Source organism: Amblyraja radiata, chromosome 9, assembly GCF_010909765.2.
Source record: "Amblyraja radiata isolate CabotCenter1 chromosome 9, sAmbRad1.1.pri, whole genome shotgun sequence".
Lineage (NCBI taxonomy): Eukaryota > Metazoa > Chordata > Chondrichthyes > Rajiformes > Rajidae > Amblyraja > Amblyraja radiata.
In genome coordinates this window covers 18,068,252-18,212,430 of record NC_045964.1, presented here as the reverse complement: position 1 = coordinate 18,212,430, position 144,179 = coordinate 18,068,252, and the positions used below count along the sequence as shown (strand labels likewise).

Below are 144,179 nucleotides of genomic sequence, written 5' to 3'. Positions count from 1 at the left end.
GTTGAAACATGGGCTTAACCCAGTGAGACTTCCTCTTAATTCTCTTTTTAATTAATCTCACCCTTCTGCCTTCACGCAAGCGTTTTCGATGCACATGTTGCGCTAATGCATACAGCGCGTCAATGAAAATAACAACCAGCCTGTACTCGAACCAACTTTGTATAGGCATGTCTGCAAATGAGCCAATTCTACGAACGGAGGATATTTATATAGTGTGTGAAAATAAGTGACATCATTTGTGCCACGTGATTAACTACACTACAGTCCACGATGTTCATTCACGATTAACGGGAAAGATCGGGAGAGGGACAAGTCACTCGCACAAATGACAGAATTGCCGAGTACCGTGGGAACTCTTTATCTACCCCCCGTTATATCGTGCGGAACTCGTGCTGGACCACGACCACTTCACTCTGGTGACATCTTGCGTCAGGTCGCACCGTGAGAACCGGCCATTAAGCCCTGGCAGAATTGTTTTGAGTTCCAGGGTAAATGTTAAAGGTATTAATTATGTGTCCACCAGAAAATAGTCAATACGTGTATAAGTTTTATATACGGATGAATAAAAGGAATATTCTCTTCCGGATGGATTTGCAATCCTCCATACGTCTGTTATATTTGTATTTTTTATATACGTATTTAGGAATTCGCTGGATTTTGATTTTGTGTTATATCTCTTTTGTTATGAGGATTTATCCAAATATTGATCCAAAACACAGTTGAAATGTCCCCCAATTATCAGGTTTTGCTGGGTGGATTCTGAGATTATATTAAACATTTTATTAGAAAATTGTGGATTATCAAAGTTGGGAGCGTAATTATTCACCATAATAAGCGGGGTAGAATATATCTCCCCAGATACTATGACACACCTATCCTCTTTATCTGCTATGGTGGATTTATGTTTAAACGGTATACCCTTACGAATTATAATTGCAGTACCTCTGGTTTTGGAGAGAAAGGAGGAGTGAACTTTGACCAATCCAGTTAGCCTTCAGCCTGTTATGAGCTCGATCTTTGAGGTGCGTCTCCTGTAAAAATATTATATCAGCATTAATCGATTTTAATTGGACAAGAATCTTACCCCTTTTAATTGGCTCATTAACACCCCTAATATTCCAACTACAAATGTGATTCCTCCAATTTTCTTCAGAGGGTCGTCTTGCATTAGAGCTTACATGGTTTCCCTTGTTTCAGTTGGGGCAACACAATATATATAATCAACCTTCTGGTTAGTGGGTGGGTGATCCCAATTTCAAGCCCCGGAATTTATATCGCAAGAAAAAGTGCCTTGAGAAGAGTAAGCGAAAAAAGTGCTAAATAAAGTAGATAATTAAAAAAACAGCATTTGAAGACACTGTTCGTGAAGCCCACCCCTTGGTGGAATATTTCATGTGAGCTTCCGTGGAAACATAGAAACATAGAAAATAAGTGTAGGAGGAGGCCGTTCGGCCCTTCGAGCCAGCACCGCCATTCATTGTGATCACGACTGATCGTCCCTATCAATAACCCGTGCCTGCCTTCTCCCCATATCCCTCGACTCCACTAGCCCCTAGAGCTCTATCTAACTCTCTCTTAAATCCATCCAGTGACTTGGTCCCCACTGCCCTCTGTGGCAGGGAATTCCATAAGTTCACAACTCTCTGGGTGAAAACATTTTTTCTCACCTCAGACTTAAATGACCTCCCTTTTATTCTAAGACCAGGCCTTTGTCCAACATCTTCCTATCAAAACCTATCAACCTATTACCTGCCAGGCTTTGGTCTGGCTCTCCTCTCTTCCAGCTTTCTACCTTTCCCCCTCCGCTAAAATTACTTTCATTTTGTCTGCTTGGACAGTATGAAAAACAAAGCTTTTCACTGTAGCTCTGTTCATGTGACAACAATAAGCCTGTACCTAAACCTTAACCATCTGAGTTTTATTTGATGAGATGGTAAAATAAAATGCATGGGGCTGGAGTGACTCAGTGGATCAGGCAGCATCTCTGGAGAATATGGATAGGTGATGAATTAAGTCAGGACCCTTCTTCAGACTCACCTATCCATATTATTCAGGTAGAGGGAGAGATTGGGGAGGCTAGGACTTTATTCCTTGGAGCACTGGAGGATGAGGGGTGATCTTATAGAGGTATATAAAATCATGAGGATAATAGACAGGGTGAATGCACAGTCTTATTCCCAGGGTAGGGGAATCAAGAACCAGAGGACGTAAGTTTAATGTGAGAGAGACAAGATTTTCTAGGAAAGGGAGGTACACCTTTTCACACAGATAATGGTGGTTATATGGAACGAGCTGCCAGAGGTCGTTCTTCTTCTCATCGAGTCCACACACAAAATTAGAAGTTGTTCAGCCAGAGCTGAACGCACTTCTCAGCATCTGCATACAATGGTCTGTCTTGTCACTTCTTGTGCTTCTGGTGCGTGGTGGTGGAAAGATTGGTGGAAACAGGGCCACGACGTGAACGCTCTTTCCTTGACCCCAGAGGAGTCGTTGAGGCAGATACTATAACAGCATTGAAAATGCATTGCACAGGTACTTGGGTAGGAAACGTTTAGAGGGATATGGGCCAAATGCAAACAGGTGGGACTAGTTTAGATGGGACACTTGGCCGGCATGGGATGGTGTAAATCCTTGCCATAATAGAGCCAAAATAAAGCAGAGGATTCATGCATTACAAGGCCTTTTTGGCCAATTCTATATTTCTGTATAAGAAGCCACAGGCTGCTGGCTGGTGCCTGGAAGACTAGGCCCCAGATCAGTGTGTCAGATAGGAAAGGTATAAGTATCTCTTCAATTGTCAGTATGTATGAGAATCTTGCAGAGGACCTCCAAAGTATTGTAAATGCATGTTTGATTGGATTGCTGCAAAGGGATTGTAAATAATGTTGCAAGACAGTTACCCTTCTGTTTGTTGATTGGCCAAAGTGTTAAAGGGCTTTCTCACGGTGCGACCTGACGCAAGTCTTAACAAGAGTTTAACATCGTGGGAACCTCCTGCGATAACAGTACGGCATTCGTGGACCACCGAGGACCTCCGTGGCGCTAACGGCAGGTAGTCGTGTAACTTTGTACGGTCGGGAGAAAATTCAAACATTTTTTAATTTCTCCAAGAGTGACTTGAGCACTTTTTGGTGAGCGTTGCAACATTGTATGAACGCAGATGCCAGTGCGATATCCGTAATGACTCTTGCGGGTACCGTGGGAACTCCTGCGAACGGTAAACCCGGAAGCATGACAGAGGGGACATAAGGTGAGTAAAAAAGGTGGTCTCAATATCGCTAATGGACCATGTGTCCATTGAGGACGTCCCACCTAATTGTCATTGTTTGAGAATCTTTTTCACAGTAAGACTTGCAGAGATGCCTCTCAGAAAAGCGCAAAGAAAGGGGTCAAAGAAAGTCAGAAAGTTTTTAGCCATGCAGGTAAATGAGGAGGAGACTCAGCAAGAGAAACAGGTGGAGAGGCAAGAGGAGATGCCTGAGATACCACTGCCTGTGGGCTCCTTGGAGCAGGGAGAGGGTGATCAAGGTGGATTTGAGATTGCCTCCCCAGTAGCTGTTGCCTCCCCAATAGCCTCAGCAGACGATAACATAAAGGGAAGATGGCAGAAGGTAAGGCCATATAACTTCAACAGGGAACAAGAGGGGGAACTGGTGGAGTGGTACCAATGCAATGAGATTCTCTATGACAAATCCAGAGAGGATTATAGAAATAGGGAGAGAAAGCGCAACTTCAGCTGAATAAAATTGGATGATCGCCTCACAGGTTTCTCGGACAATACCACAGATGCTGTTAGTGGCGACAAGAAAGTTGTAAGATAGACTTTTATAAGAATCGCCTGAGGCCAAGTAGCGGAGAGTGATTGCTATGCGCAACCCTGGTTCCAGTGCCTTTCTCATTACAATGCCAGTCTTCTTCAGCAGAGGTCCCAAATTATTCTTTAACTCATTAAAGAGCTCGGGTGAAATTCTGACAAAGTTTTTGAATGCACTTTTATCCTCTTCGCACAGCACATTAAGCAGTTGCTCATATTGTCCTAATTGAGGTCTCTGTTGAAACATGGGCTTAACCCAGTGAGACTTCCTCTTAATTCTCTTTTTAATTAATCTCACCCTTCTGCCTTCACGCAAGCGTTTTCGATGCACATGTTGCGCTAATGCATACAGCGCGTCAATGAAAATAACAACCAGCCTGTACTCGAACCAACTTTGTATAGGCATGTCTGCAAATGAGCCAATTCTACGAACGGAGGATATTTATATAGTGTGTGAAAATAAGTGACATCATTTGTGCCACGTGATTAACTACACTACAGTCCACGATGTTCATTCACGATTAACGGGAAAGATCGGGAGACGGACAAGTCACTCGCACAAATGACAGAATTGCAGAGTACCGTGGGAACTCTTTATCTACCCCCCGTTATATCGTGCGGAACTCGTGCTGGACCACGACCACTTCACTCTGGTGACATCTTGCGTCAGGTCGCACCGTGAGAACCGGCCATTAAGCCCTGGCAGAATTGTTTTGAGTTCCAGGGTAAATGTTAAAGGTATTAATTATGTGTCCACCAGAAAATAGTCAATACGTGTATAAGTTTTATATACGGATGAATAAAAGGAATATTCTCTTCCGGATGGATTTGCAATCCTCCATACGTCTGTTATATTTGTATTTTTTATATACGTATTTAGGAATTCGCTGGATTTTGATTTTGTGTTATATCTCTTTTGTTGTGAGGATTTATCCAAATATTGATCCAAAACACAGTTGAAATCTCCCCCAATTATCAGGTTTTGCTGGGTGGATTCCGAGATCATATTAAACATTTTATTTAAAAATTGTGGATTATTAAAGTTGGGAGCATAGATATTCACCGTAGTAAGTGGGGTAGAATATATCTCCCCAGATACCATGACGTACTTACCCTCTTTTTCTGCTATGGTGGTTTTATGTTTAAACGGTATACCCTTACGAATTATAATTGCAGTACAGGTGCACAACCTTTTATCCGAAAGCCTTGGGACCAGACACTTTTCGTAATTCGGAATTTGTCGGCCTTCGGAATGGAAATTTTTTAGCGTAGATTTTAATGGCTGGCTCAGTGGTAGAGTGCTCGGCTCATATCCGCAAGGTCGCGAGTTTGCGCCTTGATCCCGGCAGTTCCTCGGTCGCGAGTTTGAGTCTTTAATGTAGTTTTTTCTTGCAGAATAAATGTCTGTATGAAATGCAGTGTGTTGAATGAATTCCTGAATTTGTAAATGTGACCGCAGCATTGAATCACCTCTCGCACTCATGTCACCCTAGCGGGGCTACATGCCCTTAGGCGGCCAAAGGCGACATTTTCACACTTATATCCGTGTGCAGCAGAGGCGACGTGCGTTTGGCGCCAAACGTGAGCTTTGGTGAGCTTTGGTGTGCAGACGACATCCTGGAAAAAATGTCCGGTTTCTTCCAGGTAGGCGATATACCCTCCCGGGCAATATACCCTCCACTTCTCTTTTATGAAGGGGATTTAGTTCCCCTTTCTTCCAGGACCGACCGGAGGTTCCGCTGTCACCTCTGCGGGCCACCCTCGGTGAACGCTCACTCAACTTTGTCTTGGGATTCCTACTCTCCCGCGCAATGTACCCTCACCTTCTCTTTTATGAATGGGGATTTAGTTCCCCTTTCTTCGAGGACCGACTGGAGGTTCCGCTGTCACCTCTGCGGGCCGCCCTCGGTGAACATTTTTTCTCACCTCAGACTTAAATGACCTCCCCTTTATTCTAAGATCAGGCCTTTGTCCAACATCTTCCTATCAAAACCTATCAACCTATTACCTGCCAGGCTTTGCTCTGGCTCTCCTCTCTTCCAGCTTTCTACCTTTCCCCCTCTGCTAAAATTACTTTCATTTTGTCTGCTTGGACAGTATGAAAAACATAGATTTTCACTGTAGCTTCAGCTGAATAAAATTGGATGATCGCCTCACAGGTTTCTCGGACAATACCACAGATGCTGTTGGTGGCGACAAGAAAGTTGTAAGATAGACTTTTATAAGAATCGCCTAAGGCCAAGTAGCGGAGGGTGATTGCAATGCGCAACCCTGGTTCCAGTGCCTTTCTCATTACAGTGTCAGTCTTCTTCAGCAGAGGTCCCAAATTATTCTTTAACTCATTAAAGAGCTCGGGTGAAATTCTGACAAAGTTTTTGAATGCACTTTTATCCTCTTCGCACAGCACATTAAGCAGTTGCTCATATTGTCCAAATTGAGGTCTCCGTTGAAACATGTGCTTAACCCAGTGAGACTTCCTCTTAATTCTCGTTTTAATTAATCTCACCCTTCTGCCTTCACGCAAGCGTTTTCGATGCACATGTTGCGCTAATGCATACAGCGCGTCAATGAAAATAACAACCAGCCTGTACTCGAACCAACTTTGTATAGGCATGTCTGCAAATGAGCCAATTCTACGAACGGAGGATATTTATATAGTGTGTGAAAATAAGTGACATCATTTGTGCCACGTGATTAACTACACTACAGTCCACGATGTTCATTCACGATTAACGGGAAAGATCGGGAGACGGACAAGTCACTCGCACAAATGACAGAAATGCCGAGTACCGTGGGAACTCTTTATCTACCCCCCGTTATATCGTGCGGAACTCGTGCTGGACCACGACCATTTCACTCTGGTGACATCTTGCGTCAGGTCGCACCGTGAGAACCGGCCATTAAGCCCTGGCAGAATTGTTTTGAGTTCCAGGGTAAATGTTAAAGGTATTAATTATGTGTCCACCAGAAAATAGTCAATACGTGTATAAGTTTTATATACGGATGAATAAAAGGAATATTCTCTTCCGGATGGATTTGCAATCCTCCATACGCCTGTTATATTTGTATTTTTTATATACGTATTTAGGAATTCGCTGGATTTTGATTTTGTGTTATATCTCTTTTGTTGTGAGGATTTATCCAAATATTGATCCAAAACACAGTTGAAATCTCCCCCAATTATCAGGTTTTGCTGGGTGGATTCCGAGATCATATTAAACATTTTATTTAAAAATTGTGGATTATTAAAGTTGGGAGCATAGATATTCACCGTAGTAAGTGGGGTAGAATATATCTCCCCAGATACCATGACGTACTTACCCTCTTTTTCTGCTATGGTGGTTTTATGTTTAAACGGTATACCCTTACGAATTATAATTGCAGTACAGGTGCACAACCTTTTATCCGAAAGCCTTGGGACCAGACACTTTTCGTAATTCGGAATTTGTCGGCCTTCGGAATGGAAATTTTTTAGCGTAGATTTTAATGGCTGGCTCAGTGGTAGAGTGCTCGGCTCATATCCGCAAGGTCGCGAGTTTGCGCCTTGATCCCGGCAGTTCCTCGGTCGCGAGTTTGAGTCTTTAATGTAGTTTTTTCTTGCAGAATAAATGTCTGTATGAAATGCAGTGTGTTGAATGAATTCCTGAATTTGTAAATGTGACCGCAGCATTGAATCACCTCTCGCACTCATGTCACCCTAGCGGGGCTACATGCCCTTAGGCGGCCAAAGGCGACATTTTCACACTCTTATATCCGTGTGCAGCAGAGGCGACGTGCGTTTGGCGCCAAACGTGAGCTTTGGTGAGCTTTGGTGTGCAGACGACATCCTGGAAAAAATGTCCGGTTTCTTCCAGGTAGGCGATATACCCTCCCGGGCAATATACCCTCCACTTCTCTTTTATGAAGGGGATTTAGTTCCCCTTTCTTCCAGGACCGACCGGAGGTTCCGCTGTCACCTCTGCGGGCCACCCTCGGTGAACGCTCACTCAACTTTGTCTTGGGATTCCTACTCTCCCGCGCAATGTACCCTCACCTTCTCTTTTATGAATGGGGATTTAGTTCCCCTTTCTTCGAGGACCGACCGGAGGTTCCGCTGTCACCTCTGCGGGCCGCCCTCGGTGAACGTTTTCAAGGACCTTTCTTCAAGGACCGAAAAAATGTCCGCTATTCGGAGGTTGTCGTTATTTGGATCTTCGGATAAAAGGTTGTGCACCTGTACCTCTGGATTTGGAGAGAAAGGAGGAGTGAACTTTGACCAATCCAGTTAGCCTTCAGCCTGTTATGAGCTCGATCTTTGAGGTGCGTCTCCTGTAAAAATATTATATCAGCATTAATCGATTTTAATTGGGCAAGAATCTTACCACTTTTAATTGGCTAATTAACCCCCCTAATATTCCAACTACAAATGTGATTCCTCCAATTTTCTTCAGAGGGTCGTCTTGCATTAGAGCTTACATGGTTTCCCTTGTTTCAGATGGGGCAACACAATATATATAATCAACCTTCTGGTTAGTGGGTGGGTGATCCCAATTTCAAGCCCCGGAATTTATATCGCAAGAAAAAGTGCCTTGAGAAGAGTAAGCGAAAAAAGTGCTAAATAAAGTAGATAATTAAAAAAACAGCATTTGAAGACACTGTTCGTGAAGCCCACCCCCTGGTGGAATATTTCATGTGAGCTTCCGTGGAAACATAGAAACATAGAAAATAAGTGTAGGAGGAGGCCGTTCGGCCCTTCGAACCAGCACCGCCATTCATTGTGATCATGACTGATCGTCCCCTATCAATAACCCGTGCCTGCCTTCTCCCCATATCCCTCGACTCCACTAGCCCCTAGAGCTCTATCTAACTCTCTCTTAAATCCATCCAGTGACTTGGTCCCCACTGCCCTCTGTGGCAGGGAATTCCATAAGTTCACAACTCTCTGGGTGAAAACATTTTTTCTCACCTCAGACTTAAATGACCTCCCTTTTATTCTAAGACCAGGCCTTTGTCCAACATCTTCCTATCAAAACCTATCAACCTATTACCTGCCAGGCTTTGGTCTGGCTCTCCTCTCTTCCAGCTTTCTACCTTTCCCCCTCCGCTAAAATTACTTTCATTTTGTCTGCTTGGACAGTATGAAAAACAAAGCTTTTCACTGTAGCTCTGTTCATGTGACAACAATAAGCCTGTACCTAAACCTTAACCATCTGAGTTTTATTTGATGAGATGGTAAAATAAAATGCATGGGGCTGGAGGGACTCAGTGGATCAGGCAGCATCTCTGGAGAATATGGATAGGTGATGAATTAAGTCAGGACCCTTCTTCAGACTCACCTATCCATATTATTCAGGTAGAGGGAGAGATTGGGGAGGCTAGGACTTTATTCCTTGGAGCACTGGAGGATGAGGGGTGATCTTATAGAGGTATATAAAATCATGAGGATAATAGACAGGGTGAATGCACAGTCTTATTCCCAGGGTAGGGGAATCAAGAACCAGAGGACGTAAGTTTAATGAGAGAGAGACAAGATTTTCTAGGAAAGGGAGGTACACCTTTTCACACAGATAATGGTGGTTATATGGAACGAGCTGCCAGAGGTCGTTCTTCTTCTCATCGAGTCCACACACAAAATTAGAAGTTGTTCAGCCAGAGCTGAACGCACTTCTCAGCATCTGCATACAATGGTCTGTCTTGTCACTTCTTGTGCTTCTGGTGCGTGGTGGTGGAAAGATTGGTGGAAACAGGGCCACGACGTGAACGCTCTTTCCTTGACCCCAGAGGAGTCGTTGAGGCAGATACTATAACAGCATTGAAAATGCATTGCACTGGTACTTGGGTAGGAAAAGTTTAGAGGGATATGGGCCAAATGCAAACAGGTGGGACTAGTTTAGATGGGACACCTTGGCTGGCAGGGGATGGTGTAAATCCTGGCCATAATAGAGCCAGAATAGAGCCAAAATAAAGCAGAGGATTCATGCATTACAATGTCTTTTTGGCCAATTCTGTATTTCTGTATAAGAAGCCACAGGCTGCTGGCTGATGCCGGGAAGACTAGGCCCCAGATCATTGTGTCAGATAGGAAAGGTATAAGTATCTCTTCAATTGTCAGTATGTATGAGAATCTTGCAGAGGACCTCCAAAGTATTGTAAATGCATGAGTTTGATTGGATTGCTGCAAAGGGATTGTAAATAATGTTGCAAGACAGTTACCCTTCTGTTTGTTGATTGGCCAAGGTGTTAAGCCCTGGCAGAATTGTTTTGAGTTCCAGGGTAAATGTTAAATGTATTAATTACGTGTCCACGAGTCAATACGTGTATAAGTTTTATATACGGATGAATAAAAGGAATATTCTCTTCCGGATGGATTTGCAATCCTCCATACGTCTGTTATATTTATATTTTTTATATACGTATTTAGGAGTTTGCTGGATTTTGATTTTGTGTTATATCTCTTTTGTTGTGAGGATTTATCCAAATATTGATCCAAAACATGTTGAAATCTCCCCCAATTATCAGGTTTTGCTGGGTGGATTCCGAGATCATATTAAACATTTTATTAAAAAATTGTGGATTATTAAAGTTGGGAGCGTAGATATTCACTGTAGTAAGTGGGGTAGAATATATCTCCCCAGATACTATGACGTACTTACCCTCTTTATCTGCTATGGTGGATTTATATTTAAATGGTATACCCTTACGAATTATAATTGCAGTACCTCTGGATTTGGAGAGAAAGGAGGAGTGAACTTTGACCAATCCAGTTAGCCTTCAGCCTGTTATGAGCTCGATCTTTGAGGTGCGTCTCCTGTAAAAATATTATATCAGCATTAATCGATTTTAATTGGGCAAGAATCTTACCCCTTTTAATTGGCTCATTAACGCCCCTAATATTCCAACTACAAATGTGATTCCTCCAATTTTCTTCAGACGGTCGTCTTGCATTAGAGCTTACATGGTTTCCCTTGTTTCAGATGGGGCAACACAATATATATAATCAACCTTCTGGTTAGTGGGTGGGTGATCAGGGGACGATCATCCCCTGATCGTCCCCTATCAATAACCCGTGCCTGCCTTCTCTCCACTAGCCCCTAGAGCTCTATCTAACTCTCTCTTAAATACATCCAGTTACTTGGCCCCCACTGCCCTCTGTGGCAGGGAATTCCATAAATTCACAACTCTGGGTGAAAAAGTTTTTTCTCACCTCAGTCTTAAATGACCTCCCCTTTATTCTAAGACTATGGCCCCTGGTTCTGGACTCGCCCAACATTGGGAAATGTTTTCCTGCATCTAGCTTGACCAGTCCTTTTATAATTTTATGTTTCTATAAGATCTCCCCTCAGCCTTCTAAACTCCAATGAATACAAGCCTAGTCTTTTCAATCTTTCCTCATATGACAGTCCCGCCATCCCAGGGGTCAATCTCGTGAACCTACGCTGCACTGCCTCAATTACAAGGATGTCCTTCCTCAAATTAGGAGACCAAAACTGTACCCAAAACTCCAGATGTGGTCTCACCAGAGTCCTATACAACTGCAGAAGAACCTCTTTACTCCTATACTGAAATTCTCTTGTTATGGATGTTGATTACATTTAGCTCTGCCACTTACAGAGTAATATTACAGAGTAATATTGCAAAAAAAGGGGACTAAACAAGATATTATGTAAAAAGAGAAAACAGACAGCAGATCGTAAATAATTTCATCTAAGAGAGTTCAATTTCTTCTTATAACTTGCATCTAAGTGGATATTTACTATTTAAATTGAAAAGTAGAGATATAAAAATTCTTATCTTGCTTATTGATATTAGTATGTTAAATATATAGCCGGTTAAATACCGTCAGGCTTGAAGGGGTTAATTAGAACCTCCAGCAATCCCACAGGCAGAACAAGAACTCTCTCTCTCTCTCTCTCTCTCTCTCTCTCTCTCTCTCTCTCTCTCTCTCTCTCTCTCTCCTCCCCTCTCCAACCGTCATCAACAGCCCCACCGCTTCCCTATCAGTCTAACACTCTTCTAAACCTCACTTCATGCTACCACTTGCCCAGTGCCCATCTTCACCTGCTTAACCCCTCTTCCTCTGCTAGACCCACCCTCTGACTTACTCTCTTCTCTAACTGTCTTGCCCCATCCAAGTTCCACCAATAGTTCACACTGAATCCAGCCTACAATAACCTACTGTGTCCCTGTCTCACATCTCCTTCCTCTACCCCCTGCCCCCCTAAATTTTGATTCCCTTACCCCTCCTCAACCAAATTTCTAACATATTCCCTCTCTCACTCTAAATTCCAACCCCCTCAAGCGGGTAGATATTAACCATATTTTAAATATAAACAGATTCATTGACCATTACCTAGATTTAGTAAATCTCATAACTATTAGGTATTGGGTTAAAATAAATGGTTTAGTATTAGGTATTAGGTTAAAATAAACAGGAGTACGTTTGTTAGTATTTTATGTGAACATCATAGATTTAATTATATAAATTGTTAGTGTATTATGTCATTACCATACGTTTAAATTGTTTTCAAAGCTGAGTAGTTCAAAGATCTTGAACAATCTCCTCGTAAACAGTCTCCCCGCATACATTACAACCTATCTCTGTTAAGTATGTCTAGACTTAACCGCCTGTGAACCTGTCGGCCATCTTATAAACAGATTTTTATTTTATTTTATTTTATTTTTTTAAAACACATTATATTAGTCTACCCCTTATAAATACATATAAAAGGTGTAAATTAAACACACGATTTAACAAACAGGTTCAGTGAAAGTTCAGTAGGCCATAGCCCTGCTAGTACTCATTCCGAATCAATTCATTATCATACAGAGCTATGCCAAATATTACTTATCTACTTATCCTTTGTTAAGTCCTTTTTTAAATCTTGCGCGTATTTAAATGCATCTTCTGGGTTGTTGAAGAAATGCTCCGATTCTCTGTATGTGATTTGGCAGGATACATTATGCCATATCTTAAGCCTGGAATGTCTCTGAGAATAACACGTGTCTTGGTGAAAAGTGCTCGCTTCTTGACAACCTCTGCTGGATAATCTCTGAAGATTCTTATATTTTCTCCTTCAAACATCAGGTTTCTTGCGCTTGCAACTTTCTTCATGATATCTTCAAGAACTGATAGGTCGTGTAGTTTAAGAATAATTTGTCTTGGTGGGGCTCCAGCACCTGGTCGGGCTCTCTGGACTCGATGTGCCTGATCAATTTTAGGTCTCTCAGGCAGATTAAATGCCTGTTGAAGTAAATTGGCAGTGAAGACCCGAGAATTTTTTCCACTTTCCTTCCCTTCCTTCACTCCAACAATTCTTAAGTTTTGACGTCTAGCCCGCACTTCAAGATCTAGGCATTTGTCGGTCATTCTGGCCAGTTGCCCGGAAACACGGTCTAGATCTTTCTTCAGTCTTTGCGTTGTCTGAGAGATGTCCGTAGTAGTAGCCTCGAGTTCTCTGATAGCGTTGTTTTGTTTTTTTGAGGTGAGGAGAATGGGTTCCAACTTTTTGTTGATATCTTCTTCGACCCTTTTAATTTCTCCTTTCAAAGCAGAATCTATCTCTTCAATTCGAGCTTGTAGATTGTAAATTTTTCCGCAGATTTCTGTTTTCCCAGCATTGAGTTTAACATCGTTTTGTTTTTAAATTTCCAAGCTTTTCAGTCAGCATTTCTCCAAAGTCTTTTACAATAGCCAGTCTTAAAGCTTGTTCTTGCGCTTGCACTTCCATGGTAGAAATAAGACCTTCTTCCTCAGATTCTTCAGAAGTTTCTTTCTCTTGCAGAGCCTGCCTTCAGGTTCTGTGTCTGCTCTGAGGTGGAGTAGGCAGATTCCTTCTGTGAGTCTGTTTTTTCATTTCAAATACCGGTATCCAGTCGGTATACGTCGATTTCTGATGACGTCACTTACGCGACGTCGGGCATCTGCGGGTAGATGTTTTTCATTCGGTCCGTTTTTATTTTTTAGGTATTTTAACGCGTTTTAACGTATTTTTCGGAGCGGAGCTAATTGAGCGCCTCTTACTGCTCCATGGTGCTACCTTCTCTACATAGGCGAGACCAAGTGTAGGCTCGGCGACCGCTTCACCCAACACCTCCGCTCAGTCCGTACTAACCAACCTGATCTCCCGGTTGCCCAACACTTCAACTTCCCCTCCCATTCTGAATCTGACCGTTCTGTCTTGGGCCTCCTCCATTGCCAGAGTGAGGCCCAGAGTAAATTGGAGGAACAACACCTCATATTTCGCTTTGGTAGTTTACACCCCAGTGGTACGAACATCGACTTCTCTAATTTCAGGTAGTCCTTGCTTTCTCCTTCCTTCCCCTCCCCCTTCCCAGCATCCCCAAATCGCTTACTGTCTCCGCCTCTTCTTTTCCTTTTCCCGCCCCTCCTATTAACCTCACAATAATAGCAAGGTTTCGAAGGAATAAGGGTAATGCAAACCTTGATGATAATTTAGTTTTACAACTGATTTATCTTTGTAAAGTTATGATGTGAACTGTTAAATAAAAATGATGAATAAAAATGTAGAGCTTGGGTTAGGATTAGGAATAGGGATGGGGTCAGTTAGTCAGTTGCCCGGTGGGTGCTGTGAGGGGTCAGTCGGGCTGTCGGCCAGCTGGTGGGTGCTGCGAGGGGTCGGTCAGGCTGTTAGCCGGCCGGTGTTGCAGCGAGCGAGCGGGTGGACTGATGGAGCCGGCGCTGAAGGCGGCTTGGGCGGCATGCAAGGCAGTGCTGCTCCCCACCATGTTGACATTCGGTGCAATCGTGGCCTCGGGTGGGCTGCTGCTGATGATACAGAAGGGCATGCTGGCCGAGGTGGACGCACTGAGCGGCCACACATACGGAGCCCGCAGCCGGTCCCAAAGCGGCTCCAGCTCCAGCCGTGGGCAGCTCTGGAAGGGGGGCAAGTTAGGGTTAGGGTTAGGCATTTTCCTCTCAGTGGAAGATGCCTCAGCCTTCCCCCAGCCTGGCACTGCCCAGTCCCACTATGGCTGTGACCCCCACTCTGCACACTGAAATCAGTGGGGTTCAGTAAATGGCTACAGGATCTGCCCTCATCCATTAATTAGACGGCTTCAGGAGCCGGTGAAACCCGTGTCCTCTGCGGCAGTCTCACTCAACATACACCTCCAGTCAGAGTCACAATTATATTTATTATATTATTGTTATATAATATAATTATATATAATTATATATAACTCCATTCATATTCACGTCATATATATATATTATATGGTATAATAATATATGGTTTAAATCAGGGGTCGGCAACCTATAGCCACCCGTAACCCGAAATCATCCGGCCCGCAGCGGTATTGTTTTTTCCATAGTCATCCTTCCTTCATCTCCCGGGCCTGAGGCGCCCAGGTGCGGTGACGCAAGGACACAAGGAGGCCTGCGCTGGCGGCCACAATTGCAGAGCGCCCGAGTAGGGCCGAGCGCCAAACTCTAGCTGTACCCCATCCTGCGCAAAGCCACCGGCACGGCCACGCACCTTTTGTGTTTGGGCTTCACTGTCGGGATCGGGGTTGTCAATAGGCCGGGGACGAGTGAGTGCGAGTATTTGAGCCACCGTCTTCAGGACAGAGCCAAGGCAATGGACCGTAGGTTCGCCATGTTCGTGAGCGCCCGTAACTAGGGTGGTGTCCTCGAAGGGGCGGGATCTATGTGAACACGTGATTTGATGCCTGCCATTGGGGAGGGGATCTATGTGAATGCATGGTAGATGTGGCCCAGCCATCCGCTCACAGACATGCCACCCAGCCACTATGCAGAGCAAGGTTGCCGACCCCTGGTTTAAATAGACCTCCCTTAAATAGATGGTGCTTGCTTTTCCAATCTAATTTTCTAATTAGCTTAATTAATTAATGTGCAACATTTGGCACTGACGAATTATGAATTCCTTCTCAATTATATTTTATCTAAATCTGTGCCAAATTTCAAGTTATCACCAGACATGGGTCACGAAAGTTAAACTCTAGACACATTTTTAATGCTCGGCCCACGGCCTAAATATATAATCAATGGCAAGACCCTTCACAGAATTGATGTACGGAGAGATCTATCCAAGTCCATAACTCCCTGAAAGTGGTGACACAAGTAGAGTGGTAACGAAAGCATATATTGTGCTTGCCTTCCTTGGTCAGCGTATTGAGTATGTCAGAAAGCAATGATGAAGCTTTATAAGATTTGTATTTGAAGTATTGCATACAGTTCTAATTGCCCCTTACAGCAAGGAAGCTTTGGAAAGGCTGCGGAGGTTTTCCAAAATAATGCTTAGATTAGGGTGTATTAGTTATGGGAAGAGGTTGGACAGTTTTCTCTGGAACACTGGAGGTTGAGGGGAGACCTAATAGAAATATATAAAATTATATGAGAGGGATAGATGGGGTAGAGTCACAATATTTTTCCCTGGATGGAAATATTAAATAGCTTTATGGTGAGAGGGGCAAAGTTTAAAGATGTGCAAAACAACTTTTTTTTACATAGGTGATTGCCTGGAATGCTTTGATATTTCATATCTGGACTGGCATAATAATAATAATAATAATAATAATAATATATTTTATTGTCATTGCACATAAGCGCAACGAGATTTGGTATGCAGCTTCCATCCGATGTCATAACATAAATAACTAATAAAATATTGATTTAGATATTTAGATACCCCGAGAACATGGATTGTAAATGGATAGAGATTATTTTACCATGGTTGGGTCAGGGCAGTTATTATGGAAGCAAAATCGAAAGTATTGGAGTACCAACTCACTCCGACATAATATAATAAATTTAGTTTGTCTGCAGGCCCTACTATACAGTGTGATTTTTCACCCAAAAATTATTGATGGGTTTCAAATGATTAATCCTATTGTTTCATGGCTTCATAGCTATTCCATCTCACACACGACTTTGCAGATTACTCTGGAGTAGTTTAATATAAACCATTGGCTGAGAGGCATCGGCAATACTTATCCTTCTATTTAGTTTATATTTGTGACTTTGGAAAAGCATTTATATTATTTTCTGAATCCAAAGATTATGAATTAGAGAATCAAACAGCAGAAAAAGGTGCCATTTGGCATTGAAAATAGAGTTCAAATAGTGCCACGCCCTGTATTGAATATACCAATATTTTTTTCAAATTTGAAAAGTTTTTAGTTTCTTTACGATGTTATGGCAATGATGTGTTGCTATGGTTACCATCCCCGTGTCAACAATACTAATAACAAAGGTTTATCACGAATGCAAACATTGGCTAAAACTAGTGATCAAAATGTCCTTATTTGGTAATGACTGAGCCCAACCATGGCGGCCATCGTTACACATTTGACTGTGGATTGTGATGTATTCTTACAGTATAAAAGCGGCCGGTGGCACTGGGCGAGCAGTAGTGGTGCTGATTGATGCTGGTACAACGCGAGCAAAGTGGACATCTGGACCGAGCAAACGTCAACGTGCTGAAGTACCTCAACGGGCCAGGCAACGTCTGCGGAGGAAATGGACAAACAACGTTTCGCGTCAGGTCATGGCCGGTCGGGACACTGCTTCAGATTGCAAAGGTCAGGATTGTGCTGGGAGTGGGGCGTGGTTGATTAATGTTTGGAGCAGCTGAACTACCTGCTGTATACATGTGCTGCCATGTACAGTGTTGTATAGCTGTGTTATATATAATCACATAGCTCTGTGTACATTGTCACAAAACAGCACGCACATAGTCTAATTGTAACATGGTACTGTATACGTTCTCACCTGGCTTTGTGTATATTACACAGCTCCATGTTCATTGTCGTCATTGCCAATGAACATGTTGATGCAATGCCACATACAGTATATTGTCACATTAGTCTGATTACATAATAAAGTGATTTATTCATTGTCACAATGCTCTGTAAACATTGTCACATTACATCATGTACGTTGTTGCACGTTATATTACCAAGCAGTTTCATTGCCATTATTATCCACAAGCTTTATTGCATACAGTTTGATATTCATTATTATTGAGCTTGGCATAATTATAGTAGCAGACAGGGCATTTTTTTATGCAAACAAATTCATACTATAGTGGCATTTAAGAGACTTGAATGTGAACATGCATACAGGGGAAATGGGGAGATATGGATTAAATGCAGGTAAATAAGAGTTGGCATATTATGTAGCACAGATATTGGGCCTGTGGTGTTGTACTAAAGACACTTAAAGAAAATAATTTAATTATTAATTAACCACAAATAATATTGGAAATTGTGCCATAATATTTATTGGTTGCCTTTGAGATGCTGTTTGTTGTTGTGGCAAAATGGACCAACATCCTGTGTAACCAAAATATAAGTTCCATCAACCCAGTGACCAACCAGAGTTGTCAGTTAACAAGAATTGGCATGATTCTCCTAAGAGCCATTGACCACATTTTCACCCTTTGATTTGTTTACATTTATGATTTTGAAAAGGCCATATTCCTTTCCTTGTTGAATCCAAAGATGATCAATTAAAATCATCAAACGCAACAAAAATTTTGGCCCTTCAGTCCTGCACACCAAGCACACTTGTTGTGCAGGCCCTAATAAATTTATTATTTCAAATTTCACAAGTTTCTGTTGCTTCACGATGTTATGGCGATGATATGTGTAGCTATGGTTACCATCCCCGTGTCAACAATCACAACAAAGGTTTATCACGAATGCAACCATTGGCCAAAAACTAGTGATCAAAATGTCCTTATTTGGCAATGACTCAGCCCAAACATGGCGGCCATTGTTACACACTTGACATTGCTGATTGTGATGTATTCCTTAGATATAAAAGCGACCGGTGGTGGCACTGGACGATCAGTAGTTGGTGCTGGGCACGCAGACTCCACACACAACTGTTGGACATCAGGACCGAGCAAAACAACATGCAGGAGCAACTCAACGGGTCAGGCAGCATCTGCGGGGAAATGGACAAACGGAGTTTTGCATCGGGTCGTGTGGCCGGTCGTGACCAGATTCCAAAGGTGAGGATTGTGCTGGGGGTGGGGAGTGGTTGTTTAATGTTTGGGGAAGCAGGGCTGCCTGAACCCCCCTGATACATACTGATTATGTATAGTCACAATGTTATACAGCTATGTTATAATTATATAGCTCCTGTACATTGTTACAAAACATTATGCACATAGTTTCATTGCAACACAGTACTGTATACACTCTCACATAGGTCTGTATATTACACAGCTCCATGGTCATTGTCACAATTGACAATAAATGTGGCATTTTATGGCAATGTTCACAGGACATTGTGACAATGACCATGGAGCTGTGTAATATACAGACCCATGTGAGAGTGTATACAGTACTGTATACTTTGGTCTGAGTACATAATACAAAGTGACTTCATTATCACAATGCTCTGCAAATATTGTCACATTATATCATGTACATTATAGATCTGTACATTGTTACCAAGTTGTTTTACTGTAGTTATTTAATGGAATAATTGCAATATAGATTTATATTCATTAGTAGTTTCACCCTCCATTGAAAGATCAATTAGAGAATCAAACATCACACAAAGACACTATTTGTTTATCTCTAGCTGCCTGATCCCGTTGAGTTACTTCCAGCATTTTGTGTATTTCCCCAAAAGAGGCTATTTCAGACCTGTGTGCGTAGCATTCTGAAGGACTCAATTACTGCCACGCCAAATATTGGATATACAAATTATTCGTGTTCAAGTTAGAAAAGTTTAAAATGCTTTATGGCGATGTCCTGCATTTCTATGGTTACCACACCCTCATCATCAACAACAAAGGTTCATCACAAATGCAACCAGTGACCAAAGCGAGTGATCAGGGTCCCCCTTATTTGGCTATGACATGACCCCACCCCGGCAAGCATTGTTACACGCTTGACATCACTGATTGTGATGTATTCATTAGCTATCAAAGACACAGGTGACACAAGATGAGTAGCAATGCTGGTATTTTGGCTCGATATCTCTGTTACTCCAAGTTCAACTGAGCCATTATAGAATTACTAATGTGCTTTATTCTACTCCAGTATAGTTTAAACACCCTGCATATTTTAATACATAATCCCGCGCAAATTGCCACGAATGAAAAGTAATTGCTCTAAATTTTTTCGAGCTTATTGTCATTGTCACATTGTTGACATGTCTACATAATCAAAAGAATAACATAACTATCGTGATCCTGTATTCACTCAATATCATTTAGCTCCATGATGTATAGACACTTATTAGCCCTGTATTTTCAGTGTCCTTTTGCTCCGTTACATATAATCACGTAGCTCTGTGTAACATTATGCACATAATCTCATTGCCACATGGCACTGTATACATTCTCACATGGGTCTATATATATATATATACTATTACATAGAAATGTGTAGGAAGAAACTGCAGATACTGGTTTAAACTGAGGGATAGACACAAAATGCTGGAGTAATTCAGTGGGACAGGCAACATCTCTGGAGAGAAGGAATGGGTAACGTTTCGGGTCGAGACCCTCACTCTGAAGAAAAGGGTCTCTACCGGAAATGTCACCCATCCCTTCTCTCCAGAGATGGCATGGCCGTCCTGCTAAGTTACTCCAGCATTTTGTGTCTATCTTATTGCATAGCACCTGCATAGCACCTTGTAAATTGTCACAATGTCCCATGAACATTATCATGCTGCATCATGTATTATTGGATAGGTCTGTTTATATAATTGCCAATTATTGTTATTGTCTTTATTATTGAATAGAATAACTAATGTAGCTTGATATTGCTATTGAGCTTAACATGATTGTAATATATAACTAGATTGATATCATTATAGACTAATTTAATTACAAAACTAGATGAACTTTCTGATAGAAAGCTTAATTGTTACACTGTTCATTGTTATGGACCTTGCTGTCATTGTAATATAGCTCCAATCACATTAATATTGAACAACTTAATTGTAAACTGCTAGATGAATATTATGATAGAACTTGGCGAATGTAATTTAGCTCAGTTCACTAAACGAACCTATAATTGCCACAAAACTTGGTTTAATTGTGATACAGTTCCATTCACATTGTCATAGAATTTGGTGGCTGTAATATAGCTCCAATATTAAATACATCGAAGGACGTCCGTCCTTTGGCCCATGGTCTGCCTGTTCATAGAGCAGCCCCATTTCCCCACTGATATCCCTTGTAAACTGTTCCCCCACATTGAGCTCCCTTCCCTCCTTCCCACTCACCTACCAGCCCACACATCTTTGAAACATGGAAGGAAACCAGGAAACCCCAGGGCACCCCGAGAAATCCACTATCCCACTGGGAGAACATGCCCATCTCCATGAAATCAGCACAGGAGGTCAGGTTTGGAACTGTGAGGCAGCAACACTACGAGCTGTGACTTGCCCCTCTTTGAGCTCAATTCAGATTGTCACAAGTTCAGCTAACATGTAAAACAGATCGAGGCACATTGACATAGAATTTTACAACTGTAATACAACTGAAATCCACATTGTTGCACAACTTGGCTGAGCAGCAATATAGTTAATTGAACTGTTAATTGAGCTAGATTGATCCACAGTGAGCAGGTATCGAAGGTGATCGATGAGTTGGAGGATGGTGGATTGCTACATAAATCTTAGTTAAGGTATTTGAAGTCCTGCATGGTAAACTGATCCAGATTAACCTGAATGGGGGATTCTCTCAGTAACTTGGTCATGTGGATTCAGGACTGGCTTACTGATAGAAGACAGGGTTGTGATGGAAGGGAAGTTATTCAGGCTGAAGGTCGATGACTAGCAGAGATCTGTGCTGGGACCTCAATGCAACCATTGGCCAAATCTAGTGATGTAGATTTCCTTATTTGGCAATGAAATGAGACCAAACACAGCAGCCATTATTACAGACTGATTGTGATTGTGATTGTGATTTATTCCTTCAATATAAAGGCCACGTGTCACTGGATGGGTAAGTGGTGGTGGTGTTTTTGCTCTTATGATTATCATTTGATCTTTGGTTGTTTCACCAATCTTATTTAATTATATTTAGGTATCAGAAGACTCCAGCGGTGTTTCCCCTGCACGACGATGTGAAGCTACAGACACAAAGCTAAGTGTTCCTTTAATGATTTACATTTAACACATGCACCATCTACATTACAACACACACAACTAATACACAGCGTTATCTACATTGTCACAAGCCCTATACAATAGGGTGAGCTGGCATAGAGTGGTCACATAAATCAAATGGGGGTGAACAGCATCCATAGAGAACATGGACAGGTGGAAGAGAAAGGTCTATATAGGGCTCTACAATCAGTCTGAAGAAGGACCTGACCTGAAATAACACCAATCCATGTTCTACAGCGATGCTGCCTGCGCCGCGGAGTTACTCCAGCACTTTGGTCATTTTGTATAATTATAATTTTGATAGATTCACACTATTGTAGATGACTGTATGACAAAATTAGATGAACGTTGAACTGCTTGCTTCCAATATTGTTTGTTCATTGTTATGAGGGTGTAATTGTAATATAGCTCAATTCACTATGTAATTGAACGACTAGCTTGTAACCTGCTATAGATACATATTACGATAGAACTTGCAATTGTCATGTAGCTATATTAATTGTTCCACAGGGCTTGGCCTTACTGCTATACATACCTATTCTCATTGTTATAGAAATTGGCAAATGTAATATCGCTCCATATATTTCCTAACTACTTAGTATGAAGCCTTTTGACCCACAGCAAGTTTTTCTACACAGTGGATGCATGGAATGTGCTGTTTGGTGTGTTAGTGGATGCAGACACAAAGGTGGCATTTAAGGGGCTATGCAGGAAATGAGGGATATGTCATGTGCAGGCATATGAGATTAGTTCAACACCATATTTGACACAGAGCTGTAACTTTTGTATGTTCTATACAATGTAAGCACCTACATGATAATGTCACAGGACTCAGCCCCTAACATTTGTAAATGGAGTGATTTATATTGCCACAGATTCTATCTTCATTGTGATACAGCTTGAGATAGGTTTCCATAGAATACAGCCTAATTGTATTTGTAGCTTGATTACCACTGGAGCTCTATTACTATTCAAGGGATGTAGTGAGCCAAAGAGCTCCATGACAATGTTCTGGGGATATTAGAGAGAATCAGGGATGTTGTTGAAGAAAGATTAGTGTACTGCAGCTCGATACCCTATGTCATAACTATAATTTAATTAAAATATTGAAATGTATAATGTCAACATAATATAGGATAATATGCATTGCCCCCTCCCCCTATGTCATAACTATAATTTAATTAAAATATTGAAATATATTTTGTCAGTATAATATACGATAATATGCATTGCCATAGACCTACCTTATTATAGCTTAGAGTACAGCCCTTCACTCACCACACAATCCAGGTTGAAGCATCTGTGGTTTGCAGCTCACGTTGTAGCCTCCGGAGACACCTCTTTCTTCAGGCAGCCGCCACCAACAGGGACGCGCTCAGTCACCATGGGGCTCTCCCCCGCCCCTCTCACCAGTTGCCGCTTCACCTTTGCGCTTTGTCTGTCCGCCCGTCAGGTCTGCACCCTCCACGTCACTATCCGGTCGGTCTCTCCCTCACCCCACCCCCTCCTCCTCTTCCTCCTTTTCCACCTTGGAAGTGGCAACTGGTGAGAAGGAACGGACCCCCACGGTAGCAGCGGCCCCAGGAGGGACAGCATGAGCTGCAACAACAGCCACATCAACCGGTGAAGGGTAGTGTAGGAAGGCATATGAGATTAGTTCAACACCATATTTGGCACAGAGCTGTAACTTTTGTATGTTCTATACAATGTAAGCACTTACATGGTGTGGCACCTTATCAAAGGCCTGAAAATTCAAGTAAACAACATCCACTTTGTTCGGCATGACTACTCCAGTGTCATTCCGTTTTCCAATGTCCACACCTGCCTCTCTTTTTTACTCTATATATCTGATTTTTTTTTAGACTATCATTGTTTATATACTTGGCTAGCTTATTTGTCCCCTTTACCTCCTCCCTTGTATCTATCCAAGTATCCCTGCTATCCTTGCAGGTGAGACAGGTTCACGTGCACCACTAGCTTCATCTACACATTTGGTGGTCATAATATGGCCGGCCTGTGTGTAAATCAGTTGAGACCAAGAGCAAAGTCAGCGACCATTTCACAGAACTCTTGCACTCGTTCCTCCAAGGACCCCACTGGATCTCTTCTAGTTGGATAATCATTTTAACTCAGTTGCCCATTCCAATACTGACCTTTATATTATAGGCGATTATAGACAGTTATAAATGAGTTTAGTAATAACAAAAGTAGATTAACTTTATGTTAGAACTCCACTTAATTACAATACTGTTTGTTCATTGATATGTGGTTGGAGTAATTGTAATATAGCTCAATTCACATTAATGTTGAACAATTTAATTGTAAACTGCGAGCTGCAATAACAGCCACATCAACCAGTGAAGGGGGTAGTGTGTGTAGGAAGGCATATGAGATTAGTTCAACACCATATTTGGCACAGAGCTGTAACTTTTGTATGTTCTATACCATTAAGCACTTGCATGATAATTGCACAGGACTCTGTCAACATTTGTAAATGGAGTGATTTATATTGCCACAGATTCTGGCTTCATTGTGATACAGCTTGAGATAGTCTGTTACTACAAGGGTTTATTTACTGTCTTGTGTTGCATTTCCTTCCTTACCAGTGATTCAGCCTGCAAATTAACCAGCATACCCAAGTTCCTTTGCATCTCACACTTCAGAATCCTCTCCCCATTTAGCAAGCAGTAGTCCACGCCTTTATTCCTTTTACCAGAGTGCATGATCATACAATTTGCTATACAGTAAATATTTTTTCCTATTAATTAGCCCCTTTACAATGGATTTTGATTCTAGCGGATTGACACCAGTTAGCATGCAGGTTTCCGAGATCCCCTGTCTGTCTCCCCGGCCACTTAGCATGCAGGTTTCCGAGATCCCCTGTCTGACCCCGCTAGGTGCTCCAGTGAGCCCTTCTTCACTCACCGCACATTCCAGGTTGAAGCATCTGTTGCGGCTCAAGTTTCTCCAGTTCACCTCCACCAACAGGACCCGCTCGGTTATCATGGGGCTCCCTCCACTCTCACCAGTTGCCGCTTCTTCCTTGCGCTTTGTCTGTCCGCCCGCCACGTCTGCGCCCTCCTGCGTCACTGTCCGATCGGTCTCTCCCTCTCCCCAACCCCTCCTCCTCTTCTTCCTTTTCCACCTTGGAAGCGGCACTGGTGAGGGGGGATGAAACCCCCAAGGTGACCGAGCGTCTCCATATCTTCATATCCTTTGTAGAATTGGCCATAAAACTGTCAATCCATTCATCCAGATCATTAACATATAACATGAAAAGTCGTAGCACCTATCTTGTTTAGCAGTCTTTGGTGTGGCACCTTTTATCTGATATGCGGTTGGAGTAATTGTAATATAGCTCAATTTACATTAATGTTGAACAATTTAATTGTAAACTGCTAGACACATATTATGACCACTTGGCAATTGTAATGTAGTCGGATTCATTTTACCATTGAACTAGGCCTATTTGTATGATATTCGCATTCCCATTGTTATAGAATTTGGCAGCTGAAATATAGCACCGTATATATTTCTTAATTACACGAGTGGTCAATGGCAAGTTTTTTACACAAAGGGTAGTAGTGGGTGCAAGGAACATATGCTGCCTGGGGTGGTAGTGGAGGCAGATACGATAGTGGTATTTCAGGGGCAGGGGCTCTGCAGAGAATTGGGGGGATATGGTTCTCATGTGTAGGCACATACAATTAGTTTAACAGCATCACATTCCAGGTTGAAGCATCTGTGGTTGCAGCTCGCGTTGTAGCCTCCGGGGACACCTCTTTCTTCAGGCAGCCGCCACCAACAGGACACACTCAGTCACCATGGGGCTCCCTCCCCTCTCACTAGTTGCCGCTTCACCTTTGCGCTTTATCTGTCCGCCCGTCGGGTCTGCGCCCTCCACGTCACTGTCCGGTCGGTCTCTCCCTGACCCCACCCCCTCCTCCTCTTCCTCCTTTTCCACCTTGGAAGTGGCAACTGGTGAGAAGGGACAGACCCCCACGGTGACCGAGCGTCTCCTCTCGGTAGCAGTGGCCTGAAGAAACAGCCGTCCCCAGGGGCGACAGCGTGAGCTGCAACAACAGCCACATCAACCAGTGAAGGGGGTAGTGTGTGTAGGAAGGCGCATGAGATTAGTTCAACACCATATTTTTAGCACAGAGCTGTAACTTTTGCATGTTCTCTACAATGTAAGCACTTACATGATAATGTCACAGGACTCAGTTAACATTTGTAAATGGAGTGATTTATATTGCCACAGATTCTGGCTTCATTGTGATACAGCTTGAGATAGTCTGTTACTACAAGGGTTTATTTACTGTCTTGTGTTGCATTGCCTTCCTTACCAGTGATTTAACAGGACCCGCTCGGTCATCATGGGGCTCCCTCTACTCTCACTAGTTGCCGCTTCTTCCTTGCGCTTTGTCTGTCCGCCCGCCACGTCTGCGCCCTCCTGCGTCACTGTCCGGTCGGTCTCTCCCTCTCCCCAACCCCTCCTCCGCTTCTTCCTTTTCCACCTTGGAAGCGGCAACTGGTGAGAGGGGATGAACCCCCACAGTGACCGAGCATCTCCATATCTTCATATAATTTGTAGAATTGGCCATAAAACCGTCAATCCATTCATCCAGATCATTAACATATAACATGAAAAGTAGTAGCACCTATCTTGTCTAGCAGTCTTTGGTGTGGCACCTTTTATCAAAGGCCTGAAAATTCAAGTAAACAACATCCACTTTGTTTGGCATGACTTCTCCAGTGTCATGTTCCATTTTCCAATGTCCACACTTGCCTCTCTTTTACTCTATATATATGTTGTTTTTTTAGCTCTCATTGTTTATATCATTGGCTAGTTTATTTGTCTCGTTTACCTCCTCCCTCGTCTCTATCCAAGTACCCCTGCTATCCTTCCAGGTGAGACGGGTTCACGTGCATTTATTCATCTATTGCATTTGGTGGTCATAATGTGGCCGGCCTGTGTACATCAGTTGAGACCAAAGGCAAAGTCGGTGACCATTTCACCAAACTCTTGCACTCGTTCCACCAAGGACCCCACTGGATCTTTTCTAGTTGGATAACCATTTTAACTCAGTTGGCCATTCCAATACTGACCTTTATATTATAGGTGTTATAGACTTGTTATTATTAAACTCATTTATAATTGTCTATATAACTAACTTTATGTTAGAACTCCACTTAATTACAATACTGTTTGTTCATTGATATGCGGTTGGAGTAATTGTAATATAGCTCAATTTACATTAATGTTGAACAATTTAATTGTAAACTGCTGGACACTTATTATGATAGAACTTGGCAATCGTAATGTAGTCAGATTCATTTTACCATTGAACTGGGCCTATTTGTATGATACTCGCATTCCCATTGTTATAGAATTTGGCAGCTGAAATATAGCACCGTATATTTCTTAATTACACGAGTGGTCAATGGCAAGTTTTTTTTATACAAAGGGTAGTAGTGGGTGCATGGAACATATGCTGCCTGGGGTGGTAGTGGAGGCAGATACGATAGTGTATTTCAGGGGCAGGGGCTCTGCAGAGAATTGGGGGGACATGGTTCTCATGTGTAGGCACATGCGATTAGTTTAACAGCATCACATTCCAGGTTGAAGCATCTGTGGTTGCAGCTCACATTGTAGCCTCCGGGGACACCTCTTTCTTCAGGCAGCCGCCACCAACAGGACGCACTCAGTCACCATGGGGCTCCCTCCCCTCTCACTAGTTGCCGCTTCACCTTTGCGCTTTGTCTGTCCGCCCGTCGGGTCTGCGCCCTCCACGTCACTGTCCGGTCGGTCTCTCCCTGACCCCACCCCCTCCTCCTCTTCCTCCTTTTCCACCTTGGAAGTGGCAACTGGTGAGAAGGGACAGACCCCCACGGTGACCGAGCGTCTCCTCTCGGTAGCAGTGGCCTGAAGAAACAGCCGTCCCCATGGGCGACAGCGTGAGCTGCAACAACAGCCACATCAACCAGTGAAGGGGGTAGTGTGTGTAGGAAGGCATATGAGATTAGTTCAACACCATATTTGGCACAGAGCTGTAACTTTTGTATGTTCTATACCATTAAGCACTTGCATGATAATTGCACAAGACTCAGTCAACATTTGTAAATGGAGTGATTTATATTGCCACAGATTCTGGCTTCATTGTGATACAGCTTGAGATAGTCTGTTACTACAAGGGTTTATTTACTGTCTTGTGTTGCATTGCCTTCCTTACCAGTGATTCAGCCTTGCAAATTAACCAGCATACCCAAGTTCCTTTGCATCTCACATTTCAGAATCCTCTCCCCATTTAGCAAGCAGTAGTCCACGCCTTTATTCCTTTTACCAGAGTGCATGATCATACAATTTGCTATACAGTAAATCTTTTTTCCTATTAATTAGCCCCTTTACATGCAGGTTTCCGAGATCCCCTGTCTGTCTCCCCGTAATATTCTCACCGCACATTCCAGGTTAAAGCATCTGTTGCGGCTCAAGTTTCTCCAGATCACTTCCACCAACAGGACCCGCTCGGTCATCATGAGGCTCCCTCCACTCTCACTAGTTGCCGCTTCTTCCTTTGCGCTTAGTCTGTCCGCCCGCCACGTCTGCGCCCTCCTGCGTCACTGTCCGGTCGGTCTCTCCCTCTCCCCAACCTCTCCTCCTCTTCCTTTTCCACCTTGGAAGCGGCAACTGGTGAGAGGGGGTGAACCCCCACGGTGACCGAGCGTCTCCATATCTTCATATCATTTGCAGAATTGGCCATAAAACTGTCAATCCAATCATCCAGATCATTAACATATATATAACATGAAAAGTAGTGGACCCACACCAAGCCCTGCGAAACACTAGACAGCAGCAGCCAACTATAATCCCACTTTGCCTTCTGCCAGCCAATCTTCTATCCATGCTAGTACCTTGCTTCTAATACTATAGTTTAACAACTTTATAGGCCAAAAGGGTTAGTTCCTGTGCTGCAGATTTTCTATGTTCTATAAAATGTAACTACATGATATTATTAGCCCCCTTATTGTCACAGAATTTGGTTTCATTGTAACACAGCTTGATATGTTGTCATAGGATTACAGCCTTTGTAAGTGCAGCCTGCTTAAATATTGTCATGAAACTCATTTTGATAGTAATAGAGCTCCAGGGATAATGTTGAAGAAAGAATATTGAGTGTAATGCAGCTCTCTACCCTATATCATAACATTGGTTTAATTATACAGAAATTTATATTGTATGAGAAATAAGTTTATTTGTAATATAGGTTGAAATGCAGTCATATTATAGCTCAGAGTATTTGTTTCATACACATTGGCATAGAACTCTGTTTAAACATAAATAGCTTCATTCAATTTAGCATAGAAGCCAGTGCAACTCACCTGCTCAGGCAACATCTCAAGAGAACATGGATAGGTTAAGAGATTGCCTAAAATTTGGGCTTGTCAGCTTACCCAAGAGGAATATGGGCACCCATCCACAACTCCGCAGTTCAACTCATCCCTTCCTACTCAAACCGAGCCCCCCCCCCCCCCCAGGTATTTTCCCCTGCAACCGCAGGCAATGTAACAATGTAACATAAGAGACCAGAAACCATAGGAGTTGAATAAGACCACATTCAGCCCATATTGTCCACTCTGCCATTCAATCGTGGTCTATATTTCACCCTTCTTAATTAATTATCCTGCCTTTTCCCCTTTAATGCCCTTCCTATTTCCTATTCAAGATGCTTGATTAGACTAATCATAGATACTAATCTATGCTTTAAAAATACCCAATGATATGGATAATGGAATTGATTGCTTTGTAGGAAAGTTTTGCAGATGAATCAAAGATAGGTGAGTGGGAGGACATGTAGTGCTGAGGAAAGCAGGGAGTTGCAGAAGGACTTGGGAAGATTGTGGGAGAGTGGGACAATAAGTGGCAAATGGAATATCGCGTAGTACAGTGTACTTTCATGCACTTTGGTAGAAGTAATGAAGGCATGGTCGGTCTACTTGCTAAATGGGGATGTGTGTTCAGAAATCAGAGGTGCAAAAGGAGTTGATAACTTTGTGAATTGGGCTATATTACAATTGCATCGAACGACTTAATTGTAAACTGCTGGATGCGTATTATGATGGAACTTGGCAATTGTAATGCAGCCCAATTCATTTTAACACAAGGCCACAAACAGGACATACTCGGTCACCATGGGGTCTCCGTCATCTCTCACCAGTTGCCGCAGCACCTTTGCACTTTATCTGTCCGCCCGCGCATCGGGCATGCGCCCTTTGCGTCACTGTCCGGTCACCCCCTCATCCTCTTCCTTCTTTTCCATCTTGGAAGCGGTAACTGGTCGGAGGGAGCGCACCCCAGGGTGACCGGGCATCTCCTCTTGATAGCAGCGGCCTGAAGAAACTGCTGGGGCAACAGCATAAGTCACAACCACAGCAGCGTCAAACGGTGGCATCAGCACCTAGTTTTACAGTAAACAAGGGATGCTGGTTGATCTGCTGAGTTACTCCAGCATTTTGTGTCCCGTTGTGTATTATCCATCATATGCAGTTGTTTGTTTCAACTACATACAATGGTAATACCGTACTCGATTATAACGGATAATCAGTAATAGGACCTCATTTTCTCCCCCCGCCTGTATAATCCGTTATAATGAGGGTTTATCATACTGTATTCTATTTGCCACTTGTTTGTCACTCTCCCAGCTTGTCCATGTTCTTCTTTCTCAATAATACGTGACCTGACCCTCCACCTATCATGATATCATCTGTAAAATTGGGGGGTAAAGGGGGGGGGGGGGGGGGGAGAGGTTGGGCAATCTGAAATTAGAGAATTGGATTGTAAGCTAATTAGTGCTATTACTGCAGTTTATAAAGATCATCATGGCAATGTGAAGGAGAGTTAAAGTGCTTAGCAACCTCGATCCAGTAGGACTTGGCTGAGCACAGTACAAATGTTGTTGAGTCTTCACTTGATCTCGTTGATGTAGAGGAGGCAACATTGGCAACACTGGAGATGCAGTAGATAGGAAGTCACCGACAACACAGGTTTGGTCACCATGGGGCTCGCTCCCCTCTCACCAGTTGCCGCTTCTTCCTTTGCGCTTTGTGTGTCCGCCCGCCACGTCTGCGCCCTCCTGCGTCACTGTCCGGTCGGTCTCTCCCTCACCCCGCCCCCTCCTCTTTCTCCTTTTCTACCTTTGAAGCGGCAACTGGTGAGAGGGAAGGGAACCCCACGGTGACCGAGCTTGTCGTGTCGGCAGCCGGAAGGTGCTGCCTCCAGGGTAGTTAGAATAAAGGCCTAGACTACTTACTTAAATAGGGAGCGTATTCAGAAATCAAAGGTATAACAGGACTTGGGAGTGCTGGTGCAGAATTCCTAATAGGGTTATTTCGAGTGTCTAGAAAATAAAAACATGGATTTAGCGCTTACACATTATCAAGTGCTGGTGAGTATATTTTGAACAATGTGAGCAGTTTTAGGCCCCATACCTGAGGAAGCATGTGCTGGCGTTGCAGAGGATCCAGAGAAGGCTTAGAAAAATGATTCCCCTGACCCTTGACCTTGACCACCTATTTCTTCCCTCTCTCTCCCCCTCATTTCTTCCCTCTCCCCCCCCTCATTTTTTCCCTCTCTTCCCTCTCATTTCTTCCATTGGCTCCACAAATAATACATTGCAGCTATATATGGCAGTTATAAAGATCATCATGGCAATGGGAAGGAGAGTTAAAGTGCTTAGCAACCTCGATCCAGTAGGACTTGGCTGACCCAAAGTAAAAATGTTGTTGAATCTTCGCTTGATCTCGTTGATGTAGAGGAGGCAACATTGGCAACACTGGAGATGCAGTAGATAGGAAGCCACAGACAACACAGGTTTGGTCACCATGGGGCTCGCTCCCCTCTCACCAGTTGCCGCTTCTTCCTTTGCGCTTTGTGTGTCCGCCCGCCACGTCTGCGCCCTCCTGCGTCACTGTCCGGTCGGTCTCTCCCTCTCCCCACCCCCTCCTCTTTCTCCTTTTCTACCTTTGAAGCGGCAACTGGTGAGAGGGAAGGGAACCCCATGGTGACCGAGCGTGTCCTGTCAGTAGCAGCGGCTGGAAGGTGCTGCCCCCAGGGTAGTTAGAATAGAGGCATAGACTACTTACTTAAATAGGGAGCATATTCAGAAATCGGAGGTATAACAGGACTTGGGAGTGCTGGTGCAGGATTTCTAATAGGATTAAGCAGGTAGCAGCGGCCGGAAGGTGCTGGTGGCCCCAGGATAGTTAGAATCAAGGCGTAGACATAAATGTTCTCCATAGATGCAGCCTGATCTGCTGAGTTACTCCAACACCTTTTATAATTGTAATATCAATATTATAGGCGAGTTACAGACACTTATGGACGAGTTTAATTATAACAAAATGAAATTTATGTTAGACCTCTACTTAATAACATGTTCATTGTTATGAGCTTAGTGTGATTGTAATACACCTCAGAATGCAGGGAATGTGGATCCATGAGCAGGCAGATGAGATTAGTTTAACAACATTATATTCATTGTGGGCCAGAGGGAACCAGTTCCTCTGCTGTAACATTTCTATGTTCTACGTATTATAGAATTTTAGTAACTACATGATAATGTCACAGAACCCGGTCAGAATTTGTGCATGGAATGATTTATATTGCCACAGAATATGGCTTCATTGTTATACAGCTTGATATATCTTGTCATAGAATCCAGCTTATTTGTATTTGTACTTTGAATTTTTATTACTGGTCGTGGGATGTTGTTGATAGAATATGTATTATAATTCAGCTCTGTACTACTATGTATTTATTTTTTAATAATATGTATTGTCAAAGATTAGGTTTATTTGTTATATAACCCTCTTTTTATTATAGCCTAGAGTTACATTTAAACAGAGTTGTATGCCAACTTGTATTATGTAATATAGGCTCTTTGACTTAGAACGTAGCTAATAGTAAATATACCTCAAAATGTAGGATGAAACAGCAGATGCTGATTTACACAGAGGGGCAAAGTGCAGGAGTAACTCGGCTGTTCGGTAGAACATGCATTGGTGACGTTTCGGGTCAGAACTTCTTCAGACTGATTGTAGGTGGGGGGATGGGCGTAAGAAAGCTGAGATAGAGGGGAGGCCAGAGGAGTTGAGAAGTTACGCAAGAGGAATATGAGGTGCTCCAGCTGGACGATTTATTTCTCTGAATCTGCATCCTTCACATCAGGTCAGTGGGTAAGCCACGTGTCACAGTGGGAACTTCCAGATCGAGGCTGTGTAAAGTTTCTTCAAAGCTTTTTGTACCGCACATTATGAAGATGGTTAGAAACATAGGAGTTTTCATTAACAAATACATGTTCTTTTTTGCAGGTTAGGCTTGCAGATGTGAACTTCCAGATCGAGGCTGTGTAAAGTTTCTTCGATGTTTTTTGCAATGCACATTATGAAGATGGTTAGAAACTTATAGGAGTTTTCATTAACAAATACATGTTCTTTTTTGCAGGTTAGGCTTGCAGATGTGAACTTCCAGATCGAGGCTGTGTAAAGTTTCTTCGAAGCTTTTTGTACCGCACATTATCAGCGCCGAATTTAGATGAAGAGAGGCCCTAAGCTGTTCCACTTGTGAGGCCCCCAACGACCGGACAGCCATGGCGGCCAAATCTCCCACAATTCAAAGCGAGAGAGAAAGTGCCCAGCGCCGACCAGTTGCCGTTGCAGTGCGCATGCGCAGGGCGGCCGATGATGTGGTGGTTGTGCGCATGTGCAAGGCGGCCTGCCGTGCCGGCGGATGAGGAGCGAGCGGAGCCAGGCGGCCCGGACACGGATAGCGGGGGGAGATGGAGAGAGAGAGATAGAGATACAGAGGGGGGGCCGCCCAGAGTTGAACGGTAGGTGTTCTGCCTTGGCCGGAGGCCCCCCTAGACCTCGAGGCCCATCAATTCTTTCGGGGGGCCCCCTAAAATGTGGGGGCTCTAAGCTATAGCTTGTTTAGCTTAAACGTAAATCCGGCACTGCACATTATGAAGAAGGTTGTTTTTTGCAGGTTAACCTGTTCTTTTTTGCAGGTTCGGCTTGCAGATCTGATGGATTCAAGTCGCCTCTTTCTGACTGGTTTCACACTTCTAGCCTCGGTGTTTTTGTACAGTTGCAATGTTTGGTTTGCTGGTAATGCGCATCACAGATTTCAGTGATATCCTGGAGCTCTGCTTGATTGCCCTGAATAGAGGGAGTCGGGGAGGAATTTCCCAAAGATTTTCCTGAAATTGGCAACAGGTTTTTTCTCTGGTTTTTTGCCTCCCCCAGGATTCAGCATTACCAGCATGTTAGGGTGAGGATAATTAAAATAATGCAAAATAAAATATAATTGGACTAAAGCAAATGAAGTCTGTCTTTTTTTTTGGATGCTGCTTAATCATCAGTCGTAACATTCATCATTATCTTTGTTTTACACCACATGCTGTCACCAGATCGAATAGTTCAGGTAACCCCAGCTGCGCTGCATTTTGGTGTGCGGTGCTTTTACCAGTGGTTGATCAGGCTGAGACAGAACACAGAACTGTCCAAAGGAAGAGGTGGTGGTGGGTAATATTTATCTGGTCAATGGAGGTCCCTGCACAACTTTCTATCCAGGATTTGGCATATAAGTGGTTTAAACTATAATTGGAGTAAACAAAGTTGCAACCCAGAGACAAATTCACAGCGTCATAAACATGGAAACAAGCCCTTCGGTCGAACTCGTCCATATCGACCTGTATTGCCACTTTCAGTGAACTATGTACCTGCACTCGTGTTCCCTCTGTTCTACATCTCTCCCCAGGGCCCTACCTAAAAAAAATGTGCTGCCCTGACTTCTCAAGATCCAACACCTCGCATTTATCCGAATTAAACTCCATTTGCCATTCCCTCAGTCCACTTGCCCAGTTGATCGATATTTTGAGATGCACCGCGGAAACAGGGCCCTCAGCACACCGAGTCCACGCCAAACCAGCAATCCCGGTACACTAACATCCTACACACTAGGGACAATTTACAATCTTTACCAAAGCCAATTAACATACAAACCTGTATGTGTGGAAGGGGAAACCGGTGCACCCGGGGAAACCCCTCATGGTCACGGGGAGAACGTACAAACTGGACAGGCAGCACCCGTAGTCAGGATCGAACCCACATGTCTGGCGTAAGGCAGCGACTCATCACTGTGCTATCTTGCTGCCCCAAAAGTATAGTTTTAGGGATGCAGCATAGAAGCAGGCCCTTCAGCCCACACTGACCATCAATCGCCCATGCACTAGTTCTATATTATACCACTTCCACGTCCACTCCCTACCAATTAACCTACAAACCAGCATATATTTGGAATGCGGAAGGACAATCTGATGTCATTTTAGATAACCATCTTTGGATATGTGCAGCGGGTGCTGCCGGCATTTGTGTCTTAGCTTGGCTGTTTTAAAGGCTCCAAGTTAACCCCCACAGTTAAGCAGTTGGCTCAACCCACCTTGCCAAGCCTCGTTCCCAGGGGTACATCGATATCTGCATGTACCTGGAGAAGGTACTAGCTTGTGAATGCACAACTATCCTCAGGAGGAAGTAATTGACCACCATTTGAGGTAAAAATGTAGTAAATGCAGTAAAATAATGTAAACATTTGGGTGCTAACCTGAAGGTGACTTCATGTTTAGTGGCATCCCCCGTCCTGATACAAAATCCCCCCTCCCCCTCAGCTGCTCCAATATCTACACACTAGAGGCAGTCTACAGTGTCCAGTTAAACTACCAATTCACTTGTCTTTAATACATGGAAGGAAACCAGAGCACCCTGCCAAAGCCCGTGAGGTCACGGATAACATGTAAATTCCACACCGAACACAGCACCTGAAGTTAGAATTGAACCTGGTCAGTGGAGCTGAGGTAATGGCTACGTAAGGTGCGCCACTGTGCTCTGCTAATCTCCATAACTGTGCAGACTATCGCACTTCTCCCACCCACGTTGTGCACCATCTGCCTTCCTTTTCCCTCAAATTTTTCAAATAAGCTAATGCCTTAAAAAAACTCGGCAAGGAACCCAAGAATGAATGATATAAGTGATCATTTGTGATTTGTTTTTGACTATTTTTATCTTTATTAATGGTCACAAAGCAATTCTAAGACCCAATTGCGGGATGAAGCACTCACGACTTTTGATGGGATGAGGATTTCTATTGCATCAATGGTCCCAATCCAGCATCGTATGACAGGAAGCTATCATTGTTAACCCTAGACACTGAGAATTTCCATCGCTTCGAACCCATGACTTAATGGAGTAAGATTGTGTTGCAAAAAATAATAACTGAGCATCATAACAATGCCAAGTTGGGATGGGCTTGCTGGAAGCAGTCTGTTGGAGGCCTTCAATTATTCAGCAATCACTTATATCAGCTTTCTGAAGAGCAACAACAGCAGCATTAAAAAAAACACTCAAACTATTAATTTGATCAGTGAGCATGCTTCAACGACCCGGAAGAAAGAGTGCAGGCCACGGCAGCTGTTGGAGTTATTGGCAAGCTCGTTAATCCCGATGGGCAGTAGAGATAGATGGGAAACATGGGTGTGGCAAATGAAGCCACATTCCCTCCACATGTCATCAATGCCTGCTCCTTTACTACTGCTGTTGGGGTGGGGTAGTGGACAGCACTATATCTTCAGTGCATCTTGCTTCTGAATAGACTTTTTCCATACAGAAGGTGGTGGGTATATGGTATGAGCTGCCAGAGGAGGTAGATGAGGCAGATACTATGACAACACTCAAAAGACATTTAGACAGGTACATGGACTTAGGTCCATGAAAGGTTTAGATGGATATGGACCAAATGCAGCAGCTGGGACTAGTGCAGATGGGGCAGCTTGGTTGGCATGGGCAAATTGGGCCGAAGGGCCTGTTTCACTGCTGTGTGATTCTATGACTAAGGGTAGGTATGTTGCAAAGCCTACCTGAAGCGTCGTTGAAAATCTGCCGGTGAGGGTGTGCGCGATTTTGGCGCCGTTTAGAGGGGGCGGGTTTAAAACGTGATTTTCTCTAGGCTGTTCAAATCGAAGATGTTCAGCCTAGTTAATTATTAACGAAAAATCGCTGGAAGACCCCGTCGCAAAAGCTATTATTAGTTTTAAAGGCCTCGTAAAATAGTTATGGTAGTTTAAAAATCAATCTCTAAACCCGCGACCGCCAGCAACCGCAGGGTCTCATAAAGCAGACAGCTGAAGGTAAGTTGTATATTTTTACATTAAAAAGGGCTTCTAAAAATCCCTTCATACAAAGTTTAATATTGCAAGTAGCTCATTTTGGGCCCATTATATCCCGCAGTATTTTTCTGGGCATTTGGGGCACAAATCTACCGCAATGTGAACGTTCTAAACCAGCGCGTTCCACAGGGACCCACTGGAAAGCTGATTTAAATGGGCATTTATTTACAGCAATTAAACACTAAATTCCTTCCATTTGGTCTATAAATTAATGTAAATGAGATTTAAAAATCATGTTTTATTGTGAATTATTTGTGAATATTATTTGGACATTTAGGCTATTTAAAAATGTTAATCATTTATTAAGAAATGGATAGATGTTTAGATCTAGTAATTGAAGTCTGAAATTAGCTACAATTAGGTAACTAACTAATTATATGCTTTAATTTCAGGTCATCCAAGTAAGATTATTTTATATTTGTTTCAGAATGCTTCAATCTATGATAACTGTAAATTTCATTCAGTTCTCTTAATTTTTAAGAAAGTTATGGGCTTTTGACTGTTCACGATCACAGCTTTTTTGTTATGTCCATAGAAAATCAATAGGGAACAAGATGCTCATTTCCGAGTATGAAAATGGCCATAACTTTTTAAATACTTGAGATATGAAAGTGAATTAGGTGTTAAATTAAACTTATTTTTATGCTTTATCTGATGGGATAAATTACAGACTTGATTTTTAAAATCTCAAAATTTTGTAACATTGCTACTAAGGGGGGACGTTACTTCCATAAATTGGGTATAACAAAGTCAGTAGAAAATATGATTTAGCTAATTTAGATGTAGGAATATAGTCCCAGTACAATGGCACAGCAATAGAGCTGCTGCCTTACAGCGCCAGAGACCCCGATTCGATCCTGACCACGGGCGCTATCTGTTCTTCCTGTGACCGCATGGGTTATCTTCGGTTGCTCCGGCTTCCTCTCACAATCCAAAGATGTGCAGGTTTGTAGGTTAATTGGCTTCTGAGGATCATCCGCAGGTTGTAAGTGCACAAGTGATCGCTGGTGGGCGCGGACTCGGTGAGCCGAAGGGCCTGTTTTCACGCTGCATCTCTGAACTAAACTACAAGATAATAAACGTTTGTTCGGGTTAAGAGGATTATTCTGAAGACTGGCTAATGGTGGAAGGAAGTTGGAGGTGGAAATCTGTAAAAAGATGCAGGACAAGCTCGGAGAACTTGACTTCCTCCAAGTAAAGAGCAAGAAGAGTTTGGGTAAAGCAAAAATAGTATTTTTAGTAGCAGAGGAATAACAAGCAGCTCTGGTGCAGAGAGAGGAAATAGAGCAGATAAAAGTAGTGAGAGTAGCCGAGCATCCGGGTAATTTTTAAACAAACCTCAAAATAATGAGAGAGAAATAAATGAAGTAATAAATAATGGTTGGTGGGCTGGGCAAACATTGACTTTGGTGAAATGGAAATGTAAATAGGGAAGGTAAATTGGCAGCACCAGCAAATAATTCAAGGGTTTTGTGAGAGCTTAGGCCAAAGAGAAACATATGAAACATTAATACATTACAATGGATGAATAAGGACTTCACACTTGTCATGCAGAAATCGCATTCACATCATATTCCTCCAGATTATACCACCCACATGCATACTGGGGACAATTTACAGTGGCAATTAAACTATCAACCTTGAGATCTTCGGGATGTGGGAGGAAACTGGATGAAACCCATGCATTCACAGGGAGAACGTGCAAACTCCGCACAGGCAGCACCTGAAGTCAGGATTGAACATACGCTGTGAGGCAGCAGCTCTACCAGCTGTGCCACTGTGTGGTTCAGTATGATTAACATGGTGTAGTATGGTCATGGGCAGCTCTGAAGTGAGATGTGATTGAGATTATCAATGTGTATTGAGAGCAACAGCAGGGTGAAGATGTGCTTTCTCCTCAGCAACAGACAATGCACTTGCAGCGAAGAGTGTCAGTGATCCACCTCATGCAACGGTGTACTAGGGCTGTTGGATGCCATCAAACCCTGAACATCTCCAGGGATCCATTTAACCCGAGCAAAATAAGCTCACAGACGCAAAAAAAAAGGAAACAAGCACAGATATTTACAACTCCTAATCAGATTATTCTAGTGGTCCAGGAGGCTTCTGCCTGTGTTTACAACTAATGAACCAACACCACTCAATCAGCGTATCCTCCCAATGCTTTCCCCCCACACATAACTAGTTGCCCCTTAATTACTTATGTTATTATAACATAGTTTCCATGACACATGATAAACATCTCTAAAATACAAGTCGAGAAAAAAGTAATATATCTGTAGCTTCCACAAAACAGTGTTTTAAAAGTAAAAAAAGTCATACAAATAAAATTAATGGGCACAGCAAAATCCATTGTTAGAATCAGTTTAATGATGTTGGGTGCAGAAACAAGGGACTGCAGAAACTGGTTCACACAGAAAAGGGCACAAAGTGCTGGAGTCACTTCAGGCATCGTCTCTGAAGAACATGGATAGGTGACGTTTTATCCGGGACCCTTCTTCAGACTGATGATTTAAGCCAGGACCCTACTTCAGATGGGACTGTGGGCAGGTCCAGACCCGAAACGTCACCTATGCATGTCCTCCAGAGATGCCGCCAGACCTGCTGAGTTACTCCAGCACTCTTAATGGTCTTTAATGATGCTTGTTGGTTAGGGATGATCGAGAGAATTCCCCTGTGCTTCTTCAAGAGTACTTCTGTGCATTCCATGGAGACACGATGGGTATCAGTTTAAAGTTTTGGATAAAACATGGCTTGCTAACAATGCTGAACTCCTCCCATACAAGTGTCTAGAGTGCTCTGAGAAACTGGGTTACTTATTCCAGAAAAAAATCCAGAAAATTAATCTTTACTCAACAACAACCAGGAGTGAGGATAGACACAAAATGCTGGAGTAACTCAGCGGGGTAGGCAGCATCTCTGGAGAGAAGGAATGGGTGACGTTTCGGGTTGAGACCCTTCTTCAGCATCTGCATCTGCAGTTCGTTCCTACACCAGGTGTGAGGATGTCAGCTGCCCTTTGGCCTTACTTCCCTTGAAAGTCACTTTTGCTTTGGGCAGCTTACAACCCCCCAGCGGTATGAATATTGATTTATCTAACTTCAAGTAACCCTTGCTTTCCCTCTCTCTCCGTCCCTCACCCACCCTAGTTCTCCGACTAGTTTCACTATCTTCCTGATTAATTTTACTGTTTGATGCCTCGTGGTCACCTTCCCCTCTGCCAGCAATGAACCATTCTACATTTCCTTGACCATCGTCTGCTTTGATGTTGTTTTTAATCACACTTTACATTCTCTTTGTACACTTCCACATCTCCAGTTTCCCACTCCCCTGACTCTCAGTCTGAAGAAGGGTCTCGACTCGAAACGTCACCCATTCCTTTCCCCCAGAGATGCTGCCTGTCCCGCTGAGTTACTCCAGCATTTTGTATTGTACTTCCCTGACGTTTGGTGAACCGGGTGTGTGTCGGTGTGTATAACAGGCAGCTGGAACTCTCACAATCATTTGGTAGTGGTGATTAAAGGTGAACTTCTCCCACAAAGCTCTCACTGAAAGCCTAATGACATTTGCAATTGTCCACAAGTGATGCAGACAACAGCACCATCTGCTGGCCACGTTAACTCAACATGTACATGGGACTGCAGATGCTGGGATCTGGAGTAAGATCATGAAAAAAACATGAATACACCTGCATCACGCTGCTTAACATTAACAGGAGCAAGTTGCTGAGACTCTTGCGCTTTTTCCACCCATGATCCTTTCTATATGTCAGATATTTTCTCAGCCCTTGACTGCTGAAAGAACTGATACTTTCCCTTTTAGCAATTTTATAGCATTTTCAATCCGTAAACACTTGGAATAGTTTTGTTTAATAGTTCCAGGGTCACTCATTAAACTGGTAGTGGGTTTTCGTTGAAAATTCAAGCTTCTCTTCACAAGTGTCTATTAAGGTGGACTTCAAGGCTGTTCAGGAACAGTGGGTGCTCTGTGGCTCCTGTTATTTAGGAGTCGTCAAGTTGTCTATGACGCGCTGTTAGGAAATGTCTGCAGCAGCCACGAGATTTTCAGCATTTTTTATCATTGCAGTGTTCTGTTGACCTTGAGGTTCTGGAGCCAGGAAGTAACTAATTAAGATTAGTTTATCATTGGTAGGTGTCACTGGGCAGGTGATACGGACATCCTTGCAATCTCCATCAGCGACATAGCGCAAGCACATCAGCTACCTGTTCTAATCGCCTCCATTCATAGTGGAACCAAACTATAGGAAAGTGAAGAAACCGTTTGGTTTGGGTTATTATTGTGACGTATACCGAAGTACATTTAAAAGTGTTTATGTTGCGTGCTATCCAGTCAGCAAAAAGACTATGCGCGATTTCAATCAAGCCGCCAACAGTGCACAGATACATGATAAAGAGAATAACGTTTAGAGCAAGATAAAGCGCATTAAAGTCTTATCAAAGAAAGTCCGAAGGTCTCCAATGAGGTAGATGGCAGATCAGGTCTGCACTCTGGTTGGTGATAGGATGGTTCAGTAGCCTGATAACAGCTGGGAAGACACCGTCACTCAATCTGGAGGTTTGCGTTTTCACACTTCTGTCCCTCTTTAATGATGGGAGAGGGGAGAAGAGGGAGTGATCAGCGTGAGACTCATCCTTGATTATGCTGGAGGTCTTGCCGAGGCAGCGTGAAGTGCAGATGGAGTCATTGGCAGGGAGGAGAGGTTTTGTGTGATAGCCCAAAGACGTGCAGCTTTGTAGGTTAATTGGCTTTTGTAAATTATCTCCAGTGTGTAGGATAGAACTAGCGTATGGGTGATTGTGGTTGGCGTGGACCCAGGGGGCCAAAGGGCCTGTTTTCACACTGTATCTCTAAAACTAAAATGCTGAATAGTCTTAGGACGAGGGGTAAGGTGAGGAGAAATCTTTGAAGATTGTCAAATCTTCACAGTTAGAGAGTGTATTCATACCTGATACCAACAGACTTTTGGGGCAATGAGGAGTGAGTGGGAAAGAGGATAAACATGGAGACCAGCCACAACCTTACTGAATGGTGAAACAGGTTTGAGAGACCCCCGACCTACTCCTGCTTCTACTTCCTAGATTCCTAAACTGTGCCTGAACCCCTCTGTTGGTGGATCACCAGCTTCCTGACAGACAGGAAGCAGCATGTGAGGCTGGGAAAGCACATCTCGGACCCGCAAACACTCAGCATAGGAGCACCGCAAGGGTGTGTACTCTCTCCTCTCTCGACACCAACGACTGCACCTCCACAGACACCTCTGTTAAGCTTCTCAAGTTTGCGGACGACACAACCCTGATTGGACTGATCCAGGATGGGGAGGAGTCTGCCTACAGACAGGAAGTGTCACAGCTGGCATCCTGGTGCCCTCGCAACAACCTGGAGCTCAATGCTCTTAGAAACATAGAAACATAGAAATTAGGTGCAGGAGTAGGCCATTTGGCCCTTCGAGCCTGCACCGCCATTCAATATGATCATGGCTGATCATCCAACTCAGTATCCCGTGCCTGCCTTCTCTCCATACCCTCTGATCCCCTTAGCCACAAGGGCCACATCTAACTCCCTCTTAAATATAGCCAATGAACTGGCCTCAACTACCCTCTGTGGCAGAGAGTTCCAGAGATTCACCACTCTCTGTGTGAAAAAAGTTTTTCTCATCTCGGTTTTAAAGGATTTCCCCCTTATCCTTAAGCTCTTAAGACAGTGGAATTGATTGTAGACTTTAGGAGAGCTCCCCCTCCCCTCACCCCACTCACCATCAACAACACCACAGTCACATCTGTGGAGTCTTTTAAGTTCCTGGGAACCATCATCTCCAAGGACCATGTGGGGGGGGCTACCATCGACTCCACAGTCAAAAAGGCACAACAGAGGATGTACTTCCTATGGCAGCTGAGGAAGCACAATCTGCCACAGGCAATGATGGTCCAATTCTACATGGCCATCATGGAGTCTGTTCTCACCTTCTCCATCATGGTCAGGTTTGGCTCAGCCACCAAGCACGACACCTGGAGGCTGCAGCGAATCGTCCGATCAGCTGAGAAGGTTATTGGCTGCAACCTTCCCTGCATTGATGAACTGTACACTGCAAGGGCCAAGAAGCGAGCGGGCAAGATCATCTCTGACCCCTCTCACCCTGGCTATAAACTCTTTGAATCACTTCCCTCTGGAAGGCGACTCCGGATTGTCAAAGCTGCCACAGCCAGACATAAAAACAGTTTTTATCCACAAGTAGTTGCTCTACTCAACAGCCAAAAATCTGTAGCCTCCCTTTGATCTGGTATTTTGTTGGTTCACATGCTTGATCAATGGTGTTTTATCATTAATGTTTTATTATTATTAATGTTTAGTGTTTTCTGCGTTATTCGTAACTGTCACTGTATGTCATGTTGTTACTTGCGGGCGGAGCACCAAGGCAAATTCCTTGTATGTGAATACTTGGCCAATAAACTTACTTACTTACTTACTTACTTATGACAGGTCTGAACATCATAATACCTTTCATAAATAATCACTCTGCACACTCCTCACCATGAGATATTGGCCTCAGAGGCTTTCCACTGGTACTATCTGCCATCTCTCTCTAGGTCAGAATAATGACAGCATCAGTGTTTCTCATGGTACTAACATCTCTGGCAAGCCTGGCATGTCATTCCCAATCCTACTCTGCCTATAAGTATGGCTGTGTATATGAAACAACTTCAGAGAGCAGGTAAGGTTAACAATGTTCAGTCACAGGATTGGAGTCACAGAGAATAACACACAAGGAAACATGCCAATTGGTCCATACCAACAAAAATGGTTATCTATGTTAATCTCACGCATGCATTTGACCTATATTCCTCCAGACCTTTCCTATCCACGTACCTGTCCAAATGTATCTTAAATGTTATTATAGGACCTGCCTCAGCCAATTCCTCTGGCAGCTCGTTCCACACACGTACCACTCAGTGAGAAACAATTTCCCCTCAGAGTACTTTTAAATATTTCCCCTCTTATCTTAAACCTTTGCACTCTAGTTATTGATTCCCTGTCGCTGGCACAAAAAAAAAAGATATTCATCCTATCTATGCCCCTCGTGGTTTAAAACACCTCTGTAAGATCGCCCCTCATTCTTCTATGCTTCAAGTAATAAATGCCAGGTCATGATAAAACAAAGGGTTTCCATCCATAAAAGGCAAGAGTGAACCAGTTAGAGTGGACATTCTGGTTGCCCATCAGTGTACGGAGATTAGAGTACCTAGAATTTGCATCTGCATTGACAACGTTAAGCATGCTAAAGAGTTGGAGAAGGGGGTAGGCGAGGGATGGCAAGTCCCAAGCTCTCGAGCCTACAGGAAGCAAGGCCTGTTTAACAGGAGAACAATCTATTTAAAACGCGGATGGAACAAAACAACAGAAGCTTCTCCCGGTCGTAGAATTTATTTGTTCAGAAAGTTACAGTGTGTGGACAAAGACTGTCCACGGTGTGGTTCAGTTCAACCTCAGTCAATTGCAGCGTTAGTCCCTGTCTTGATTGATAGTGGAGGGCAAATTCAATGCTAGCATTTATATCAAGAGGACTGGAATACAAAAGCAGAGATGTAATGCTGAGGCTCTACAAGATGCTGGTCAGGCCGCAATTGGAGTACTGTGAGCAAAATTGGGCCCCATATCTGAAGAAGGATGTGCTGGCTCTGGAGAGGGTCCAGAGGAGGTTTACAGGAATGATTCCAGGAATGAGTGGGTTAGCATATGATGACTGGGGCCTGAGCCTGTACTCACTGGAGTTTAGAAGGTTGAGGGGGGACCACATTTAAACTTACAGAATAATGAAAGGCATAGAGTGGACATTTCCATTGGTGGGAGAGTCTAGGACCAGAGGTCATAGCCTCAGAATTAAAGGGCGCTCTTTTAAAAAGGCAAGGAATGAACTTCTTTAGTCAGAGGCTAGTTAATCTGTGGAACTCATTGCCACAGAGGGCTGGGGAGGCCTAGTCAGTGGATATTTTTAAGACAGAGATAGACAAATTCTAGATTAGAACAGGTGTCAAGGGTTATGGGGAGAAAGCAGGAAAATGGGATTTGGAGGCAGAGATCAGCCATGATTGAGTAGACACGATGGGCCGAATGGCCTAATTTTGCTCCTAGACCTTGTGAACGTGAATTATCCAGTCATCCCTACTTTCACCTTGGAGAAGCATGGTCCCTGTGCACCAGTCTCAAATTCTAGCACTCCATCTGTGACTCTCCCAGTTGCTACTGCAGGATCCCAGTTTGCTGGTGGGCACTAAAGAAAATCCACGGCATTGGCACATCCTGTTTATGTGACGACATTTGAAAAGATCAGATGCATAATAACCCTTGTGATCCGGCAGCTTGAAGAATTGCTCAAGACTATCCAATTGAAGTGTGAGTCATTTGTATCCTTTGGAATCAGAATCAGGTCTTAACAGGTTCTCAGTAACATAAATATCATCGCCTAGTTGCCAGCCAAAGTCACCTGGCTGATGGCTTGTCACTGCCATTGAAGCCTATGAATATGATGCCTGAAGTCGCCCAGGTTGGTTTGGAAAAGCACACAATGAATGGGATTCATAATCCCACTTGTTCTCTATGAACAGCGCTATCTTTATACGTTCAAACAAAACCTCTTCACTATCCCTCCTTATATTTATATACTTTTATTCACTGAAATTTAGGATGAGGGAAATCTTATGGAAACATATACAATTCTTAAGAGATTGGACAGGCTAAATGCAGGAACAATGTTCCCAATGTTAAGGGAGTCCAGAACCAGGGGTCACAGTTTAAGAATAAGGGGTAGGTCATTTAGGACTGAGATGAGGAAAAACTTTTTCACCCAATTGTGAATCGATGGAATTCTCTGCCACAGGAGGCAGTGAAGGCCAATTCACTGGATGTTTTAAAGAGAAATTACTAATTAAAACACGTGCTATAACTCCAGGTTAAGCGCTCAATTAAGAAAACCAAGCCCAAAACCAAAGTATTATCTAACTAAATACACCAACTTACAATAAATGATTCCATATGCAAAAATAAAAACACAAGACAGCTACCTACATATTAATTAGCTCTGAAAAAAACGAATCCTGTGGACGCAAGTATATCATTGGGGTTATCGAGTGGGCACCTCCCTTCATTGGTGTTTCATTGAGTTAGGCCCACGACACCTCAGTTGGTTCTAGCGTCCTAGAACAATATCTCCCTTGCATAAGACCAGGATACAATTGCCAGTCTCCATGGTATTGAGTTTCATGAATGATGATATAATGGCCGTCAGTTCAGGCAATTGGAGTTGCTTTGTGAAGCCAGGATATCCAGTCTACGACGTGCTTTTGCGGTTGTCGGGTTTAATGGCTACTCCAGTTAAGCTGACGGTTAATGGTGAGGGAACTCAGGAGTAGTAATGCCATTGAATGTTAAAGATGAGTAGGTCATCAGACTTTTGCTGATGATGGTCATTGCTTGGTCTTTGTTGTTTGGTCTTGCCGTATGCATAAACAGATTGTTCTGCTGCCTGAGGAATCAGTCCGAAGAAGGGACTCGACCCAAAACGTCACCTATTTCTTCTCTCCAGAGATGCTGCCTGTCCCGCTGAGTTACTCCAGCATTTTGTGTAAACCTTTGATTTAAAGCAGCATCTGCAGTTCTTTCCTACATAACATGCTCTCCTAAGGGTGGTATATCTGGAGGGAACCCCATTCCCCTTTTCTTTTCGGGATCCGAGTATGTCCTTTTAAATATTCCTCTAACTCTTTCTTTGAAGCTTTGAGCTTTCCACTTTTTCTGACTAAACATTCTTTTAACAAATTTAAATGGATCCCGATAAAATGCTGACCTGATTCGCTCCTTCTACTTTCTCTTCCTCCTAAGGTGTTCTGCCCTCCTTAATATTGCTAACCAATTTCTTAACTCTTCTTGCAAAACATTAATTCCCTCTCTCTCATTAATTGTAGCCTTTCTCTACTGCTTTCTCAACTGCCTCCTCCTTCACTAATCTCTTGATTACAATACAATATTGTATATTGTATTGATTTCTCTCTCGTCTCGGATCTAAACTCCTGTAGAGCCTGCACCTTCTTTCTCTAAATAACACCAAACCTGTCTGCACCATATTGATAAACTCTCCCATCTTATCTAACTTGCTTTCCACTGTCCCTTTCACACTCTCTAACACGTTTACCAAATCTATATTAACAGTTTCCCATTCCTTCCTTTCACTTGCCCTAGGCCATTTAACTCTAGGTTTCAGTCCTCTCTGACTGGCAGATTAACCTCACCACCACCTACATCCCCCTCTACAGCGCTTGTTCCCTCCTCAACAGTAACAGTGATAATGACATCCTGCGAACTGTGGTTTTCTACCCATCGCTCGACTTGACTCACTTGACTGACTTCTCAAGAAGTACTGCTCAACGTGACTTCCCTGCACTCCCTCTAACAAGCACTTCTTCTTTCCTGGATGTTTTCAAGGGAGAGATAGATATAGCTCTCAGGGCTAACAGAATCAAGGGGTAAGGGGAAAAAGCCAGAACGGAGTACTGATGATCAGCCATGATCATATCGATTGGCGGTGCTGGCTCGAAGGGATGAATGGCCTACTCTTGCACCTATTTTCTATGTTTCTATGTTTCATGTGTCTGCAATGGGACATCACTAGATCTGTTGCGAGCTGCCCCACACTAACGCCACTGCTCCCTGCGTGAGCAATCCGACTACCGACTAACCATTCGAAGGACAGGCCGGCTCATTGTGCTCTGCCTCAACCTGATCAACCTTGGGAATTCGGCCCGAGGGTCAGGCCTAGCCAATACCTGTAGGCCGCAGACACCATTGTCTGGTCAATGGACAAGCACCATTGTCATGCAGAACCCACTCAAACCTGAAGGTATGAAGAAGGGACCCGAACCGAAACATCTCATCCTTTTTCTCCAGAAATGCTGCCTGAGCTGCTGAGTTACTCCAGCACTTTGTGCATATCTTTGGTATAAACCAGCATCTACAGTTCTTTGTTTCGACAAGCCTGTGGTCTCATGGTCTGAAAGGCCCCGAGCTCAGATGTGCACACATTGGTCTAAGTCCACGTCTGTGTAGCTTCTTGTAGATCAGTGCATGCTCCTTTAACATAGTGACCTCACCACTACTAACCACTCCCCATTGTCTCTTGTATAACAAGGTGTTGCGGACTCAATGGACCTAAGGGCCGGTTCCCGTGTTAATTTTCCTCTTGATCCTTTGACTGTGAGTTTTGGTGAATCAAGGATTGTAAGGAAGCTCCGAATGCCAGAGTTTATAAATTCCTTGTAATTTTCAAAAAATATTGCATACTGCAGGTCAAACCAGGAGAACTGCAAGGTTTGCAGGGACATGGAACTGCAGTTGCTGGTTTATTTCAAAGATAGACACAAAACGCTGGAGTCAGTGGGTCAGGCAGCTTCTCTGGCGAAAAAATGATTGGGTCAGGGCTCCAAACATTTAGTTCTTCAGACTAAATGTAGGAGGTGGGGAGGTGAATAGGAAGGTGAATGGGAAGAGGGGGGGGGGATGAAGAGGGGGGAGAGGCCAGGAAAAACCCAGCACCAATCAGCTACAAATGACCTCATGTTGCGAGGGAAGGGGTGATCTCAAGAGGAAAACAATGTGGAGAACTGTGGAACTGGTAACATGACTATGGTGGAGAAAGGGTGAAAGGATGGGAGCAGGGGAAGGGAGTGTGAGCTCCAAGAGGAGGAGAAGCTTGATCTGGGTGTTGGGTGATGGGAAGGGTCAGGGTTGGGTGCGGGGGATGACCTGGGGTTAGGTGTGGGAGGATGGGCCGGGGTCGGGTGTGGGGGGGGGGGGGTGGGCTGGGGTCGGGTGTGGGGGATTGGGCTGGTGTTGGGTGTGGGGGATTGGGCTGGTGTTGGGTGTGGGGGATTGGGCTAGTGTTGGGTGTGGGGGATAGGGCTGGTGTTGGGTGTGGGGGATTGGGCTGGTGTTGGGTGTGGGGGATTGGGTTGGTGTTGGGTGTGGGGAATTGGGTTGGTGTTGGGTGTGGGGTATAGGGTTGGTATTGGGTACGGAGGCTAGGATGGTTCAGGGTGCAGGTAATGTCCGGCGACTGTGTCTCGGCCAGGGCTGAAACAGGGTGCAGGGGGTTGGATGTCCTCAGACCGATGTTAGGCACTAGGGAATAGGCTGGGTGCAGGGGATGATGTCCTGTGGCTGTGTGTTTGAGTATTGGGTTAGGGCTAGTGATGGGTACTGGGGAGTGGGCTGGAGTAGGGATTGGGCTGGTGTTGGGTGCGGGGGATGGACTGGGGCTGGGGGCCGGGGGACTGGGGCTGGGGGACTGGGACTGGGGACGGGGGGCTGGGGGCTGGGGACCTGGGGACTGGGGACCTGGGGACTGGGATTGGGACTGGAGACTGGGGGCTGGGGACTGGGGACTGGGACTGGGGATTGGGGACTGGGGACTGGGACTGGGGGCTGGGGGCTGGGGGCTGGGGACTGGGGACTGGGGGCGGGGACTGGGGACTGGGGCTGGGACTGGGACTGGGACTGGGGACTGGGGACTGGGACTGGGGACTGGGGCTGGGACTGGGGACTGGGACTGGGACTGGGACTGGGGACTGGGGACTGGGACTGGGGACTGGGACTGGGGACTGGGGACGGGGACTGGGGACTGGGGCTGGGACTGGGACTGGGGACTGGGACTGGGACTGGGGACTGGGGACTGGGACTGGGGACTGGGGCTGGGACTGGGACTGGGGACTGGGGATTGGGACTGGGGACTGGGGCTGGGACTGGGGACTGGGACTGGGGACTGGGACTGGGGACTGGGACTGGGACTGGGGACTGGGGACGGGATTGGGGACTGGGGACTGGGACTGGGGCTGGGGGCTGGGGGCTGGGGACTGGGGACTGGGGGCGGGGACGGGGACTGGGGACGGGGACTGGGGCTGGGACTGGGACTGGGACTGGGACTGGGGACTGGGACGGGACTGGGGCTGGGACTGGGGACTGGGACTGGGACTGGGGACTGGGGACTGGGGACTGGGGACTGGGACTGGGGACTGGGGACGGGGACTGGGGACGGGGACTGGGGCTGGGACTGGGACTGGGGACTGGGACTGGGACTGGGACTGGGACTGGGGACTGGGGACTGGGGACTGGGACTGGGACTGGGGACTGGGGATTGGGACTGGGGACTGGGGCTGGGACTGGGGACTGGGACTGGGGACTGGGACTGGGACTGGGGACTGGGGACTGGGACTGGGACTGGGGATTGGGACTGGGACTGGGGACTGGGGACTGGGGACTGGGACTGGGGACTGGGACTGGGAACCGGGGATTGGGACTGGGACTGGGGACTGGGGACTGGGACTGGGACTGGGGACTGGGGACCGGGGATTGGGACTGGGGACGGGGGACGGGGGACTGGGGGCTGGGGACTGGGACTGGGGACTGGGGACTGGGGGCTGGGGACTGGGGACTGGGACCTGGGGACTGGGGACTGGGGGCTGGGAACTGGGACTGGGACTGGGGACTGGGGACTGGGACTGGGGTCTGGGGACGGGGACTGGGGACGGGGACTGGGGACTGGGGCTGGGACTGGGACTGGGGACTGGGACTGGGGACTGGGGACTGGGACTGGGACTGGGACTGGGGACTGGGGATTGGGACTGGGGACTGGGGCTGGGACTGGGGACTGGGACTGGGGACTGGGACTGGGACTGGGGACTGGGGACTGGGACTGGGGATTGGGACTGGGACTGGGGACTGGGGACTGGGGACTGGGACTGGGGACTGGGGATTGGGACTGGGACTGGGGACTGGGGACTGGGACTGGGACTGGGGACTGGGGACCGGGGATTGGGACTGGGGACGGGGGACGGGGGACTGGGGCTGGGGACTGGGGGCTGGGGACTGGGACTGGGGGCTGGGGACTGGGAACTGGGGACTGGGGGCTGGGAACTGGGACTGGGGACTGGGACTCGGGACTGGGACCTGGGAACTGGGACTGGGGGCTGGGGACTGGGAACTGGGGACTGGGACCTGGGAACTGGGACTGGGGGCTGGGGACTGGGACTGGGGACTGGGACTCGGGACTGGGACCTGGGGACTGGTGACTGGGGGCTGGGGGCTGGGGGCTGGGGACGGGGACGGGGACTGGGACTCGGGACTGGGACCTGGGGACTGGGGACTGGGAACTGGGACTGGGGACTGGGGCAGGGGACTGGGGACTGGGACTGGGGACGGGGACTGGGGACTGGGGACTGGGGACTGGGGACTGGGGCAGGGGACTGGGGACTGGGGACTGGGACTGGGACTGGGGGCTGGGACCTGGGACCTGGGGACTGGGGCTGGGACTGGGGACTGGGGCTGGGGCTGGGGACTGGGGACTGGGGACTGGGACCTGGGGACTGGGGACTGGGGACTGGGACTGGGGACTGGGGACTGGGGACTGGGGACTGGGGATTGGGGCTGGGGACGGGGGATTGGGACTGGGGACTGGGGATTGGGGACTGGGGACTGGGGACTGGGACTGGGGACTGGGGACTGGTGACTGGGGCTGGGGACTGGGGACTGGGGATTGGGGACTGGGGACTGGGGACTGGGGACTGGGACTGGGGATTGGGGACTGGGGACTGGGACTGGGGACTGGGGACTGGGACTGGGGACTGGGGACTGGGACGGGGACTGGGGATTGGGGCTGGGACGGGTGATTGGGACTGGGGACTGGGATTTGGGGACTGGGACTGGGGACTGGGACTGGGGACTAGGGGACTGGTGATGGGGACGGGGAAACGGGGACGGTGACTGGGGACGGGGACTGGGGGCTGGGACTTGGGACTGGGGAACTGGGGCTGGGGGACTGGGTACGGGGACTGGGATTGGGGCTGTGGACGGGGGATTGGGACTGGGGACTGGTGACTGGGCTGGGACTGGGACGGACCTAGGGGCTGGGGGCTGGGGACTGGGGACAACGGGGACTGGGGGACTGGGGACTGGGACGGGGGATTGGGACTGGGGACTGGGGATTGGGGACGGGGACTGGGACTGGGGACTGGGACTGGGGACTGTGGGGACTGGGACTGGGACGGGGGATTGGGACTGGGGACTGTGGATTGGGTACTGGGGACTTGGACTGGGGACTGGGGACTGGGGATTGGAGACGGGGACGGGGACTGGGGACGGGGACTGGGGGCTGGGGACTGGGGACTGGGGACTGGGGCTGGGGACTGGGGACGGGGACTGGGGATTGGGGCTGGGGGATTGGGACTGGGGACTGGGGATTGGGGACTGGGGGCTGGGGCTGGGGACGGGGACTGGGGCTGGGGACTGGGGACTGGGGCTGGGGACTGGGGACTGGGACTGGGGACTGGGGACTGGGGACTGGGACTGGGGACTGGGGATTGGGGACTGGGGACTGGGGACTGGGGGCTGGGACTGGGGACTGGGGGCTGGGACTGGGGACTGGGGGCTGGGACTGGGGACTGGGGACTGGGACTGGGGACGGGGTCTGGGGACTGGGGCTGGGGACTGGGGATTGGGGACTGGGGACTGGGACTGGGGACGGGGACTGGGGACTGGGGACTGGGGACGGGGACCTGGGGACTGGGGACTGGGACTGGGGGCTGGGGCTGGGGCTGGGAACGGGGACTGGGGACTGGGGACTGGGGACTGGGGACTGGGGATTGGGGACGGGGACGGGGACGGGGACTGGGGACGGGGACTGGGGGCTGGGACTGGGGACTGGGGACTGGGGCTGGGGACTGGGTACGGGGACTGGGGATTGGGGCTGGGGACGGGGGATTGGGACTGGGGACTGGTGACTGGGGCTGGGGACTGGGGACGGACTGGGGCTGGGGGCTGGGGACTGGGGACGGGGACTGGGGACTGGGGACTGGGGACGGGGGATTGGGACTGGGGACTGGGGATTGGGGACTGGGGACTGGGACTGGGGACTGGGGACTGGGGACTGGGGACTGGGGACTGGGACGGGGGATTGGGACTGGGGACTGGGGATTGGGGACTGGGGACTGGGGACTGGGGACTGGGGACTGGGGATTGGAGACGGGGACGGGGACTGGGGACGGGGACTGGGGGCTGGGGACTGGGGACTGGGGACTGGGGCTGGGGACTGGGGACGGGGACTGGGGATTGGGGCTGGGGGATTGGGACTGGGGACTGGGGATTGGGGACTGGGGGCTGGGGCTGGGGACGGGGACTGGGGCTGGGGACTGGGGACTGGGGGCTGGGGACTGGGGACTGGGACTGGGGACTGGGGACTGGGGACTGGGACTGGGGACTGGGGATTGGGGACTGGGGACTGGGGACTGGGGGCTGGGACTGGGGACTGGGGGCTGGGACTGGGGACTGGGGGCTGGGACTGGGGACTGGGGACTGGGACTGGGGACGGGGTCTGGGGACTGGGGCTGGGGACTGGGGATTGGGGACTGGGGACTGGGACTGGGGACGGGGACTGGGGACTGGGGACTGGGGACGGGGACCTGGGGACTGGGGACTGGGACTGGGGGCTGGGGCTGGGGCTGGGAACGGGGACTGGGGACTGGGGACTGGGGACTGGGGACGGGGACTGGGGACTGGGGACTGGGACCTGGGGACTGGGGCTGGGGACTGGGGACTGGGGACTGGGGGACATGGGGGAACTGGGAATGGTTACTGGGGAACTGGTGTCTGGGGACTGGGGTACTGGGACTGGGACTTGGAAACGGGGGACTGGGGACGGGGACTGGGACTGGGGCCTGGGAGGGGGACTGGGACTTAGGACTGGGGGCTGGGGGACTGTGGGGGCGTGGGTATGGGGGACTGGGGACTGGGACTGGGGGGCTGGGGACGATGGGGACTGGGCTGGGGATTGGGGATTGGTACCTGGGGCTGTTTACTGGGGACTGGGGACTGGGGATTTGGACTGGGACTGTGTCTGGGGACTGGGGACTGGGACGGGGATTTGGTACTGTGCTGGGATGGGGGGCTGGCTGGGACTGGTGGATGGGACTGGGGCTGGGGCTGGGGATTGGGACTGGGGACTGGGGACTGGGGGCTGGGGACGGGATGGGGGATGGGGGACTGGGGACCGGGTCTGGGGACTGGGGACTGGGGACTGGGGGCTGGGGACTGGGGACTGGGGACTGGGGGCTGGAGATGGGGGCTGGGGCTGACGCCGGGTGCAGGGGGTGTCCTGCTTTGGGATGAGCCGGGCTGGGCTGGGCTGGGTGTTGTGTTACACTTCCTGTCGAGTGTGCAAGCCGCTGTGTTTCCGCATTCACCTGTGGCTCCGGGCAGCGAGCGCCTCACACCTCAGCCAACTCCGCCCGGGACATGGAGCTCCCTCGCCGGCCGCCCCTCGCCCCGCTGCCGCTGCTGCTGCTGTTGTTCCCGCTGCTGCTGCTGCTCCCCGGCTGCCGGCCCCTCGCCTCCAACCCCCAACAGTGCCTGGCCACATACGAGCTGGGCCGGGGGGACTTCGTGCTGGACACGGACGACTCGGTGGCGGCGGGGGCGTCTTTCCTCAGCTCTCCCAACGTGAGCCGCGCCCGGGACTGTGTGCTGATGTGTTGCCGCAGCCGCGGCTGCAATGTGGTTCTGCTGGAGGATGTGAGCGGGCCGCCCCGGGCAGACCCCACACTCCGGCACATCAAGGGCTGCTTCCTCTTCAACTGCCTCTACAACCAGGAGTATGTCTGCAGGTTCTTCAGGAGAGTGGGCTTCAGCAACTTCATCCTCAAGGAGGTCTACAAGGAGTACCTCAGGCCCAGGTCACCTGGCGCAGGTAACACAACCGCAGGCACCCACCCCTCTGCCCTCCCTCCCTCCCTCCCTCGACTTCACCCCCTACCTTGACCCCATGCTCTGCTGCCCACCTGCCCTCCCCCTTTCACCCCCTTCCCTCCCCCTACCCCCTTTCACCCCCTTCCCTGCTTCCCCTTCCCTGCCCCCCCTTCACCCCCTTCCCTGCCCCCCCCCCTTCACCCCCTTCCTTCACCCCCTTCCCCTTTCACCCCCTTCCCTGCCCTTTCACCCCCTTACCTTCCCCTTCACCCCCTTCCTTGCTCCCCCTTTCACTCCCTTCACCCCCTCTCCCCTTCACCCCCTCCCCCTTTCACCCCCTCCCCTTCACCCCCTTCCCTGTTTCCATCCTGCCTTGTCTCCCCCCTCCTTCACCCACTGCCTTCATCCCCTGTTCTGCCCTCCTCCAGACCACCCCCTCTCTGCCCCCTGCCCTGCCACTCCCTCGACTTCACCCCTTGCCCAGATCTGCCAGATTTCACCCCCTGTCCCCCTGACTTTATCCCCTGTCTTTCTCCCCACACTCTGCCCCCCCCCTCCTCCTCCTCCTGACCACCCCCTGCTGACCATCCCCTGCCCTGCTCCGCCCGCCAACTTCATCCCCTCACCTGCCCTCCTCCCCAAGCAAGCCCTTCCAGAACCTCCTGATCTCCGACTCAGCCCCTGACTCCCCCAAACAACCCCCCCCACCCCCATAATGATGATCACAGCCCTGCCGTCCCCTGCCCTCTCACATTTGCCCCCACCCCAGCTTTGAACCCAACCCTGACCCATTTTGCCCCTGGCCTGACCTGCTACACCTGCGTCCTAGACAGCTTCCCCTGTTCGTTCCCCCCTGGACTGCATCCCCCTCTCACCCTGCCTGCCCTGTCATCTGGCTGGCCTGCCCACCCATCCCGTCTTACCCCATCCTGCCCTTCCCATCTGCCCTGCTCTGCATCCACCCACTCTTCCCCTCCCTTCTTCACCCATGCTCTGCCCCAGGCTTTCTTCCCAAGGCCTGCCCACCTTCACCCTGCCCCTTTCTTACCTCCACACTGCCCACCCCCCAGCTCACCCAACCCCTTCATCCTCTCCCCCCGCCACACAGTCTTCCCTCGATCCACGCTCCCATCCCCCCGCCAGTCAACCCAGTGCTTTTGTTGTGTGATCTTAGTTGTTGGACTGGAAATGTGGAAACAAATTTGCATGCAGGAAGGGATGTGGCATTGGATGTTGATCCGATGTTGGATTTTAATGTTATCTGAGGGGTAGAATGGAGATATAAGAAATTGTAGATGCTGTAATCTGGAACAAAAGAGTAACTCTTCTGATATGGGTTCTGCACACAAAACATTGGCTGTAGTTCTACCTCCACAGATGAACTACTGAGTTTGTCCAGCTCTTTTACCCTTTGAAATAATGCCCTTGCATTTTACAAATGAAAATTTCAGATAGCTGGAAATCTGAAATAAAATCAAAGAATGCTGGAAACACTCAGCGAGTTAAGAGAAACAATTGATGTTTGTAGTCTGAAACCCTTCATCAGAACTCGGTTATCTGAGTTAGAGGAGATGGTGGGAGGAACAAAGGGAAATGTCTCTGAAACAGTGAAAGTGGGAGAGTCTTCTAGGACTCGAGGTCATAGCCTTAGAATTAAAGGACATTCTTTTAGGAAGATGAGGGGAAATTGCTTGTCAGAGGGTGGTGAATCTGTGGAATTCTTTGCCACAGAAGGCTGTAAGAGGCCGTCAGTGGATATTTTTAAGGCAGAGATAGATAGATTCTTGATTAGTACAGGTCTCAGAGGTTATGGGGAGAAGGTGGGAGAATGGGGTTTGGAGGGTGAGATAGATTAGTCATGATTGAATGGTGGAGTAGACATGATGGGCCGAATGGCCTAATTCTACTCCTATCACTTATGACTTACGACATGGGATGGGTAAAACTATTTGTCTTTTATTGGGATTTTCTAGTTCACTAGAGGGGGCATTTGCACCCATGTTGACTTGAGGTACCACATCTGACAGTGCAGACTGGCAGCACTACACTGAAACCTAGACTATGTGTTGTGGCAGGGATATGAGCCTGAGACTATCTTCTCCGGGTCCCTGCCACTCAGCCAAGGTGCTACTTCTTTTGTGGACATGTTGATGAGGGATGGGTATTAACCTAAATGGTGGCTGACAGTTTAATTTAGTTTAGGGAAACAGCACGAAAACAGGCCCTTCGGCCCACCAAGTCCGCGCAGACCGGTGATCGCCCCGTACATTAGCACTATCCTACACAATAAGGACAATTTGCAATCATACCCAAAGCCAATTAACCTACAAACCTGTACGTCTTTGGAATGTGGGGGGGGAAACTGGGGCATCCGGGGAAAACCCATGCGGTCACAGAGAGAACGTACAAACTCTGTACAGACAGCACCTGTAATCAGGGTTGAACCTGGATCTGTGGCGCTGCAAGGCAGCAACTCTACCGCCACGCCCCTGTGCCGCCCCTCAGTTCAGTTCAGATCAGTTTAGTTAATGATTGTCACGTATACCGAGGTACAGTGAAAAGCTCTGTTGACAGTGTGGAACTCTGCATGTTAAAGAAAATAAACTGCAATAAATGTTTGGAGAGGGGGTTGTTCTGCTGGAAACCAGTCAAGACTTTGTGGCTGAATAGCCTCCAAGGTCTTTATCAGAGGCCTTGACCATCAAGACCAGGTTTATTATTTAAAGTAAATTTAAAAAATGAAGGAAAAACATGGAAAATGTTGGAGCTACTCAATAAATTGTCAAAGATTATCTGTGTAAAGAGAAATAGTTAACAAATCAGGTTTTACTTATCCATCAGTTGTGGTTGATTTTGATTTGAATCTGTAATTTCAGTTTTTTTGTTAATTCTTAACTCCCTTCTCTGCATTTCGATGAAAGGTTTGCAAGAAAGGACATTTATGAATAACATATTTTGAATTATGCATTTCACTTGCATGACTAATTGAAGTTAACCTCTTGTGTGGACGGACACACAAGAAACTCCAGTTGCTGGAATCTTGAGCAGAACACAACCCGTTGGAGGAACACAGTGTGTCTGGCACCATTTGTGGAGGAGATGGACAAAAGACAATTTAGGTTGGGACACTTCAGTCTGAAGAAGATCCTGCCTGACCTGCTGGGTTCTGCAAGCTGTTTTATTTACACCTCTTGTATGTTTGGTTCACAGTTTCTGTCAGCGGAGCACAGGGGTGACAATAAACGCAGCTGAGGAGGGTGATTATTAATGTACAAAGGCGCATGATTAATGTAGCACCACTACATTTCTTTCTGGTGTGAAACCATGACTGTACCATCTCAATGCCTTGCACAAGATGTGTGAGTGGATTGTCCTTGGGCAACGAAGTTTCAAATTGTTAAAGAACACAGCATGTTGAACGGGTAGCAAGAGTTCTGTCCCTCAGTGTAATGTGAAAAGCTTAAAGGACAAACCAAGTGGTGGTTCAATATTGATAATACTTCCAGTTTTTTAATTGGACAATCAGCGAACGTTACTTAAATGGTGTCAGTGTAGTCTATGAAATATCTTTCAATGTGTCAAAAGAGCTGTCAGTCTCCTAGAAGGACCCAGCAAATCTTCAGAGCCATCGAAGAAACTTCATTGAATATGGCAGCCAATTTGTACATTGCGATATCTTAAACACAGAAACAAGTTAATTATCCAAGTCTCTTTTTTGTGAGATGCTGTGTTGTGGGGAAGCTGGAGTGTTAGTATAGATTAAATAATCTGTTCAATGAACAGAGGCTATCTTCTCAGTGTAGGAGGGAACTGCTATTTACACCAAAGATAGACACAAAATGCTGGGGTAACTCAGCAGTTCAGGCAGCATCTTTGGAGAAAAGGAATAGGTAATGTTTTGGGTCGAGACCCTTCCTCTCCACTGATAGTCAGGGGAGAGGGAAACTAGAGGTATGGAAAGGTACAGAACTTTGTAGGTGAGGAAACGTGTATCGAATGTGTAGATTCGCCTGTTGGTGATAGGAGAATCAGAATTGCGTTAATAGGCACATAAGAGAAAATAGATTCTGAGGAAGGTTGAGTTGGGCAATGGGATTGCTCTGAGACACTAGGACTCAATAGGCTGAATGGGCTTCTGCCATGTTGCAAAAAGATATGAGAATACATAAGACAAATGTAGGAAGACTGAAGTCTTTTTTTTCCAGCAAAGAATTGGTTTAATATGGAACTTCAAAATTGTGAATGGGTTTGTTCAGAAGACTGCAAAAAAATGCTCAACTTGTAGCAAACTCAAAATTAGAGGTTATTAATTAAAGGATCTAAAATTAGAGGTTATAGAGTAAAGGATTAAAATCGAAGAGGGAACTTAGAAGAAACCCTGTGATGAGACAGTGAAACCTGCTGTCACAGTTGAAGTGAGTATCGTGGAATCACTTAAGGGGGAAGTTATATTGGTTTACGAAGTAGAAATGAATAAAAATATTTTCATTTTCATGATCCTCTTTTGTGGCTTATTTTGGAACATTTTAAACCAAAGGATGTGCTTTTGAAATGCAGACACGAGAATCAGCAAATGCTGGAATATTGGGCACAGCACAAAATGCTGGAGAAACTCAGTGGCCAGGCTGCATCTGTGGAGGGAATGGACCGACAATGTTTTAGGTCGGAACCTTTTTCAGACTCGAGAGATAGGAGAACCTCTGGGTTTCTTCTTTGATTTATTAGTTAGATCCTTATATTTATATTTATGGACTCTTTAAAAAAAAAAAAAGTGGGCATACTTTGAAGAGATTCTGCAGTGGAGCTGTAAAATGGAGACACATGAAACTCGGATGCTGGAATCTTGAGCAAAAAACTCAGCAGGTCAGACAGCATCTGTGGAGGAAATAGATAGATGACGTTTCGGGTCAGGACCCTTCTTCAGACTTTGAAATGTAGTCAGTGAAGGGAATGGCAGGCTGATTTTGGTAAGCATGCTCACATAAAGAGTGATGAAATCATTGAACAGATGTAGTGAGCTTGGTTGTGTGGTGTATATTGGCCAGCTTGGTTGACTGATTCCCTGCTTTTGTTCCACATAGCTTGGTGGGGCCCAGTATGACCACCAGTGGGACGAATGGTGCTTTGGCTTTAATCATCCTATCTAAGAATGCTATTGAGCTCCTTCAATATTTCAATGAGCTCAAGCCTGGATTAGGTGCCCTAGTCTTTGGAGTGTTGGCACTGTGGAACAAGTCACTAAAAGTCACTAATGCAGCACTTAGTCTGTGGAACAGCATCCCTCTTCTCATCAGAACTGCCCCCTCCATCGACTCCTCTAAGTCTAGACTTAAAACCTATTTCTACTCACAAGCGTTTCTTGAGGTCCTCTGACGGAGCGCTGTAAACAGTTTATGTATGTATTGTTAGATCTGTGTACCATTGTATGTAACATGTTAGTACCTGCACTGATGCAAAGCACTTTGGTCAACGAGAGTTGTTTTTAAATGTGCTATAGAAATAAAATTGACTTGACTTGACTTGAATCCTGTGTGCAGTTCCACAACTGCATGTGAATTAAGAGATTTTGAGTTTGATATGATGGTTTCTCTCTGACAGGAATCATTCAGTGGTTTCCTACCGATTTGTGCCCAGCTTCCTTCCATTCTCCCCGATATTCCTTCGTCCCATAGATTGTTGGCAGTCGTGCAGTTTTGATTATTGGTAATGCGTTAAGACCACAAGTCTTTTGACTACAGCCTTGCATTTCTGCTCCCACTGGGTTAACAAGGGAAAAGGTTTGTTTCCTCTGGCAAGATCCAGCTGAGAGAAGTTGGTGCGCTGGGTAAGAATTTAATTGTCTTTTGAGTTATATTGCTTGGGTTAAAAAGATAGCCAATGAACCCATGTTGCCATCTTTATATTTTGAATTTCCTAATGGCGTAGAAGGAGTCTATTCAGCCCATCGAGAGGATGGAGAGAATGAGGAAATGAGGACAAAGATGATTGAGCTATAGAAATCATACAAGGATGTAAAGGCACATATATATCCATGCAATCACACTTTTACCTGGCTACAAGCCACTGCTGGATCTGCCTGAAATAATTGGTGTAATAGTTATTCCTTCATGTGCTGTGAGTTTGTAGTTGCGTAACATTCTGTATTACGCTCAACCTTAGATTTGGAATGATAATTGATCTTGCATATCACGTGATCATTGGACATTTGTGTTTAGTTTATATTTACATATACCGAGGTGCAGTGATAAGCCTTTGTTGCATGCTAACCAGTCAGCGGAATGTCTATACATGATTACGATCGAGCCATCCACAGAGTACAGATACATGATAAAAGGAATAACATTTAGTGCAAGATAAAGCCAGTTAGGTCCAACCAAAGATAGCCCAAAGGTCTCCAATGAGGTGGATAATAATACAGCATTGCTCTGCAGTTGTGGTGGGATGGTTCCGTTGCCTGATAACAGCTGGGAAGAAATTCTCCCTGAAGCATTTTGATTCTGTTAAGTGAACGTTTATTGTGAGAATTTGACCTATTCCCTCGGAAAGGGACAGTTGGTTGTGGTGCTGCAGCTGGATTATGTGAATATCCCTGTAGTTATTGTCCTTTGCAGAAGCCTCCTCACCCAAGACACCCCCGTCCACTTTAAAAGCAGTTGCACTTCTCTCGAAATGTAAATAGAACACAAAACATTGCAGCACAGCATTGCATGTGCTAATGAATGTCTGAAGAAGGGTCTCGACCCAAAACGTCACCCATTCCTTCTCTCCAGACATGCCGTATGTTGCTCTGACTTACTCAGCAATTTTGTGTCTATCTGCAGCACAGGAACAGTCCCTTCAGACCACAATATCTGTGGCCGAACATGATGCAAGGTTAAACTAATGTCCCCTGCCTGCATGTGATATACCACTGCATTCCCTGCATATTTGTGAGCCTATCCAAAAGCCTTTTAAATGCCACTATTGTATCTGCCTCCACCACCATCCCTGGCAGCACATTCCAGACACCCACCAGTCCCTGTGTAAAAACAAAACTTGCCCCACACATCTGCTTCGAACTGAGCCCCTCCAATAAAGCTATGCTCTCTATGACCTTTGCACCCTGGAATAAATATTCCTTCTGGTCACCTTATTTATGCCAGGGTCAGCCTTCTTTGGAGTTTGACCAGATGATCAAAAAGGAAAAGTGATTGATTTCCAAGTCAGGATAAATTTGAAGAGGAATTGCCATGTGCTAATGAATCGTGTTGCCTTCAAATATTACGGGGTGGTAGAGGATGCAGATTTAGAGTAATAGCGTCAGACAGCATGAAAACAGGCCCTTCGGCCTAAATTGCCTACAACGAGCAACATGCCCATCTACACTAGTCCAACCTGCCTGCGTTTGATCCATATCCCTCTAAATCTATCCTATTCCTGTACCTGTCCATATGTCTTTCAAACGTTGTGATAGTACCTGCCTCAATGACCTCCTCAGGCAGCTCGTTCTATATACTTACCACCCTTAGTGCAAAAAAAAAAAAGCTCCTCGGGTTCCTGGCAACATCCTCGTAAATCTTTTCTCCACCCTTTCCAACTTAACAACATCTTTCCTATAACAGGGCGACCGAAACTGAACACAATACTCCAAATGTGGCCTCACCAATGTCATGTACAACTGTAATATGACCGCCTAAATACTATAATATTTTGACAGAAGCAGGCCAATGTGTTTAAAGCCTTCTTGAACACCCTATCTACCTATTATTCCACTTTCCAGAAACTATGTGCCTGCCATTCCTGTGTAGGTCCTGCCCTGGTTAGATTTCCCAAAATACTCCTCACACTTCTCTGTAGTAAAATCCATCAACCTTTCCTCACCCACCTGCCCAACCGATCACGATCCTGCTGCAAATTTTGACAACCATTTTCACTATCTACAATACCACCCACTTTAGTTACATCGGTAAACTTGCTTATCATACATGAAACGTTCTCATTCCAAATCATTGATATAGATGACAAATAACAATGGGTCCAGCTTGGAACCCTGAAGCACGCCACTAGTCGCAGGCCTCCAGTCCGAAATGCGCCCTTCCACCATCACACTCTACTTTTTTCCATGAAGCCAGTTTTCTATCCAGTCGGCTAGCTGTCCTTGGATCCCATGTGATCTAGCCTTCCAAAGTAGCCTACCATGCGGAACCTTGTCAAATGCCTGGCTGAAATACAACAGGATATGGCAGATGCTGTTAAAGAAATCTTGGCAAGCTATGGAGCACTCCTTGGTGATGATGCTGGGCAATAGTGTGTGTGAGTAGTGGCGGGAGCTGACATGTCAAGTGGAGGTAGGTTGCCAGTCTACATGGTATTGAGTTTCATGAATGATGATATAATGGCCGCCAGTTCAGGCAATTGGAGTTGCTTTGTGAAGCCAGGATATCCAGTCTACAACTTGCTCTTGAGGTTGTTGGGTTTACATGGCTACTCAAGATAAGCTTACAGTTAATGGTGTAGGAACTAAGGAGTAGTAATGCCATTGAATGTTAAAGATGAGTAGGTCATCAGACTTTTGCTGATGATGGTCATTGCTTGGTCTTTGTTGTTTGGTCTTGCTGTATGCAGAAACAGATTGTTCTGCTGCCTAAGGAATCAGTCTGAAGAAGGGTCTCGACCCAAAACGTCACAATTTCTGCTCTCCATAGACACTGCCTGTTCTGCTGAGTCGCTTCAGTTTTTGGTGTCTATCTTGAGGAATTATAATGTTGTCCTGAGGCAGAAATGATCGACAGCCATTAAGCACACATTTCACAGGTTCGTGCACCACGTTCTAGGAGCAACATTAGACCATTTGGCCTATTAAATCAATGACGCCATTCAATCATGGTTGATCTATCTCAACCCCATTCTCCCTGCCTTTGCCCCATAACCGCTGACCCCCGTACTAATCAAGAATCTGTCTATCTCTGCCTTAAAAATATCCATTGACGGCCTCCACAGCCACCAGTGGCAATGAATTCCACAGATTCGCCACCCTCTGACTAAAGATGTCCTCTTTTTCAAGGAATGCCACAGGCAGCAGAGTGCATTTTACACTTATTTACCATTAAATGGTTAGCCAAGGTTCGTTTAGCTTAGTTTAGTTTAGGGAAACACCGGGTCCATGCCGACCAGTGATCCCCGCACATTAACACTATTCTACATCCACTAGGGACAATTTTGACAGTTACCTAGCCAATTAACCTACAAACCTGTACATATTTGGAATGTGGAAGGAAACCGAAGATCTAGGAGTAAAAACCCACACAGGTCACGGGCAGAACGTACAAACTCCGTACAGAGAGCATCCGTAGTCAGGATCAAACCCGGGTCTCCAACGCATGTTCGCTGTAAGACAGCAACTCTACCGCTGCACCACCGTGACTGTGGCAACTGATGCCACATTTGATCAAACGCGACCTTGGTGTCAAGGGCAGGTTCTCCCATCGCATCTTTAGGGTTCACCTCTTTGGCCTACAATTAGATAATGCGTAGTGAAAAATCCCTGAAAATGCGTAGTGTCCTTCTGTCCCAAAGACAGGGAGACCAGTCGGTTAATTGGCCACTAAAAGATCCCATGAGTGGGTACGTGAGTGGAAGAGGGATTTGTGGGTGAGTTGGGGGAATGTAGAGAGAATGATGTGGGTTTAGTGTAGAATTAATGTAAATGGGTGCTTGATGGTTTGTGCGGTCAGTGAGCATAAGACTTGTTTCCATGCACTTATGATTTATGAAGCAGCACTGATTTCTCATCTGAGAGAGTGCGGGGGGGGTGTATTTGTGGTAAGATTCTTTGCCCGTGATTGATGTTGAATTTCCTAAGATTATAGTGCTTGTTGGGGACACTGCTTCAGACAGTGCTTCTCCTTCCCTGAGTACACTGTTGATCCACCATTTACACTGGGATAGTCCCGTTGATGGAACATAGAAAGATAGAAAAATAGGTGCAGGAGTAGGCCATTCGGCCCTTCGAGCCTGCACCGCCATTCAATATGATCATGGCTGATCATCCAACTCAGTATCCCATACCTGCCTTCTCTCCATACCCCCTGATCCCTTTAGCCACAAGGGCCACATCTAAATCCCTCTTAAATATAGCCAATAAACTGGCCTCAACTACCTTCTGTGGCAGAGAATTCCACAGATTCACCACTCTCTGTGTAAAAAATGATTTTCTCATCTCGGTCCTAAAAGACTTCCCTCTTATTCTTAAACTGTGGCCCCTTGTTCTGGACTTCCCCACCATCGGGAATAATCTTCCTGCATCTAGCCTGTCCAACTCCTTAAGAATTTTGTAAGTTTCTATAAGATCCCCCCTCAATCTTCTAAATTCTAGCGTGTACAAGCCGAGTCTATCCAGTCTTTCTTCATATGAAAGTCCTGCCATCCCAGGAATCAGTCTGGTGAACCTTCTCTGTACTCCCTCTATGGCAAGAATGTCTTTCCTCAGATTAGGAGACCAAAACTGTACGCAATACTCCAGGTGTGGTCTCACAAAGACCCTGTACAACTGCAGTAGAACCTCCCTGCTCTTGTACTCAAATCCTTTTGCTATGAATGCTAACATACCATTCGCTTTCTACACTGCCTGCTGCACCTGGAACATGGAACATGGCGTACTCAGGGATCGTTTAGTTTTTTTAGTTTAGAGATACAGTGTGTAGCAATGTTACAAAATTCTGAGATTTTAGAAAATCAAGTCTGCAATTTATCCCATCAGATAAAGCATAAAAAGAAGTTTAATTTGACACCTAATTCACTTTCATATCTTCAGTGTTAAAAAGGTTATGTCCATTTTCATACTCGGAAATTAGCATCTTGTTCCCTATTGCTTTTCCATTGACTTAACACAAAAGCTGTGATCAAGGACAGTCAAAAGCCCATCACTTTTTTAAAAATTAAGAGAACTGAAAGAAATTTTCAGTTATTTAGATTGAAGCATTCTGAAACAAATATGAAACAACCTTACTTGGATGACCTGAAATTAAAGCATATAATTAATTAGTTACCCAATTGTAGCTAATTACAAAATTCAATTACTAGATCTAAACATCTATCCATTTCTTAAGAAAAGATTAACATTTTAATATAGCCTATAGTGTCCAAATAACATTCACACAAGAATTCACAATATAACATGATTTTTAAATCTCATTGTCATGGATTTATAGGCCAAATGGAAGGAATTTAGTGTTTAATTCCTGTAAATTAATGGCCATTTTAATTACCTTGCAAGTGGGTTTTTGAGGAACGCGATCGTTTGGAACGTTGCGGTTGCGGTGAATTTAAACCCCATATCGGCAGGAAAAATGCTGCCGGTTCGTATGGGTCCTAAATCACCGTTTCGCAACGTAAAATCTGGATTAAAGGCATCCTAAGAAGCAAGTTTATACATAAAATAAACGGCTTTCCTTTACCTGTCCCGTACGTGAAATCCGTCCCCGTTGTCGGCGTTGACGGCTTTAGAAACTGATTTTTAAATTACTCCAGTGCTGAAATTGTCGGGCGATTTAAAAAAAAAAAATTCACAGAACGGCCGTCGAACAATTCTTCAGCAAAAGCTTACACTCCGAGAAAATATATCCAGGACAGGTAGGAGAAAAAACGCATTTTAACCCCGCCCCCCCCGCCCCTCAAAGGCGCCAATGTCGCGCACACGGACAGTGGCAGAACTGCAGCGCCGCTGAAGGTAAGTTTTGTAACATACCTACAGTGTGGAAACAGGCCCGACACACTGAGTCCGTGCCAACCAGCGACCCTCGCACACAAACACTATCCGAGGGACAATTTACACTTACACCAAGCCAATTAGTCTACAAACCTGTACGTCTTTGGAGTGTGGGAGGAAACTGCTCCCAGAGAAAACCCACAGGGAGAGCGTTCAAACTCCATACAGACAGCACCCGCAGTCAGGATCGAAGCCGGGTCTCTGGCGCCGTAAGGCAGCAACTCTATTGCTGTGCGACCGTGCAAGATAGGACATTAGTCAGAGATAAATAAACTGTTTGTGAAACGCTTTTCCCAATTTATGCCCTCGTCCTCGAGGCTCAAATGAAACTTTTCTTGCCATGTTCAAGTCTGGTGATTGGGTTTGATGGATTTTGATGGACTTTGATGGATTTGAATCATAACATCATACAGAATGGTGAACTGACCCTTCAAACCAACTTGTGGATGCAACCAAGATGCTCCATCTGAGCTAGTCACATTTACATGTGTTTGGTCCATATCCCTCTCATTCTTTCCTCTCCACTTTTCTGTTAAAAAAGTATTTCAAATGTTGTTACTGTACCTGTCTCAATGACTTCCTCAGGCAGCTTGGTCCACACACCCTCTGTGTGGAAAAGTTGCCCCTCAGATTCCTCCTAAACCTTTCCCCTCCAGTTTAAACCTATAACCAATTTGATTTCATCTCTGGATTATGTTATTGCTAGTCTATTTTAACGTAACCATGGCACAGCAAGTAGAGCCACTTCCTCGCAACTTTGGAGACCAGGTTCAATCCAGATCAACTGTTCCTGTCTGTGTGTAGTTTGTATGTTCTCTCTGTGTCCGTATAGGTTTCCTCTGAGTCCTTCACTTTCCTTCCACATCACTGAGATGTGTAGTTGGTGGGTTAATTTACATTGTAATTTGCATCAAGGACAGTGATAGAATCTTGACAAAGATGATAGAATGTATAATGAATGAGATTAGTGCAAAAGGGTCACGAAACAAGATAGATAGATGGATGGATGGATGGATGGATGGATGGATGGATGGATGGATGGATGGATGGATGGATGGATGGATGGATTATTAATCAGCACACTAATAAAAAAAACTACATAACATTAAAGAAGAAATTTAACATTAAAACATAAAAGCATCCCCCCACAATGGTTCCCACTGTGGGGGAAGGCACAAAGTCCAGTCCCCATCCCTTTGTCCACCAATGGTCGGGCCTATTGAGGCCTCCGCAGTTGCCGCTGCGGGGGCCGATGTTTCAGGCCCTCTCGCCGGGTGATGGTGCTCTGGCGTCGGGAGATCCCTCTCAGCGGCCTGGGATACCTGGAACAGCCGCTTCCTTACCGGAGACCACGGCTTCCGCGCTGGACGGAGCTCCAACACTGGCGATCTCGGCAAGAGATCCCAGGCTCCGCGATGTCAAAGTCAGCGCCGCTGGCCGCTCCACAGACCCGCAGCTCCGCGATGTTCCAATTGGTGGACCCGGACCCAGAGCTCCAGCGCCGCGACCCCGGCAAGGCATCGCCCGCTCCACGATAGCGCCCCAGCGCTGTACTGCCGCCGAAGCCGTGGTTCTGGCCGGTCCCCTCAGGAAAAGCCGCTCCAGACCCGATGGTTGGCCACGAGAACGGGTCGAAGATGCTGCTCGGAGGAAATCCGCCTCTCCGAGGTAGGGACTGAGAAAAGCAGTTTCCCCCTTTACCCCCCCCCCCCCCCCCCCCCACACATAAAAAGACTAGACCCCCAGCAACATACCAAAAATTTAAAAAAAGAAGTGAAAAAAAACGGACAGCTGCAGGACAGGCCGCCATACAGGACGGCGCCCCCTAGTTTGTCATATGTCCTGAAACGGAACAATGAAATTCTCACTTGCAGCAGCATAAACACTCTTTAAACACAATAATGAACGGAAAAACGTTTGTGTGTCTGTGTCTCAAACAATAATAGTGCCCTCAATTCTATATTATTTGGAGGTTGTCGTGTTTAATAGCCTGATGGTTGTAGGGAAGAAGCTGCTCCTGAACTTTGTTTCCGGCTCCTATACTTTCTTCCCGATGGCAACAGTGGATGAGAGTGTGGTCAGAGTGGTTGGCACAGACTCAGTGGGCTGAAGGGCCTGTTTACCATCCCTCAATGACTCTAACTTTGTGACACTACGACCCCACCCTGCGTCTGATCTCGCCACTTTTTAAGAGTTTCGTTTATTGCTGCAATGTGAACATAGGTAGACAAACAGGCGATTGGAGGTGTGGAAATCCTAGCAATATATGTCCTCCACAAACAGACTACAGCATGGGAGAGCAATAGATTTCCAAACACTGTTGAGTTTGGGATTATTTTGGCACCATTCCTGCTTATTCCCCGTGTAGTCTGGCTCAGAGAACACTGACTATATCTAAAAGGTCTGCAAGATTGCTTGAATATAAAATGTCAGTTGCAATCTACTTGTTTGAGTGTAGGTACAGAAATGATGCCGCTGAATGCACGTCACATTTATTGTCTGTTATGTATGTGTGTCTTGTCTCCCCCAGTGGGAAAAGTTGGGCTCTTGATATTGCAGTCAGCTAAAGTTCATTTTAAATTGTTTGTCTTATGTTGACTGGGCCGTATGTAGGAAGTGACAGGTTTTCATTTGTTTGACATTCTTGCCATAGAGGGAGTACAGAGAAGGTTCACCAGACTGATTCCTGGGATGGCAGGACTTTCATATGAAGAAAGACTGGATAGACTCGGCTTGTACATGCTAGAATTTAGAAGATTGAGGGGGGATCTTATAGAAACGTACAAAATTCTTAAGGGGTTGGACAGGAAGATTATTCCCGATGTTGGGGAAGTCCAGAACAAGGGGGCACAGTTTAAGGATAAGAGGGAAGTCTTTTAGGACCGAGATGAAAAAATCATTTTTTACACAGAGAGTGGTGAATCTGTGGAATTCTCTGCCACAGAAGGTAGTTGAGGACAGTTCATTGGCTAGATTTAAGAGGGAGTTAGATGTGGCCCTTGTGGCTAAAGGGATCAGGGGGTATGGAGAGAAGGCAGGTATGGAATATTGATTTGGATGATCAGCCATGATCATATTGAATGGCGGTGCAGGCTCGAAGGGCTGAATGGCCTACTCCTGCACCTATTTTCTATGTTTCTATGTTTGAGGCTTCATGGAGGTCTCATTCACAGCCTTTGTGTCTCCTGTTATCTTCTCGTCTTCTCCTGCATCAGACTCTCTGCTCGTCGTTCCCATGCTTCTGTCTTTAAATCCTTAAATGGAATAGGCTTTTCCTTTGGGAATATGTGGAATTTTAGCATTAGATGTTTTCAAATCCCCCACCTCGGGAATCTCCACTCTTGCCAAACCCAGCCCTAGATGCAGGAAAATTGTTCCCCATGTTGGGGGAGTCCAGAACCAGGGGTCACAGTTTAAGAATAAGGGGTAGGCCATTTAGGACTGAGATGAAGACAAACTTTTTCACCCAGAGAGTCAAGTCAAGTCAAGAGAGTTTATTGTCATGTGTCCCAGATAGGACAATTAAATTCTTGCTTTGCTTCAGCACAACAGAATATAGTAGGCATGAATACAGAACATATCTGTGAGTCCATATACCATTATATAAATATATACACACATCAATAAATAAACAGATAATGGTCTATTAATGTTCAGAGATTTGTTTCAGATGAGTTTAATAGCCTGATGGCTGTGGGGAAGAAGCTGTTTCTGAACCTGGACGTTGCAGTCTTCAGGCTCCTGTACCTTCTACCTGAAGGTAGCGGGGAGATGAGTGTGTGGCCAGGATGGTGTGGGTCCTTGATGATGCTGCCAGCCTTTTTGAGGCACCGACTGTGATAGATCCCCTCGATGGTAGGGAGGTCAGAGCCGATGATGGACTGGGCAGGGTTTACTACTTTTTGTAGTCTTTTCAGAGAGTTGTGAATTTGTGGAATTCGCTGCCACAGAAGGCAGTGGAGGCCAATTCACTGGATGTATTCAATAAAGAGTTAGATTTAGCTTTTAGAGCGAATGGAATCAATGGATGTGGGGGAAAAGCAGGAACGGGGTGCAGATTTTGAATGATCAGTCATGATCGTATTGAATGCCGCTGCTGGCTCAAACGGCCGAATGGCCTACTCCTGCACCTATTTTCTATGTTTCTCTGTTTCTCACGGCTTTAGGATCCAGAATGGGCATACCTGATTTTAATCCCAGCAACATTGTTGGCACTGCTTTTAATTTCCAAAACCCTTGACACTGAGATCCCCTCCTTAAACCAATGCTCCACTATTTTTCCCTTCTAATGTGCTGCTGGCATTTTGCTGGATACTGCTCCAGAAAACCCCGTGCTCGATTGATCATTTTTACCAGTATATATCCGGTGCAATAGGACACTGGGTCCTGAAGTGACCCATGTGTAGTTTGGATGAGATGCCACAAGATGACTTGGAAGGTGATAACCATGCGGTGTGTGGTGTAAGTCTTGCTTCCGATGCAGGGGCATGGATGGATGATTGGGTAGGTTGACATTGAATGGAGTTGAGGACAGCCCTTTAAGTTCCCCATGAGTATTTGCGCTCTCTAAATGTTGTTTTGTGCTTTCCTCAAACGTTCTTAATAATATAGGAATCTCTTGGGGTGTTCCCCAGGCTGATATTAAACGCCAGATAAAAATTGTCCATTCCTGATAACAATACTATTTCTGGGGTCGTGCTCTGCATAAATTGGCTGCAGATTTCCTGTGCAGGAAGTCCCCAAGTTATGACAGGGGTTCCCTTCCTGAGATGGACACAAAATGCTGGAGTAACTCAGCGGGACAGGCAGCATCTCTGGAGAGAAGGAATGGGTGATGTTTCGAGTCGAGACCCTTCATGAGAAGTGTTTGTAATCCCAACCCGTTCTGAAGTTGGTATTGAACAAAAGCAGTGCGTGTCAGAGGACGGCAGAAACGCCTGTAAATGTGGAGTGAGGAAGTGCGTGGGGAGAGCAGCAGCCAGCCGGCCCACTGACTCAGGGAGTGAGATCTGCTCAGCACTCCCAGCTCTGCTTGGGTCTACCCAGCCTGGCACATGGGGGCTGTGGGGAGAGAAGGCACATGCAAATGCCCAGTTCTCACCCAGCAGAAGATGCCTGCAGCTCCACAGCAACCAGTAAATCTTACTACAACTGCACCTTGCCCTCGGGACGGCTGCTACAGAGAGGATACGGGTGCCCACCTCTTCGTAGAGTGTGGATTTGAAAGAGAGTCTGTTGAAGGATGCAAGGATCCTTGTCACAGTTTATCCCAAACAGCACAACAGAGGACTCTCTGATTTCAAAACTTCCCAGGGACACATTCAGAGACGTACGTCAAGTGCTGCTGGAAGGTCACCAACTCTTTGATATGCTTGAAACGTTGATCTCCCAGCAAAGCAAGATGTCTGTCGGGGAATGTTGCCGACTGACCCGCTCCAGACTGCAGGGGTACATGCACTAAAGCTCGGTGCAGCCAATGTCAAGTCTGTGGAAGCAGAATAAGGCCATTCAGCCCATCGAGCATGCTCTGCCATTCGATCATGGCTGATCTATATTTCCCCCTCAACACCATTTTCCAGCCCTTTGACTCCCTTACTGATCAAGAACCTCAGAATTAAAGGCGGTTCCTATAGGAAGGAGATGTAGGAATTTCTTTAGTCAGAGGGTGGTGAATTTGTGGAATTCATTGCCTCAAAAGGCTGTAAAGGTAAGTCATTGGATATTTTTACGGCAGAGATAGATAGATTCTTGATTAGTATAGGTGTCTGGTGTTATGGGGAGAAGTTTGGAGAATGGGGTTACGAGGGGAAGATAAATCAGCCATGACTGAATGGCGGAGTAGACTTGATGGGCCGAATTCTGCTCTTAGAACTTATGAACCTATTGCTCTCAGCATTAAAAATACCAAATGACTTGGCCTTCACCACAGTATGTGATAATGGAGTCCAACGATTCATCACCCTCTGGCTAAAGACATTCCTTCTTATCTCCATGCCCTTGGCTAAAGTGGTCCTCGCCTTACTGATGCTTCAGATGTTAAATCATCCTCGTTGGCTTTACCCTCTACTGTCTCTGTAACCTGCTGCTGTCCAAAAATCCCCCGAGAACATGATCTTCTTCCATTTCTGCCCATCGAGCATTCTCCCAATGACCTATTCTCCATTTTGACAATCATACATTTGTCTTAACACAGGAGCATATTCAGCCAATCAATTGTGGAAACCTTCATCCATCCTAAATCATCATCATCATCCTTTATTGTCATCTTGCAAAGCAACAGTTGTACAGTGCAAAATGAGAAGACGTTTACCGGAGCATCGCACATGAAGCTTAAATATTTCACGCATAAAATAAAAACAATAAAAAAAAACAATCCAGTTCCTGATAAAACAGTACGAATAGTTTAAAAAAGTGCGGGTAAAAATAGCAACATTAAAATACATTAAATTTATAAAATGCATTAAAAAACATTAAAACATTAAAATAAATGTTGCCACCTCAGCCTCTGCCCCTCACTATTCCAATAAGATGTTGCTTAAAATACAATCTTGTCGGTCTTAATATTTAAGAGCATGATTTGCTGCCATTATGGTGGATCATGACCCTATATAGAACGTGTTACATTGCTTGCGCTAAAAATATATATAATTATAATTCCAGTGGAATAGTACACCAGATCTTGTCAATGCACAAATATAGTCCTTGGGTGTGTTATGTAGCGAGGGTTAGGAAATGTTGGAGAAGATCTGTAGAGGTGCACTTGCCTCTAATGCGGGGGGATAGTATGGCATAGATGGGTGGGGTAGTCAGGGGTGCATTAAAATGTAGCCCATGTTAGATTTAGTGAGTCGTGTGCTTTCCAAATAGTGTTTTCTTTCCACAAAGTTATTTTGGACTCCGAAATCCCCTTGGCAAATTCTCAAAAGTTATCCTATGTCCTGGTAATTCGACCAAGATTGCCTAATCCTTATCTCTTCGCCCTTTGTTGGCTCTTTGTTTGTGCAATTTGTGCACTGGAGTCATAAAGTACCTCATGCTTATGTGCTTATTGTTTGTAAAGCTAAAAAAACATACAGTAAAGAAAAGACAAGATGTTCTCAACAAAGATGGACACAAAATGCTGGAGTAACTCAGCGGGACAGGCAGTATCTCTGGATAGAAGGAATGGGTGACGTTTCGGGTCGAGACCCTTCTCCACACCCTTGTGCTCTCAAGACCATCATGCCTAAACATTGCCTACCTGCAAAATATGGCAGGGAACAAATATTCAGTGAAAATGTTTCAATTTTCACTATGCCTGTCTGAATGACTACCGTCCCGTGGCCCTTACCTCGGTAGTCATGAAATGCTTTGAGAGGCTGGTGAAGAAACACATCTGCGCCTTCCTCCCTCGGAACATGGACCCGTTGCAGTTCGCATACCGTCCAAACAGATCCACGGACGATGCGGTCTCCCAGGTCTTGCACACCGCTCTCTCCCATCTGGACAGCCAGAAGGGGGGCTAAGTGAGGATGCTGTTCATAGACTACAGTTCAGCCTTCAACACGATAGTCCCCACCAGACTGGCCGGGAAGCTAATGGAATTGGGGCTCAACACCTCTCTGTGTGCCTGGGTCCTGGACTTTCTCACCGCCAGGCCCCAGGATAGTCAAGATGGGAGGGAATACATCGAAGTCCCTCACCCTGAGCACAGGATCGCCCCAGGGTTGCGTCCTCAGCCCCCTATTGTACTCCCTGTACACACATGACTGTGTGGCTAGGTTCAGCTCCAACTCAATAATTAAGTTTGCTGATGACACTGTGGTGGTGGGCCTGATCTCAGACAACGATGAGAAGGCCTACCGGGAGGAGGTGGCTGATCTAGCACTCTGGTGCCAGGATAACAGCCTCCTCTTGAACATCAAAAAAACGAAGGAGCTGATCATGGACTTTAGGAGGGCACATCATCCGAGGACGTACACTCCATTGAGGATAAATGGGGATCCTGTGGATAGGGTGAACTGTTTTAAATATCTGGGAGTCCACATCTCCGAGGATATGACATGGGCATCACACGCCTCAGCACTCGTGAGTAAGGCAAGGCAGCGCCTTTACCACCTCAGGCAATTGAGGAAATTCAGAGTGTCTCCGAGGATCCTCTAGTGCTTCTACGCAGCGGCGGTGGAAAGCATCTTGTCCGGGAACATTACCATCTGGTTTGCGAATTGCTCTGCCAAGGACAAGAAGGCTCTGCAGAGAGTAGTGCGTTCGGCCGAACGCACTATGGGAACTTCACTTGCCCCCATGCAGGAACTATACATCAGGAGGTGCAACTCCAGAGCCAACAATATCATGAGAGACCCCTTCCACCCCTGCAACGGACTGTTCCAGCTGCTACGGTCAGGCAAACGCCTCCGTTGCCATGCGGTGAGAACAGAGAGGTTGAGAAGGAGTTTCTTCCCAGAGGCCATTCGGAATGTAAACGCCTATCTCACCAGGGACTAACTCTACTGAATGTTTTTCCTTCCATTATTTATTATGTAAAAGAATATGTGTGTTATGATTGTGTTTATAGTTTGTTTGGTTGTTTGTCTTTTGCACAAAAGTCCGCGAGCATTGCCACTTTCATTTCACTGCACATCTCGTATGTGCATGTGACAAATAAACTTGACTTGACTTGACTTGATGTATAAACATGCTTCTTGCAGTGTTTGAAATCAGGTTTGTGTTACGATGAAGAAATGTGTCTGCCAATTTTGCAAAACAAGTTCCGCTATCGGCAAAATGTCAATGCACAGAATCTGTATCGATGATGCAGATGGTGATAAGTCACAGACAGGGCCCAAGCAAATCTTCAGGCTGTCCCTTTGTGTATTGCATGTGCCTTGGTCTAAGGGTCCCTGCCTTACTGGAGCCTCAAATGTAAAAACATCCTTCTTTCCAGATTACCCGCTGAGTTTCCCCAGCAATTTTGTGTACCTTCTTTCCAGATTAGTCGATGGCTTCTCCCTCTCACATTTCTGTGGCTCTCTGCAGACCCAGGATTTTATTTCAATTCTGGATTCTTACACATTCCCATTCCCAATTATCTCCTTCACCCGTGGTCATGTTATATGGAATTATAGCCATGTGATGGCCAGAGAGGTCATATGGCCAATCGAGTCTTTGGAGACTTTTATCTGCCACGTCTGAGCTTGGCTTTTCAAATCTCACTGCAATTCTTCATAATGCTCCTTAAAGGCTTAGTTCTTTGCCTAAGCATTTGGTGCCCTGCCTATTATCAGCTCACTTTAAGATTATATCCATTGTTCCAGTGGTGCCCTGGGAAAGAAAATAATTTCTATGAATCAGTTTAAATTAAATCACTTCTTAAACTTAAATACTTAAGAGATAACAAGCAGTTTAACCTATGGGTGCACAAAGCCCAGGTATCATTTATGGTAAACCTCCATTGTAAGTTTTCTGAAAGAGAAAAACTACTCACATTCCTATCAAGAGACGGGACAGCCAAGGAGACCCACTCTCCTATTTTATCTAATTGCATAATGGAGAATGTACTTCAGTGAAGAAAGAGAGCAGTTATGATTATAGCATCTCATGCTCCTCCAACTCCACAATACATCGTCGGTTGGCGGGACCAGGAACCCGCCCAAAGGGTCATCGGTTGGTGCAACTGGGAGGGAACAGGAGATGTTGAACGCGAGAGACAAGGGCTGATAGGAGGGTCAACCCGGAGTAATGCCTCCAGCGCCTTCAGGTCAGCTGCAGGAGGCGCCCCAGGGACACAAAGATGGCCGGACGAGGAGAGGAGAGGGACGTTGGTTCATGGGAACTGCTCCAGTACATCGAGTGCGCGGGCCGACCGAACTTTGGACTTTGAATAATGGCGCCAAAAATGGCGGCACCGACATGTGTAATATCTGCAAAAATAATTTCACTGTGCAGTTGCATATGTGACAAATAACGCACCATTGAACCATACAAATGGAAGATACAGATTTGTTTGTGCATTTACATTTGAATGTTGCATGTTCCCTTGACTGACCTCCATTTGGAATGGCAGTACTTATTCTGGTTTGGGTATTTGCATTAACCAAATGTTGTGACCTCCACTTGGACCTTTTCCATTGGCCCATTGTTGACCAAATAAACACAGCCTTGTTGTTATACCTTTTAAAGAGAAAACTGGATAGTGCATGAGAAAAGGATCTGTTAGTCATCCTCCATGGTACACTTTCACCGTAGATACAGTAGTTATACAGCGTGGAAACAGACCTTTTCAGCCCAACTTGCCCACACCGACCACCATGTCCCATCTACACAACTCCTAATATTCCTCAAAACCCATCCTATCCAAGTACCTGTCCAAATGTGTCTTAAACGATGCGATAGTCCCTGCCTCAACTACTTCCTCCGGCAGCTCGTTCCATACACCCACCACCCTTAGTGTGAAAAAATTACCCCTCAGGTTCCTATTAAATGTCCCCCCCTCACATTAAACCTAATGTGTGGTTTACAATTCCCAGGCAAGGGTCTCTGTGCTATTCCTTCATGATTTTGTACATCTTATGATTCACATCTATTTCTGAATATAAGGAGACGCTGTATTTTTGCTGAATGTCTCTTTTCTTAGTCAGGGGCAAGTCAGGTATTCCTAGGCTACTGTACGATAGAGAGCGGTGGGATTTCTCTCCAGTATCCTGATGTTTGTTATCAAACACTGCTGAAACCGCAGCAACGGCCATTTGCCCTGTCACCTGCTAGTGTGGATTAACGTGGCACAAAATAACCGATTACACCGACTGGTGACAATGCTGTAACTCACTAAGTCCCATCCGCCCACTGCCCTGTGCTCACCTACTGAGTGAAACGAATTATGGTCCAGTGGTACATTAAGCTTTAAATTCTGACCAAAACACTTTGTAGCTACGCCCCTCTCTGTCGAGTTCTTCTACACACACCACTCTCCAGGAGTTTGCTTTCCTCCACTCCTGGCCACATTCATCTTCATATTTAATTGATGCTCAATTAGCAGTTACACGATAGCCACTGGAGTTCTCTCCCAAAGTCTTGCCACATCACCTTCTCCCTTTGGTTAAGAGATTAGTCCCTTAACCCTCCCATTATGTCCTTGCATTAGACTCTCGAGAAACAGTGTGGAAACAGGCCCTTCGGCCCACCGAGTCCACGCCGACCAGCGATCACTCCATGCACTAGCACTATCCTACACACTAGGGACAATTTACAATTTAAAGAAGCCGATTAAACTACAAACCTGTACATGTTGGGAGTGTGGGGGTTAAAAACGGAGCACCACACAGTCACAGGGAGAACGCACAAACTCTGTACAGAGAGCACCCATGGTCAGGATCGAACCCGGGTCACTGGTGCTGTAAGGTGGCAAATCTACTGCTCTGCCATTGTGCCACCCTTTTAGATTTTAGGTAAGCACAGTTGTGAAGTGCCTTGGGATTTTTCACAATTTGGAAGGCACTGTAAAATATTTTGTCCTGAGTATTTTCTTTATCACAATTCAATGGAAGTACATTGTTGTTGTATCACCTCAAGGGTGTGGCAGGAAGTTGTTACTCAGAACCTGTTCTGCTGACGTCAGGCTGTGTTAAAGTGAGGTGTTTAGCATGTGGTGTGAATCACCTGGAAAGCATTAGTTTCCGAGGATAGTTCGTGGGAAGCTGAGTGATGTGGCCAAATAGAATTTAGTGTTTGTTTTGCATGAGATTCCTTCTCATGATAAATGTAATGGCTGCATCTCTGTGGACTGGGGCAGTTTTGTTTGGGCAGACAGAGAAATGAGCCGTATTTCGTCTCAGTCACAAAAACTCCTGTGTGCTATGTAATTACAGAGTGGAGTCCGATTCCACCCTTTGTCACTATTACATTTAACCCCGAGAATGGTAAGGTCCAAAGCATATAATTAGTAGGTGGCAGGCAGGAAGTAACTAAATGGCAAACAGAATTTTGTACATGTGCTTGGATTGGGAAGGTTTAGAGGGATATGGGCCAAACATGGGCAAGTGAGGCTATTGGAGATGGGCCAACTTGGTCGGCATAAGCAAGTTGGGTTAAAGGGCCCGTTTCAGTGCTGTATGACTAAGTGTATCACTGTGCTGTGAGGCAGCGATGCCAACTGTGTGTTATCAGGCAACTGAACCATCCTACTAACGACGAGAGAGCAGCCCTGAGCTACTATCTACCTCATTGGAGACCCTTGGACTATCCTTGCACACTGTGGACAGCCTGACTGTAATTATGGATAGCCTTTCCACTGACTGGTTAGCATGCAAAAATGAGCTTTTCACTGTACCTCAGTACACGTGACAATACACTAAACTAAACTAAGTCATAGTTCTTCATCTACACTTCGTAGATGTTCCAGCCCTCCAAGGACAGACGGCAAGGTTTAGTCTCATGTTGATCCACCTCTTCCTATAGTATTATTTACAATGTCACAATGGGCATTTACAGCCAATAAAGTACTTTCCTAAGTCGTCCCTGTTTTTCTTGACAAGTGGGTCGACTCATTTCCTCTTTTCAACCATGATATTCAGCTAAACACAAAGTGGTGGTGAAACTCAGCAGGTCAGGCAGCATTTGTGGTGGAAATGGAAGGATAACGTTTAGGTTTGTGACTTTTCTTCAGCCTGTCGTTTCAAACAAACTTGTTTTGTCTATTCCCTCCACAGATGCTGCCTGACTTGCTGAGTTCCTTCAGCACTTTGAGTTTTTCTCAAGATTCTAGCATTTGCAGTTTCTGGCATCTCCATGCTATTGAGCCACTTAAAAAAAAATCAACAATAGGATCTGTTTTTGGTGATATGACAATGTTCATCTCTTTTTAGATAGTGGTTGGAGGATAATTAGCTGGGACCCAACATTAACAACTATTCCATTGCTTTGAAATTGGACAATGTGCTCTATATCCACATGTGAGAGAGGTAGGGCATTGATTTAACATCACATCTGAGCAATCAAGAAAGAAAGTCCATTGTTATAACTCTTTAGAGTCCTTGTTGAAGCACATCATGGTGGCACAGGGGTAGAGTTGCTGCCTTACAGCATCAGAGACCCAGGTTCGATCCTGACCATGGGTGCTGTCTGTTCAAATCCCTGAAATTCATGAATATGTACAGTGCACCCTTCTGTAAGCAAAAGCAAGATGATAAATTGCACATATTCCTCAAGTCAGTTATCACCAAAGTGCTGTACAATTGCATGAGGGTTTTGCACTTTTAAATGCAACATCTTTCAACAAAGACCAATGGACGTTTTGCCTTCCTAGTATTTCCTGTAACTTGTTTGTATTCTGCATCTAATGAATAATGACATTTGAAGTTTCTAATGAAATTTGCCTGTTTGTGAACTGTTACTAGTTTCTCAATGTTGAATTTGTGCTTCTATTCATCCAAAGTACTGTAATGCTATTTAATTACACTTATAATCTCTCATCCACCAACTTGTTGCCTTAACCTGTCCATATTCCTTTGCATCCTCCTCTCAGTTTAATTTGTTTCATTTTATTGATAACCTCTGATATATCACTTTATTACTTTCATTAATAACTACGTCATTCATTATTAATAACTATGAATAACAACAGAACCGTAGAATGATCCCTCTGGTACGTTATTGATAATTGTCTACCTCAAATGCGCAATATATCCCTACTCTGCTTTATGGCTTTTAACTAATCCTCCATCCCTACAGATTTGTAAGTTCCCCAAACCCTCCCCCCCCATCCATCGACCTGTTGGACAATCATTGATACCCCTCTTTTTTTAATCAAAAAATGTATTCAATTATTAAAAAATAATATGACTGTACAATAAAACAAACCAGAACCCACCACCATAATACAATACAAACAAATATCCTTAATAAACTACTATACAACTATGTTACAATCCTTATTGAGGATGCATTCAACACCCATTGATACCACTCTTAGTTACTCTGCTAAATACATCCTCACAAATCTGTACTATAATAATAATAATAATAATAATAATAATAATAATAATAATAATAATAATAATAATAATAATAATAATAATAAATACTTTATTGATCCCCTCAGGGAAATTCAGATGTCCAGAAGCCCCAACCAACAAACCCACAGATTCAAAACGAACGCAGACAGAAAATACATAGAATACAATGTGGACACTACCTGAGAGCAATAAATACTTAAAAAGACCAATAATTAACAGTTAAAAATTAAAAATTGCAAAATGCATCCCCCTACAGCCTAGCGGTCCGAATTATAAAATCTAATAGCTGCAGGGGTGAAGGATCTCCTGAACCGCTCCGTTCTACAGGGCAGGGAGAGGAGCCGGTTGTTGTTCCGAGTGCTCTCTTGACTCTCCAGAATTACATGGAGGGGATGCCCGGGGTTTTTCGGGATGACCTGCACCTTGTGCCTCATACGCCTCTCAAGCACATCCATCCCAGAGTCTACTCTCCCCTCCAGCACTGAGCTAGCTCGTTTAACCTGTCTGTCCAGCTTCTTGTTGTTTTTTGCACTAATGCTGTTGCCCCAGCAGACAACAGCGTAGAAAATAACACTTGCAACCACAGTGTTGTAAAACATGTGCAGCATATCCTTACACACATTGAAGGATTTGAGCCTTCTGAGGAAAAAGAGGGAGTCAGAGTTGACAGACCAGTCCAGTTTGTTGTCAAGGTGCACTCCAAGGTATTTATATGTCTGCACCACCTCAATGTCAGCCCCTGCAGCATTGACCGGCTGAAGGGGGAGCTTGGACCTGCCAAAGTTAACCACCATCTCTTTAGTCTTAGTTGTGTTCAGGATGAGACAGTTCTCTTCACTCCAGGCTAAAGGAACTGGTCAAGTTCCTGTATTCCTCCTCCTGCCCGTTCCTTACACATGCCACAATCGTTGTATCATCTGAATATTTCTGTACGTGGCATGTGTCAGACTTATAGTTAAAGTCTGCTGTATACAGGGCGAAGAGGAACGGGGCCAGAACCGTTCCCTGTGGGGCTCCAACATTGCACACCACTGTGCCAGAGACACTGTCCCCCAGCTTGACAAACTGTGGTCGGCCCGTCAGGTAGTCGTATATCCAGGAGATAAATGTGGAATCCACCCCCATCTTCTTAAGCTTGTCATTCAGAATCAGGGGTTGGATGGTGTTGAACGCACTTGAGAAGTCGAAGAACATAATCCTCACATAGCCACTGGGTTTGTCCAAAAAGGAGTAGATCCGGTGCAGCATGTAGAGGACTGCGTCATCCACCCCAATGTTCTCCTGGTATGCAAACTGTAGTGGGTCGAGTGCGTGCTGGACTTGTGGTCTCAGGAGACGAATGAGTAGCCGCTCCATTGTTTTCATAATATGGGATGTGAGGGCCACCGGCCTGTAGTCGTTGATCTCGGTCGGCCGCCCTGCTTTGGGAACCGGCACGAGACATGATGCTTTCCACAGACCTGGTACCCTCCCTGACTGGAGGCTCAGGTTGAAAATGGTCTGGAGCGGCTCCGCCAGCTGAGCCGCACAGTCTTTTAGTAGCCTGGGACATACACCATCAGGGCCAGCTGCTTTACCAGGGCGCAACCTCCTCAGCTCAGCTCTCACCTCGTCCGCCGTGAAGAACAGTTGAGGAGATGCCGGCATAGGAGGTGCTGCAGCTGTGGTGTTGGGGGGGCTGCCTCGTGGAGGTGATGGTGGGGGAGAGGCTGCACCTGTAGAGGTGGGAGGGGATACCAGATCAAACCTGTTATAGAACAGGTTAAACTCATTGGCCTTGTCCACGTTTCCTGACGGCTGGCTTCTCTTCTCCTTGAAGCCAGTGATGGTCTTCATTCCTCTCCACACCTCTTTGATGTTGTTGTACTGCAGTTTCTTATCCAGCTTCCTTTTATAGTCCCCTTTTGCCTGCTTCATACTCCTTTTCAAGTGGTGCTGTACCCTCTTGATTTTTTCCCGATCACCAACCTTGAAAGCCTCCTTTTTCTCGTTCAGGAGGCTCTTGATGTTGCTTGTAATCCAAGGTTTGTTATTGGGAAAGCAACAAACAGTTCTTACGGGCACTACAACATCCCTACAGAAGTTGATGTAGTCCGTTATGCATCCAGCCATCCTGTCGATGTCCATACAGCTGTTTAATTCCTGTGGCTCCATCAGTATGTCCCAGTCTGTGCATTGAAAGCAGTCCCTCAGTGATTCACTGGCCTCTGGTGTCCACTTTCTGGTTGTAGGCTGTCTCAGTACACAGGGTTTGTAAGAAGGCCTTAGATAAACCAGGTTGTGATCTGATTTGCCAAGCGGTGGAAAGGCTAAGACACTATAGGCCTCCTTGACATTGACATAGCACAAGTCCAGTGTCTTATTGTGCCTTGTGGGACAGTCAACATACTGAGAGAAGCCTGACAAGTGGGGGCTGATGTTCACATGATTGAAGTCCCCTGATAAGGCAATGAGTACGTCCGGGTGTCGGGTCTGTTATCTCGCGACAGTCTCTTGGATGATGTCACATGCGACTACAGGCTCCGCTCGAGGAGGAATGTAAACAATAATGGCGACGATGTGGGAGAACTCCCTCGGTACATAATAAGGTCTCAGTCCAACCGCCAGGAGCTCAATATCCCGACAACAGATCTTATCTTTCACAGTTATGTGACCTGGATTGCACCATCTATTGTTCACAAGCAGAGCAAGTCCCCCACATTTGATCTTCCCACTCGCCTTCGGGTCTCTATCTGCTCGTACCGTAGTGAAGCCGGGGAGATCCACACAGGAATCCGGGATGATGTCCGCAGCCACGTCTCGGTAAAACACATGAGACTGCACTCACGGTAGTCCCGTTGGTTCTTCATAAGGGCCTCCAACTCCTCACACTTGTTAGGGAATGAGTTGACGTTCCCCATAAGGATCGATGGCAGAAACGGCTTGTATCTCCACCTCCAGGCCCTTAGCCTGGCCCTTAGCCTGGCACCTGCACGGCAACCACGGAACGGCTTCTTCAGCTCAGACGGAATATGGTGTTTTATTCCGTAAGCTGTCCGTCGCCACATAAGGAGTTCATCCCTCCTATACGCGACTCTACACATGCTGTGTAAAAATTACTGCACAGCAGCAGCAGCAGCCAACGCACAAAACACACTAAAGCACTAAAGCACTAAACAAAACTCTGAGCTACAAGGACTTGTATCCAAGTCCTTGTCCTTGTCCTTCACAAAAATTAAACAAAACTAAATAAAACACTAAACAAAACACACTAAAACGCTAAAACACTAAAACAAAACTCGGAGCTACAAGGACTTGCTGCCTCTCAGTTCGGTGCATGCGCACTTTATCCCTTTCTGTTATGTTAACTCTGCCTAAATCAGATTTGATTTCCTAAGTGTTCTGCTGCTATGCTTTTAAAGATGGATTGCAGCATTTTGTCCTAATGGTTGATAGTTCCTTATTTTCCTTCTCCCTTTCTAAATAGAGGTGTTAAACTTTCACCGTTTAAATGTACAGGAACTTTTCCAGAATTGAGAAGACTCTTCTTCACACAGAGAGTAGTGAGTCTGTGGAATTGTCTGCCTCAGAGGGCTGTGGAGGCTGGTTCTCTGGATACTTTCAAGAGATAGCTAAATAGGGCTTGATAATAGACAATAGACAATAGGTGTAGGAGTAGGCCATTCGACCCTTCGAGCCAGCACCGCCATTCAATGTGATCATGGCGGATCATCCCCAATCAGTACTTAAAGATAGGGGATATGGGGAGAAGGCAGGAGCGGGGTCTTGATTAGGGATGATCACATTGAATGGCGGTGCTGGCCAGAGGGGCTGAATGGCCTACTTCTGCACCTATTGTCTATTGTCTATTGTCTAAGACTTTAGAATAACATTACACATGCATCCATTTCAAATCTTTGGATATGAGCTATCTGGTCTGAGGATTTATCTGGTTTTGGATCTTTTATTATCTCCAGGAGTTTCACTGTTTTATCATTTTTTTTTTGATTCTGGGCATCACTGTTCAAGGCCAGCTTTTATTGCCCCAGAGAAGATGATATTAGCTGATTCGGGAAGCCCTGGTGAAGATTCACCATGATGCTGTTGGGCAGGGAATTACAGGATTTTTGATGCACTGATGATGAAAGAAAGGCAGTGTACTTCCTCGGCACCAAATCCCCCCCCCCCCCCCCCTCTCCCATATCAACTCCTGTTTGTCAGTTATAAAAACCTGGATGCAACATAATTTCCTCAAACTCAACAGCGATAAAACAGAATTCCTCCTCATAGGCTCCAAATCCACACTCAGCAAAATCAATAACCCCACTCTCACCATCGACGGCACCACTGTCTCCCCATCTCCCCAGGCCCGCAACCTTGGCGTGATCTTTGATTCCACCCTCTCCCTTGAGCCTCACATCCGCCATGTCATTAAAACTTCCTTCTTTCACCTCCGCAACATCGCCAAAATCAGACCCTCTCTCACACCTCCCGCTGCTGAAAGACTCATCCATGCCTTCATCTCCTCCCGACTGGACTACTGCAACTCACTTCTCCTTGGCATCAGCTCCACCTACATCAACCGACTCCAACTGGTCCAGAACGCAGCCGCCCGACTCATCACCCACACCAAATCCTGGCATCACATCACTCCAGTCCTCAAACAACTTCACTGGCTTCCCATCTCCCACCGGATCACCTACAAAATCCTGGTCCTCACCTACAAAGCCCTCCACCATCTGCCCCCCCCCCCCCCTCCCCCATATCTCACTGACCTCCTCTCCTCCTACCAACCCTCACGGTCCCTCAGATCCACATCAGCCGATCTCCTCTCCATCCACAAATCCAACCTCCGCAGTTTTGGGGACAGAGCCTTCTCCAGGGCAGCTCCCAGGCTCTGGAACTCCCTCCCCCAACTGATCCGCAATTCCGTGTCCCTCACCATCTTCCAGTCCCGCCTCAAGACCCATCTCTTCACCTCTGCCTATCCTTAGCCCCACGTCCCCCTCCCTTTTCATCTGTGCTTGAATTGCCTCATATTGTGTTTTGAATTGAATTCTGTCTTTAATTTGTGTACTAGTCATGTCTCTACTATTTATTTCATTCCGCATACATGTTTTTCCTCTACTTGCTAAATTTTGGTAAGGTGTCCTTGAGACTCTTGAAAGGCGCCCATAAATAAAATTTATTATTATTACTTCCGAGTCATGGCGGTGTGCGATATGGAGAGAAGCCTTCAGGCGGTGGTGTTGCGGGCGCCTGCTAGTTTTGTTCTTGGTGGTAGAGGTAATAGGAGATAGTACTGCAGAACAGTATTGCACAGGAACAGGCCCTTTGGCCACAATTTCCATGCCTATCTCATCTTCCAGTACATGATCCATATCCCTCCCTCCATTCCTTGCATATTTACGTGCCTATCTAAAAAGCATCTTGGATGCCACTATATGTAGCTGCGTCAATTAGCTTAAAAAGATGTTGTTGAATTAGTTTAATGTGGGCCTTGAGATTAGATGGCCAAAAATAGTCAGGATGGATGTGTTGGACTGCGAGGCCCATTTCTGTGCTCTTTCTCTCTGATATACATTTCAAATGCTGTGCACTGGTTGTGAAGGAAATTAATGCTTCAGATTTCGACTTTAGACTTTTGAGATACAACGTGGAAACAGGTCCTTCAACCCACCAAGTCCATGCTGCCCGGCGATCACCCCATACACTGGCACTATTCAACACACTGAGGACAATACACAATTTTTACCGAAGCCAATTAACCTACAAACCTGCACTTTAAGGGCCTGTCCCACTTGGGCCTCATTTGCGCGTCACGCAGGTGATTTTGATAATCCCAAAATCCTGGGACGCTGCGCGGCACTGCCCATGTCGCGTAAATGACGCACAAATAACGGCCGTGGGACAGGCCCTTAATAGAGTGTGGGAGAAATGTGGAGCACCCGGAGAAAACACACGCAGGTCACGGGGAGAATGTACAAACTCCGGACAAACAACGGAATGGTGCACTATATATATTCACGAGATATATTCACCACAATTCTCTCAGATCATGGGGCATTCACGTCATGGACACAGACAATATGCCTATGCATGTTGAATCGCTGTACAACTTCTCTTTTTAAAGAAAATTATTTGTGTTAACACACTTTCACTTTCAACATTTAGACACCAGTATTAAATCAGGACCGAAGATAGACAGAAAATGCTGGAGTAACTCAGCAGGACAGGCAGCATTTCTGGAGAGAAGGACTCGATGATGTTTTGGGTTTAAACCTTGCCTCAGACTGAGTCAGGAGAGAGGGAAACTAGAGGTATGAAAAGGTTCAGAACAAATTGGAGCCGGTACCGATGACCAAGGAAAGATGGAACCCACAATGGTCCATTGTTGGCTGTGGAAGAGGTGATAGCGATGGGATATATGGATGCAAACAGTGGAACTGGCAGGACCACCAGGGTGGAGGAGGGGTGGAGAAAGAGGGAATGCAAGGGTTACTTGAAATTCGTTGAATCAATATGCATACAGCTGGATTGTAAGGTGCCCAAGCAAAATATGAGTTGCTGTTCCTGCAATTTGCATATGGCCTCACTCTGACAGTGGAGGAGGCCCAGGACAGACAGGTCAGAGTGGGAATGGTCTGGGGACACACATTTCACAGATTGATAATTAACTTTTTCAGTTAATTGGAATCTGGTCGAGTGACTAGTTTTCAAAGACTTTTTGAACTAATAGAGACAAAAAGATACAGTATGGGAAGAGGCCCTTCCGTCCAAGGACTGCACTAAACATTTACATGCACTAATACCACATTAATTCTCACCACATTCCCTTCAACTCCCCCCAGTTTCTACAACTGCTTATGCAGTTGCAATAATTGACAGTGGCCAATTAATCTATCAACCTACACATATGAGGAAACTGTAAAAACTGGAGGAAGCACATCACCACGGGTAGAACATGCAAACTCCACACAGACAGCACCTAAGGTCAGGATTAAAACCCAGTCACTGGTGCTGTGAGGCAGCAGCTTTACTGTTATCTCAGAGATCAGCGGTTTTCTCCCACACTCCAAAGATGTGTAGGTTTAATTGCCTTGGTATAAATGTAAAATTGTCCCTAGTGTGTGTAGGATAGAGTTAATGTGCGGGGATCGTGGTCGGTGCGGACTCGGTGAGCCGAAGGGCCTGTCTCCGCGCTGTATCTCTAAACTAAACCTCCCATTTTTTTTGTTTAGTTTCACCTTTTCAACTCAACTGCATCTATTCGTTATTAGAAGGCAATTTACTTGAATAAAACTTTAGTATGTTATTAATCTTTGATGGTGTACAGACTTGTTTAAATTGGCTAATCTTGCTGAGTTTTGAACATCCCTCAACTTGTGTTTCTTAAGAGCTTCCTTAACTATTTTGACTGTTCTTTTGGTTGTTCCAGTTGAAGCCTCATTATATGATTGAAGGGTTCCCTCCATTTTGTAACATTTGGGAACAGTGGGCGGAAAGTTCTCACTATTGCGGGAAACATGCTCTTCATGTAAACCAAGATGTGGAGACTCAGTGCATTCAGTTTCATTTCAATCTATTTTGCGTGACTCATGATCAGTATGAAGCAATTGTCATTCAATTTTCAAAACACTCTGAAAAGATGTATTAGGCCACGTTGTTAGTCGACATACAAGTTGTGGGCCGAAGGGCACGTTCCTGTACTGTACTGTGTTATTTTATGTTTTATGTTCTAACATGTTAAACTGATCAAGATAAACTGATCTCATCTACATGATCCATATCCCCTCTACTTCTTGCACTTCCATGTGCCTATCTAAAAGCATCTTAAACGCCCCTACTCCAAATGCGGCCTAACCAAAGTCTTATCGAGCTGCAAATGTTATTTGGACATTTTTAGCAAATCCTATATTTACGCTAATGAATTGAGATCTTTGTCAGTAAGCAAAGCTTCTTGCTATTGCTTTATGTGCTATTTTAATTCTCTGAATATAGTATGATGAATTGTATAAACACCAAGACTCATCAAAACCATGATGGGCCTGTCCCACTTGCCGATTTTTTTAGGCAACTGCCGGCGACTGTCATAGTCGGAACAGATCATCGAAAAACCGGCGACAACCTACGTCAGCACCTACGTCAGGAGAAGTCAAGCCACGCTCATTGGCATCAAACCCACTGTCGCCGAAAAATTTTCAACATGTTGAAAATTTAGCGGTGACCAGAAAGAAACCACACGACTGAGGAGACTACTCCCAGCGAACATGTGGCGACAAACTAGTCGCCTGTAGTTGCCTACAAAAATCGCCTAAGTGGGACAGGCCCATTACCCTTTTCCCCTTAAATGGAATAATAGTATAATATACATTTCCAAATTTACAGGTTCAGACACACCACAGATATGGGCGTTTGTTGACTGATATCTTCAATGTTGATAGTATGGAAAATATTTCTCCCCACCTCCAAATATGCACTCAGCATTTCCTGGGTCTTGTCATAACAAGCTATTTTTCCAGTGAGTCTGGTTTGTCTCATTAAATTTCCTACTTGTTTATACTGAGATCGGCACCATGAACTTGGTGTACTTTAGTCGTAAAGTTTCAAATCTCATGTTAGTCTCAGCCTTTACTTCTTTGTTGCCCATGTATTATTCTGTTTAACTACAATGCAAAGTGTCGTACAAAATCAAACAAGTAATGCAATAGGGGCAAGGTTTAAAGGACTCGTGCAGGTCAAGGGTTTTTACACAAAGAGTGGTGGGTGCCCAGAACATGCTACCAGGGGTGGTGGAAGAGGCAGATACGAAAATGGACTCCTGCATAGGCACATGGATATGGAGGGATATGGATCATATGCAGGCTAAGGAGAGATTAGTTTAATTGGCATTATGTTTGGCATGACCACTGGAATGAAGGGCCTGTTCGTGTGCTGCACTGTTCTATGCTTGTTCTATGATCCAGGTCAATAAAAATAATAAGTTTGTTAATTATGATTTATCATCAGTTTGAAGAAGGGTCTTCAAACAATCAGTTTTAAGGATAAGGGGAAGTCTTTTAGGACCGAGATGAGAAAAACATTTTTCACATAGAGAGTGATGAATCTCTGGAATTCTCTGCCACAGAAAGTAGTTGAGGCCAGTTCATTGGCTATATTTAAGATTGATTGATTGATTACTTTATTAATCCCCTTATTCAGGGGAAATTCTGATGTCCTTGCAGCACACTAATAAAAATACAACACAGTATTCATAAAGAAATTCAATACCAAAACATCCCCCCACAGTGATTCCCACTGTGGGGGAAGGCACAAAGTCCAGTCCCCATCCTCTTGTCCACCCATAGTCGGGCCTATTGAGGCCTCCACAGTCGCCGCCACGGCGCCCGATGTTCTCGCCGGGTGATGGTACTCCGGCGTTGGGAGAACCCCCAGCGGCTTGGGGTGCCAGGAACGGCCGCCTTCCCACCGGAGCCTGCGGCTTCCAAGCCAACAGACCACGCCAGACGGAGCTTCGCACACTGGTGATCTCGGCGAGATGTAAGTTCAACGTCGCAGCTGGCCGCTCCGCAGAACCGCGGCTCCACGATGTTTTCCTCAGCGGTACCAAGCATACTGGAGTCCCAGCGCGGCGACCCAGGAAAGGCATCGCCCGCTCCGCAATAGCGCTCCAGCGCTGCGCCGCCGCCAAAGCCGATGTTCTGCGCCGCCGCCAATGCCGACGTTCTGCGCCGCCGCCAACGCCGATGTTCTGGCCAGGTCCCCTCAGGGAAACGTCGCTCCAGGACCCGCTGGTAGGCCGCGAGGACAGGTCGAAGACGCTGCTCGGAGGAAGGCAACCCCTCCGACCAGGTAGGGACTTAGAAAAGCAGTTTCCCCCTTCCCCCCCACCACCCCCCACACATAAAAGATTTAGACCCCCTGACTACACTTAAGGAACTAAAAATAATAAAAAAGAAGGGGGAAAAACGGACAGCTGCAGGACAGGCAGCCGTTCAGGACAGCGCCTCCTCCGGATCAGAAGAGGGAGTTAGATGTGGCCCTTGTGGCTAAAGGGATCAGGGGGTATGGAGAGAAGGCAGGTACAGGATACTGAGTTGGATGATCAGCCATGATCATATGAATGGCGGTGCAGGCTCGAAGGGCTGAATGGCCTACTCCTGCACTTATTTTCTATGTTTCTATGGGTACCAACGCGATACATCACCCATTCCTTCTCTCCAGAGACGCTGCCTGTTACTCCAGCATTTTGTGTCTATTGACAATTTATTCTGGTGGCTTCACCAAACTGAAAGTCTGGAAGCTTCGGTGAGTGAGGGTGGCAACAGAAGTCCATATAAAACACAGGCTTAAAGCAACACAACCATAGCCGCAGAGATTGCATGTTCAGATAGACTTCCTGTAGATTCCGCATGTAGGCGACACAAGAGACAGCAGATGCAGGAATCTGGAGGAAAGAAAAAGCTTCTTGAAGATCTCAGCGAGTCTAGTGCATCAGTGGAGACAAAGTAAACATGAGGACCTGCAGATGCTGGAATGTTGAGCAGAACACAAAGTGCTGGAGGGACCTGGCAAGTGAGGCAGCATCTGTGGAGGAAGAGTCAGCTGACATTTCTGGTCGGGACCCTACTTCAGACTCGGTGGAGTCAAAAGGGTGGTCAATGTTTCTATATGAAGTTTGGCTGCTGATCTTTCTCTCGGAGTAGTAGGTCCACCACTGTAATCCACACATTGCAACCCTGCTAACATTGTGACCAGTGTGCCAGAGTTTCAATTCTGCCTCTGTGCTCTGGTCAAATTCTGTCTTTATCCTTTCGATGTTAATTCATTGATCCTCTTCAACGCTTAACCTTGCTGGGTCTCATCTGCCATTTCAGACCCGGTCGGTGACTAGAAAATGCACACGGAATGCATGGATCATATGTTTTTGCTTTCAATATCAGCGCATGCGGTGTCGGCTTAAGAGCATTTGTGGTGGTGTTCAACATGGAACTCCTGTAGTCAATTGTTAGCTTCTACTGTGAGGAATGGTTTCCCATATTTCCCACATATCTGAGATACCACTGTAGCAGGCAGTGCTATGGGATCATCTCATGGTAAAGAATCTGCATGGTAAAAAGTGGTGGGCTTTCTTGGTTTCAAGTGCTTCTTCACAATTTGTACGTAATTCAATACTGATCTCAAGCCTGAAATGTTTACTGTTAACAAAATGTTAACAAAAAAAAGTTGTGTGTGTGTGTGTGTGTGTGTGTGTGTGTGTGTGTGTGTGTGTGTGTGTGTGTGTGTGTGTGTGTGTGTGTGTGTGTGTATATATGTGTATTTATATACAGGTATGTGTGTGTATATATGTGTGTGTGTATATATATATGTGTGTGTGTGTATATATATGTGTGTGTATATATACACGTGTGTGTGTGTATATATATACGTGTGTGTGTGTGTGTATATACACGTGTGTGTGTATACACACACACACACACACACACACACACACACACACACACACACACACACACACACACACACACACACACACACACACACACACACACATCTCTTGGATGATGGGGAGGTCAGTACCTGTGATGGACTGGGCAGTGTTCACAACTTTTTGCAGTCTTCTTCACTCCTGAGCATTCAAGTTGCCGCACCAGGCCGTGATGCAACCAGTCAATATTGTCTCCACTGTACATCTCCAGACATTCAAGAGAATCCTCTCTGACATAGCGACTCTCAGCAATCTTCTCAGGAAGTAGAGGACCTGGACCTACTAAAATTTGCCTCCCATCACAACAGATCTTGCTGGCTCTCCACTCTGCACTGGAGCACTTGGGCAATAAGAATACGTCCTCTGTTGAACACCAACCACAGCTCGGTGTCCAACACCAGCAACTCTTCCAAGCTTATCTTAAAACACAGAGAACAGGTTCTCTGCTCATCCCTGTGTAATTGGATTCTCGGCTTCCTCATCAGCAGAACTTGATCAGTAGGAATTGCAAGGAGGCTTCCTCCTGGCTAACCATCAACACAAGAACACCTCAGGGCAGTATGCTCAGTCCCCATGCTCTCCTCTCGATATTCACAACCTTGTAGTCAGACACTGCTCCAGTGGCATCTTTAAATTTGCCGACGATACCATCATCGTTGGATGAATAATGAGTAATGATGAGTCAGAGTATAGGAAAGAGAATGAAAATTTGATTGAATGGTGCCAGAATAATAATCTTGCTCTCAGCGTTAGTAAGACCAGGGAGCTGACTTTTGGACAGGAAAGCTGAGGATTCACAAACCTGTTTTCATCAAAGGGGCGGGGGTTAACAGCAACAAGTTAGCTGTTAGCTGTTGGTTCAGCACGGCTGTGCAGCGTTAGAGTTGCTACCTTACAGTGCCAGAGATCCGTGTTCGATCTTGACTACGGGTGCTGTATCCAGAGAGTTTGCATGTTTTCCCTGTGCCCGCGTGGGTTTTCTCCGGGTGCTCCGGTTTCCTCTTGCATTCCAATGCCGTGCAGGTTTGTAGGTTAATTGGCTTCCGTAAAAAAAGTAGTTCCTAGTCTGTAGGATGGTGCTAGTGTGCAGGTGATCGCTGGTCGGCGCGGACTCATTGGGCCGAAGGGCCAGTTTCCACGCTGTATATCGAAACTAAACTAAAGTTCCTGGGCGTGTATATCTTTGAAAAACTGTACAGGGCAGTGTGCATATAGGTGTGCGGTGGATAGTATGCTGACTGTTTCGGCAACTCGAATGCCCAGGAACATGGAAAATTCCAGAGGTTGGTGAACATTGCCTGGTTAATGTGATGTATTGACCTCCCCACCATCGAGGGGATCTACTGGAGGCAGAGCCATTATAAAGGCCATTCAGGAAACACATCACCTCCCACGCTCCCATCTTGCTGCTACCATCGGGGAGAAGATACAGGAGGCTGAAAAAACGAGGCATCATGTTCAAGAACAGGTTCTACCTAGCAACCTTCAAACTCTAGACCACTGCACAACATTAACCTTAACAACTATGATCTTCGAAGGACTTACGTTATTTGTACTATTACGGTTACATAATATTGCAGTTATTAATTTATTATATTTTGATTATTATATATTATCTCTATGTTATTGCATGTACTGGCCTGGTAAGCTGCAACAGGCAGGAATTTCATGGTTCTGCAGTCAGTACATATGACAATAAAACACTCTTGACTCTTATGGGTGCACGGTGGCGCAGCGGTAGAGTTGCTGCCTTACAGCGCTTTCAGCGCCAGAGACGCGGGTTTGATCCAAACTACAGGTGCTGTCTGTACGGAGTTTGTACATGACCGTGGGTTTTCTCCAAGATCTTTGGTTCCCTTCTCACACTCCAAAGACGTACAGGCTTGTAGGTTAATTGGCTTGGTATAAATGTAAATTGTCCCTAGTGTGTGTAGGGTAGTGTTAATATGCGGGGTTTGCAGGCTCGGGTGGCTGAAGGGCCTGTTTCCACACTGTATCTCTAAACTAAACTAAACTAAACTTGATGCATCAAGAAGTGGCTTTGTAACATCAGTGCTGAAATCATTCTTCCAGACTAACTTCAGTTCTCTTGCCAACTCTTTCCAATTAAATTAGTCCTGCTTTTATAATTTGTTGCCATGATGCGTGGCAGATTTTGCTGTCTGTTGTGTTGGACTATGCACTCCACGTACTAATATCTATAAGACCTAACCAGAGTAGGTTTTCAGTGTGACAGTGCTTTTCATCAACAGTATCTGGCTAAAGCTTTTGAGGAAAGTGTTGATTAACAATCATCAAATTGAAATATAAAAAATGTATATCATTGCAAACTGTTAGATGACAAGTCAAGATGCTTCGAGTAAGAGGGCAGCATGGTGGCGCAGTGCTAGAGTTGCTGCCCTACAGCGCCAGAGACCCAGGTTTGATCTTAACCACGGGTGCTGTCTGTAGTTTGTACGTTGTCCCTGTGACCGCATGTGTTTTCCCCGGGTGCTATAGTTTCATCCCACACTCCAAAGACGTACAGGTTTGTAGGTGAATGGCTTTGTAAATTGTCCCTAGTGTGTGTAGGATGTGAAAGTGGGAGAGCATAGAACTAGGGTACAGGTGATGGATGGTCAGTGTAGGCTCAGTGGGCCGATGGGCCTGTTTCCACCCAGTAGCCCCAAAACTAAAAAACAAAATTGCCCTTGCAGTTCAGTATCGTTTATTGTCACATGTACCGAAGTACCGAATATTTCATGCCATAGAAACACTACAAATTTTCTTTTATAGTTTTGAATTGCAAATTGATATTGTTTTTGCCTGCTTGCCTGCCCTTCGTCTTGCATGCCGCAGACCTTCCTTTTGGCAATGAAGCTCTTGGCTCAACTAAGCTGTGAGGGATATGTTGGCCATTGCAACAATGTTAAGGCCACCGTTGCATGATGTGCCTTTGTCAAAAAATGCAGAGATTACAGTCGACAAAAATTCCATGAGTGATTGCAAGAAAGCTCTGTGGAAAAATCAGTTTTGGCGCTTCAGCAGAGTCAATGCACTTAATTCCAAAGAAAAAAAAACTGGAGAATATCTCATCACCACTTTGTAATGTCTTCATAAATACATTGAGACACAGTGTACATACAGTGAAAGCTAAATGATTCAACCACTCCTCCAAACTATGTTCCAGTAAGTGTTGATGTTACACTATTACCAAATTGGCACTCCACATGAATCTCCTGCCCAACAAGTTCACAACATGATCACAAAGATAGATAAACAGATGCAAAGATAAAGATGCAAGGGACTGCAGATGAGGAAATCTGGAGCAGGAAGAACTCAGTGGGTCATGTCGCAACTGTGGAGGGAAATGGGTAGTCGGTGTTCGAGGCTGCAACAGGATTAGTGCAAGGTCACAACCCGAAGTGTCACAACCCAAAACGGGTGAAATGACCTCCACAGATGCTGCTGGAGCCATTGGGTCCCGTCAACAGTTTTTTTGTTTTGCTGTGCATAGATATACTTCAGCAATGGTATAAACCTATTGATTTAAACACTATCTTTAATCACCTGAGATGGCCTCAGGTTCATCACTTCGCTTGTGAAGTTTGTATTTCTGAAATAAATGTCTATTTGTTGAGCAGTTTGGAATATCACTTACAAACGGTTGTCATTTTCACCACAAAGATAGACACAAAATGCTGGAGTAATTCAGCGGGACAGGCAGCATCTCTGGATAGAAGGAAAGGGTGACATTTCAGGTCGAGACCCTTCTCCAGTGAGAGTCAGGGGACAGGGAGACACAGAGATAAGGATGTGTGAGGTGTTAAAATGAGACATCAAAGGGGGTCCCCTTTGATTCAAGGAAATTTCAAGAAAGATGGAGAATAGATCATTGTTAGCTAGGAGAAGGTGACAAGGAAGCAAACAGGGATGAAATTTAACCAGGGGGACAGTCAGACTGGCTGGAGAACTAGGAAGGGGGGGGGAGGGGGGGTGGAGAGAAGGAAAAGCAAGGGTTACTTGCAGTTGGAGAAGTCAATATTCATACCGCTGGGGTGTGAGTTCCTTAGCAAAATATGAGGTGCTGTTTTTGCGCTGGGACTCACTCTGACAGTGGAGGAGACCCAGACAAGTTCAAGGATTGTGTCCCTGGTTGATTACCTTGTGTCTCCAAAATTTGAAGGTGGAATTTTATCAGGTTGATCTCTCTCCCCAGAGGATCTTTTACAATGCAATTACTCATCAACTATTTACATTATCACTACATAGGTATTCTTAGCCTGCACCCTAGTTGTTCATGTAAGTCATCCCCAAAATATTTTCCACTAATTTGATTTTTGAAAGATCAAGGATCCCATGATTACTGAAATGACTTTGCGACAGTCTATACACAATTTGCTGCACACAAGATTCCAGCATCTGTAGTTCTTTGTGTCTTAATTTTATAGCTACAGGCTTTTCTCTTTATTTCCCCAGTCATTCTCTTTTCTATTGTACGGTTGCTTTTGGAGGCCTTAATTTCGGCACTCTTGTTGTAAACTCTACAATTGATGAGGATGTAGCTGAGCTGTATTCCTGCATTTGGCTGATTAATGCATTACCAGATAAGCTGTTTAACAATTTTGGCTGAAGGATGAATATTTGTAAGGTTGCTGGTCAACTCTAGTTGCTTTTCGAATTTTGCCATGAATTCTATAACCTGAATCTGGTAGGAAAGTTACAGCATTGGGTCAATGCCCTACATAAAGATTTATGAGGATGTTGCCAGGACTCGAGCACCTGGGGTATAGGGAGAGGTTAAGCAGGCTAGGACTTTATCCCTGGAGCGCATGAGGATGAGGGGTGATCTTATGGAGCTGTATAAGATGATGAGAGGAATAGATCGGATGAATACACACAGCCTTTTACCCAGAGTAGGGGAATTGAGAACCAGAGGACATGGGTTTGTGGGTGAGGGGAAAGAATGACTAGAAATCTGAGGGCAACTTTTTCACACAAAGGGCGGTGGGTGTATGGAACGAGCTGCCAAAGGTAGTTGAGGCAGGTACTATTGCAATGTTTAAGAAACATTTAGACGGGTACATGGATAGGATAGGTTGGAGGTATATGGACCAAACGCAAGCAGGTTGGACTAGTGGTGGTCAGCATGGGTAAATTGGGCCAAAGGGCCTGTTTCCACGCTGTATGACTCTATAGGCCAAAGATGATCACCTCATGTCTGAAGAAGGGTCTCGACCTGAAACATCGCCTATTCCTTCTCTCCATAGATGCTGCCTCACCCGCTCAGTTTCTCCAGCAATTTTGTCCACCTCATGTTGGCATCTGGTGTTAAATGAAGATGACCAAGACCCATGCAAACTCCACGTCCTTTCATACATTGTTTTTTAACATTCTATTTTTTAATCTCCTCTGTAGCTTCGCCCTCAGCTACCTCTAGGTATACAACCATCTGAAATTTCTGTCCACCTCTAGCTCCAGCCACTAGTGCATCCTCAGTTTCCAATGCTTTACAATTTGAAACCATGCCTTCAACTACTTTCACCCTAAGTTCTGGAATTCTCTTCCTTTGTCTTGCCTTTCTCCTCCCACATCATCATCCCCAACTTCTTCTAATCTTTCTCATCCGACATATCTTTCTGTTGGCCATTAGTGTCAAAATGTATCTGATGAAGCTTCTTTGAACAAACTTGGGATGTTGTACCCTGTTAAGTATGCTACCTTAATAAAGTTGATTAGATGGAAGCTAATAGTCATTGTATTTTTCCTACCATTGTTAATAATACCTCAGAGAGATGTGCATGTAATGAGTCATTGAGTCATGCAGCATGGAAACAGGCCCTTCAGCCCAACATGCTTATTCTGACCAACATGCCCAATCCTCACTAGTCCCAACAGCCTGCATTTGGCCCATATCCTTCTAAAAACTATCCTATTCATGTACCTGTCCAAATGTCTTAAATGGAGTGATAGTACCTGTCTCAACTACCTCCTCTGGCAGTACATCCCATACACCCACCTCTCTTTGTGTAAAAAAAAGGTACTCTTCATGTCCTTATTAAATCTTTCGCCTCTCACCTTAAACCTATTTCCTCGGGTTCTTTATTCCCCATCTCTGGGTAAAGGCTCTGTGGATTTATCCTATCTAATCCCCTTGTAGGATCTACTGAATCCCACGACAGAAATCAAAGAATAAACGACACTTAGCTGAGCCAGACACCTTGTCTGACATTTATTACAGAAGCCCTTTTTACCTTCATTCTCACCGATCATAACCCGTGTGCAAATAAGGCCAATTAGTGCGTCTGACCTTGGAGTTGTTATTCAGCTCTTATGGCTGGACCTTCTCGTGAGGCTGCTGGCGAGTCGCCAGCGGTGACGGGCTGTATGAAAAACCAACGAGGGCGTGAAGGTGCCACACCCTCATGGTCTTGCATACCCTCTATAAGGGTCACCCCTTCGGCATTCCAAAGACTAAAGTCATAGCCTGTTCAATCTTTCCCTATCGCTCAGGCTTTGGAGACCTGGCAACATACTTGTAAATCTTCCCTGGACTTGCTGCAGCTTACATTATCTATCCCATAACAGCATGACCAAAACTGAACATTACTCTAAATGTAGCCTCAGCAATGTATTGTAGAAGTGTAATGCCCCTGTCCCACTTAGGAAACCTGAAGGGAAACGCAGTGGGTTTTCCCCAGATACTCTGGTGACATAAAGGTTAGTAAGTTAATAGGCTTCGGTGAAGATTGTAAATTGGCCCTAATGTAAGATAGTGCTCGAGTACAGGGTTTGCTGTTCAGCGTGGACTTGGTGGGCTGAAGGGCCTGTTTCCGCGCTGCATCTCTAAACTAAACTAAAATCAACCATTCTCATATCTCAACCATTGCTGGGTTAAGATACTCTACTCCAAAGATTCAGTATGGTAATCAAAATGCAGATTGTGAGACATCTTGGTTTGTTTTTAAAAATGGCCTTTGATTTCTGATAATCCGACATGGCAATGCTGCTAACTCCTGATAAGTGCTGCGTTCCACTGCCAGGAAATATTTGTTCTGTGGGATATAATAACTCTCATAGATGAGATAACCATTTAAGTGGTTGACCTCTGTTCCAATTAGTCACTGTCATTGACCCAGTCTTGCAAACACCGCTGTTCCAAACACTTTTGCGCTCCTCTTCGAAGGTGTGTGATCCTGATGCAGTAAGGCTTTATAGGTGAATCTGCTGCTGGTAGTGCTGCTGCCTCACAGCGCCAGCGACAAGGGTTCGATCCTGTCCTCGGATGTGTGGAGTTTGATTGTTCTCTCTATGACCATGTGGATTTCCTCCAGGTGCTCTGGTTTCCTCACACTTACTAAATACGTGTGGGTTTGTCAGTTAATTAGCTTCTGTAACTCGCTCCTAATGATAACGTAGAACTTGTGCGAAAGTGGGATAACATAGATCGTGTGAACAGGTGAATAGTGTGATGGCCGATTCAATTCAATTCATTCACCTCTTGAACACAAGACCTAGGATTTGAATACGAGGATGTGAATTTTAATGCAGGAGCTGCTTTATAGATGGGGAGCCACTGCAAGCATTGGGTGAATGGGATGCTTGTTGGCGTCATTGGAGGTTAACCGACTTTTGCCGTCATTAGAGGGTAAATGTAGGGAGATCAGCCAGGAGAGTCTTGAATGAACAAGATGTAACAATAGCCAGGGTCATTTTTGGCCAGGCTACTGGAAGATAATTGCCTCAATCATTAAATAGTGCGGTAGGATCATTTGTGCCTACCTGAGAATGTAGACGGCATGGTTAAACCTCTCATCCAAAAGACGATCGATCCCAGAACCTCTGCAACTCCCTCAGCAGTGTCAATTTAGGTTATGTGCTCATGTCACAATTAAGGAATGAACTTGAGATCTTCTGACTCAGAGGTGAGAGTTCTATCAACTGGGTCCAGGCTACCGCCATCTGGCCCTTCGAACCCAACTACTATAAAACTTACAAATGTTTCCAGCAAGGTGAACAATGAACATCCCATCAGAATATGGGAAGAGTGTTTTGTGACAATAGATGAGGTGGTGGATAAGGTCCAATATTTGGGGATTTCCAAAATTCCACTGTGCTCCCACGCTCTCTGCATGTCTGTCAATGCTGGCCACTGTGAGTTGACTGAGAGTGAGGGGCTCAGCCTTGGATTTTGTTGATTCTGGTGGAAGGAGTACTTGTTTGATCGAAACTCAATCTGCAGGAGGAACTCAATGGGTCAAGCAACATCTGTGGAGGAAATGGACAGGTGCTGTTTGATGTTATTTATGTGGTTGTTATCCTAATGCCAACTGCTTTGAGAATACACACGTTTAGGATGCCAGACCTCAAACTGCCAGCTTTCAGTTCTGGAAGGTTTGTTACCCATCCTTGTAGGTGATTACCATTGAAGCTTTTGAGTGAAGGTTAATGGGACTGCGCTACCAGGTCGAAACACTAGCAAAGAAGACAGGATAATTTGGCAAAAATCAAATTTGACAAAAAATTAACAATCAAGCTGCAGCAAGATCAATTTGTAAGTCATGAGGTGAAATACAGGCTGAGAGTATGCAAAACTATGAAGACCCAAAAATTAATAATTTTCTAAAGAAGACCAAGTGAGCATCAATAATAATTTTCCAAAGAAGACCAAGTTATCTTGGTATTGTCTGATTAGAGATGTTGAGCCAAATGAGAGGCAAGTTTGTAGGAGTACACATCCCAGTAATAGACAATAAACCGAGTCCAGAAAAATGGAAGACCAGTAGTGTTGAAGAGTCATGTACTGGGCAACAAGCGAATTGAAGTTTTAAATGAAGAAAACCGAATTTAGCCAAAAGGCCAAAGAGCTGTGAGTTTGAGTAGTTTATTGTCACCTGTATCAAGATATAATGAACAGCATTTGTCGCGTGCTAACCAGTTAATAGATTGACAATAGCCATTCACAGTGTATGATACAGGGCATAACGTTTAAAGCCAGTAAAGTCCGATCAAAGATAGTCTGAGGGTCTCTAATCAGGTAGATGGTGGTTCAGGACTCTAGTGTTCAAAAAGGGAACTGCAGATGCTGGAATATCGAAGGTACACAAAATTGCTGGGGAAACTCAGCGGGTGCAGCAGCATCTATGGAGCGAAGGAAATAGGCGACGTGATAGGATAATTCAATTGCTTGATAACAGCTGGGAAGAAACTGTCCCTGAATCTGGAACAAATTCCCTACTCAATAGTGAACGTTATCCCAGAGGCTGAACCAATTCCCTGTCAAAAAGTAGAAATGATCAAGCATCACCATATCATTGTTGTCTAATATTGTGTGCATGTATGAATTGTCTTAACATTAGCAAAATATGGTCAAATGTGTCTATTTTACCAGGTTCTACTTGTCCTAATGTCGTTCATCTTTCTCTTCCAGGTGACAAACTGCCCATGGCAAAAGCAGGAGGGGACCGAATCGTCCAGCCAAATGAGGAAGTAACTCTAAGTGGGTTGGAGAGCAGAGACGACTTTAATATCGTCAGGTTTGACTGGGCTCTTCTCAAGGATGACCCTTCAGTGAAAATAACAGTAAGTGCCCACCAAGTCCCCACAATGAATGCGGCAAACCACACAATGTTGATATTTTTTCAATCACAAGCTTGGAGCTGGAACCCTCCTTCAGACTGATTGTAGTAGGGTGGGACAAGTTAGTGAGAGGTGGGGTGGGACAATGCCTGGTGGAAAGAGAGAGGTGGGCTGGGACAGCGCCAGGAAAATCCATGGGTCGATACAGGTGAGGGGAGAACGGGGGGAGCTTGTCAGATGGGTGGACACTGACCAGGGATGGGAACAAGACAAAAAAAAACTGAAGAAGTAGAAACAAAGATCTACAATGCTGGTTAATACACAAAAAGACACAAACGCTGGAGTAACTCAGCAGGTCAGGCAGCATCTCTGGAGAATATGGATGGATCGAGACCCTTCTTCAGACTTTTAAGATCTTTTCAGATGTAAACTAAGAGATATGGATAGAAGGGATGAGTATTGTGAGGCCAGAGGAAGGGACCTAGGTGGAAGATATGGGGAAAGTGGAGCGAAATATTGGGAGAAAAGGGTGCACATCCAAGTCCAATCCAATCCAATCCAACTTTATTTGTTAAGCACTTTAAGACAACCAATGTTGACCAAAGTGCTGTACAGAAGAAAAAACAAGACATCATAAACAGACAACATAACAGAACATAACATAACAGCTCACATAAGGCGCATAAATCACATATGAAATACAACAATAAATCAAAAGACATAAAACATGAGTAAAAATAATAGCCATGCAATAAGCAATCAAAATAAGAAACCAATCAAGCAAATAAAGTCGACATCTTACTGTGTATCAAAGGCCACGGAGAAGAGATGTGTTTTAAGAAGAGATTTAAAAACAGACAGAGAAGAGGCCTGTTTAATGTGGCGAGGCAGATCGTTCCATAATTTGGGTGCCGACACAGCAAAGGCACGGTCCCCTCTGAGCTTCCGCTTAGTTTTAGGCCCACTCAGGAGCAGCTGATTATCTGACCTGAGAGAGTGGGGCATAGAGAAGAGAGGGGGAAAAAGGGAGTGGTATTGTTGGTTGGACACTTCAATGTGTATACCATTGGATTATCAGCTTCCCAAGCGGAAAATAAGATGCGGTTCCACCAGTTTGCACGTGGCAATGAAGGAGGCAGGACAGAAAGGTCAGTTTGGGAATGGGAAGGAGAGTTAAAATGGTTAGCAACCGGGAGATCCCGCAGGCCTCAGCAGACCAAGTTCAGCAAAACTATTGTCGAGTCTTGGTCCTGCCGATATAAAGGCATCTAAATTGGGTGCAACAAATGCAGTGGATGACGTTAGAGGAGGTGCATGTGGTCATAAGTGATAGGAGCAGAATTAGGCCATTCAGCCCATCAAGTCTACTCCGCCATTCAATCATGGCTGATCTATCTCTCCCTCCTAACCCCATTCTCCTGCCTTCTCCCAATAACCCCTGACACTGGTACTAATCAAGAATCTATCTATCTCTGCCTTAGAAATATCCATTGACTTGGCCTCCACAGCCTTCTGTGGCAAATAATTCCACAGATTCATCACCATCTGACTAAATAAAATTCTCATCATCTCCTTCCTAAAAGAACGTCCTTTAATTCTGAGGCTATGGCCTCTGGTCTTAGACTCTCCCACGAATGGAAACATCCTCTCCACATCCGCTCTATCCAAGCCTTTCACTATTCGGTATGTTTCAATGAGGTCCCCCCCTCATTATTCTAAGCTCCAGCGAGTACAGGCCCTGGGGCAGACTGACGGAAGCGTGGCTGCTAATCTGCGCCCACGGCCCCTCCGACCACCACCAATCACTCACACACATTCACACACAGGCAAAGGTGGGTGAAGTGTCTGGCCCAAGGAAACAACGACAGTATGCACTCCAAGCGGGATTCGAACCGGCTACCTTCCGGTCGCCAGCCGAACACTTAGCCCATTGTGCCATCTGTCCTATTGACCAATGGCACTAACGTCTGTGGTGATGAAGTGCTTTGAGAGGTTGATTATGGTGCATATCAACTCCTACCTCGACAAGAACCTGGACCCACTGCAGTTCGCTTACAGCCACAACAGATCAACTGTGGATGCGATCTCACTGGCTCTCCACTCCGCTCTGGACCACTTGGACAACAAAAAACTCATATGTCAGGCTGTTATTCATAGACTACAGCTTGGCGTTTAATACCATTATCCCCTCCAAGTTGGTTACCAAGCTCTCGGATCTGGGTCTCTGCGCATCCCTCTGCAATTGGATCGACTTCCTCATCCACAGACCACATTCTGTCTGTATTGGTGGAAATGTGTTATCCTCGATAACAATCAGCATGGGAGCACCTCAAGGCTGCATGCTCACCCCCCTGCTGTACTCACTCTATACTCATGACTGCGTAGCCGGACATAGTGCGAACTCCAACATCAAGTTCGCCGACAACACCACTGTTGTGGGACGAATTACTGATGGTGATGAGTCAGTATAGAAGTGAGATCGACCGATTGACCAAATGGTGCCAGCACAATAACCTGGCTCTCAACACCAGCAAAACCAAGGAACTGTTTGTGGACTTTGGAAGGGGTAGGATAGGGACCCACAATCCCGTTTATATCAACGGGACAATGGTGGAAAGGGTCAAGAACTTCAAATTCCTGCGCTTGCATATATCCAAAAATCTTTCCTGGTCCCAGCACACTGATGCAATTATAAAGAAAGTACATCTGCGCCTCTACTACCTGAGAAGATTACGGAGAGTCTGTATGTCAAGGAGGACTCTCTCGAACTTCTACAGGTGCACAGTAGAGAGCATGCTGACTGGTTGCATCGTGGCTTGGTTCGGTAACTTGAACATCCAGCAACGGAAAAGATTGCAGAAAGCTGTGACCACTGCCCAGTCCGTCATCGGCTCTGACCTCCCCACCATCGAAGGGATCTATCGCAGTCGCTGCCTCAAAAAGGCTGCCAACATCATCTAAGATCCACACCATCCTGGCCATACACTAATCTCTCCGTTTCCATCGGGAAGAAGGTACAGGAGCTTGAAATTTGGAACATCTAGGTTCAGGAAAAGCTGCTTTCCCACAGTCATCATGCTATTAAACTCGCCATCAAACAAACTCTGAACTGTAACAACCTATTGCACTTTATCTGTTTATTTATTGTGTATATATATGGTCTATGGTGTATAGACACACTGAACTTTTATCTCCTGATCTGTATTATGTTTACATATTCTGTTGTGCTGCAGCAAGCAAGAATTTCATTGTCCTATCTGGGACACATGACAATAAAACTCTCTGGTGGTGAGAACGGTCGGTCGGGTCGGGCCTCCAGTGGGTGGTGAGAGCGGTCGTTCGAGCCGGGCCTCCAGCGGGTGGTGAGCATTGGGCTGGGCCTCCGGTAGGTGGTGCAAGTGGTCGGTTGGGCTGTCGGTAGGCTGATGTTGCAGAAAGCATGCGGGCGGTATGACGGAGCTGGCGCTATAGTGGTGCTAAAGGCGGCCCAGGCGGCGTGCAGGGGGCAGTGCTGCTCCATCATCACCACCAGAAGGGCATGCTCGCGGAGGTGGATGCGCTGTGGGGCCACATGTACGGAGCCCGCAGCCGGTCCCAAAGCGGCTCCAGCCGTGGGCAGCTCTGGAAGGGGCGCAAGTTAGGGTTAGGGTTAGGCATTTTCCTCTCTTGACTCTTGTAAAGTTGCTGCCTCACGGCGCCAGAGACCCAGGTTTGATCCTCACTATGAGTGCTGTCTGTACAGAGTTTGTACCTTCTCCCTGTAACCACGTCGATTTTTCCTGGGTGCACCGGTTTCCACTCATGTTCCATACACCCGCAGGTTTGTAGGTTAATTGGCTGCAGTAAATTGTCCCTAGTGTACAGGATAGAACTAATGTGAGTGGGTGAATGTTGATCGGCATGGATTTAGTGGGTCAAAGGGGCTGTTTCCACACAGTATCTCCAAAGTAAGCTAAGCGAATCCAAATAATGGGACCTTATCTTAATTAAAAATGAAATCAAGCTGGTAATTCTCAGAGGTTGAATTTAGGAAATTAAATGTTAATGTCAGGTTGTGAGGAAGTTGGCAGAGCAGTTGTTTTCAGTGAGAACGGCAAGAGTGGCCTAGTAATCAAAATGGAGATGGACACAAAATGCTGGAGTAACTCAGCGGACAGGCAGCATCTCAGGATAGAAAGAATAATGACTTCTCTAACTTTAAGTGACCCTTGCCTTCCATCTCTCTCCATCCCTCCCCCCTTCCCAGTACTGCGACTAGTCTGACTGTCCGCCCTTACATTTTATCTGTTTGCTTTGTTGTTACCTTCTCCTAGCTAACAATGATCTATTCTACATTTTCCTTAATCACCCCCTCCCCCCTTGTCTCGTTTTCACACCTTACACTTCCTTATCTCTGTATCACCCACTCCCCTGGCCCAGTCTGAAGAAGGGTCTTGACCCGAAACGTCACCGATTCCTTCTATCCAGAGATCTGTGTGTCCCGCTGAGTTACTCCAGCATTTTGTGTCTATCTTCATTTTAAACCAGCATCTGCAGTTCCTACACTTAGAAATATTGTGAACGGGTGATGGATGGCTGGTGTGGACTCGATGGACCAAAGGGCCTGTTACCATGCTGTATCTCTAAACTAAACTATAAACTAATAGAAAGAATGGGTGACGTTTGGAGGGTGACTAAGTGGAGGATAGTTTATTATCTCTGCTCTTTGATCAGCTTGTTCACTTTTGTTGTTAGCCCTGCTTTGGTTACGCTAGCAACATTATTTAGGTGCTTTGCATACCTGCTGCAGAAGCTTGTCACACTCCCCCCCACTCTTCCTCTCCAAGACCGCCTACAGAGTGAACACATATAAAAGGAAACGGGAGTTTTCAGTTCTGGAGAAGGATGAGTCATTGGGCTCCCATTAAAGTGGGGGGAGGATGAGTGTACTGACTCTGATTGGTGCAAGAAAAACTAACCCGTCCAGTCCAACCTGCACGGGAGGAGATGGTTTGCAACAAAGATCTTTGGTTTGTAACCTGCTGCAACTTGAGCCAGACTCTGCCTGCGCATGCAGTGTCGGGCAATGGGCTGTGCTTGTCGTTTTTTTATCAGAAGGCTTGTTTGTTTCCTCAGACAGGAGAGGCTCCGGGAAGTTAATGGGGAGGTGAGTCAGGGAGAGAGCAGAGTGAGGTTAAAAAAAATACCCTTTGTACAAAGAAGCATTGGTAACCACTGAATACGTGCCTGCTGCCATTTTATGACAAAATGTGTCAAAGGAACTGCAGATGCTGGTGTATACTGAAGAAAGACACAAAATGCTGGAGTAACTCAGCGGGTCAGGCAGCTGAGTTAGTCTAGCACTTCGTGCCTATCTGGCATTGCAGTTCATTACTACACATTTTGTCTGCAAAACCTGCTTTTTAGTTTAGAGATGCAGTGTGGAAACAGGTCTTCGTCCACCAAGTCCGTGCCGACTAGTGATCCCCGCACACTAGCGCTTTCCTACACACTAGAGACAATTTACTTTTTTTACCGAAGCCATTTAACCTACACACCTGCACCCGGAGAAAAGCCACTCGGTCACAGGGAGAACATACAAACTTCATACAGACAGCACCCGAGGTCAGGATTAAACCCGGGTCTCTGGTGTTATAAGGCAGCAACTCTGCCGTTGCACCACTGTGTCACCTCAAGCTATGCCTCTGCTCTTTTCCGACCTCCCCCCATCTACTTTCAGTCTGAAGAAGGGTTCAGACCTGAAACGTAGCTCATTCTCCAGAGATGATGCCTGACCTGCTGAGTTACTCCAGCACTTTGTGGCCACTTTATGAGGGCACGTTAAGACTGTAACCTGGAGGGACGTGACCTGGTGCCTGATTTGAATTTAGCAGCAGCCCCAGAGTTTGCTCATGAAACCTGGCAGTCCACATGAAATGGGAGAAGGTGTGTTCAGACGATTTAGCATCTAAAATGGAAATGATGGGCCAAATGGTCTTTTCCGTGAACGGCCTTGACCAGAAGAGTAGTAGTCCTTCCACACTCGAGGAGAATATCGGCCACTTTTCTGTCACATTTTGTTTCTTGCTCGCTTCAAAGTGCTGGAGTAACTCGGGGTCAGGCAGCATCTCTGGAGGGAATGGATAGGTGATGTTCCGGGCTGGGACCCTGCAGACTGATTGTATGAGGGAGTGGAGTAAGCTGGGGAAGAGGGGTTTGGGGCAGGGACTCACCTCTGATCAACGCTTCCTCACTCTCCTAACCACCAAGGACCGCAAGCTTGACCATCTCCAGACCGCTCTCCTCCCCACCAACTCTCCTCGACTCAGCGGCGCTCTCGGACGCCCGCAGGCCTGAGGGTCCGTCCCCAGATCATGCCGCCCGCCCGACAGCCACAGGGCTGAGACCAGCAACGCCATTCCTGCCGGAAGATACAGCGCCAAAGCTTACCACTGCCGGCGCCCATCGCCAGCCCCACTAACTTCAGCCTTCACAGCCCCCCCCCCCGGCCGTTCACAAGCTGTGCCCATCGATGCCACTTCCGACCTGTACCTGCAGCAGCTTTTGAGGAAAGAATGCTGCCAAGGAAGTAGTCAACATTTTCAAGAGTGGTGTCGTCCACTTTTATAGTGGGCTGGGTAGACGGCTGGTTGGGTGGAGGACCTGGATCTTCTTGATGTTTAAGGCTAGGCCCATGGCTCTATATGCCTTGGCAAAGGCATTCAGGATGCCCTGGTCTTCTGCAGAGTGTGCTGCAATGGCGCAGTCGTCTGCGTACTGAAGCTCCATGATGGCGGTGTTACTGACTTTGCTCTTGGCCTTCAACCTATTAAGGTTGAAGAGCCCACCGTCAGTTCTGTAGGCGATTGGGATCCCCTGTGGCAGCTCTTCACCAATGAGATGAAGTATGGCAGCAGTGAAGACGACAAACAGGATGGCTGCGGTGATACATCCCTGTTTGACCCCCGTTTCCACAGTGAAGGGCTCGGACTCAGAGCCGCAGTTGCTGAGCACTGTGACCGACATGCCATCATGTAGAAGCCTCAATATTTTGATGTACTTGAAATGACAACCGTACCTTGATAGTATGCTCCAAAGAGTCTGGCAGTCTACCGAGTCAAAAGTCTCTGTCAGGTCTTTGAAGGCCATGCACAAAGGCTGCCTTTGTTCACGGCATTTTCCCAGCAGTTGGCATGCTGTGAATATCATGTCTGCTGTACCTCTGGATGGGAGGAAGCCACACTCTGATGCTGGGAGTACCTCCGCAGACTGTGGTAGAAGTCAGTTTGTGAGGACACGAGCAAGGACTTTGCCTGTTGTTGACAGGAGCGAGATGCCCCTGTAGTTTCCATATTCAGCCTTGTCCCCCTTCTTGAAAATGCACTATTAGAGCTTCCCTGAGTTCTGAGGGAAGTTCTTCTTTTTCCCAGACCTTGAGGAGTACGACGTGGATGTTGTACAGGAGCTCCAGTCCACCTTCCTTTAAGATCTCAACTGGGATCCCATCTGGGCCGGTGGCCTTGTTATTAAGGCTCTTGATGGCATATTGAACCTCTGTCATAGTGGGAGGTTCTTCCATGACTTCTCTGATGGGACTCTGGGGGATGCGGTGGGTGATGTTTGGTTCAGTTGTGCTGTCACGGTTGTGGAGTTCCTGGAAGTGCTCTTTCCATCAGTTCTTGCCCGTCCGTTGAAGCTGTCCACAGTGTACAGATACAGGATAAAGGGAATACCGTTTAGTGCAAGATAGAGTCCAGTAAAATTCAATTAAAGGTGATTCGAGGTAATCTAATGAGGTAGATGGTAGGTCAAGGCCGCGCTCTTGTTGGTGATGGGATGGCTCAGTTGCCTGATAACAGCTGGGATCATGCCTGATCATTTCTATTTTAACATTCAATTTTCAGCATCTGCAGGTTATTGCTTTTAAATTGCAGGTAATATTTGCTTGGTCGTGCACTTGGGATGAAACTTTTCCAATGGACATACCTCAATGCTTTTTGATACATTCACTGCAGGTTTATTCTCCCACCTCAGTACTCATGGAGTGTTGTTCTGTTGGATGACCCGTCTTTCTGTTTAACTGCTCCCTCTGGTGGCCATGAGTAAACTGGAAGCACAAGAGATTGCAGGTGCTGGGAACTTGAGCAAAATACAAAGTACTGGGTGAACCGAGTGGGTGAAGCAGCATCTCTGGAGGGAATGGACAGACGATGTATCTGGTCATCACCCTCCTCAGGCTTACCAGTCTGAAGAAAGATCCTGACCCAAAACATTGTGTCCATTTCCCTCGAGAGATGCGGCGGATTTCCTCCAACACTTTGGTTTCTTGCCGTAAAGTAAGCTGTTCGACATATTCCACAGAAACGCAACATATTGGCATACGTCGAGTATTCTTTCCATTGTTCAGGCCAAGATCTAACTCTCACCCACATGTGGTCATTATCACAGCTCCGCCTCTTCATTCCAAGAGTTCTCCTGAGTTTGCCCTGATTCAAACTCGGAGATTTACGGTAATGGCCACTCGTCGGTACTCGGGGCTCTCGTGGACATTTTTCAACATGTTGAAAAATCTTCACGAGTCTTCCCGTGCTTACCTGTCATTAGCGAGTCTTCCCGAGTACCTGCCGTTAGCGCTAAGAGACGTCCCCGAGCTCCGACGTACCCGCTACGTTCATTCTCCGTGCTTACCACGAGTTTGATTTCTTTTAAACTCGGGAGAGCTCTTGGAATGAACTCGTACCGTGGGACAGGGTTATTACTATGTTCAAGTTGGTAGATCCTTTCCCACAGTAGAACACTTCAGTGCAATGCTGCCTGTGAAGTTTAGTTTAGTTTAGTTTAGAGATACAGTGCGGAAACAGGCCCTTCAGCCCACCGAGTCTGCACCAACCTGCGATCCCCGTACACTAGCACAATCCAACACACAAGGGACAATGTACACACTATTCCAAAGCCAATTAACCTACAAACCTGTATGTCTTTGGAGTGGGGCGGAAACCGGAGCACTGGAGGAAAACCCATGTGGTCACAAGAAGAATGTACAAACTTCATGCAGACAGCACCCATGGTCAGGATCAAACCCAGGTCTCTGGCGCTGTAAGGCAGCACCACCGCCCCATCCTATTTGGTATAACCTGAGCCGATGAATTATGCTATTTAATTATGATTGGACATGATTTTGGAAGGCACATACCTGGCTATATAAGATCTAACAGTTAACAGTGCATGTCAGAGCAAAAACCAAACCATGAAGACGAAGGAATTTTTGTAGACCTCCAAGACAGGATTGTGTCGTGACACAGATCTGGGGAAGGGTATAAAACAATTTCTGCAGTATTGCAGGTCCCGAAGAGCACAGTAGCCTCCGTCATTCTTAAATGGAAGAACTTTGGAACCACCAGGACTCTTCATAGAGCTGGCCGCCCGGCCAAACTGAGCAATCGGGGGAGAAGGGCCTTGGTCAGGGAGGTGATCAAGAACCCGATGGTCACTCTGACAGAGCTCCAGAGTTCCTCTGTGGAGATGGAAGAACCTTCCAGAAGGACAACTATATCTGCAGCACTCCACCAATCAGGCCTTTATGTTAGAGTGGCCAGACAGAAGCCACTCAGTAAACGGCACATGACAGCCCACTTGGAGTTTGCCAAAAGGCACCTAAACAAGATTCTCTGGTCTGATGAAACCAAGATTGAACTTTGGCCTGAATGCCAAGTGTCACGTCTGGAGGAAACCAGGCACCGCTCATCACCTGGCAAATACCAAACCTACGATGAAGCATGGTGGTGGCAGCATCATGCTGTGGGGATGTTTTTCAGTGGCAGGAATTGGGTGACTAGTCAGGATCGAGGGAAAGATGAATGGAGCAAAGTACAGAGAGATCTTTGATGAAAACCTACTCCAGAGCGTTCTGGACCTCAGACTGGGGTGGAGGTTCAACTTCCAACAGGACAATGACCCTAAGCACATAGCCAAGACAATGCAGGAGTGGCTTCGTGACAAGTCTATGAATGTCCTAGAGTGGCCCGGCCAGAGCACGGACTTGAACCCAATCGAATATCTCTGGAGGGACCTGAAAATAGCTGTGCATTGACGCCCCCCATACAACCTGACAGAGCTTGAGAGGGTACACAAAAATGCTGGAGAAACTCAGCGGGTGCAGCAGCATCTATGGAGCGAAGGAAATAGGCGACATTTCGGGCCGAAACCCTTCTTCAGCTTGAGAGGATCTGCAGAGCTGAATGGGAGAAATTACCCAAATACAGGTGTGCCAAGCTTGTAGCGTCATACCCAAGAAGACTTGAAGCTGTAATCGCTGCCAAAGATGCCTCAACAAAGTACTGAGTAAAGGGTCTGAATACTTATGTAAATGTGATATTTCAGTTATTTCTTTTTAATTACTTTGCAAAAATTTCTAAACACCTGTTTTCGCTTTTTTATTATGGGGTATTGCTTGTAGTTTGATGATTTAAAAAAAAAAGAATTGAATCCATTTTAGAATAAGGCTGTAACGTAACAAAATGTGGAAAACGTGAATGGGTCTGAATACTTTCTGAATGCACTGGACCTCTCCATCCACCTACATTTCTTCCTCTGGCTTTGCAACTCACAGCGCTTCAATCCTCTTGTCTCACAACTTCCGTGTTTGTCATCTTTGGCCTTTGTCCAACCATCTGCCAGTTTTAAAAACCCCTTCGCCTATATTCACGCATTATCTCTCACGCTTTGTCCTGCCCCTCCACTCTCCCAGCTTCCTTTCCCCACTCCCGTACAATCAGCCTGTAGCAAAGATCTTTGGTCTGTAGAGGGGTCTCAACCCAAAACGTCGAAGGGTTTCGGCCCGAAACGTTGCCTATTTCCTTTGCTCCATAGATGCTGCTGTACCCGCTGAGTTTCTCCAGCATTTTTGTGTACGTCCCTATCCATGTTCTCCAGGAAGGCTGCCTGAACCGCTTAGTTACCCCATCACTTTGTATCTTCTTTTTTGTGTGTAAAGCTGCATCTGCATTTCTACACTTGATTCTACATTTGATATGTGATCACAGGGGAGAGGCAAACTCTTCTTAAGGCTCAACTTTGTAAATAAAATAAAGCCCGTTTAACACCTGTGTGTGCGGAGGAAACAATCCAACAGCTGCCCAAACATTTGCTCTCGTGTTTTCAGCAGGATGATGAATATTTTCATCGTAAGGTTGCTTCACGAAGTGAACGTGTATCGTCCCCACCCAAAGACAATAAACCCAGCTGACACAGAGTGTGCTGATGTTCAACAGATTTCCACTCTCCTGGCCTGACAATTACTTTCAACGCTTCCTGTCTTCCCTTACCCATGTGTAGAGTGCAGCAACAGGCCCTTCGGCCCACAATATCTATGCTAAACATGTTGCCAAATTGATCTAATCTACCATGTCTATATGTGATCCATTCCCTGCATTCCCTGTGCCAATCTAAAAGCCTCTTGAATGTCACTATATCATAACTTCCTCCACCACCACCTCTGGCAGTGTGTTCCAGCAAACCTATCGCTCTCTGTGTAAAAGAAAAACTTACCCTGCACATTATTTTTAAACTTTGCTCCTCTCACTTTAAAATAGCACGTTGTTGTTGCCGCCTTACAGCGCCAGGGGCCCGGGTTCGATCCTGACCAGGGGCGCTGTCTGCTGGGAGTTTGTACGTTCTTCCCGTGATCTGCGTGGGTTTTCTCTGGGATCTCTGGTTTCCTCCCACACTCCAAAGACGTACAGGCTTGCAGGATAATTGGCTTGGTTTAATTGTAAATTGTCCCGATTGTGTGTAGGATAGTGTTCGTGTGCGGGAATCACTGGTCGGCACGGACTCAGTGGGCCGAGTGGCCTGTTTACGCTCTGTACCTTTGCACTAAAACTAAAAAAAAGAAAACTAAACTATGCCCTCTGGTCTTTGACATTTCCACCCTGGGGGAAAAGGTTCTGACAGTCTGCTTTATCCATGCTCCTTATAATTTTCCATCAAGTCTCGCCCTCAGTCTCTGACGTTCCAGAGAAAACAGTTCAAGTTTGTACAAAGGCTTCATATCTTTGTTTTCTCCACAGAAGACTAAAAATCGGGATGAGGTGGTGGTTTCCAACCTGAAGGTGGGGGTTTACACCTTACAGCTGACGGTCACAGACACAGCCAAGCAGAAGACGAATGACGATGTAACCATAACCGTCCTCTCGCCAGAGCAGTCAGAGGGTAAGCATGCTCTCCCAAACCCAACGAGCAGTTAACATGTCATAAGGCCAAAGTATTCCACACATTCACCACCCTCTGACGAAAGAAATTCCTCCTCGTCTCCTTTCTAAAAGAACATCCTTTAATTCTGAGGCTATGACCTCTAGTCCTATTCTATCACATTAGTGGAAACATCCTCTCCACATCCACTCTACCCAAGCCTTTCACTACTCTGTATGTTTCAATGAGGTGCCTCCTCATTCTTCTAAACTCCAGGGAGTACAGGCCCAGTGCTGGCAAATGCTCATCACCTACTCATTCATGGGATCATTCTTGCTAACGTCCTCTGGACCCTCTCCAGGGCCAGCACATCCTTCCTTAGATATGGTGCCCAAGATTGCTCACAATATTGGCATCATCATTTACGTAACTTCTAACTGTTTTCCGCCCTGTCCCACCCCTTCTCCCCTCCTACCCCTGTGCCCCATTTGGACTCTTGTCTATTTCTACCCTCCAGCCTCCACCCCCTCCTGTTACTTTCCTCCCTCTTTGCAAGTCTTCAAACCTGTCTCATTCCTTGTGCTCTTATCTCTGGCCTTTATTCCCACTATCAGCCTATCAACCGCCCGGGCCTGTGTCCACCTGCAATGCCATGCTTTGTCCTCCCTCTCCCCTTTTCTCGCTGTCTTCTCCCTCCCTACATTCAGTCTGAAGAAGGGTCCTGACCCAAAACCTATCCATGTTGTCTAGACAAGCTGCCTGACCTGCTGAGTTATTCCAGCACTATGTGTCCTACAAGCAGTTAGTTTGAAGCCTTCATTGTAGAAGATTGGAAAGCAGAGAATGTGTTAAACTTGCATGTGGCCTTGGTGACATTCTGCTTGTGGGGGAGGGTGGGGGGGAGAAGGATGGTCACGGATGGAATTTATTCAATTCTGGGTCAAGTGTAAAAGGGGCTCCAGGGCATGAGGGCAAATGCACAAAATAAGAATGGTGAATTGTTGCTTCCTTTTAAAAATGGATGAGCTATTTTCACTATGTAGTGGAAGATCAGAGTACATGAGTCGGCAAAGCCTTTAAAGTTCTCCAGATTGAGATGATGGATAATGGATGGGAAATGGACAATGGGGCTTGGGCACTTGTGGAGGCAGCCCCTGGGCAGAGGCATGAGGGGGACTGGTCAAGGAGTGGGGCTGAGGATTAGAGGGGGAAGCTATCGGGAGGGACTAGACAGGGGCAAGATAGCGGAAGAGCTCAGGCCATGACTGGGACCACGGGAAGGTCTGGGAGAAGGGGAGGGAGCTGAGTAGGGTGGGTGGTGGGGAGAGAGGCAGGGTTGTTGGAAGGGCTGGGCTGGCGTGGGGCTGCAGGAGGGGGCAGTTAGCACAGCGAGGCTGTAGAATTGTAAGTATACAGGAGCTGGTCGGTGGATGTGTGGCTTTGTACAGCTCAGTGGGGCACTGGGCAGTGACAGACCAAGAAGGCACTGAAAGGGGAGAGTGTAACAAATTATACCGTAACAAATGCAATTCAGTAGAATCTGTAGAAAGGGAGATAGGAATTGATTGAAGTGCACATCTTTGCAGCTTTTCATGGAAGATTAGATTAGCACAGGGGTTTAAAGTGTAGGAAGTTACTTGGAAGGCTTTACATGAATTAAAGAGTCTTGATGGACATTGTTATCCAGCCTCGGTTCCTGGGTAACGAGGTATACTTCATCACAGTTTGTTCAACGAAACTGTAGGTGGCACGGCGGTAGAGTTGCTGCCTCGTAGCGCCAGAGACCAGGGTTCGATCCTGACTACGGGTGCTGTCTGTACGGAGTTTGTACGTTCTCTCCCGTGATCACGTGGGTTTTCTCTGGGATCTCCAGTTTCCTCCCACACTCCAAATACGTTCAGGTTTGTAGGTTAATTGTCCCTAGTGTGTAGGATAGTGCTAGTGTATGGGGATCGCTGGTCGGCTCGGACTCCGATGGCCACAGGGCCTGTTTCAACTCTGTCTCTCTAACCTATACCAAACTAAACGCCTCACCGTTATCTCACGGTGGCTTTTAACCTGTGTCTCCACCCACTCCAGAATACTGCAATGCTGATCGCAAAGTAGGGCCTTGTCGCGGTTCCTTCCCACGCTGGTATTACAATGCCGAGGAAATGAAGTGCAAGGACTTCATCTACGGTGGCTGCAAGGGCAACAAAAACAACTTTGTGGACCAGAAGGAGTGTCAACAGGCCTGTGTTGGGGTCAAAGGTCAGTGGCTTATTGTGAGGGCACGTGGCTCGTGTCTCATCTTTGCTGTTTTTCCCAGGATGTTGAATGCGTGCCAAGGGTCCATTTCCAAGGAATGCCGTTCCCTTGCTCACAATCTGGGCGGCACAATGGCGCAGCGGTACTGCTGCTGCCTTCCAGCTCCAGAGACCCGGATTCAATCCTGACTACAGGTGCTGACGGTACATTCTCCCTGTGACCGTGTAGGTTTTCTCCAACATTCTAAAGATGTGCAGATTTGTAGGTTAATTGTCTTCTGTACATTGCCCCTGGTGCGCAGGATAGAACTTGTATATGGTCATTGATGGTCGGCCCGGACTTGGTGGGCCGAAGGGCCTATCTCTACATTGTATCACTAAACTAACCTCCTCCCCGCACCGTACTTGAGCTGGAGGACCACATGGAATGTGCACAGATACGTATACTTGGAGAAGGAGAGCCTTCATGTACGGTCCATGCTGGATGACTAGCCAGCCTCCTGCTATCAGCCTGGGAATTTGGGGAAATCAACCAGGGTTTGATGCTCCATCCCTCTCTGGAAAGACTTGTTTTGTGGTGCTTCAGATGAGGAAGGGTTCAGGCCCACCCCATGAAGGATTAGCCATCTCACAATTAGTGGGACAAGTGGTCACTGTGTGTGCATGCATGCATTCGTGCGTGTGTAATACTACCCCCTACCAATGAATGACAAAAAAATGACAAAGGAATGGGAGGACTAAATAAATGGATAATAGTAGGATCCCATAACTAAACTGCAATTTTCTTTCAGTCACTTAAAATGCTCACGACAGACGAATATTTTTTTTCATAAGGCCAGGAGAATGCCATTTGTATTGCACTTTGTTCATTTTAGGTGTTGGATACCTCAGATCAATATCTATGTACCTGTCCAAATGTCTTTTACTCCTCTGGCAGCTCGTTCCATGTACCCACTACTGTCTGTGTGGAAAAAGTTGCCTCTCAGATTCAGATTAAAGCTTTCACCTCTCACTGTAAACCTATGGTTCTTGATTCCCCATCTCTACGTAAAATACCCTACATCCATCCTATCTATTCCGCATCTACCTTATCCATTCCACATAGTCATACAGCGTGGAAATCAAGCCCTTCGGCCCAACTTGCCAACACCGACCAATGTCCCATCTCCACTAGTCCCACCTGCCTGCGTTTGGTCCATATCCCTCTAAACCTGTCCTCTCCATGTGCTTGTCTAAATGTTTCTTAAACATTGTGATAGTTAGTACCTGCCTCATCCACCTCGTCCGGCAGCTCATTCCATATACCCACCACCCTTTGTGTAAAGAAAATCCCTCGAGTTCCTATTAAATATTTCTCCCCTCACCTTAAACTTATGTCCTCTGGTTCTTCATTCCCCTATTCTGGGCAAAAGACTTTGCGTTTACCCAATATGCCCTCTCATGATTTTTTACACATCTACCCTCTCCATTCCAAGTCATGAGCGCTTCTGGTCCCAGTTACTCTTGAGAATGCGGCAGGGATTCCAGTGAGTAATGGAGGAGGCTGCAACTCTTTGGATGCTCTTCCCAAAATGGATGCAGGAGAACTAATGGTGCAGTTGTTAGAGCTGCTGCTTTACAGTTCCAGTGACCCAAGTTCAATCCTGACCTTCAGCGCTGTCTGTATGGACTTTGTGCGTTCTTCCCATGACCCTGTGAGTTTCCCCTGGGTAATTCAGTGTCCTCCCTCAACCCAAATACATGCAGGTTGGGTTGGTTAACTGGTGAGGGGGCGGTGGGAAATGGGGTTGTTCTGAGAGCTGGCAAAGACCTGATAGACCGAATGGTTTCCTATGTCATAAGGAAATGTGGAATTAATCTTCTTTCTCTCTCTTTCAGTTGCAACCACGTCTTCAGGCCGATCCGGTTTGCCACGTGAGTAAAACTGCTTTGTGTGAATCTTCACGAGTTCTTCAGACTAATGAGAACTTGCTTGTATATACACATCTTAGAAATTAGAAAATAGGTGCAGGAGTAGGCCATTCGGCCCTTCGAGCCTGATCTTAAAGCGTACTTTGGAGAAAAGTACTTTAAAATATATTCATTCTTCATAATGTGCGAATCTTGCAATTAGTAAATTCCCACAAATGAACCAAGACAAATACCGTTGCAGTCTATCTTAGATGTAGAAACAAGGAAGTGCAGATGCTGGTTAATACATGAAAGGACACACAGTGCTGGGGTAACTCGGCAGGTCAGGCAGCATATCCTGGGAACATGAATAGGTGACGTTTCAGGTCGAGATTCTTCTTCAGTGATTGTAGGAGGAGGGGGAAAGCTGGAAGAGGAGAGGGGAGGAAGGACAAAGCGTGGCAGGTAATAGGTGGTCACAGGCAAGGCAATTGTTCATGTTAGGCAAATGGTCGGAACAAAGACCAGTGATAAGAGCAGAAGGTGTGAGACAGGATTGAAGAGTTGCGATTGTGAAGCCAGAGGGAGGAAAGTAGCGGTGGCGGGCACCAGGTAGAAGTTAAGGTGCGATGGAGGGATGTGGGGAGAAGGGGAGTGGGTGTGGGGGGGCAGTTAGATTTCTAATCAGTATGGGAATGGGAAGCGGAGTTAAATTGGTTAGCAACCGGGAGATCCAGTTCGCTGAACCCAATGCTGGGACTGACAAGGCCTTCTTGATCTCCCAGTTGCAAGGGGGATTGATATCTGCTCTGCTCCAAAAACGTAGCTACCAAAGGGGGATGACATTGAGATCAAATTGTGCACGGAATAAGGACTTAGAGAATGGGCTTGTGGGCTTTGAGTCTAAGGTGCCTTGGGAGGGTTGGAGGGTCAGTGACAGGGTGGGGACTGTAGGGTGTGTCAGGCGGGGGTCACGGGGTGTGGAGTCGGTAGAAGGTCGCAGGTTGGGGAGTCAGTTGCAGCTACAATTGGCAGTATGGAGTCAGGGGGCGCAGGGTAGGCAGATTGTAGCACTGACATTGAGACCTTATTGCTGGCATCAGGATGCTTTAGGCCCTGAACAACTGGATGGGGTAAACACAGCCATGAGGTGACTGGGATGGACATGGTTTGCCAGCGAGATCTAGTGGAACAGGTTCGATATGTTTGGTGGTCTGCGGTGACGTTATGCTGGGATTCCTCGTCACTCATGCCATTTCTGCCCGCCCGTCTCACCCTCATGTTCCTTTTGTTCATTCCCTCCGCTTCAGAGTGCACGGGGGAATGCACTGAACTGCAGTTCAAGTGCGCAGACAACTGTTGCATTGATGAAAGCCTGGAGTGCGATCGAACTAAACATTGCAGTGATAACTCAGATGAGTCTGATTGTGGACGCCGTGAGTACAGCTTACTACCGACCCTTGCACAAGTAGCCATGGGTGTGAAGCCTTCTTCTGCCTTTTATACCTTTATTTGCATGCTCTGCTCTTTCCAACTCATAAAATGTTCACTGCACAGAAGGGGGGTCACACAATTCATCATGGAAGTCCTTTCTACTGGCTTATTTTGGCAGCAATTTTCCACCATCTCTTTTAACCCGGACAAAATTGCGGGAGCGTACTTGAGATCCTGCCCCCCGGAAATGTGGTGCCTGGGCCAGATAGGGTGGCCGATCTCCACCTCATCGGGACTTCTGCGTTGATCAGCGGGTCGATTTGCTAATGTGTTCTGGAACACTGGCCTGGCAGATCCGTTCCCATAGCCGACTGCCGAGGTTGATTTTGTGGGCCGATATCTCGGTCCCTCGGCGGCCTAGGCAAACCATTCCAGTGCCATTGGAATCCTCGCAGAAGCCGTGACCTATGTTGGTCTGGCCAAACGGATAATCCAGAAAGATGCTGGAACTAAGGGTGCTGGAAAATCGGAGGTGGACCTGTACTGGGGGGAGAAGCACAGCTGAAAAGGTGAAGAATTGTAGACCAACAAAACGTTACCGTCACAGAGGGTGGGATTGAACATCAGTGAAATGCAGAGGAGCGATAATTAGGTTAGAAGCTAAAGATCAGCACAATAACTGCTCTGATTGAATATTCCCATCGGTATTCACAAGGGAGCAAATTGGGATTTTATGAATAATTAGATGGGTTAAATGTGTTTAAAATCCCTGGAAATTGCTCTGAGATACCGAATGAGACTAAGAAGGGTTTTAGACCATTGATGACTATATTGACATCTTATGCACGGGGTGAAGGTCCAGTAGTCGGGGATTGTTCTAATGGTCCTTATCAAACCAGTCCCATTACAGGTATTGGAAATGTCCAATTCATTAGACTGGATTCAGCTCTATTGGGAAATTGTCAAAATCAGACATTGGTGACCAGGAAAAAACATGAGAATAATCATTTCTGCAACTACCTGGGTAATGACTAAATCATCAGTTCCGATGGAGAAGGTGCTGTCTATTCAATCTTGCCGTTGGCAAACAGCGAACCCCCCCATTTCATAGTGCATTATTGTAAAGTTCTCAACAATGTCTTTCTACTTCAATTCAAGTCAGACAGTGGACAGGAAACAAAAAGCACTTGTTCAAGGAGTCAGGACAACACAGGAGAAGCAAGTTCTAAGATGTCCTCAACCACCACCACCCACCTTGTAGTTCTTGGGAGTGGACTATAATTTTCCTCTTAAATCAAGTATGATTTGGATGTGGAAACTCAATGCAAAAAAAGTGGTGGGATTCACAAGTGATTCACATTAGACTCAGAAATTATACAGTGAGTCTGATAATCTACAAGTTGGGAAACCAGAAACATTGACCTGCATTTATGTGCACATTTCTTGGTCATAAGATCTCTAAAACAATTCTACAACTCATAAAATACTTTAGATTTGCTTAGCTACATGTTGGCAAGACACATCAGTCCAAATAATTTGTTCCTGTGATTGCAGGTCAAAGGATAAATGTTCGCCAAAATACCAAAATAACTTTTGTGCTCTTTCTTGAAATAATTTTGTGGCATTTTCTATGTCTCCATGAGCAGGCAAATGTGAATTCAGTTTAACGTCTCACCTGAAAGCCACATGTCCAAAAATGTTGCATTTCTCCAGGGCTACACTGGGGGACCCACTTCTGATTTAATGGTCCTGATTACACTTGAACTTGTGAGCAATTAATTTAAATGCTCCTCTGAATAGGGCCTAATAATGGCAGCTGAAATTCAATGCTGGCCAATGTATACAAGCAACGAGAAGGGAAAGCTGGGGCAGTGTAGGATTCTGTCGTGTCAAAATAGTGAACAATGGTACTAAAATAAGGAGATGCAAATGTGAAGGACCTCTAAATATATCGATCAATGAAGCAGATGTGATTTTGCAGAATGGCTGATGCAACGAAACATAAATTGGAAGCAGTAATGGCACAGAGACCTCTGGGTGACAAGAGCAGGAAAGCGAGAAGCATTTGTACCTTGTATGCCTTTGTTTAATTTAGTTTAGAGATACAGCACAGAAACAAGCCCTTCGGACCACCGATTCTGCGCCGACCAGCGATCCCTACACACTACCACCGTTCTACACACACTAAGGACAATTTGCAATTTTACCAAGCCAATTAACCTACAAACCTGTACGTCTTTGGAGTGTGTGAGAAAACCAGAGAAAACCCACACAGGTCACGGGGAGAATGTACAAACTCCGTGCAGGCAGCACCCGTAGTCAGGATCGAACCCGGGTCTCTGGCGCTGTAAGGCAGTAACTCTACAACTGTGCCACCGTGCTGCCTCACATCTTTGTTGTATGAGGACTAGGGAGGATCCTGGCTGCAATGGAAGACTGCTGCTCTTTCAGGACCGTCAAATGTAGCACGTGGGGTTTGTGTCAAATGCTGCTTGTTACTTCACCACGTAAAGCTAGACTCCACCTTGGACCCTGGCAGAGTAGGTCTCAAACTCAGTCCCAAAGTGATCAATCGACCTGGTCACCACAACATTGCAATTCTTTGACTGTCTGCCTCCGTTAATTTGATGCAACCCAAATCGTTGCTGGTCTTTACTGGAGTCCTTTGACATTTTCCTTTTAGTGTATATTTGTGGTTTCTCATGGGGCGGGGCTTAATGGAGTTTATTGTAACCAGCTTTAATTTGGCACTGTGTTTTCCAGTGAGTGACCGATTCAACAGGCTCTTGGACATAAACATCCCCAAGGAGAAAGGTAAACTTTTCATGAACCAAAGTGAAACTGCATGCTGCATTATCAGACAGCCACATCCACCAAACCTACGTGAACTGTTACTGACTGTACTTTCATGTCCTCGTAAGGTCATAAGAAATAGGGGTAGAATTAGGCCATTCGGCACATCAAGTCTACTCCGCCATTCAATCATGGCTGATCTATATATCCTTCCTAACCCCATTCTCCTGCCTTCTACCTCATAACCTCTGACATCTGTACTAATCAAGAATTTATCTATCTCTGCCTTAAAAATATCCATTAACTTGGCCTCCACAGCCCTGTGGCAAAGAATTCACCACCCTCTGACTAAAGAAATTTCTCCTCATCTCTTTCCTAAAAGAACGACCTCTAGCATGATTATGATTTCAGTGAAGTGTAAAGGGAGGCCCGAGCCGCATCATCTTCGATTCAATTCTGAACACACTGCTACAGTTTTATAGTTTGAGCTTAGTGTATTGTCACGTTCATCGAGGTACAGTGAAACGCTTTTGTTGCGTGCTAACCAGTCTGCGGAATAACAATACATGATTACAATGGAGCCATCCGCAGAGTACAGATATATGATAAAGGGAATAATGTGAATAACGTTTAGTGCAAGGTAAAGCCAGTAAAGTCCAATCAAAGATAGTCCGAGTGTCTCCAATGATGTAGATAGTAATTCACTGTTACTGCTCTCTAGTTGTTGGTAGGATGGTTCAGTTGCCCGATAACAGCTGGGAAGAATCTGGAGGTGTACATTTTCACACATCTATATCTTTTGCCTGATGGGAGAAGAGGGTGCGACTGGTCCTTGAGAGGAATTTGGTTGTGGCGTGAGAGAAGTTATGGCAGAGTAGAACAATGTAATATTATTGGTCTGCTGATCTGGGCTTCAGATCAGCCTCAGTTTTGTTGTTCGTTGTGCCACCGCTTCTTGGAGTTGCAATCTTTGGCTTCACAAACAGGCACATACAGTCTAGGAGCAAGAACCGTTGTAGTATTACGGATGTTTTCTGCATTCTGGATGTCACAATTTAGAAAGGGTGCTTAGCTCTTGTAAATGCTGCCTAGAAGATTGTGAATGTGTGGGTTTTCCCCAGGATGCCCCAGTTTCCCCCCTTACTTCAAAGACGTGCAGGTTTGTAGATTAATTGGCCTCGGTAAAAAAAATGTCAATTATCCCTATTGAGTAGTATAGTGCTAATGTAATGCTGATAGTGCTGTTGGGCACAAGCTCAGTGGGCAGAAGGGCCTGTTACCGTGCTGTATCTCTAAAGTATTAAGGCGTGGCCCAGAGCCACATGTTTAAGTGCTGAGAGACCACATTACTCACACCAGTCTGTTCTCAGGCTGCTGTCTCAGTGGTTGACTCCACACAGAGCCTAAAGGTGATGACATCACCGTTTCATTCCTGTAGAGTTTCAGCATAATCGGAGCCTTTGTTTTAAATTGAAGATAGTGCACAGCCGTGAGTTCAGACTCCAGGCCCAGGGCTGCTGTCATGAGTCAGAGCTCGGCTTGGTATTATGAGGCAGGGTACCGGCGTGTATTTTAGCATTGGATGGGCAGATACAAGGTGGAGTTGGTCATTGCTGATGCGGCAGAAGCTGTTGGTTCTGGCAATTGAGACTGCAGGAGGTTTAAAAGCTCGATCTGGGGCTGGGCTTTGTATAGAACAGGATGCCACGCTTGCAAAATGTTTGATTCTGCCTCAGCCCAGAGGAAAGGGAAGATGGCGAGGGAAAGGGATATGTACTGAGAGCCAAATCCATTGATCTTCCCAATGGCTAATCTTCTCTACATCGTTTCCAAGATTGAATCTGAGTAAAGCAAAGTGCATTCATTCAGAGGTAAATGTCGGGCAGGCTGAGACATGAACAGAGGCATTTGAGGCATGGAGAGGAGGTACTGGGAACCCACGTTTAATCCGTGTGGTGGATGACGTTTCTAATTAGCAACATACTGTTGGAGAACAACTTAAGTTATTCCTGACTGATGTGTAATCTTACAATTCCCTGCATTCTTCCTTTCATTCATTTCTTTCAATATTACTCCATTTTCTTTTTCTTTTTCATTAGTTCACAGGAACTGAACGATCTAGGCAAGGCTAATATTTATTGCCCATCCCTAATCCCCCACGAGAAGGTGCTGGTGGGCCACCAATTGGCAATAAACTAATCTGTAATCCGTCTAGCTGTGAGTAGGTACAGGTTGCTTTGTTACCTGAAGAACTGCCAATGGAACAAAGCACACTGAAGCCTCCATCTCTCTCTGTCCATCCTTTTCTATCGCTGCTAGACTCTCTTTCAATGAAGAACATGATTTGTCTGATAAGGTAGACACAAAATGCTGGAGTAACTCAGCAGGACAGGCAGTATCTCTGGAGAGAAGGAATGGGTGACGTTTCGGGTCGAAACCCTTCTTCAGACTGCACGATAAGGATTGTCTGATGAGGATAAGGTTGTGGGAGCTACACTTAGCATCTTGGAGGATTAACCCCTCTCTCCCCTCCCGTTGATGTCTCGCCTCTCCAGCTCGCTGTACCTACCCTCCGATGACCGGCCCCTGCCGCGCAGACTTCAGCCGCTTCTACTACAACCCCCTCAGCAAGTCGTGCGAGCGCTTCACCTTTGGAGGCTGCGATGGCAATGAGAACCGTTTCATGGAGGAAAGCAAATGCATGGCCGCCTGCCGCGGAGTGACAGGTAGGGCTCCTTCCATTCACTCCCATTGGGTATCGATCCAATAGACTTAACCTACCCATTGAATAGCATCCCCAGAGACCCAACCTCCTTCCCATTCATTCATATTGTGTAGAATCTCATTACAACTTCTCTCCCTTATGTTGTGGGGCAGATCGACCCCCCCTCCCCAATCTTTGCACAACCCAAATCCTGGACTTTCCGCTCGGCACTTTAATTTCATGTATCTTGTTGTGTTTTATGACTGTTGGCAGACCAATTTCCCTCCTGGGATAAATAAAGTTGTATCGTATTGTATTAGACCCAATCACTTTTCTCTTTCACTTCTATCGCATAAAAACAACAATTTGTATAGAAGTAGCATGACATCCCAACTCATGAACTCAATGCCCTACCAGAGGAAGGCAAGCATGCCAGATGGCTTCTTCACCACTTTGTCTACATTTGCCACCACCACAGGGAACTGGGCATTTGTACCCCTTGGTCGCTCTGTTCTACAACACTCCCCAGGGTCCTATCATTCACTGTGCAAGTCCTGCCCTGGTTTTACTTTCACCGATATTTCAATGTGGTACTGAGGGAGTGCTGCGAAACAGTAGGTTCCATCTTCAAATGAGGTTGGAGCTCCCAGTATAGATCGCTCGGTGCAGCTCAAGAAAGAGGAGTGCAGTCGCATTGGTGCCGTGGATATTTTGTACACTCAACCTACATCACCAGAAATGATGTACGAAGGAACTGCAGATGCTGGTTTATACCAAAGATAGACCCAAAATGCTGGAGTAACTCAGCAGGTCAGAAACCATCTCTGGAGAAAAGGAACAGATGACGTTTCGGGTTGGAACCCTTCTTCAGATCAGATCACCAGGAATGATTATTTAATTGCTAGTGTATTGTTTTGAGAGCTTGCTAGTCACAATTTAGTTGCACCATTTCTGACGTTACATCGTAAAAGTATCACATGGACTGTCACTTACTTTGGGACCTCCTCCCTGAGAGTAGCAATGTTACAACATTTTGAGATTTAAAAAATCAAGTCTGCAATTTATCCCACCAGATAAAGCATAAAAAGAAGTTTAATTTGACACCTAATTCACTTTCATATCTTCAGTATTAAAAAAGTTTTGGCCATTTTCATACTCGGAAATTAGTATCTTGTTCCCTATTGATTTTCCATTGACTTAACACAAAAGCTGTGATCGAGGACAGTCTAAAGCCCATAACTTTATTAAAAATTAAGAGAACTGAAAGAAATTTTCAGTTATTATAGATTGAAGCATTCTGAAACAAATATTAAACAATCTTACTTGGATGACCTGAAATTAAAGCATATAATTAGTTAGTTACCCAATTGTAGCTAATTCCAAAATTCAATACTAGATCTAAACATCTATCCATTTCTTAAGGAAAGATTAACATTTTTAAATAGCCTAAGTGTCCAAAGAACATTCACACAAGAATTCACAATAAAACGATTTTAAAATCTCATTGACATTAATTTATAGGCCAAATGGAAGGGATTTAGTGTTCAATTGCTGTAAATTAATGGCCATTTAAATCAGCTTGCAAGTGGGATTCTGTGGAACGCGCTGGTTTAGAACGCTGCCATTGCGGTGAATTTGTACCCCATGTCGGCATGAAAGATACTGCGGGATTGAATGGGCCCCCAAGTCAGCTACTCGCAACATAAAATTTTGTATAAAGGGATCTTAAGAAGCCCTTTTTAATGTAAAAATAAACAACCTACCTTGCCTTGTCCCCTACATGAGATCCGTCCCGTAAGAGCTTTAGAGGATGATTTTTAATTTACTATAACAATTAAATAACCCAATTTAGTTTAAAAATACCTGCAGCGAACGAATTTCGCAGCGATTTTCCGTCAGCAACTAAGTAGGCTGAACAACATCGATTTCAACAGCCTAGAGAAAATCGCGTTTTAAACCCGCCCCGCTCTCAAAGGCGCCAAAGTCGCGCACACGGGCAGCGGCAGAACTGCAGCGCCGCTGAAGGTAAGTTTTGCAACATACCTACTGAGAGAGGTGTCAAAAATTATGCCTGCCTTTAAAATCGACATGAAAACCAGGAGAGAAGGTTATTACAGAACTGGGCACCAGTTCTGCATTCTGTGAATGGCCAAGCACGTACCCTGGCTCCATAAATCAGTCTGTTTCTCACTCCTTCTGGCCTGTTCACTCATGGCCAAAAGAATAGTGTCAAGAAAAGTCAAAATGGAGCAAGCTAAATGGCCTGCTCTCAAAGCACAGAATATGAACCAGTGGTTAAGTTGAGTTTAGCTTATTGTTATATGCACCGAGATACAATGAACAGCTTTTGATGCGTGCTATCCAGTCAGCGGAATGACAATGCATGATTACAATCGAGGCATCCTCAGTGTACAGATACATGATAAAGGGAATAACGTGAATAATATTTAGTGCAAGGTAAAGTCCAATCCAAGATAGTCTGAGAGACTCCAATGAGATGGACAGTAGCTCAGGACTGCTCGCTAATTGTTAGGGTGGTTTAGTTGCCTGACAACAGCTGGTGTTTGCTTACCTGTTGGTTGAACTGCAAGAGTAATATTTCTGAATTTTCTATCAATTACTGCCCTGAAATAATAATCTGGTGACTGAGAATTGACCTGGCCAGTGGCTCGGAGCCGTGACGGGAGCGGATGCGGCTGACAGCCGACGAGAGTTAGCGCGAGCCCGGTGGCCAAAGTGACCCGCCGTGAACAATGACCACTGAGGACGAGGAACTTGAACAAGGGGGAAGAAGACCCGTCAGCCACTGAGACACGAAGATTCAACAGCCAGACGCAGCAGAAGCTTGGAAGCCCCAAAGGCTGAAGAGTTGAGGAGGGAGTCGCTGGCGGCAACGGATGGAAGGAGTGGGCCGGGAGGAGAGGGGCCGGAGTATTACCCCCTGCACCTTCAAGGTCGGCTGCAGGAGGCAGCCCCCGGGACACAGAGTCGGTCGACAGAGGAGAGGGACATCGGGTCACGGGGCTTCAGGCTTCCCGGATCGGGGGCGCTCCAGGACTTTCAACATGTGGACTGGACATTGGAACTATTTGTGTTTTCTGTTTATTTCATTATAATGGCACCAAAACTGTGGCGACTGATTTGTGGCTGTGCATAAGAATGTCAATGTGCTGTGCATAAGTGACAATAAAGAACAATTGGTTCACCTGATATGTTAAGGGCCTGTCCCATTGTACGAGGTAATTCACGAGTTCTCCCGAGTTTCCCCTGATTCGAACTCGGAGAATTACGGTAATAGCCGCTCGTAGGTACTCGGGGCTCTCGTGGACATTTTTCACAGTGCTGAAAAAACTTCACCAGTTACCGCGTTTCCCGAGTACCTGCCGTTAGCGTTATGAGCCGCTAAGGGACATCCACGAGCTCCGTCGTAGCCGCTACATACATTCTACGTACTTACCACGAGTTTGATTTTTTTTTTAAACTCGGGAGAGCTCTTGAATTACCTCCTACAGTGGGACAGCCCCTTAAGGCAGCAGCAGCTCTACTGCCGGCACCACTCCCACGGAAGATTGCTTCTGTCAATATGGAGGGAGACTCATGTAATACGTGCATGTCCAACAACTGTCAGTAGACTGCATGTTGACTTTGGCTGTATCCCAAATGCTGTTTTTATCTTTTTAGAGAAGGACGTATTTTCCCGAGGGGCCTTTGAGAGACAAGAGCAAGAAACCTCTTCAAACGGTCAGTATTCTAGGGCAATGAGGAATGCAGTGAAAGATGGTGGGGGGTTGGGGCTGAGGGCAGAAGTATGGGTGACTTGGGGAATGATGCGAAGAATGGTCGGAGGGTGGTCCGGTGCAGTTGTGGAAAAGAGGGATTATGGGTGTGAGGATGGAAGAATGTATGCGTGGAAGCTACAGAGGAAGGCGTAGTGGAGAGTGACCCATGGATTCCTTTGCTCCTTTCCTCTCTCTCTCTCTCTCTCTCTCTCTCTCTCTCTCTCTCTGAGTCATAGAGTGTGGAAACAGGCCCTTCGGCCCAATTGGCATTTAAGGAGAAACTGACAATAGACAATAGGTGCAGGAGTAGGCCATTCGGTCCTTCGAGCCAGCACCGCCATTCAATGTGTTCATTGGCTGATCATCCCCAATCAGTACCCCGTTCCTGCCTTCTCCCCATATCCCCTGACTCCACTATCTTTAAGAGCCCTATCTAGCTCTCTCTTGAAAGTATCCAGAGAACCGGTCAGAAAATTCCACAGACTCACAACTCTCTGTGAGAAAAAATATTTCTTCGTCTCCATTCAAAATGGCTTGCTCCTTATTCTTAAACTGTGGCCCCTGGTTCTGGACTCCCCCAACATCGGAAACATGTTTCCTGCCTCTAGTGTGTCCAAACCCTTAACAATCTTATATGTTTCAATAAGATTCCCTTTCATCCTTCTAAACTCCAGAGTGTACAAGCCCAGCCACTCCATTCTCTCAGCATATGACAGTCCCGCCATCCCGGGAATTAACCTTGTTAACCTACACTGCACTCCCTCAATAGCAAGAATGTCCTTCCTCAAATTAGGGGACCAAAACTGCACACAATACTCCAGGTGTGGTCTCACTAACAATACTCCAGGTGTGGTCTCACTAGGGCCCTATACAACTGCAGAAGGACCTCTTTGCTCCTATACTCGACGACTCTTGTTATAAAGGCCAACATGCCATTCGCTTTCTTCACTGCCTGCTGTACCTGCATGCTTACTTTCATAGACTGATGAACAAGGACCCCCAGATCCCGTTGTACTTCCCCTTTTCCCAACTGGATAGTACATGAGAGAAGAATCTGTTAGTTATCCTAAATGTTACACATTCACCTCAGACACAGGAGCTATAGTCATACAGTGTGGAAACAGGCCCTTCGGCCCAACTTGTCCACACTGATCAACATGTCCCATCTACACTGGTCCCACCTGCCTGCGTTTGGCCCATATCCCTCTAAACCTGTCCTATCCATGTACCTGCTTAAAGTTTCTTGAACATTACGATAGTATCGGCCTCAACTACCTCCTCCGACAGCTCGTTCCATACACCCACCACTCTGTGTGAAAAAATTACCTCGGGTTTCTATTAAATCTTTCATCCCCCCCCCTCACCTTAAACCTATGTCCTCTAGTTCTCGATTCCTCAACTCTGGGCAAGAGACTCTCTCCGTTTACCCGATCGATTCCTCTTAAGATTTTGTGCACCTCAATAAGATCACTCCTCATCGTCCTGCGCTCCAAGGAATAAGCTCCCAGCCTGCTCAACCACTCCCTGTAACTCGGGCCCTCGAGTCCTGGCAACATCCTCGTAAATCTTCTCAACACCCTTTCTAGCTTGACAACATCTTTCCTATAACACAGTGCCCGTGCAACACAGCCTTAGAAATTAAACGTTTCAGAACCGGGTGAAGGGTGGATAAAGATATTAAATAGGTATATCTCTCTCAATCTCTTTATTTTTATTTCCTTTCTGCCTCTCTATGTCTTTTTTTTTTCTACTCTATCTCCTTCTACCTTTTCTTTGGGTTTTCTTTACTATCTCACGAACCAACACTATGGCTTAGGATATTCTTTTCTCCTCTATCTTGACTACTCTCATTTTCTGTTCTATTCTGCTAAATTTGAAAAAAGAAGTTGTAAATTAACTATTATCTCTTTATGTATTAGATACTTATGTACTACATTATTGTACTTCTAATTAAAAAAAAATAATAAAAAATAACACAGTGCCCAGAACTGACCAGTCTTGTACAGCTGCAACATGACCTCCCAGCTTCTGTACTCAATACACTTGATTGATGAAGGCCTCTATCTTCCCCCCCCCCTCTCTCCAGCTGGCATTGCCATAGCTGTGGTTCTGGTCATCTGCATTGCCGTGGTGCTTGCCGTCCTGATCTTCTACCTGCTGAAGATGAAGCGGAACCGGCAGCAGGCGAGCCCGATCAGTTCCAACGGTTCCACCACGGAAGAGGTGAAGAAGCTGATGCACCTGGACTCGAAGCCCGTCTGACCCGTGAGCTGCCCATGCCTCCGGTGTCCTTTGAAAGACTTTGGGCTGGGGGAGGGAGCAGGTGGGTGGGACGGGTCTGATTTGAAGATTGACTTCCTGTTTGTAGATTATCAAGTAACATTGTTTTCTCAAGTGCCTGGATTTTATGCGAAAATGTCCTGCCAGCGTGCTCCAGTTTTGTAAGTCACCCGGTGACAATACATTCATCCAGTTGCCACGGATGATGACTAGTTTCTATCCAGCGCTGGCTTAGTGCCTTCCACATTCCACCACCTTACATGACCACACACTCGTGTTAAACTCCGAAAACCCACAGAACTGCCCCACACTGAACCCGCGGACTCTTCTTGCATTTTCTGCTGACCATTTGTGCACATATAGAGTGTCACCTTTCGGACAGTTATGCCCCTGTCCCACTTAGGAAACCTGAACGGAAACCTCTGGGGATTTTGCGCCCCACACAAGGTTTCCATGCGGTTACCGGAGGTTGCAGGTGGTTGCCGGAGGTTGCAGGTAGTAGAAGCAGATAGGGAGACGGACAAAAACCTCTGGGAACCGCACGGAAACCTTGGGTGCGGCGCAAAGTCTCCAGAGGTTTCCGTTCAGGTTTCCTAAGTGAGACAGGGGCATAAGGCACTGTTTCTGGGGCGCAGGGTAGGAAATGTTGAAAAATTAGGATTTTGAGGTGGTTGGGACCTCGCTGTGATTTTTGCCCCAGACCTGTGCATTGCTGCTGATGGTGCTGACGTCTCACTTTCACACTGAATACGGTCACACGCCTACACTGTAACCTCGCACGGAATAAAAATTGTTTCCCACGGTGAACCCTTCCTAATCCCGTCTGCTGACTCGCCCTAATACCCCTCCAGATGGCCGTCCATAACCTCCCACCCACCGACATTCCTCACACCCCCTTCCTTTGACCCTCCCCACTCCCCAGTTCATCTGACGTTGCCCACTACCCAGTTCCATTGACACTCCTTGTTCCCCCGACCTTTCCTACTGCCCGTTCCTCTGGCCATCCTCATTCCTCTGCTCCTCCCTGTTCCTCTGGAGTGTCTTTACTCCCTGGTTCCTCTGACCCTCCCCCATTCCTCCGACCCTGCCCACTCCTCCAACCTCTCTCCTCCCCGCTCCTCCGACCCTGCCCACTCCTCCAATCTCTCTCCTCCCCGCTCCTCCGACCCTGTCCACTCCTCCAACCTCTCTCCTCCCCGCTCCTCCGACCCTCCCCACTCCTCTGATGTTCCACATTCCTCTGTTCCTCTGACTCTCCACATTCCTATTCATCCGCTTCTCTCCGTTCCCCAGACCCTCCCCATTCCCAGTTCTTTTGCCACTCCATTCCTTGCTTCCATGCTGCCCTATCCTCCTCGTTGGCCTCTCACTTTACCCGTCCCTCCCCCTCACTGACTCTGCTCCCGCCCCAGCCGTATTCCATGACATGTGAGCAGCTTGTGAATCTTTGCTCCTGAGGTATTGCCGCTGAGCCCAGTCCACAGAGAGCCCTGAGGGGAGCAGGCATGTGGCCACTTTTACTGGAGGTTACCTGCAGCAATCTGGAGAAATCCCAAACATTTGACCACACACAAACAATTGGAAAGTGGAACCACAGCTCAGATGATCATTACCTAAAAAATGTACATTCACTTTTCACTTTTTAAAACTAGAAGGGAGGGTGGGGCTGGAATTTCAAAATCCATTTGTGGGCTTCCTGTAAGAGAAAATTTGGTAAAAAAAACCCCGTTTACTCATCAAACACAGAATACCATATTGGTCAAAGGGCAAATGATTAGTTCCTATCTACAAGTCTGGTTGGCCCTGTGTGTTGTTTATCATTGTCTTCTAGTTTAGGGGGTGGCACTTAACAGAGAGCTGGCTTTTATATTCTTGTCTTTTTCAGAAATCCAGCTGCCCTAATAAATACAACTATTCTAGCAATCAACTGCTCACACCTATATCTTAGTTATTGGAGATCCTTTTAATCCTCTTGGTGTTATATTTGACCCATCGAACCCCAGGGATAGTTGGCAGGGTGAAAATAGACCACCCCACCCTGATCAAGCAATGCAGGGGACTCTTGGTGTCTAACAGCTAAATGCATGTGGATAATGGCTACAGGTTAAGGGTAAGCCTCTTTGCTCACTTTATCTAGTACTGACTGGCAGCCTCACTCTCCCTCTCTCTCCTGCATTGCCACAGTCACTCTGTCTGAAATTATTTCACTGAGCCCCACGATTGTGCAAATCAAACGCTGCTCAGTATCTGTGAGATTAGTATCTGGCCTTTTGCAATTTGAACTCCTGTGAATTGGAAGAATTATCAAGAGGTATTGGGAGAAGATGTCAATGGGCTTCATTTTGGTGAGAGACTGCAGTGAAGCTGTCGGGCTGACTACACCTGGTAATGTGAAGAGTGAACTGTCAAGAGCATGGTGGCACAATAGCAAGTGCGTGCACACTGAGGTTCTGTCACAATGTCCTGTGACGTTATGAATTATCTTTACAGAATCTAGTCAACATGAATGGGATGCAGGGCTGGACTGCAACAGTGCATTTTACAACAGTGCATTTGCTCTTCCATCGGGTTTAAATAGTGCATTAGAGCAAACAGCCTAACAGTTTGACCAAACAATCCACACTTTAACCAGTTACGGCTGTTTGACCATTTAAATACCAGAATTCAAGCAGCCGCAGTTGCTTAACTGTGGGATAAGCTCTTCAGCAAGGGCAAGGAGTGGAGGCACGTTACATGATACCAATAATAGATACAAGAACAAGCCTAGCCACTTAATAGATTACATTGTGTGTAAGAGGAACTGCAGATACTGGTTTAAACCAAAGATAGACACAAAAAGCTGGAGTAACTCAGCGGGGCAGGCAGCATCTCTGGAGAGAAGGAATGGGTTACGTTTCGGGTCGATACCCTTCTTCAGCTGAAACGTCAACCATTCCTTCTCCAGAGGTGCAGCCTGTCCTGCTGAGTTACAACAGCTTGTTGTGTCTATAATAGATGGATGACATTAATTGATAAAGGAATCGCTAAATAATTTCCCCTTTGACAAGGACTAATGGTACCACTATCTGTCATGCAGTAATATGTGCCAGAGCTTTCATTTAACAAAGAAAATATTGAATTGTCCCCTCAAGTGTTTTGGTTTTGGTAACATCAGCAAACACAAGGCCCTTTGTTGTATGTATTTTTTTTGAAAGTCATAATTTGTTTTCTTTTGTAAAGATTATTATTCAGTATCATTTCTGATTTCATACGCCAAGTATTTGGATTGTCTTTTTTTAAGATTAAACTTTCTTGTTGTGAATTTTTTGTTTTAATTTTTGCTTCCCAACTTTAATGTTTTTATTTAATAAATGGATATTTCTACCTTTGGAATCTGCGTGCAGTTTGTGTCTTCTGTGCAAGCTTTTGATAGCCTGTGGAGGTTCTGGTTGAGCTAATGTAACCCCACTTTTTAAGAAAGGAGAGAAAATGGGAAATTGTAGACCAGTTAGCCTTACATCGGTAGTGAGGTGCTTGTCGATTATTAAAGATTTAATAGCAGCGCATTTGGAAAGCAGTGACAGGATTGGTCAAAGTCAGCATGGGTTTATGAAGGGGAGATCATGCTTTACTAATCTTCTGGAATTTTTTGAGGATGTAACAAATGTGTTCCCCCCCCCTCGTATTAGTAGGGAGCTTTTGCATTTTTCAGCTTGAAATTGTGCAATCTGGTGCATACTGTAGCTAGTCTTTTAACTTACACTTCAATGCAATATTTATACTTTAAATTGGATTAGCTATGAATAAGGTTAGGCTAAATTACATTCCTAATTACATTCCACAGGTGATCAACAGGTGCAGCGCATGAATGATCTTTGTGTATTCATGTATGGAAATTATTAATTATAATCAAACACTTGGCCCATGTTGACCAACCTGGGTCTCACTGCACACCTGGTACTACTCCTGACCCTGACTCCAGTTGCACACCTTCTCTCATTCCTGACCCTGAGTCCAGCCTTAAACCTGGCCCCCTATTCTACCCTGATCATAGCTGCTTACCTGCTTAGGTTCCCAGTGTTGAACACTCATTGTCCCAGCTTTGACTGCACACCTAGTACTATTCCAGACCTTGACTCTGGATGCACACTTGGCCTTGCTCCTAGCCCCTCTGTACTGACAATATATCTGGCCAACACATAAAGCCCCATATCTGACCCCCTGGACTTAAACTTTAACGTTCAAGTCCACAGTTGCTTATCTAATGCGGTAATCTTTTATGGGGCACTTCACAAACCAAATGTTGTATAACAACATTTGCTACATCTATTGGCTTCCTTGTTATCTAACATGCTTGTCAAAGAAGTAATCAATTGGTTGAACACAATTTCTCATCCATAAAATTATACTCACTCAGCTGTATGTATTTTGTTACCATTTCCTTCATTTTCTTAACAAACTGTCTTGAAGTCATTGCACCCCCAATAATTTCAGTATTTTGCGGTCTTCCTCTCAGCTGGGACTTTTCCGAAATGCAAAGTCTAATAACAATATATATTTAAGCAATAATATTCTATTTAATGTGATCTTGAGAGTACATCATATTTTCTGTGATATTCATACAACAATGATAAAAAGATCTTTGTTTTGATTGCACCTACCAACATGCATACATTCTTATATTACAGTTAATATGTACCGAGGGCAAATTTTTGTTCCAATGCTCCCCATTCCCAATTACTTGTACATTGAAGTGTTTGAAACCCAAGTGAAGTTTAAATGGCATCAGAAAAATATAACCTCCAGAATGGATGATATTCATTACATGGTTGGTTGGAGTCAGTATCAGCACAATTACGAAGGTAAGCAGCTATGATCAGGGTAGAATATGGGGCCAGGTGTAAGGCTGGACTCAGGGTCCTGGTTCAAGCTAAAACAAGACAAATAATAACCTCTTCACACATTCCCCTACAAGTATCTCTGTCACTCCTTTAAAATATGCCCCTTCTTTGAACAAGCTCTTAAGCATCGCATCTGAATCAGTTACCATCTGATTACACTCCTTGAGGATGTTCATCTACGTGTTCAATTAAAAAAACGAGATTGGGGACATTTCTATTCAACCTGTCAAAGGAATTTGGGGGGTTTAGAAATAGTCAGTGAGGTCAACAAACATAATAGTTGAGTGGCAAATGGCAATAGTGCTACCTTCCCAATATTTAACTGAAGGAAATAATGGGTTAGCGGGGCTGTATGTTGTGTCAGACAGCCTGACACCTTGTATGTCATTTTAATATTACACTTATCCCATCCCCCTGTATATTCCGGATTAATAAATTAAGGTTTTGTCAACTAATTACAAATCAGGCTAATTACTAATCAATAACATCAGCCAACTCCGAAACACGAAGCGCTGAGCATTGGGATCCAGACATCACAGACAACTGGCCTCAGTTACCCGCTCACATCTGGTAGTGCTCTCCGTCTGAACCAGGGGCCGCAGAGCATTTTGAAAGTGGGGGGGCTGAGCGATCATTGATCACTGGCCTTGGGGGTACCCGGTGATGCAGTGGAGCGACCGAATGGGGGGAGGGTGTGGGAGAGGGGTGGTTTTTGAAATTTGATGTATTAAATTCATGTTTTAGTGCATTGTAGCAGTATGATTTCAATGTTTTTTGTTTAAAGTATTTTTAAGAGGTAACTTTTTAAGGGGTAACTTTTTCCACACAAAGGGTGGTGGGTGTATGGAACAAGCTGCCAGAGGATGTAGTTGAAGCAGGGACTATCCCAACATTTAAGAAACAGTTAGACTGATACATGGATAGGACAGGTTTGGAGTGATATGGACCAAAAGCAGGTAGTGTAGCTGGGACATGTTGGCGGGTGTGGGCAAATTGCGCCGAAGGGCCTGTTTTCACACTGTCTCACTCTATGACTACATTATACCTCCACCATGCATGAATGCTTCAAAATCAAGTGGTCGAGTTTTATTGCCATATACTCAAGCATAGAAACATAGAAAATAGGTGCAGGAATAGGACATTCGGCCCTTCGAGCCAGCACTGCCATTCAATATGATCATGGGTGTTCTTCTAAAATTAGTACCACTTTCCTGTTTTTTCCCCATATCCCTTGATTTAGCTAGCCCCAAGAGCTAAATGTAACTCTCTCTTGAAAATATCCAGCAAATTGGCCCCCACTGCCTGTGGCGGAGAATTCCACAGATTCACAGCTCTCTGGGTGAAGAAAGTTTGTCCTCATCTCAGTCCTAAATGGCCAACCATGTCTTTTTAAACTGTGTGTGGCCCCTGGTTCTGCACTCCCGCAACATCGGGAACATTTTTCCTGCAGTTACAGTAAGTGCAAATCTAGCTGGCAAACAGGATGCTTTCTCCAACCACCCCCATTTGAAGTCCACTATCTTCCACCGCTTCTACCCAGTGGTTGGTACATACTTCCAGCAGCCGCTGGTTGTCCTCCAGGATGCACCAAGTCGCAGCCTGGTCCATGCCGGTCACCAGAGAGAATTCGGGGCAGAGACTCTAAGGGCAGCGGCGCAACGCTTCCGACGGCCCTGGAGTCTTACACTGAGGCTGCTCCATGACCGGAGCTGCAGCAAGCGACTCGCCAGCCCAGCAAACACTCCCAGCCCCGGCTCCCCGGCCACATCTGCCCCCGCCTCTGCTTCCATCCGTCCCGGCTCTCCAACACCCACGACCAGGTTGCTCAGAGCACAGCAGCACCTCATCCAAAGCCGGAGATATTGGAACATGTCTAGCCAAAAAAGTAGCCCCTACCCCCCCCGGTTCCGCGACCCATGTACATCTCTCCTGCCGCTCGCCCGCCTCACACATGTCAGCCGCTTCCCGCAAATCCTTAAATTCCGACTGCCGCCGGGTGCAGGACATGGCCTCACTTGCTGCGCTGGGTGACACTCATTCACTGCCCGGTCCTCCAGGATGCACCAAGCCGCAGCCTGATCCATGCCGGTCACCTGGGAGAATTCGGCACAGGGACTCTCACGGCAACGACTCTTGCACTGAGGCTGCTCCTTGGCCGGAGCTGCAGCGAGCGACTCACCAGCCGCTGCTTCTGCTTCCATCCCTCCCTCAGCCCGGCTCTCCAACATGCAATTGAGTTTTGAAATTTTCGTTGATCACAGAATTTCTCACGACAGAGCGTGAGAAATTTGTGATCAGCGTAGAGCGTGAGAATTTGTCCAAATGCGTGATTCTCACGCTCAATGCCTGAGAGTTGGCAGCCCTGTGGTTGGCAAATGGGAAGCAAAGAGTAGGAATTGTGGCAGGCAGTTACTAATGGGGTGCCGCAAGGCACAGTGCTGCGAACCCAGTTATATACAATATATTAACGATTTAAACAAAGGCATTCATTGTAACATTTCCAAGTTTGAGTATGGCACAAAGCTGGGTGGCAGTGTGAGCTGCGAGGAGGATGCTATGAGGCTGCAGGGTGACTTGGATAGGTTAGGTGAGTGGGAAGATGCATGGCAGAAGCAGTATAATGTGGATAAATGTGAGGTTATCCACTTTGGTGGCAAGAACAAGAAAGCAGATTATTATTTGTTTGGTGTCAGATTAGGAAAAGGGGAGGTGCAACGAGACCTGGGTGTCCTTGTACATCAGTCACTGAAAGTAAGCACGCATATTACCTTTCATTGCGAGAGGATTTGAATTTAGGAACAAGTAGGTCCTACTGCAGTTGTACAGGGCCCTGGTTAGACCACACCTGGAGCATAGTGTGCAGTTTTGATCACTTCATTTGCGGAAGGACATTCTTGCTATTGAGGAATTCATTATAGGTTCACCAGGTTAATTCCCGGGATGGCGGGACTGACATGACTCGGTGGGCTGAAGGGCCTGTTTCCACACAGTATCTCCAAACCAAACTAAAAAAAAGCTATGTTAATTGGATAAGTTATTGCAGAATGATTTTCCGTTAATGAATAAAAAATGATTTTGGAACCAATGCTATTTCTAAAATAGTAATTATTTAAATTTAATTTCTATATCAGCAGATAGCACAAAACTTGGAAATATGGTTATAAACTACTTCAAAACCTGCTAAAGAAAAGAAATAAACTTGAATTTTAACGTATGAAATGTTACACTTTGGCAGGATGAGTGAAGAGGGGCAGTAAGAACAACATTTTAAACTGTGAGAATGATGTGACAGGTGAGTGACTTTAATTGTATGGTAAAGTTGGTGTTTCTCTTAAGATTGTGAGTCTTTTTGAAGGAGTAAATGGGGAGAAACATTTATTGCACCAGAAGAGTCAATAATCATGCTTCACAGATTTTGGGGAATTGCCAAAAGAATCAGAGGCAACATGTGGAAAAATAATTACACAGAGCGTTATGTGATTTGGAAACCACTGCCCAAAGGGTCATGGAAATAGATTTTTTTTTCAACTTTAATAAAGGTATTGGATAAATATTTGAAAAGCTCACTTTTAGTCCTTTTGGGAAATGGGTGGGAAACTAATTGCATAGCACTTACATAGCCACAACATACTGAATGGTTCTCTCTTATGCTGTGTTCTTTTCTAATTCTGTGGTAGACTGTTCAACATTGGATGGCTGTAGTTGAGAGGCTCAGTGTGTGTGCGCATAAGTATGTCAGGAAACTCTTAGCAACAGCCACTTGTCGCTCATTCATACCTCAAGGCAGAAAAGCAAGGCTTCGGACTATTATTGCAGCAATAGTGAGCGAGGAAAAGCATGAAACTGTAATCCTTGCATTCCCCCTCTCACTCCATCCCTCTAGGGGTCGAAATTCAGGGGGGGACCCCCCATTTTTTGTAATCCGGATTTTAAAACCCAGTGAAATCTCCGCTTTCCGCGAGACAGTGGGGATGGGACTGATGATCGAGGGCGCCGATTGGACGAGAAAGACGTCGGTCAGCGGGCAATGGGGGCGGAACATGATGATTCAGCGCGATCATTGGAGGAGGGAGGTGTCAGTAGGGGGTGGGACTGAGGATAGAGTGCGGTGATTGGAGGAGGGAGACGTGCCAAAACACTCTTGGCACAGACCTGCGCCTCATCCGCAGCCAGGATCGATCCCGGCTCTCCGGCGCTGTCCCATATTCCTTTACTCCAGACATGCTGTCAGACCCGCTGAGTTAAACTGGGTATCTTCATTGCCACATAAATCTAATTTGAATGTCTGGTAATGTGGCGTCTTGACACCTTTAAATATATTACCAAACATTTGCTGCATTTATGTCCTTTGGCCATCTCTTGTTAGTTAGTGTAATGTTTAACCTGTCAGATGGGTATGGTCAGTTTTGTCAGCTATTATCATAAAATGCCTTTAGAAAATTCCTTGCAACCTGTATATTTTGTTGTGGATAAATTATGTGGGAAGCGAGAGTGTTTCTGTACCAATAGCAATAACGACCCATGCTATGGCCATGTCATGATAATTTTCGGTCCTTCACAGAAAACATGCTTGCATCAATCTGTAGTGTGCATGGTTAAGCATATATGTTACCATGGTCTAGGATTTATTGACACAGGTTGATCATACGCTGAATAATCCAACCACATTTTTGTTTGGAAGTGGAAAGAAATAATAAAAATTGCATTAATTGCAATGTGTAAAAAGAGTTGAGATACCTTATTATAATTTTGCTGCATGTCATTGTGGTATATATCATGTCTTGATTGGTGAATGTTAGTTTGTGACTTTATTTGAAGCAGAAATAATATGTGAATGCTTCATTGAGCATAATTCCGACTGGTAACTACGCACTTCGTCCGAGCACATTATCACACGCGTCATGCAAGCCTTCTTAAATGAGCACCTAAACTGTCATTTGGCAACCTAAAAAGCTGCCACGGTTGCCCGGCTGGCAACAAGGAAAAAAAGTTAAGCGAGAGCCCTGATAAGGGCCATTTGCTGGCAAGTGGGATTCAATTGATTAGACAACTTGTTCGACATAGAAGAATTGGGCTGATGACCCTGTTTTCATGCAGTGTAGCTCCATGAACCAAAGCCAGAATTTCCCAGATCGCAAAGAGGTGGAAAAATTGAAGAAGGAGTGAAGATCTTCTTGTCGAGTCCACACACAAGATTAGAAGTTGTTCAGCCAGAGCTGAACACACCTCTCGGCATCTGCATACAATGGTGTCTGTCTTGTCGCTTCTTGTGCTTCTTGTGCGTGGTGGTGGAAAGATTGGTGGAAACAGGGCCACGACGTGAACGCTCTTTCCTTGACCCCGGAGTGAAGGTGTATGATGCATGTTGAAAGAATAATTCCAGGGAGAACCAGACTAATTATAGTCAACTGGTCAAATGAGAAAGGAAAACAACGAATAGAGATAATGGGAAGAGAATGGCAAATGGAAACCCCAAGTCTTGCATGGGCATGTCATTTAATAAGAGGATAGTAATTAGAAGATGGGGCTAGCTAATGAGATTGAAGTTGAATATTGGTTCAATATTCAGGCAATTGAGGCAAAATACACAGTTGGAATACTAAATTATTATTTTATGTTTTTTTAAACCAATGATGAGGATGCTACAAAAAATGTCAGTAGCTTTTAATTGCAGTTTATGCCTATCAGCTAATATGGAATCCGTAACCTTGAAGCTTGCAACTACCTTGAAGCTGTGTCACATGGTTATTCATTGCAACATTGCACAGTTACAGTAAACATCAGACTTGACACAAGGGCAGCACAGTGGTGCAGCTGGTAAAGCTGCTGCCTCACAGCATTCGATCCTGATCTCATGATGCTGCCTGTGTGGAGTTTGCACGTTCTCTCTGTGACCGTGTGGGTTTCCTCACTGTGACTTAGATAAGGATGTGCAGGTTTACATGGAAAGAACCAGGATATAGGAATATCCGAGTTGCTCTAGTGGGGACTGATATATACTGGACGAGTTGAATAGCCTCGGTCTGTGTTGGTACAATTCTATGATTCTATGAGAATAACGATACGAACATAAATATTTATAACAGAATATAGTAAAAAAGCTAATAGGACTTTCATCTTTATATCTGATCTCTAGAATACAATGGATTAAAGGTTGGACTACATCTGTACAAAGTCCTTTAATGAATACACTGGGCATAAATAAATATGGTACAGATGTACAAGCGTAATATCTGGATTGGCCAACAATTAATTAACGTGCAGAAATTACAGTCCACCACCGATTTTCCGGCAACTGGTGGTCCAGCACTTCCTTTAATCCGGCCAAAATTACAGGAGCGCACTTGGAACCCCCCCCCCCCCCAGACATCCCCGCACCAAGGCCAGGTGGGGCGGCCGATATCGACCTTATCCAGATATCCGCGCCAATCGGCGGGTCGAACGTGCCCCTTGCGCCCTGGGCTCTGGAACTCCGACCCGACTGCAGCCGGCAGATCCATTCACGCAGCCGACTTCCGAGGCTGACTTTGCGAGACGGTCTCTCGGCCCCCACAAGGCTGTGTCCTCTGTTGATCTGGACAGCAAAACAAATAATACAGCACGGCTCTGGAACCAAGGGCGCCGTAAAATCGGTGGTGGACCTGTATAAAAGTGCGGTTAGCTTGCTCAGAAATTAGATGGCCAACAGGTGAAAGGCCTTGGGTTTCAGGTTACCTAGGGACCCAGCATCTTGTATTTCGCTTGGGCAGCTTAGATGCCAGCGGTATGAGTATTGACTTCACTAACTTCAAGTAGCCCTTGCTTTCCCTCTTTCTCCATCTCTCCCCCTTCCCAGTTCTCTGGCCAGTCTAACTGGCACTGATTACAGCTTATCTCTGTTTGCTTTGTTGTTACCTTCTCCCAGTTAACAATAATCTATTCTACATTTTTCCTTGATCTCCACTCCTTTTGATGTCTCGTTCTCACACCTTACACTCTCCTATCTCTGTATCCCCCTCCCCTGAGTCTGAAGAAGGGTCTCGACCTGAAACATCACCCATTCCTTCTCTCCAGAGATGCTGAATTGCTCCAGCATTTTGTGTCTATAATAAAAGAACCAAACGTCAGGAGCCTAGAAAAAGGAAGCGTAACATTAAAAATTATAAGTCCAGTGAAGCTTGGAATAATAATGTTTACAAAGAATGCAGTCGGCAATAATTGCTAGAACAGTTGTTAATTATAAATCAGAATGTTAATATGATTATTAACCAGTTATATCACAGGATTTGGTCCAAAGATGGCTACTTGGAGTTTGGTCATGAATTAGGCCTGATTTGCTTCCATTCAAAACTTTGGTCTCCTTATTAATGGAAATGTTATGTTACCATTGGGAGCATTTAGAGAGGATTGCCTGCAACAATCTTGGATTGTCCTGTGAAGTAAAGTAGAATTGGTCGTGCCTGTATATCTAGAGCTTACAATGCAGCACAGGAATAGGCCCCTCAGCCAATAATGTATGTGTCGGACATGATGCCAAGCTAAACTAATCGCACCTGCCTGCACAATACACCTATCCCTCCATATCCATATGCCTATCTGAAAGTCTGTTTTAAAATCCCACTATCGTACCTGCCACCACCACCATCCCTGGCAGCGTGTTCCAGGCACCCACCACTCTTATAAAAAAAAAACTTGTCCCACATAACTCCTTTAAACGTTGTCCCTCTCACCTTAAAGCTATGTCCTCTAGTCTTTGACATTTCACTCTGGGAGAAAGGTTCCGACTGTCTACCTTATCCATGTCTCTTATAATTTATATCCTTTTATCAGGTCTCCACTCGATGTCCGATGCTCCGGGAAAACAATCCAAGTTTGTCCAAACTATACCATCTAGTCCAATACTAATCCAGACAGCATTCTGGTCGCACTCCAAATCCTCCACATGCTTCCTGTAATGGGGTGGGCAGAACTGTACGCAATACTCCAAGTGCGGTCTAACCAAAGTACTATAAAGTTACATAAGGACTACTTGACTTTTAAACTCGATGCTCTGACCAATGAAGACAAGCTTACCACACACCTTCTTTCCCACTCTATCTACTTGCATTGCCACTTTCACACAGATCCCTAGATTTGAACCTCATGTTCCCTCTGTACCTTAATGTTGTTAAAGGTCTTGCATTAATTAACTGTAAACTATCCCCTTATGCTCAACCTCCCAAAGTGCAATACCTCGCCCAAGCTTAGATTAAACTCCATCTGCTATTTCTCTATCAATTTCT

The 144,179-nt window shown here is 45.8% G+C and overlaps 1 protein-coding gene and 1 long non-coding RNA gene across 2 annotated transcripts; both read left to right on the top strand.

The window, feature by feature from the left end:
* Positions 1–12,887: 12,887 nt before the first annotated feature.
* Positions 12,888–40,092, top strand: LOC116976833. The gene is made up of 3 exons (XR_004413058.1): positions 12,888–13,036; positions 24,275–24,280; positions 40,065–40,092. It is a non-coding gene; the product is annotated as an uncharacterized LOC116976833 (long non-coding RNA).
* Positions 40,093–54,407: 14,315 nt separating this feature from the next.
* On the top strand, positions 54,408–132,165 carry LOC116976832 (kunitz-type protease inhibitor 1-like). The gene is made up of 10 exons (XM_033026804.1): positions 54,408–54,986; positions 101,596–101,747; positions 113,792–113,933; positions 115,992–116,162; positions 118,037–118,072; positions 119,359–119,484; positions 122,246–122,296; positions 124,831–125,001; positions 128,661–128,720; positions 130,845–132,165. The coding sequence occupies exons 1-10, from the start codon at positions 54,536–54,538 to the stop codon at positions 131,018–131,020; spliced, it is 1,536 nt and encodes a 511-aa protein (XP_032882695.1). The 5' UTR covers positions 54,408–54,535; the 3' UTR covers positions 131,021–132,165.
* Positions 132,166–144,179: the final 12,014 nt, after the last annotated feature.

Coding starts and splice junctions, on each gene's coding strand:
- LOC116976832 (XM_033026804.1), top strand. CDS start 54,536: ATGGAGCTCCCTCGCCGGCCGCCCCTCGCCCCGCTGCCGCTGCTGCTG. Junction 113,934..115,991: donor CTCGCCAGAGCAGTCAGAGG/GTAAGCATGCTC, acceptor CACCCACTCCAG/AATACTGCAATGCTGATCGC. Junction 119,485..122,245: donor TGAGTCTGATTGTGGACGCC/GTGAGTACAGCT, acceptor TGTGTTTTCCAG/TGAGTGACCGATTCAACAGG.